The sequence below is a fragment of the Nipponia nippon genome, unplaced genomic scaffold, assembly GCF_047370975.1.
Source record: "Nipponia nippon isolate SJK-2023a ecotype South Korea unplaced genomic scaffold, ASM4737097v1 scaffold_1, whole genome shotgun sequence".
Lineage (NCBI taxonomy): Eukaryota > Metazoa > Chordata > Aves > Pelecaniformes > Threskiornithidae > Nipponia > Nipponia nippon.
This window is the reverse complement of record NW_028262290.1, coordinates 144,100,335-144,229,635: the sequence shown is the minus strand read 5'-3', so window position 1 is coordinate 144,229,635 and position 129,301 is coordinate 144,100,335. Positions and strand designations below refer to the sequence as shown.

The 129,301-nt window shown below is 39.4% G+C and overlaps 1 protein-coding gene across 1 annotated transcript; it reads left to right on the top strand.

Moving 5' to 3' along the window:
• The first annotated feature begins 7,906 nt into the window (after positions 1 to 7,906).
• ITGA8 (integrin subunit alpha 8) lies at positions 7,907 to 127,878 on the top strand. Its single transcript, XM_087775784.1, has 30 exons — positions 7,907 to 8,205; positions 8,504 to 8,628; positions 20,000 to 20,100; positions 22,638 to 22,761; positions 25,022 to 25,083; positions 26,019 to 26,064; positions 27,077 to 27,202; positions 28,337 to 28,381; positions 31,396 to 31,439; positions 32,405 to 32,461; positions 32,649 to 32,701; positions 38,192 to 38,397; positions 40,576 to 40,767; positions 53,105 to 53,150; positions 55,204 to 55,311; positions 61,139 to 61,194; positions 61,726 to 61,880; positions 63,002 to 63,139; positions 63,586 to 63,653; positions 64,646 to 64,793; positions 71,346 to 71,438; positions 76,000 to 76,079; positions 81,254 to 81,334; positions 86,169 to 86,274; positions 87,933 to 88,091; positions 94,555 to 94,680; positions 98,046 to 98,159; positions 111,687 to 111,788; positions 120,273 to 120,395; positions 121,640 to 127,878. The coding sequence occupies exons 1-30, from the start codon at positions 8,003 to 8,005 to the stop codon at positions 121,724 to 121,726; spliced, it is 3,174 nt and encodes a 1,057-aa protein (XP_087631910.1). The 5' UTR covers positions 7,907 to 8,002; the 3' UTR covers positions 121,727 to 127,878.
• The last annotated feature ends 1,423 nt before the right edge of the window (positions 127,879 to 129,301 follow it).

Below are 129,301 nucleotides of genomic sequence, written 5' to 3'. Positions count from 1 at the left end.
GCCACTTCTTCCCAGGCTCAGCTTCAATCCCAGCTCTTCTACCTCCTCCCCACCGAGCGGGGCAGCGGGATGGGGAATGAGGGCTGTGCTCAGTTCATAACAGTTCATCTCTGCCACTCCTTCCTCCTCACACCGTTCCTCTGCTCCAGTGTGGGGTCCCACCCACGGCAGACAGTCCTTCACAAACTTCTCCAGAGTGGGTCCCTTCCACAGGGGAAGTCCTTCAGGAACAGACTGCTCCCGCATGGGTCCCCCGCGGGCAACAGTTCTTGCCAGAAAACCTGCAGGGGAATCTGCTCCGGTGCCTGGAGCACCTCCTCCCCTTCCTTCTTCACTGACCTTGGTGTCTGCAGGGCTGTTTCTCTCACATTTTCTCACTCCTCTCTCCCAGCCACCACACAGCATTTTTTACCTTTTCTTAAATATGTTACCACAGAGACACCACCAGCTTTGCTGACAGGCTCGGCTTTGGTCCATCATGGAGCCAGCTGGACCTGGCTCTGTGAACACTGGGACAGCTCCTGGTGACGTCTTCTCACAGAGGCCACTGCTGCAGCCCTGTCCCCTCCCAACTACCAAACAAGTTCAATCAGGACTCGTTTAAAAACCTAACTTCGGAAATCACCACAACCATTCCTTATTGCAGGACCGACAGCAGCGTATCTTACCTCTTTTTGAGATTTCTTTTTCTGAAAAAAATAATTCCTTTGCAGATGACAATAATTTGAAAGATTCCTTAATTCGTCTTATCTGACTCACTTTACTTAGAACACAAGTATTCCATCTTGCTGTGTGGGGCTGATGCTAAAAGAGCTGTGCAACAGTAGTATTGCTACTCAAAAGTATATAGATAATTAATTAAGAGAATCTGCTTTCATCTGGGCTGCCTGGCAAGTCTGAAACTTTACTTTTCCTGAAGTGCTCAGGCTTGATAGGTATTTGCTTTAGCTGGCTTAAGATAAATGTCTTTAGGCAGATTTGCACTGACGTCTTGGAAGGTGACAATTCACTTCTCTTGCTCTTTCTCCTGGATTCTGGTGTCTGTCTTGGCTTGTGCCAGAGCATCTCACAACAGAGTTTGCACTGAATCGTAGCTTGAATCTGTTAGAATAAACAGCCTTTTTCTAGTCCACTGTCAGATACAATTTATGTTCTGTCTCACAGAAGAAAAATGTAGAAGCCCAGCTGATGTGAGATCTATACATAAGCATTTGTCTGGATTAAACCTTCTGCTGTACTCTAGAGGAATTTAGCTGATGCTCAGTGTGGTATAAGAACCCATATTCCTGCATCTTTGTTTTTCCTTCATACTGCCCAGTTGTTGGAGGCCTGGCTTCTGGTTTACTTCACAGATTTCTGGACTACAGAGGCTAAGGAACAGTGCTTAATGGAACTTAGCCAGCCCATCTGAGAGCCTCAGCCAAGTGAGCCTTTCTGTCCTTTCCTCCCTGATGGACAAGATGGGAGAGATTCTGACGTTACGGAAATTCACCTTCTGTCCCCCTAAGAGTGTGGTTGTTTAGAAGGCAGACTTGTAATATGTGGGACATTAACGTCTGGCACTTTTGATTTCCTTCCATAGAAAAATGACCAGAAACTTACATAATTTTTACAGCTTGTTCTGCTCTAAGTGCCAAATATATAGGCTACATATGTGTGTTTATATATATATATATGTATACATTACAGTTGGCTAACTGAGGCTTAGTCGATACGTAATACCAGAGCACTCTATGGGATTAAATACATGCTTTAACTAACCAGACCAAATCGATAATGCTAACTGTAAGAAATCATGTGAACTAAATATGCAATTAAATGATATTTTGATTAATACTCTAGGTGAACGATTTTTTACATATCGCACAGTGGTTCAATTTTAATTGCCAAGGAAAGGTCAGTATCTTCTGGGAGACAACTGGTGTCCTAGCTGGCAACGTGGTACAGGCAACGGGCCATTGGAGGGTCGGTCCAGAAAACGGGGTTCTCCCGCCCATGTCTCAAAGCCCTTTGAGACAGAAAATTGTTCAGCTACGTATTGGTGTCTCTTTGCTCTAAATTCACTTTCATAACAAAGAGATGAGAAGAAAAAGAGGTCCTGGGGTCAACTACTGGTTGAATGGTAAAAGAGAAATTATTTCCTCTTCAATGGGTACCGAAGCTTGCAGTTAAATGCACTAAACAAATTATCTAAATAAATAACGGAGAGACTACTTCCAGTGCCTCGTATTAGCCCAGGTGAGTTATACTTGAAGGCTTAAGGCTAACAAATATATTTTTGCTTTGGTAAAGCCTGAGCTGTTCAAGGTAAGCAGCCAGTATAAATCCAAATGAAAATATCCTTGTTTAAGCCACATGAAGACCCCTTTAAAACAGGGAATCACTTAAGTACTTGCAGTGCACTTTGTCTTTTGAATACTTCTGTTGAAGTTCTTGGCTTTATCTTTCAGACAGTTATAATTTCTGCTTATCTGATCCATCTGTATGCTTTTTTATTCTCTCTTCTCTTCTTTGTGAGGATGAATTTAGGGCAAAGGAGTCCAAGATGGGCCTGGATGGAGCAGGCAAGTGACGTGGGAGTAAAATTCATTAGGGTAGTGAAACGGCTATGCCTACACAACAGTTCGTGAGCAGCAACAAGAACCCCCATCAGTGCAATGCATGCCGTGCTGCATTTGCTGTCCAACCAGATGACTGTCTACAGACAGTTCCTCCGGGTACTCCTGATGGCACGCAAAGCTGCTCAGCGTATCAGGCCTGCTCTGGAGAGCACCTTCAGGCTCCGTTGTGGGTTTGCTGAGTATTGTGCTGCGGGTCTGCTGACCGCAGTAGCCTGGGAGATGCAGCACAAACACCGAGTGCATTCACAGCCTCCCCTGCAACGTCCCTACTGTTCCATCCCTGGAGGTCTCGCACACTAAGCAGCCAGTCTGTGCTTTCACAAAGGTGGTAGATTGGCTCATTAGACTCTGGTTTACATTGATTTTATGTGACTGAACAAGTTAATACTTATAAATGAAGAAAAAATAGCGTTTCTGAGAGATCTCTTGAAAAGAAACATTTTTTTCACAGGCTCTAAGTTTAGGTTGCCAGAAGACTTAGTCTGCTCACTCTCAAATTAGCTTCAATGCTTTTCACGTATTAATTACTTCTGCTAATATTTTTAACTCAGACATCGTTCACAGAGGTAAGGTTCAAAACTGAATGCTGAACATCCTTTGTTGACACATCATCCTGAATTCAGATCCCACCAACTAGCATTCAGAGGAAGAAGAAACAAGGTCTCGTAGTAGTAAAGTTATTATTCTAAGGGAATCTAGCAAACCTTTAAGCAGAGCTTAATGAGTTTGCTAATTCTTAATTGAATGGGACACAGGCAAAAATTGTCAGGCTTTTTATTCCCAAATGGAGGAGAGCATCAGTACATAGATGAAAAGCACAGAAATGAGCCCCATAATGAACCAGGCCACTTCACTGCTCTCAGACTTGTAGACTGGCTAAAAGTCATCCTTTTCACTTAGAAGGGACAAGCAGGTGCTCAGATTCAGAAGCTGTCAATAAGAAGGCTGATGATAAGAAATTCATGCTCCTTGCAGAGCATGGTCACATCCTCATTTTATCCTCTTGCTTTGCAACAGGATAATCAATACAAAATACTGTCTATGTAATGGCTCCAATTACAATTCAGGAGAAGGCTTCCTGCCTACAGAAACAAAAGTAGGAAACAGCTAAGAGAAAAGGTAAGCTTTCCTACGGGAATTGGACACTTAGGCTTCTGTACTGCCATGTTTTGAAAAGATTTAACAGTAAAATTGTCATTAATTTTGACAAGATTTATGTTAAAATCCCATATGATTCTTCGAAATACTTATCCTTCCTCTGCTAGCAGGTAGATTTCTAAATAATGCCATAAAAAAGACTAAAGCTTTCATAACAGAGCCTTCTATGAAATACTAATATTTAAGTTTTGCTTTGACAAAACCTTCCATAGAAGATTTGGCTGATCTATTTTTAAGATTGGAAAGACCATAATGACATATTAACCTCACCAACTGCACATAATATAAGCTGTAGAAATCCACACCATGAATCTTGTATTTTTCTGTATAAATTATTTGGTTCCACATCTGACCTTCTAGTTATTCTGTAGGGTAGATAATGACTTTTGGACTTTTGGCTAAATGTTCTTGTAAAAGCTCTCTGTCCTGGCTCCAGGTCAGGTTATAGAAGCTAATAAAACATTTTAGTTCAATATTCAAAGCAGCTAATTTATTGGGCCATGGGTATGCTAAAGACCAAACTTCAGTCTACCAACAACTGGGGCAGCTGCTTACCTCTTGAGCAGTGCAGATCACAACATCCAGTCTAAAGTCTGAGGAAACCAAGATCTGGAATAAGCTTCCAGTGATCAGAACAGGTCCAGGTTATTTAGGGAAACACTCCAAATCCTTTGAAAATGAAAAGATTGTTCATTGCTCTCTCTGAATTTATTTGGAATATCCTATGTTGATGTCTCTCTTCTTTATATGGAAAAAAAAATTTAAAAGGAAAAGGGTAAGGGGAGGGAAACTGCTGTATGTTAACACCTGGGGGGTAAGAGGTTCTTGAAAGAGATTTCCTTCTTTTCATTCTGCCCTGCTCTCCATACAGGTTTTAGCACTGACAGCCATTTGAAGCGCTTTTTTCCTTTTTTAAATTTAGTTCAAAGCAACCAGGTTAGGTGGTATTTCAAACCAAAAGACAGGTAAAAGGGGAGCACATGACAACCGCCTATATTCTTGCTACGCCTCTTCTGCTTTTTGTTTGCATGACCACCACCTATCTCCAGCTGTGCTAATTACTGAATTTTAACTCTGTTTTGGATAGATCTGTACACGATGGATACAGCATCAGAATGTGCTGCCTTCTCACTCCCTGAGTGCCACAGGTCTGGTGTGCCATGTGAGCAGTTCTCCGAGCCCCAGCGACTTCACTTACGATGCTCAGCACTGCAACTGACTGCTGTTGTGCTAAATAAGAGCAAGGCATTATCATCATTATTTAGCATAAGGCAACACAACATTCAAATGCCTTCAGCTGCCTTAAAACTGTATGACTTTTACGAGTAGGCGTTAACCCTACAAGTCATTGAAGTACTGCTGAATTTATTACTGGTGCTTAGATCTCTAAGAGACACTTGTTCAATGTAAAATCACAAAATAATGTTAAGGGTGATGTTTCAGTAATAGCAGTAATAGCAAGAGTAAAGCCAATTGTAAGGCGTGCAGATTTAAGGAATATTACAAGCCTGTGGGGACAGCTAAGGGTCACACAGTTAATGCTGGAAATAAACACACTGTTCTATTTTCGTGAACAGGAATGTCAGCCTTATCTGAATAATCCTGCCATAAAGCACTTAAAATAAAACAAACACAAAAGAAATCAGAACCTCAAAACAAAACAAACTACTCGTAGCTGCTTTCATAGGTATGCTCTGCTGTAGCATGTTTATAAATGCGTTCGCTGTCCTTCTGATCTTTCTCTGATATTGTTTTGGACACATCTGCATTATAAATGCTGAAAAACAATCCCTTTTTTCCTCCTAACAGAGTTGATTAAATAGAAAAAAAATGGTTCTCCTTTTCTTCCTACCTTTGAGTTGGCCAGAAAAAATACAAGTAAGAATACTGTCCCCTCAAGATGTGGGTGTGATGCCCCATTTAGCTTTGTAGGGGAAGGGAGCATTTCAGGCAGAGTCAGTTTTTATATATAATCATCAAAAACAGCTAGAATACTACTGTGGGGCTTGCAGGGGAAAAACATAGAATCATAGAATCATTTCGGTTGGAAAAGACCCTTAAGATCATCAGGTCCAACCGTTAACCTATCACTGCCAAGTCCCACTAAACCATGTCCCTAAGCACCACATCTACCCATCTTTTAGATACCTCCAGGGATGGGGACTCAACCACTTCCCTGGGCAGCCTCTTCCAATGCTTGACTACCCTTTCGGTGAAGAAATTTTTCCTAATACCCAGTCTAAACCTCTCCTGGCGCAGCTTGAGGCCATTTCCTCTCATCCTACCGTTTGTTACTTGAGAGAAGAGACCGACCCCCGCCTCGCTACAACCTCCTTTCAGGTAGTTGTAGAGAGCAATAAGGTCTCCCCTCAGCCTCCTTTTCTCCAAACTAAACAACCCCAGCTCCTTCAGCTGCTCCTCATAAGACTTGTGCTCCAGACCCTTCACCAGCTTTGTTGCCCTTCTCTGGACACGCTCCAGCACCTCAATGTCCTTCTTGTAGTGAGGGGCCCCAAACTGAACACAGTACTCGAGGTGCGGCCTCGCCAGTGCCGAGTACAGGGGCACTATCACCTCCCTGGTCCTGCTGGCCACGCTATTCCTGATACAAGCCAGGATGCCATTGGCCTTCTTGGCCACCTGGGCACACTGCTGGCTAATGTTCAGCTGGCTGTCAACCAACACCCCCAGCTCCTTTTCCGCCAGGCAGCTCTCCAGCCACTCCTCCCCCAGCCTGTAGTGTTGCATGGGGTTGTTGTGACCCAAGTGCAGGACCTGGCACTGACCCTTGTTGAATCTCATACAGTTGGCCTTGGCCCATCGATCCAGCCTGTCCAGATACCTCTGTTTTTAATTACTTTGATGAAGAAATTATAAGAGGAGCTTTCTACAAGCGCTGTTTAATGCCACATGCAATAAAGTAGTATTGGTCATTTCTGTGGAAAAAGAGGCATGACACCTGCTCCTGCACAGTGCTGTGGTAAAGGCCTATAGCAATGCTTTCCTTCACGTGACTGTAAGGTGCCCCCTTCAGCATATTAAAACTTTATGCAGCCAGGCAAGCACTAACAGAGAAACTTACAGAGGAATGCATTTCCTAATGTGTTCTGAACTGTGTGGCTGCGTTTACATCTTTCCTGTGGTTAGAAGGGGTTTTTGGTTGCTGGGGTTTCTTTTAAATAATAGCCATGCTGGCAGTCACATAGCAATCTGATGAAGGTCTGGGTTTTTTTTTCCATGCACTTTAGTATCCTAAAAGGCACTTCCAAATATCAGATGCTTCAGTTCAAACTCTGGAAGATGCTGGAAGTCGAGAGAAATTAAAGTAGAAACCACCAGCCTCAACTCCGCCATTTTCCCTTGTGAACATGACTCCCCAAACGTAGCCATCGGGTAACTCTGCTGGGCAGAGTTAAGGGGGTGGCCTTCTTAGCATGCATTTCTCCCAGCTTCACCAGTGGATTTTCTCAGTAAGACAAACTGGTTTCTCCTGATATAGCCTGGTTACTGCAGTAAGCCACCCCGAGCACCGTGTTCAGAAACCTTGCCCAGGCCCCGGCCCCAGCGTCGCTCCCCGCGCTAGGGGACGAGGGCCGCTCCGGGTCCCCGACGGCCACGGCCACAGCCACAGCGCTGTGAGCACCGTCCTCTCTCGCAGACAACGCCGGAGGCGTCGTGCGGAGCTGGGCCGAGGCGCCGACACCTCCGCCGGCGACGGCGGGACCGCTTCTGCCTCAGCGCGGCTTCTCCCTCAGCGCGGGAAGCGCGGGTGAGGGGCCCCAGACCGACCGCCAGCGCCTCGCCCTGCCCCGCGGCAGCGGGGCCCACGCACAGCCCGGGGGCGCGGGGGGTCCCTCGGGCTCAAATGCCGCCTCGTAGAAGAGCTTCCCCGCCGAGCCACCGCGCTCCCGGCGGGGCCTCACGGCGGCTCCGCGCCCCCCCGGGGGCCGCCGACAGCCGCGGGGCGCCGCGCTGCGCTGCGCTGCCTGCCACGGGCGCCGGGCGCGGACCGCCAGGGGGCGCCCGAGCGCGGCTCGCCCCGCGGCGGCGGCGGCGGCGGCGGCGGGGTGAGCGGGGCCGAGCCTCCCCCGCCAGCCCCCCGCCCCGCCGCCAGCACACGGCGGCAGCCAGACCGCCGCGGCACCGCACGGCCGCCGCGCAGCTGCGTTCAGCCCCGCTCCGCTCCGCTCTGCCAGCGGGAGCCTGCCGCAGAGAGGGCGAGGATGCTGCGCCTCAGCCGCGGGCGCGGGGCCGGCCGCGCCCGCCGCCGGCAGCGGCCGTGCCCGCTGCTCCTCCTGTCAGCGGTGCTGTGGGCGCCGGCGCTGGTGGCCTTCAACCTGGACGAGGAGAAGCTGACGGTGTACAGCGGGCCCCCGGGCAGCTACTTCGGCTACTCGGTGGACTTCTACATCCCCGACCCCAGCACGTGAGTGCCGCCGCCGGCGGGCGGGCTGGGCGGGCCGGGCGGGCCGCTCCCCTCAGCGCGGCGCCCGCGGCCCCGGGGGGCGGCGGGGTCCCGGCTGTGCCCGAGCGAGCGCCGCCGGGCCGCCCCTCCTGCCCGGCCGGGGCTGGGGGGCACCGACGGGCGTGGGGGAGGCTTTGGGGAGGGCGGTGGGCAAACGGCGGCGTCCCGGGTGACAGCCCCTGGTCCGCCGTGGCGCGGCCGCCGCCCGTCGGTCCTGATCGCCCCCGCCGCCCCGGTGACTTGCCGGTGTGTCTCGCAGAGTCAGTGTCCTGGTGGGAGCTCCCAAAGCCAACACCACGCAGCCAGACATAGTGGAAGGAGGAGCGGTGTACCACTGCGCCTGGCCCGCCGCCCAGTGCCGGCAGATTCCCTTCGATAACACCAGTAAGTGCACCGCTGAATCGCCTGCCGCAGCGCCGTCCGTGTCGCGCTGCTGTGCTCAGGTCCCCCTTCGGCGCAAGTTTCTTCCGCGCTCGCTTTAGTTGTGTCGCTGTGGTCTGGGCAGCTGCAGGTCGCTGGAGAAATCCCGCTCCTGGGAGTCCGTATGCGTGTGCGCTTGCAGGGAAGGGTTTAATGGTCCCCAAAGAAATAACAGGAGTACGACCTCCAGGATCCGTGCGTAGTTCATCTTCATGCTTTCGTGAAAGGTGTTTGTGGCAGATTCCTCATTTTGAAAATACTTTTTTTTTTTTTTTTGAGTGCTCAGAAGGCAAACCCCCAAACCCCATGTCTCACATGCTTCTCTGAATCCTGGAAATCACAGGATTGCTAGTCTTTACTGTTATTTTCAGCAAGGAGTTTTCCGTCTGTTCAGATGGATGAAGTACCTCGTGTGGCATGCTTATTTAATTATTTTCAGAAAGTAAGAATTTCATTTCAGAATATGGGAAGCTAGATGCAAACTGATTTAGGCACAATGTGGATAGATTATATCCACTTCCAAAATCCCAAGACAGATGTTTCTTATTTAATTAGAGGGAACACACGTTTTAAACTGTTCATGCTGTTTATGTTTTCTGTTGTCTCTTTATAGGTCTTGAAAATAATTTAAACCTAGTGTTTGCAGGGACTTTAAAACTGATTCCTTTATTTAGGCAGACTTTGACATTTTAATCATTAAGCAAAAGTTATGATTCTTGAGGTTATATTTAATCTTAACATTTGTGGTTTATTTAAATGCGAACACAATACAATTCAGTTTTTTTCTGGGAGCACAAATTAAATTAGAAGAGCTTACTTAAATGTAGCAAGTAAGCAGTGCAGTTCTTTCCCCCTTCCAGCTCCAGCCACCCACACATCCTATTAGTGTTTAAGAACTCTACTCAGGATGACTTTCCCATCATGCTGGGCATTCTTCAAAACAGAGTAAGAGAGAGCTCCTCTATGTGTATGTGGCTACTTGGGTATGTAATACTATGTACAGCATATGGTTATATATAGATGTGAATGTACAGATATAGACAGTATGCATACATTATTTTTATTGTAGTATGCTCTGAGTGTACATCTTTAAAATAAAACCAGTTTAGGAACTATTCCTGTATTTCCATCTTATGATTAGATAGTTCATGTAACAGAAGTGGAATATATTATCTATACAAATTGATTTCAGGTTTGAATAGAAAAATTACAGGCCAAATGAAAATTCCATTGCATTTTGAAGGGACGTTTTGAAAAATGAATGAAAACTTAGTGAGGAAACCTAGAAGGACATCTGGCTTTCCTGTGAGAAACTCCAGAAAAGTTGACTAAAGAGACTCAGGACAACTCCATACCGTTGGGAGAGCTGTCCTTTTGCAGATACTATGTCTATTATATAAAGGCACAAACACAGGCTGATGAGTAAGTATTATCAACAAGGCTTTGGACTGTATCACACAACTATTCGGCTCGGAATCTCCAAAGTATGGTTCATTCAGTTTACCTGAGACGGTTGTTCCTGTCCTCTGGATAGATGCCTGACCTGTAGACAGCTGACGTTCAGCCAGAGAGAGCCCATTGTGTAGATATAAATGCACTGTACTTGGAGGAGGGACTGCAGTATAGGCAGGTTTAGCAGTGTTATCATTAGCTGTCTAATTCCAGTACCAAGGGCAGTAAAGGTGTCATTTCACACAATTCAGCAATGGCCAGCTGCCCTCATAGACAGGGACCCCGGGAAGGTTTGCATAGCTTGTACCAACACCCATTCTTCATTGCCAACAACATAAAGGCCATCTCCACTCTTGCATGACTCTTCTTGCTGAAGTATGGATGTATATTTCGTGTCAGTTTTTTTCTCTCCAAAATACACTACTTAGAGGAGTGGGTTTTCCATCTTTTCCACTATTGCCTCAAACAGAGCAGTCCACATGAGCTCTGTCCTAGATGATACTATTTCAAATAGCCTGTTACACGCAGTTCCTTTAGAAGCCTTTGGCTATTGCATGCCTACTGAGACTTAGGTAGTCCTTAGCAAATATGAGGGGTATTTTCAGTTTATGCCTCTTTCTTGTACAAGCACCTTGTACTCACTGTGCCTTCTCCCTGCAACATCACTTAGAAATGCTGCTATTCCCATTTTTATATTTATCCTGATAAACAGAAAAAAGTCAGTCTGGGTTGTCAAAGATCATAAAGGAATTTGGTGATGATACTGGTAACTGACTCAAGATTTTTAATTCTTCCTTCGGTTCCTTAACCACAAGATTATCCTTTCTCCCAAAACAAAAACACACGGTAATTGTTAGAAGACTGCAAATTCAGCTCTAGCAGCTTTAATTTTAAAGATTAATGCTTCATGCCTTATAGGAGATTTCTAAAAGTCTTGGAAAGCTTTGGGAATGTTTTCTGAAACAAAACAGAAAAACTACAGATGCTGCTTCCGAGCTGGAAGATTTAATTTTGATGCATTTTCATAAAAAGCTTCCTTTTTTAAGTACTTTTTTCTTGACTCTAATGGAATAATATCAGCCCTTTCAGTTGGATTCACTAAGCACAATAAAAGAAACAAAACTGCTGAATAATTGAAAGCGTTTTTAATTAAGATCAGAAGTAAAAATTGAATGGAACTAGAAAGAAAGGGAGAGTATAATGTAACACTTAAAAGGCAGTGTGACCCAACAAATAGATAAAGAATTTACTAAATCAGTATTTTTCAGCCATGAGAGTTCAATGGAGGACTTCTAAATTCTAAAGAATTTGTAAAAGGAAAGCAGATTCATGTATACCATATCCAAAGTTAGATATGTGAAATTGCTGCAGGTCACAGAAACATTGAAATTTCCACTATAAGATAAAAATTCAAGAGATCAACAAATCCAAGTGGTTGAAAACCACTGGCTTAAAGTATGTATGAGCATGAGGGCTCGTCTTCCATTTCTGAGCACTGGGTACACAAATGAAGCTCAGGTATGTTGCATTCAATGCAAGTTATGTTCTGCTGTTGAGGAGGGAACACACAGTGCACTTGGATGTTATTTGGACTTTTGCTGCCACAAATAAGTGTGTAAGTGGGCCCCTAATTGGTAAGACTCATACGTAACTGTACAGATCATTTCACCGTTTCCACAAGAGCAGTAGACCTAATTTCAAGAAGGGTTCCTTCATTTGCAAATGCTTTGATGTTATTTGTATTAACATTATTACTATCTCGGTCCTACTAAATGAAAACAGTGAGGACATTGACTAGTATTCTGTGATGGCTTCAGTCGAGATTCTGGATATTTTTGAATATCACAGTGTTACCGGTGTGGACCCGCTTTGTACTAATTTATAGTTATCCTGTATTTTACAGATATTGAGATATTTACTGAATGAATGGATAGATATGCCTTGTTATGGGGCTGTAAAGTATAACAAACTAAAAAAGAACAAAATCTCTCTCCACAAGCATTTAAGGCTTGCTAAGATGCAGTGATGAACAAGAGCATGCTCATGAGTCAGGGAAGGGAAGGAAGGAAAAAATAATGTGTTGAGTTTGTAAAGTAATATTGCCTTAGACAGAGGGGGTGCTTGTTCAGAAAGTGATTTGAGGGAACCAAGTAAGTGATAGACACCTTAGTGAAAAACTTAGGCTTGCTTAGGTTAATATTATGATGGTAAGTGCTGAGATAGGATGGTCTTTGGTCCTGTAAAGGCTGTTTTGTTGAAGAGTTGGGTTTTTTTCTCTGTGAATAATATCTTTCTATTTTTAAAATAACTAAAGTTTTAGTTTAAAGAAAATATCCTGCATGCCATAGAGTCCTGAAGGGAGAATACAAATGCTAAGCCTAACTGGACCTGACCTCCTGACACTTGTGTAAGACAACTGCGATGTTCCCCAAAGGATCAGAGATCTGACACTGCAAAGGTTGCACCCAGAGTCACTGGCAAGGTGCAGCTAACCTCCCCGCCACCACACAGGCTGTGACACTCAGGACTAAACTCTATTCTTTGTGTCATCCAAGCTTTACATGACAAAAGACAAATCCTTATGGTTTGTGAAGCGCTCTTGCTCCTTTTTTCTCAGAAACTAAGATCACATGAGGGAGTAGACATTGCATTGCTTCCTAACATATGCTCAACAGGAACATTCAGTATTCACTCAATTCCCAGTGAAAGTTATGAAAACACTTTCAAAAATGTGTCATTACTTCCGAGTGCCATGTTCTAGCTGTCAAACACAGACTGGGTTCCTTACTGCTAGCACTCATACTCAAAACCAAGACTACTCCTGAAATCATCTCTGTGGCACTGTGCAAATGTTAGGATGCCCAAGCTGGTCTGAGTGCTATGAGCAGCTGCATAACTTGTGTTCATGTGGAAGTGTGTGTGGGCTAAACTACTCTGCTGAGAAGATGGCTTAGTTAGAGTTTATAGAGGTGCAGGAGTATCTGCACCCCATTCCTAAAGGTCATACCACCTAACTGAAATTGTTCTACAGGCAGTTCTCCCAGGTTGTCACTAATTTCTCAGATAACCCGTCTCTGTTCTTCATAGCAGCTAATCCAGAGATTTCTAAAGCAATGAGGTACTTTACTTGCAAACTAACATCGATAATTAATCCTACTGATGAAATATTGCTCCTGACATGGGACGGAGGGCAGAGGAGGGAAGGAAGATGAAATTTTGCCATGCTGTAGGATTTGAGCTGACCCATCCATAAGCAAGTCATGTAACTGGACATTCCCATATGGATTGGCCGGTGATATGGCCTCCAGCCAAGAAGGAGCTTTAGCAGGAACTCTGCGTGTTTCCTGCTGTTGATACAGCACTGAGTCTGCAGTCTCATGTTTGCAGTTCTTTAAAGCTCCCTAAATCTGGGCAGTGGGGCCAAGACTCTGGGAAGAAGCTGAAAGCACTGCCCCTGCGAGCACAACTGGTGCTTTAACCTGCTTCACTGCAGCAGGGAACTGAGATAAAGTATAATGGAAGGGCTTTTAGTATCCCCTTACTCCAGGAGATAGGGACTGAAGGGCAGAGACTCTTCTCCCTTGTTTCCCTGCTCTGTAAAGCTGTCCTGTTGCATTGCAGTGTAAGGCTGTGATACGTTTCATAGAATCATAGAATGGTTTGGGTTGAAAGGGACCTTTAAAGATCATCTAGTCCAACCCCTAAACTTTTTTTTTTTTAAAACCCCTTTGAAACTCAATGAGAGGACAGGGGAACAAGCATTGGCATTATATTAAAGAGCTGTGATCTGTCTTTCCTCTCTTACCTACACAAAGCTAAGTTCTCCTTTTCAATTTCTTCATTGTAAACCTCATTTCATAATGACAATTTCTGCTTTAACATTGAGGTAGAGTTACAAGTCCTTGTTTAAGCTGCGTGCTCTTCCATTCAGCTGCCAGGAGAGGTAGCAGGAGAGCAGTATGAAGAAAACTTTCTCCCCGCTTGATTAACTGGGGAACTTCTGAACCGCTCAAAGCATCTTGCAGCCAGAAGCAAACTTAAATGTCCCCTGAAGTTTAACACTATTGCGTTTGAAATCTGGTAAAGAGCTAATAGTTCATATTTCAGAAACTCATTATAATGGTCACTTTTAATTGTAATACTTAACAGACTGCAAGAAGTTCTTATGTTTTAAATTAGCTCCAAAAGGCAGAATTTTAGATACCATTTCCCCTAAGTTTCCAGAACTCACTGGGGTGTTGTCTTTGCTCTGGGGTGTTGTCTTTGCTATCAGTTGACTTTACCAGTTTTAGTAAAACAGGTTATATTTTTCTAAACTAGCTGGAGAAAATTTGAACAGCCTCCGAAGAGAAACGGGGGAAGGGGATGTAGATCAGTTCTGGCCAAGCATGCAGTTGATAAAAAACATGAGCTAATCTGGCCAGCAGTTGAGCTGATTGTAACAGAACCCAAGTACTGTATAAGGAAGGGATGTATTGTGGGGCTCTGGAGGCTTAGTTACATGAAAAAATCATTAGCTGTAAAGATGGCAGGATTCTAGGGAAAACTTAGAATCCTGTTATAAAACAGAATTTGCATCTCTAGAGAAAGTGCTGAGGGAGAACTTTATTGTACTTTTAAATGTTGACACATTTCAGTCCACTATGCCAGTAAGACCTTATCTGGAGCCTCATTGTTCACTTGTAGCATTCGGATTTATAAGAGACCCTCGTGAGTTTCTTTTATAAGTCTCAGCCTTATCTAAAGAAGGGAAAAAATACCCTTAGCTATGTTAGTTCAAGCCCTGAGGTCTTAATTTGTTTTTGATCAGATTATACTTCGGGAAAAAATCCTATTGGGTTTGATAATTCTTTTTTTCTTGATTCATGGAATGAAAGTCCAAATAAAGCTCTCTAGATATGATCTATTAAATTAAAATAACTCGTATGAATAGCATCTAAGGCACAATAAAAGACAGAAATTAAATAGATGTTTGCAGAATCAGATAATTCTAAAAATAGAAGCCACTATTCTCATCATGCAAGGGTTTTGCATATCCTTACTGTCTCTAAACACTATGGAGTCTTTTTTCCCCCAGCATTAATGTTGAAAGCAATTGCTTGACTTGGTTCCCTAGATCATAGTCTTTAGCTTTGCATTTGTGTTCTGTCTCTCTGTTGAGGCTCTAATATCAATGACTCCGTGAATGTTACTGACTTACCTTTGCTTAGTAATGGGTGGTATCATTGGAATCTTTTATGGTAGTGATACCAAAAAGATACCACTCTGCCATGGTGATAGGGTTGACAAGATCCCCTCTCTTCCCTCACTTCTAGAATACGGGACCATGTATGCCAGTACGAACCCTTCCCTCTCTCTTCCCTCCTGTAAGCCAGGACCCTAACGATGCAGCAGGGCTGATTTCAAAGTTAAATCAGGTTGCTCAGAGCCTTGTGTAGCCAAGTTCTGAAACTACCCAAGGATGGAGATGCCATAGCCTCTCTGGGGAATCTGTTCCAGTGCTTCATCACCCTCACTGTGAAAAGTGTTTTCTTTATATCTCATCAGAAATTCCCTTACTGCAACTTGTCTGTTGTCTCTTTTCCTTTTGCTGCATGTCTGCATGTGAGGGGGATATTCACTTTCCTTGACCTGTATATATTTATATAAATATAAATGTTTGTTGTTTCTATATGTTTGTATTCCCATTTTATATAAATATGGATAGGTTGAGGTGATTGTTCATCTCTACTCTGCGTACGTATTATTGTTTATAAATACATGAAATATATATATTAAATTTTATATTATCTGTGTTTATTTATATGTATGGATGTGCATAGATACATACACACACAGATATACACATATATCCAAACAGGTATTTGAAAGGGATTTGCCATCCTGGATATAGTCTGAGTAGGCACGGATTAGAGGGCAGAGTGTAACAGCCTGCTGCAGCTGCCTGATTAATGGCCATCTGCGTTTATCCAGTACATACAGGCAAACCCACACGCAGCAAGTAAAGATAATACTTTTCGAAGTTCCTGAAGGGTGAGAACTTACCTGAAAGAGTTGCAGGTGTATTACATAGCTGAATTTGTTGTTTTGATTAGAAGCATTGTGTTCCTGTGTTAATTTTGATTAAAATATTTTGATTTGCTTTTGTTCATTTGAGTATTTTCAAATTATAATAGATGCTTCATTTTTTACTTCTAGTTTTCAAGGGCTGAATGAATCACAATGGGCCACTATCAGTGTTTCCATATACATCTGTTTCTTATGCAGATCCTGATTACTACAACAAAGAAATATTTGTAAGAGTAATGTTTGATTCATGCCTGTTAAACAGTTTATAATGTGCTGACTCAGTGATTGAGAGGAGACCAATCCCCATAGAAAGTGCCAAATTTAGTCTAAAGTGTGCAAATGATGGATTTGCATTAACACTTGCTCCAGATTCAGGCTTTGATTCCTAAAAATGAATCTCTGCACTGTTGTTCTTACATATGTTTGCTTTTTACTGTCTGAATTCAAATTTTTCTACTTGTCCAGCTATTACTTTGGGAATTTAAGGGGCCTTTTTCCCTTTGTAGCCCCTAAGTATCTCAAGTCTAAAAGACTAGGTGAAGGAATGCTGATTTTGACAATCAGGTTTCACCATCTCCAGAGCTGCTTCTGAAGCTGGATTGTGGGGCAGTACCAACAGCATACAGGAGTCTTGGCTCCTGCAGCAGAAAATGAGATGCTTTTGCGTTGCTGAAATACAATTTAAGGATGTCCTTGCACCTACATTTATCCTTGTACATCTCTCTGCTTTGCATACTCCTGGTTGTCTGGGCCTTAGCCTGCAATACAGTCCTAGGCAGTACAATTAAGACTGACTCCAGGGCTGAGTTTCAAGCCAAATTTGCGAGTCATGCAGACTGTTGACCATGTGGAACAGCTCCTGGGCTGGCTCTGAAGCAATCCAGCTGGTACTCATGCACTCCCTGGACCACTCCGTGGACAGGCTCAGGCGTTGTGTGCCCAGCCCAGCTGCTGCCTTGTATTCTAGCTATCCTTGCCCTAGTGTCACGTATCGTGATACAAGATAGCCTGGACTCCTTCCTAAAAAGGGGCCAGGCATTCCCCTCCAGAAGAGAAGATGACATTTGAATGCAACCTGAATTCAAGCCAAGTTTTTGCTGCTCACAGAATTATAGCTTAGTGTGTGGGTAAGGTACAGTATAGACATAGCCTGTGGGCCTCAGATCCCCATAAATAACACAAGGAGAGATATTTCCGTGTCATATAAGGGTGTTGCCAGAACACAAACATGTTGTTTTTTGAAACACTTAGCTAACACAGTTTTGAGGGATGTACCAAAGACAGAAATAACAAATTGTTTTGTTTTTTTTTTGAAAACTGGATTGAGATTTATCTGAGTAAACAAATAGCTTTTGTCTGAGTCTAGACTAAGTTGGTCATCCTTGGTTATCTACAGTGGGTGAAAAAATTTATGTACTTTTAGGTCATGGTTCTTCTGACCTTCTCAGATATTTGCTTTAGGAGAGCTCTGCCCTCAGTTGTAAGTGAATGACTAGCTCAGAAGTGGACATTTACAGTGACCATTCAGAACCTTGTAGTCTAATGGAATACAATCAGGGCACAGTAACGCTAGTCCATGTGTATTCAGACAAGTTAATTGTGTATATAGCTTCATTTTGATAAAGTTATAGGGGAAGCAGTAGCTGGTTCACAGCAATCTGAAATACTGAATGGTTGTTACATACAAAAGGCTAAACTGTATTTTAAGGCATAACCTCAGAAACTAGGAATATGGCTCCAACGCTCCAGCAAGGATCCTGAACAAAGGTGATGATTAGAGAATTTCTGCCAAAAGAGATTTATCTAGGGAAAAAAGCTATTTATTAATTTGGGTGTGTGTGATATTTTGCTAATTATTTTATAATGAAAATCCTGTGCCACATGATGAAGGATTCATACTTTACTATATGCCACTAAGCGGGGTGGGGAGGTGTGTGTACAGTTCTTGCAGATCTACTGGTAAATTCAGCCATGGTTTTTATAAATCCTGCAAACGGTGGTACTAGTTTTGAAGACTAACATCTTCTCAAATTTGAGTATAGTTTGCCAGTAGACAAGTCTGCTGTTTTGATTGAAGATGTAAGCTCTTTTTAAGTTAGAATACTGGTTGTGAGTATCCTGAGAGCCAGGCTAGCATTGGCTGCTGTAGGCTGACTGTGGCTGATTTTCAAGCTTCAAAAGCTTTGTTTCTATCAAGACCTCACCTGTGGACATCGATCATGTTCAGATCTGCTGGAGCATTAAAAAAATAAAAACAAGAGACCTTTAAAGTTTGAAAGGGTCTCACTTCACTGGAAAAAATAATCAAAAGCGGTGTTGCCAACAACTAGGTAGAAGCTGGCAGCTCCTACAATGCAGTGTGTCAAAGTCGCTGTCTCCCACACTCTTAAAGTTTAAGCCTAAATTAAATAAAATGTATTTTTAAAACTAATACTTTCAGAGTGATTTTAAATTATTCTTCCCGTATTTTTAAGATCTGAATATTCCTGAAATTTCTCTCTCTTATCTCTCTAAGCGTGGATTTCCATACTAGCTCCTGTAATTGGTGCAGCACAGAAACAGATATTTGTATGAAGGAAGATGTTTTCTCAGAGACTTTCGGACTTTCACAGATTCATTCTCATTCAACTTTCTTTCATGTTTATTAGAAAAATACAGAGATAGAGTACCCTTGTTCTCCAAATGTATTACATTTTTCTTTCTAATTCAGTTTATATCTGTAACATGTATGAGGTTACCACGAGCTGAGGTAACTGGTGATCCAGCATCCTAGAAAACTATTCAGATATCATCTCCTTTATTCCTGTCAGGCAAATCCCAGGAAGTGTTGGCTTTTTAAAGGTGACAATTATATCAGCTGCATTTTTCTTCAGTTTTTTAAAAAATATATGTAAATCCATACAAGATAATCTCACATTACTTTTTTTTTCTACATTCCAAAGTAGACGGTATATGGTTTTATATCACTTAGAGTGAATAAAAAGGATTGATTCTTGTGAAATCACTCCTGATAGGAACCAGAAACAAACATGAGGGAATGCAGATACAAGGGGGAAGGAGTAATGCCCTGCTTAGGTATAAATTGAGAAGTTCATTAGGAATGACTGGTAAGGGAAGAGCATAGCTCATGAACATATGGGAAATCAGTTTACTTCAGAGAACTGAGGGTGAAAGGAAGGGATGTCTGCTTTTTATTAAAACCTGAAATGCATTATAATTGGCCTGAGTCTTTGCCCAGATGGCTTCTCTTATGCTGACATCTGCAAGAGTGTATGTAAAGCAACATTAAGAAGTTGTCTCTTGTGACAGTGTGTACATATGTAATTCTGTTAAAAGTCCTTTGCTATCCGTAGTGTCGGTCTTTGAATAAGCATGTTAAGAAATGTCATTTGTTTGACAAAAACTGATTATGGAACTTGCTTTTTACATGGAAAGTTTCTACCACGCATGAGAAAACTTTTTAGGGCTTTTCACCTGTTTTTGTAGATTCTTGTTCATTCTTCATCATAAATTCCAGGTATACTTTTTTTTTTTTTTCGGGGGGGAAACACAGGGTTTCTTCTTCCAGTCCTTTGTATTTTTTTCTGAAGTTTAAGTGTAATTATTTTGAATTTTCACATGTGAATTTAAGCTGTTTTCCACTGACCAGTAAGAAGTTTAAATGACACTAGAAGGTCCGTTTCCTATTAAGCTGGTAGGATGATGGTAGTGGATGCAATGTAATATATCCATTAGTCTCTTCACTTGTATCTGTAATTCACAGCATAATACTTTTTAAAATAAGCTGTCAACATACCGCCTCTTTCTTTGCCAGACAACAGGAAAATTAAAGTCAATGGCACCAGGGAACCTATTGAGTTTAAGACAAATCAGTGGTTTGGGGCAACAGTCAAAGCTCATAAAGAAAAAGTTGTGGTAAGTCTTATGCATTTGGTATTCATTTGGCAATAATGTTTATTTTTCTCAAAGATATATCCTTAATAGCTCTCTATGTGTAGATTATGGAAACAACTCTGTGATTATGCATGAATTATAAAACAGATGTGTATATAACTCAGAAAATGAAAGCAGTCTATAAAATCAGGTTGAACTGATCAAGTGAAGATGATTCCACTGCCATGTGAAAATAGCAGAACGCTATATTGTTATGGAAGTGAAAGATGATTTTTTTTAAACAGATAATGGACATATTTTAGAGATACTCAGTATCTGATAGCTATATGCTATAAAATATTTTGTATTATGAAGCTTTATTTGGAATGTTAAATGCAGAATGTAATGGAAGCCAAGAACCTGTGTTGAAGATGAGTTAGTAAGAGAAAGCACTGACCTCTTTTGTCACATTTACATTGTTTTGAACAGCTGTGTCATAGTCATGGTAAAACAGCTGCAAAAAAGTCATGATAAAAAAGCTCCAAATCAAGATTGCTGTCAAAGTGCAATGTCTGTTTCCCAGTTTCGCTGAACATTTTACCTGTATTGATAGAGGACCCCAGCAGGGGTCAAGTACTTTTATTGCTTAGCAAAGTAGTGGTGATGCTGCTTATACACAGACATTTACAATTTATGCACTAAGGTTTACATTGAAAATGTCGCTGAAATAATTGTGATAAGCATAATTAGTTTAGTCATTAGTTTTATGAGTTTTCACAATAGCAAAGCAATAATTTGTGTCTTGGGATTTGCTTAAAACTTCCAGTTATTACTTAAGAAGTCATGAGGGAAGAAGTATCTAAAGGAAATGCTTTCCCTTATGTAGTATGCCTTGTGGTCAACCTAGGGAAGGATTTTAACATGAAACAGGTAATGAATAAAACATCACCCTATTCTGTTACAGAGCTAAGTAAATGTAAAAATTCTAAAAAATTCTAAAAATAGCTGAAGATTTTTCATTTTGTGTACTCTACTAAATAACAGTTCACAAACTGAAATAAAAGAGTTCTTTGCCACCATTTGCTGAATCTCAATCAAGTGATCAGGAAACCTCATGACTAGCTGATGTGCTGTGTCTGTACTGACCAAACTTTCTTTTGCTCCTGATAACTCTTCTCAGGCTTTCTGAAACGGGTATATTCAACACTTTTCAGGCAAAAATTTGAACAGTGAAGGTAGAAAACTTTGTCTTTTAAGCTTTGTAGACTGAAAGGAGAGAAAAAGAAAATGTCATCAAGCTATCAGAAACTTTTTTTAAAACTACAAATATGATAGTAAAATGCATTAGGTCAAGGTTTATGATGATATTGAGTTCCTGTTTCAATCCAGTTTGCTTGATGTCAAATGTACCTAAAATCACACTCACAGGACACGTAATGCTCTTTGCTGCACCCTCGTTTTGCTCTCTCTTTTAATCTGTAAGGTCTTCTAGGCAGGGGCATGTTAAGAATCCCTGGTCCTTAAACAGTTGTTGCCAGAGCTCTGACTTCTATGATAAGCTCTGAGTAGCACAGTGGTTCATCCAGCTGGAACTGATTGCAGAACGAAGGCTTATATGGTAGTGTGAATAATAACAGTGCCTTGCCAGAGGAAGACAGGTTTCTGATTGGAAAAGTAAGACAAGGTAGGACATGAATGAAGGATTTGTTTGTATCTTGCAGAGGCAAGGTTGTAGGGAGAGGTAGTGTCTTCCCCTCCCCCCGCCAGCCAATTGAAAAGTTTTAGGGCACAGGAACCCCTGAAGAATGACTTACATACCTGACAGCTTATCTTTTTTATTTTTCCAATTATCTGAATTACTTTCAAAAAAGATAATGTCTCTCTCTACACGACTTGTATATCTTTTATCCTTACACTGTCATGTTTCTAACACCACTACCGTAACACAGATTAGAAGATTCACCTAGCCAAAACTTACTTAGCAAAAACCTGTTCACTCAGAGACCATTGAATGCATTACAGCTGTATCAACTCTCCAAAGATTTGAACCAGGGTTTTATAAGAAGGGAGACAATCTGATGATGGTGATAGACAACATGGCACACACCCTGACAAACCTCCTTCTGCTAAGTAGAGTAGAATCATAGCAGTTCTGCTGCAACAGCCATTATCTTAAGACATATCAGGACAGAAGTAGGAATGTCTTCAGCCACATGTATGTGATATACATCTTAAACTATGGGATCAAGTCCTGTGCAATGAGCAGTAGTAGAGCAAACATATTACTTGTGAAGCAGGCTAAGAGGGTATTTGCAACATATGCTTAAATGTGAGTTGTAATCCCTGACAGATTTCACCTGCTAAGGGCTATAAGTGAAAGTTCAGACTATGCTTTTCAGGTTATAGTGAAATTATAAGAAGCAGTGGTCCTGCGTTTTCTTCTGTCAATACATTATGATCATTGCTGTATGAATGGTACAATAGCAGAGAGAATCCTTGTATACTGTTTATTAAAAACTAGATTTGCAAGATGCGTGAGTGTGTGAAATGTATGTGTGACATCATTTCTGTTTTGATAGGCTTGTGCCCCCTTATATCATTGGAGAACCCTTAAAGATAGCCCTGAGAAGGACCCTGTTGGCACCTGCTATGTAGCCATTCAGAACTTCAGTGCCTATGCTGAATATTCACCTTGTCGCAACAGTAAGTATTAATAGGAACAATCCCGTGTTGGAGGAATTGATATTGCACTCAATGTTTTCATCCTTTCAGTCTTCACACAGTCTTGGTTGAATGAAGATTACTATATGACATTATTGCATCGGATGAGGGTTTAAAGAAGAATCAACATTAAATTATATGCCTGCAGTTGGATGATTTATTGTATAATTGAAAGAGGAGAAATTAAGTAAATTAAGCTTATGCAGCTATAGTGATGAGTTATAATTGGTTCAATTTAAATGGCTTTAAAATGTAGCAAACAGATCTATACAAGAACCAGACAGCATTTTAAACCAATTATTCATGCTTATGCTGAGTATAAATCTCTCATCACAGGATCACCATCTGAAGACCAGACCTTGCACAGAAACACACAAGCCTGTATCACCATTCATGCTAATATCATCCACAATAGCTCATTTATGAGGGACTTCCAGCATGGAGAAAAGCCATGCACATTAGCACTGCTGTTCCACACTCTCCTCTGCTGTTCTGAGGGCCTTACTTCTTGGGGAACAGGGAAAAACATGTATATTTAGAGCCAAGTTCAGTTACCTACAAGTCTGCAGAAAATGCCATGCATTAGATTATATCAGTCATTCATCCTGTTCAACATCCTATGTCTAAGTGTTTATGATGATTAGTAATACCCTCATTACCTCCGTGCTCCAAATTATTAAAATCAATATGAAGTATCCAGTGACATTACTGAGCTTTGGACTAGGCTAGGTCTATGGCAGTTTCTGCACTCACAGATCAGACAATTGTTCTCTCAGTTACTTTTCTAAAGGTAATGTGTGTAAGATCGTAAATATGATGGGCTTACCTGTCCCTTCCATGGGAAACCCTCACAGCAAAGCTATGATGTTGTTCAGTTTAGCTGAGATGGGTAGCCATTTCAAGTTGCATGTGCTAGCCCGTAACACGACAAGTCTGAATGTAGTTCCTTGTCACGGTACCCGTTGTACAGAGAGCCTGTTATTGCAGCTAGCGTTCTTGCCATGTGCACATGGGCTAACTTCAAAACACACCTTTTAACTGTTCCTCTACTGCAAACTGTGCTCCTACCTTGGAATTTCTCATGGATTATTTTGCCAAGAAAATAACAGGTGTTTTACAGAAAAAGTAGACTTTTGCTTCACATAATTAAAAGGTCTCTTTCCTGTGAAGATGTAGAGACAGCATCATATCATGTGCTGGATTTTCCTGACACCTGACAGCTATGTGATAATATAGCCCAATAATGCTTTCTGTGGTCTACCAGAAAATCTGCACACCTATAGCAACATGAGATATTTGCATGTACATTCAGTGCTACTCTGTGGCTTTCCTTTTCTCACATTGTAGTATAGCTCTAAACTGAGTTGTGCTACGTCTTTCTTTTAAAGCCTAATTCTTGTCCCTGGATGGACAGGTACAGAAAGAAGCTCAATTTGTAAGAAACGGTTACCGTAAGATGTGCTTCATGTACTTCTGATGTCTCACTTTGCCAAAGGCTTATGCTATTTGAAGAGAGAGTTCGAGTGGCCATTCCTGCTCTCGTTTTCCCAATCCTACAGACTTCCAGCAATCATAGGAAAGCCCTAAAATGCATGCCAACACACTTTGTATAATTATGTAAGGATCTGGAGACTAGAAATAAGAATGGACAGAAGCAGGAAAGATGTTTTTCCATGTACAAATGTGCATCCAAGATTATATTACACTTCAGTCCTCATTGAGCAAATGTCTGTCAATTAAAGGGCTAGCCCTTGTGAAGGACAAGTGCCCCTTTCCCTTCCCATAGTACAGATAACCAGGATGTTGTCTGGACATTGACCCATGCTGACCCATCCACTATGTCAACATTTTTTGAGAATGCCTTAGTAAACACTCATTTTTGTGTTTATGGCAGAGCGGACTGTGGTGACCATTCTCGGATTTCTTGTTAGGTTGTTTACTTTTGTATCTCCAGCCAAACTCAAACTGAATCCCTGGTAGTTGTTGCAAGGGTCCTTCCTTGGCAGTGAGAAGAGAAAGTCCCAAGTAACTGGTCCTATTTTTCAAAATCTTCACAAGGGGGCTGCATGTTCAGGGTCCTGTAGAAGGTCTTGATTTGCTTTGCCTCTTCTAAAAAAGAATACACATCTTTTCACACATTTTGGTAGTTTTGCATTTACAGCCTTACAGCTCCAGGGGGGTGTAAGCTGTCTTCCACATGCACTGTGAAATCAATAAAATGTTTCTACCTTCATAATTGCAGGCAATGCAGATCCCGAAGGACAAGGCTTTTGTCAAGCAGGTTTCAGCTTAGATTTTTACAAGGTGAGATTCTGCTTCTGAATACTTTGACCAAATGTAATTCTGATATATCCCCACTGCTCAAGCACTGTCTTTGTGATTAAGAGTTTATCCCCATGCTGTTGCATATGGAAAGTTTCATGAAATTGTTGCAAGTTCTTTCCTCCTTTGCAAGCTTCAAACTTTCTGGTTTCATTAATAAAAGAAATACTGCAATCAGCACCTGTTTCTCTCTTTGCAGCACTCCAATCTGACTCTGCTCAGTCTATCTTTATAGATAGCAAGCACCAGATAGTTTTTAGATAGTTTTTAAAAGTTAAAATAGCTTGTATAAGGATGCTTTTGGAGGCAGACTAGTCATTGAGTAAGACTGTTCTCTTGTGGAGGCGAAAGTGCTTAAGGGAAATAGCTAGTTGTTCTTATATGCCAAAGAATAAACTTTGCAACTATTGTTATTATCTGTGCCACTATTACAGCACCAGGACCTCACTTAACTTTGATCATTGCCATTGTTTTCAGTGTTCTGCAGCTACATTGTTATTCACATTATTAATAGCTGAGGAATTGTAGGCAGACAAAAGTATATTTCTCTATAAAGCATTACTGTTGCTTCATTGAATGTGAAGACCCTCTTTTATGCTGACTTTGTTCTGTTACAAATAATCAGCAATTTTTAGAATGCTATGTTATTGCTAAAAAAAATTATGGCTTTCATTCAAGTGAAGATGCATAGGGTGATCTTAACTTTATGGATAAACTTATGTGGATGACAACTTGTGGATAACTTAACTGTGGATTTTCCTGCACATCCATGCAACTACATCCTTTCCTTGGACAGGGCTGTTCTCCTTTATCATGATTCTGGTATTCTTTTGATCATTTAAATTGTTTTTTCCATGCATGCTTAATTTTGTTGTGTTCTTTTGTTGTGTAATTTTATTCAATTCTGCTTTTTATAGAATGGAGACCTGATAGTAGGCGGGCCTGGTAGTTTTTATTGGCAAGGTATGTTCATCTGGCTGGTTAACTTGATCTAAGCAGTGAAGCAGAAAGTATTGTGGAAAATGTTGTTCTAGATTTTCATTGTTTTCTCAGTTTAAGCTAACCAGTCTCTGGTCTTATTTTCAACAAATATAAATCAGAAGAATTGCTTAACAAGCAACTGAGCATAAAAATAAGTCAGGAAGAATTCAGGATGTAGGTTGTATAGGAAGTGAAACAAATAGAAAGAGCTATTTTTATGTTGACATTTTAGCACATCTGTCATTTAGTTAATAAGCTGACTTTTTCTGTAGAAACACTGCAATTTTAAAAATAGCTAATATTTGTACAGCAAATGTAGTAATTTCAAAGTTTTTGTCACTATTTGTTTCTGAATACAACCTTTTATTGCTATCTGCATATATTTTTAGTTCATTTGTGGCATCACCGTAGTTTCCAAGATGTAGTTTCTCATGTAGATAAAATCTGAAGTGGTTTTGGTAAAGAGTTAAAAGGGTATTTTTGCTTTAACCTGTTTTGATATGTATGATATAGCTGATTCCCAGACTCTGCCTACTGACTTGCACGTTGTCAGCCTCACTGGTATGTGTTTTTGCATTGCCATTAAAGGAGGAAGATCTAGTTGATTATGATGGTAGGGAATGCATAGCTTTGAATTCTCCATTGAGAAATTGCTTCCACTGGTCTACTACATTTGTACAGTACAGCATCAGAAGGTAGCTGAGCCTGAAAATGCTTGACTTTAGTTTGAACCAGCACCTTGAAATGGGTCTGGAGATGTTTTTGTGATAGTTCAATAGAGTCTCAATGCCTTGTTGTATTGATTTATGTGTACTCTTGAGATTTTCAGGGTAATAATGGAGAAAGATTGAGAGAAGATGTCTACTCTTTACATCTGAGCTATATTATCCGCTATATTATCCCTTCAGCTCTCTTCTGATGTTGTGCTAGCTCTGTCTTGTAGAAACTGGCTCTCCTTTATGTCCCTTTCATTTATGAAGTTGTTTGAATCCAGGTCAGGTAATCACTGCAAGTATTGCGGATATCATCGCAAATTATTCCTTCAAGGATATTCTGAGGAAACTGGCACGAGAGAAGCAAACAGGAGTGGCACCACCCTCATATGACGACAATTACATGGGTAAGCTAAGCTCTATGTCAGTTAGCAACATGTTCTAAAAGCACGGGGCTTATGTAAATGTGAAAACAAGCACTAAATTACTAATGTCCCAATTGTGAGAGAATTTGAACATGTTTTGCCTTAAGCACAACAGCACATCAGTAGTTTGCTAGTTACTTCAATGGGATTATGAACATTCTTAAAATTATGCACAGCAACAGGGTTTGAGGGTTGAGATCTTAAATGGCTTGTTAGAGTTCTTATTATTTAATCTTAAATAATTAAGCAGAAATATAAAATTTTCCTATTTCTATCTTTTTTCATTCCAAGATGTTGGATTGAGTTTAAAGTAATTAAAGACTATTTCAATTTTTAATAGATAAAAGAAGATTCAGTTCTGCAGTATTTTGTGCAGTACTGCACAAATGCCCAATTTATTCTCACTGATACTGAAAAGATACAATTGAAGTAAACAATAACAAGTCAGTTTGAAGATATTAGTTAATAAATAGAAAAAAACTCTATGTACCTTTTATTCGTACTGATTTCTTAAGAATTTGCATGATATTCATGTGTCTCTGCATGTAAGACAGATTTTTCTTCACATAATTAGAGAAAAGATGCAGTGGAATTTGAAGGCAAAGATGCATCCTTTCATCTCTGCCCGTAGATTTGAAATTGCAGTCCCTGATACAACCCAAAAGTCTTTACTCTGTCAATAGCAATTACCTCACAGGTTTACTAAAGCTCCAGGAGGTACTCAGCTGCATCTTTGGAAATCTGTCTTCCATGTAGAGCTAAAACAGGATACTCACACGTTACAATACAGTAATGAAAACCTAAATTGTGTCAATAGCTGTTAGGGCAAACTACCATAGTACCTGCTGTTTTTTCAGATAAATTATTAAGTACTGATGATTTAAAAGCTCATTTTTTTGAGAAAAAGGATAGATTTATTATACATTCAGACCTACAGTTAATTTAGTCATAATAATGTGGTAAACAATTTTCCTTTTTTCCACACAGTTTTAGTATACTAATGTTAGAAAATTTGCGTTCTGGTGATCAGATGAACAGACAAATCTGACTGTCCTTGCATATTTTTTGAAAGAAATGGTTTATCAAGTGTTTTGCTTGTAATTTATCATTAAACAGGATACTCAGTGGCTGCTGGGGAATTTACTGGGGATTCTGAACAAGGTAAGAAGCTATATACCTGAATGGAAACCATATGGCTGTGCACCTATTAGATTCCTCATTTTGGGTCTCTACGCAGGAATGTACCTTTTATACCTTTGAAACACTGGTGAGACTTAAGCTCTCTGTACCCAATATTCTCAGAGGCAAATATTTCCTTAGAAGGTATAGCATAACAGAGTAGAATTTAAGTAACCCAAAAGTCTGAATCTGTTGTTATGGTATCATGCCCATGCATCTGTTCAGCAGTTAGAGCTGTGATGGCATGGTAGGTGGAGCCACTTAATTTAGCCAGTTTGGTGACCAGTAGTAACAAGTGGAGTAACAGTAGTAGTAACAGTGCAGTCCTGTACAGTCTTTCGGTCCATGCTCAAGTTACTCACCTGCATGGAGGCTGCTGGACCTCATGGCTTGGAAATGTCTGTGTATGCTGAAAGCACACTTCTGACTGCCACATAAACATCACAGCCCAGACTAGGAGATAACATTCAGCTGCTTCTGGACAAAGCCATGTGTCTACACCGGCATGCTAGCTCTTGTTCTTGGCTCTATGAAAGTTTCCCTAGTTCCAGTTCATGTGCCTTAAGGATGGAGTGCCTGAGGCAGTTCATTAGCTGACCCTTTTCCCACATTATATTTTCCTGCACAGGCGTAATGCAGTAAGAATAAGTTCCCTGTGCTCTTGCTCCTATCCTGAGCCTTATATTTAACTGCAGGAGACAGAATAATTTAATTCCTCCTATTAAAACCTGGGCTTAGAGGAGAGAAAACGTTCTACAGGAAGATGAGGTGTTCAGTTAGTCCCTTGAATTAGGAAAAGCTGAATACACATGAATATAAATGTCCTAATAGAGACTTTGTAAAGGTTCTTGGATCACATAAGTTTGATACAGGACATATTTAGAATAATTCACATTTAGACAGCAACTGTCATCTACAAAGAACCAGACATCTCACAGACTTAATAGTATTGCTTAAAAACATCATCACTGCGAAACCTTCACCTGAAATGTTTCATGATCTGTAAAACACCACCTTCTAGGACTCTACATTCATGATTTGATAAAGTAGAGCAACATGCACTGAGGAACAGGTTTTGACCAAAATTACAGGATAAATATTTTTTTAAATGTGCAGAATGTCATTACATAACTTAGAATTCAGCTCAAACACTGAGGTTCAAGTTGTTCCCTTTGGCAAAAAGTGACACAGGATATTTAGTATTTATCAGATGGCAGGGAAAACTGCCCTGGAAGGTGGCAGCTCCAGTAACATAGTTCTGTAATTCTCTAAGGACAAAGTCAGAGCAATCCATCCTGCAGGGGCTAGGTTTAGCAGCAGTAGTTCTTGGAACACCACTGTGGATTTAACTAAATACCAACAAGACTTAAACCTCAGTTAACTGATGTGCTGAAGTCATAGCACAAAGTGCTGCGGCAGGAGAACTAAAAACAAGCTGAATGTTGTCTGATTTTTAAGTTGTAAAATAAGTTTTGTGGGTCTGTTAGAAATTGAACACTAGTTTTTCTCTGTCTCCGCAAGTTGAATCCAGTGTAGAAGAAAAGCTCCTGTCACAGCGGTCTGTTTGGTAGAGTATGTTAAAAATAATCAGTTATAAATAGAAATTTGTCCATGATTTAGCTATTTTCAGGTGTTCTAAAATTGTACAGGATTTCAAAACATATAGTTAGCTGAAAATATCTGTTATCCCTGGTGTTTCATACCTTAAGAGCTATGTTTCTTGTGTAAGACTGACAGTCTGTCCGAAAGTATTGTATAAGGGGTAGCGTTCTTGAGGGGGTGAACAGCTCCATGGTCCAGACTCACAAAGCCAATAGAGACATAGTACATTTCTAGAAATGAACCCAGCTCCCCAGAACTGCTGCTGCTTAATCCCTATAGAGTTTCCTGTCCTGTGCCACTATGGGTTAAAAAAAATAATAATAATTTTGAGCCAAATGCTATAATGTGGGAAAAAAGATGCGTCCCTGGTAACGGAAGGCTGCAGCCACCTATATATTTTTTTTCTTTTTTTTAATTCATACGCACATTTTTATAATGGATGATTCTTGAATCAGTAAGTCACGTGAATGATAAGCACAAAGAATTGCATTGTTGGCTGACCTGAAAATTGTCCTGTGTCCTGTTCAGTCCTTCATTACTACTTCCATCTCTCCTTGACCAAACATATTCAACCACAGGGGAGTATATAAACCCAGAGAGGAACAGAGGAAGGCTAGGTCAATACAAGCAGGTGTCTGAGGTGCTCTGGTATCCGAAGTTCTTGCTGCCGTCTTCTGATGTGGATATCCTAATGAGGGAACATTTAGAGAGTAAGACTGCAGGCTCTGACTTTGCTCTTTTCTTCTTTTTTTTTCCATTTTTTCCACTAGTTGCTTAAGATTTCACCATTGAGCAGAAGTGCATCCTAGAAGGCAGCTAGGTCCAATGTTTCATGTTCTTGTTCAATGGATTCCACCAATGCTACTCACAAAAATTTCCTTATAATGCTTTTAGGTAGCCTGTGCAGAACTTGTCAAACACTTTCATGGCATCGAGCCAAATAACAGATGAGACAAACTGTTGTGCAGCCAGAAAGAAAAGGGGTATTTGTAAGGACAGTTGTGTTTAGCTTCTGTACTCTAGTGTGTGATGCCACAACTAATTCTGGTTCCATCAATCCACAGCTGTCAGGTGACAAGCTGAATTGTATGAAGAGCTTTATTATACCATGCTATGCTAAGTAATGCTAGGCAGAAGGAGATCTCTGGATGCGTGTATTCAGCAGTTAAGATGTAATATTTCATGCAACTAGATGCACCGAATGAATGTTAAAATCTTAAGAATTAATGTCTTGAAGTGATTTGCAGGTGTTTCTGGTACAGGTAACAAACAAAATCCTAAGGGATTTTGTCAAGGAAGGGATGTCAAGGAAGAATTTAAGTGGCACGGGATGCATGTTGCATGCACCACTCAGATAGCATAACCAGTTCACTGTTGATCATTTATCTTTTCAGAGTTGGTTGCTGGAGTCCCAAGGGGAGCACAGAACTTTGGCTATGTATGTACTGGACCCACATTTTATCCTTTTTATAGTGAGAATGGAGTTAGACCATTTGGAAGATTAAAGTCTACATTCTATTTTCTGTCTCTTTGATCCTAAACTTTCTAATCAGAGAAAACTGCCACTGACTTTCACCCTCAGGCTCACCTGTCTGGGTTGAAATGCCTTGCTGGTTTGGGCTTTGAATATTAAGCACTTAGTCCTTTCTGAAGCTTGTTTTCAATAGCCAATTACAAGCTTGCTTTGAGTATGACTAGTATCCCTATACCCGCTGAGTGTTATCAGACCTAAGCTTACCCATAGGTTAGCATATTTCATGTGCAATGCTGTGTCCACAGTGGAGACCAGTCCAAGTTCAGATTATTCATACCCAGTATTTATTTTCAGTGCTCTAAGTATGTACACTGAATACCAGATGCAGAGAGTCATGATATGCAGTTAGAAGTGAAGGGAGAAAGCAATATATGTGTGTGGATACATCTTTTACTCATAGGAAAAAAAGTTTCAGAACTAACCTGATTGGGAGACAGAGATCCCAAGTACAGGTGCATTCTCTAGTTTTGTGGACTCAAACTGCCTTGTGTCATACCATTTTTCAGAGGAAAGGGGGGGTGTGCGTGTGTATATATATATGTATGTATGTATATGTTTCCTTATGTTTTAAGTTCATGTTTTCATGCGTACTGATGTAGTCACGGGTTAGCTGATAGTCTGTGATTTACTGCTGTTCACAGTGTCCAGTAAGAAAGGAAAATTGTCTTTTCCCCATTTTATTCATGGGAGACCTGAGATTCGTAAACTCTTAGTGATCTGTTCAAGATCATACAGGAAAGCTGTGGTGAAACAAAAGAATTTTTTTTTTCTTGGCCACTTGGGCCATCCTTCGGTGTGTCGAATTGGTTTGCAGTGGTATTACACTGTAGCATGTGTGCTTGAAACTTTCCATATTTTTCTGTTACCAGGTCTCAATTATTAATTCTTCAGACTTGACCTTCATCCAGAACTTCACTGGTGAACAGGTAATGTCAAGCAACTATGTGATGAAATATTATATCTCTGGAGGATATAGTTTCATTAATGTAGTTTCAAGAATATATAAAATATTTTTTAGATTTAATGACCATAGAAACAAAGAGGATTATCAGTAAAAAATTTTTAAAAATTGATATCTGATATGAAAGCCTATCTGTTGTTTTTTATTTCCAGATGGCGTCTTATTTTGGGTACACTGTTGCAGTATCTGATGTTAACAATGATGGGTAGGTTACCGAATATATTCAGCTCCACTGAACATTAATAGAAGCAATGCCTGATATTTATTAATAAACACAGGTTTTCAGGTGCTTCATACCTCAAAATGCTTCTCTTCGCTTCTCTGCTTTTCTAATTTTAATTGTTTACATAGGCTTATTTTTGTGCAATCACAGTGGCACAAGTATTTGCAGGCCTAGTTTGGGTGAGTTTATCTTCCTGAGTATTTATTCAAAGCAGCGTGGCAGAGTGGGAATGTCCAAAGTCTTAGGAAACAGATCCAGGTAGAAGAACAGTGAATAAATAGTGATAGGTACTGCTGGGAAGAGATAGGTGAAAGTCAAAAGTTCATTCTCCCATTCTCAAAAGCAGATAAGTCTTCTCACATGTGGACCATCCATAGCTTCACTTCCCAATTTTAAAAGCTTTCCAATATCATCAGCTCCTCATTCCAGCACCTGCTGGTTGGCCATCTCTTTTCATCCTCCAGAGGACCAAAAAGTATCTATATGGCCTGTAGTTGTTATGACAGGCATAGTGCTTGTCTGAGGGAGAACGCTGCTCAGCTCCCAGGGTCATGCCGAAGACACTTGGGGTTTCAGGCCCTGTTGAACAAAACACTTGCTAATTTTGAACTCATGTAAAGTCTGATTAAATATTTTAGAAGATCAGGACTTTAGTAAGTGAATATTGATACTAGCTTTCTAGCAAGGAGATAAAGAAAGATCCCTGAAGCTCAGAGCCTTGGAAGTCTGCACAAAGGTGAGACAGGATTATATTTAGAGCTATGGCATTCTCTTGCCTATTGCAAAATGTCTCAGATGTGTCTACTTCATATTCTTTTCTTATGATTATTTCTTATTAGGTGCTTAAACATAGTGCATTAAGTAATTTTTCTGGGCTAAATCATTGCTTCCCATCAGTGACTAGTGACCCTTTAAAGAGTGAGGGATACAAGAAAAGAGAAAAGTAACAAGGTGATAAAATGTTATTGCAGTTCCAAAACAACAACAACAACAGAAAAAAGACGCTTCAACAGTTTCTGTAGTAGCTTCATAGCACTCAAATCTTTCCAAGTTTCTGAGGTCAAATTTTGTCACGGTGCCATAGCTTTTGAAAATTCCTATTTTTATGATACACAGAGTCAGGATTAATTTAGTCCTACCATAATGCATTACTGATGTGAAAGGGTGGAGACACATTGATCTAAGTTACAATAGACACTCATTAGACTTTTGGGGAACTTGCTATTTAACTTCTCACTGAACCAAACTATTTCCTGTGCAGGTTATTTCCTGTGAACCATAGGGTTACTTGGCAGGTCTCATATTTTCTGTGTACCTCTAAGACCACAGTTTATGTCAATAATATAATCAAGCTGCTGTTGAGGCCTGTGTGGTCTCCCAGTCTATATCTTAAAAGAAATCTAATGACTCTTTCTGAGATCCAAACATCCCACAGAAAACAAAACACAAAAAGCTCTACTTGATAAACATGTCTGATTAGATATGTAGTCTGTCTTTGCTGCTTTGCACATATAGTCGATAGAAATATTCATCTGAAAGGAAGAGTAAAACAGAGAGAGGAAAAAAACAGCAAAAGGGAAATGACCACTTCAAATTCACGTGGGTTTTTTGTGCAGCAAAGGACAAAGGAGGTAGTGATGGCCTTATCAGTACGAGAAACCTGATTAAGTTGTATGCTGAAAAGATTAATAGGAGTGATGCTTTGCTGTAATATGACTGAAGATATGGCTCAAAGATTAGGCTCATCCTAGGAGAAAAGCTCTGTAGACCTTCTGCTCCAGCAGTTCTGCAGGTGTTCCAGGGTGACTCTTGCAGTTTTTTCTGCACCACATCAGGACTGTAGGCAGAACAGGGAAATTGAGGATATTGTTTGAACTACCGTTTAGTTGCCTACTGCTAATAATGAGAAATCCACAATGAAACTTAACAAATCAAGCTTTGCCATCAATTTACAGACTACATTCCTAGTAAAGAGGAAAGAGGAGAACACTTTCAATTTAAACTGAAACAGTCCAATAAAAATAGTGGAATAAACTGTTTACTGGTCTTCTATGTGGGCTATATCAAAGCTTCCCATAGTCATACTTTGACCTCTTGACATTTCCCATACTCCTGCTTTTTATTACTCATCAGGATACAAAGAAACTGCATGCAGTCTCAGCAGGTGGTCAGCTTGTGCTTTGTAAAGATTTTTTTACCAGAAGGGAAGCAATACTTGCTGGTTACCTTTCTGTGCTGGAACAAAAATAAATACATAATTTATGTTAACTGCAACATCTTAGTGCAATAATGAAATGAATCTAATGAATCGGTTCAAACTACCAGTGCAAATTGAACTGCACTTTATGGTTTAATATTACTGTCCAGGGGCTTTTGCTTTTGCTTTGCACTTATGGCCTTTTAAAAGGGATCACATCAACCTGAATTTGGCTCAGAACTCCAATTTTGTAAATATAAACTCCTACAATTTAAAAGACAATTGAAATGTCCTCCTTCACCAACAAAAAATGTATAATTCTAATCACATAGGTACTTATAACCCAACAAGTGCCCCTCCCTTGACTGCTTGATGTCTAAATAGTTAAACTGTAGGAGCTGGAAGGTAAAAATGACTATAAAGCATGGTAAGCAGCAATTGCTTGCTTATTACCCACTTGGAGAGGAACCAGGAGTAAGTAAATGAGGGTCAGAGAGAGCAGGGTAGCTGAAGAATCCTTCCTCTCTGGCTATAGTACATGGATGTGACAGTGCAAAAAAAACCCAAACCCAAATCCCTGGAATTGCCTGAGGGAGAATTCCTTCTTGCAGAGGACTTGCTGAAGCAGCTTGCCTTGACCTACTGAGCTTGGCACTGACAGAGAAGGAGGAAAATCAAGAGGGTGAGGGAAGGAAGGCTTTGGTGTGGGTGGGACATGCCAAGACTTGGAGGGAAGGCAAACTAAGTGCTGTGGGTGTTCCAGCTAGCTCTGCTGCCCATAACCAGTTTAGAGATAGGTCAGTGTAATTTAGATGACTGCCTTCCTTCCACCTTTCCCTCAGCACATCAGAAGATGAGCCATCTTAGGTACTGGGTTCTGGTCCCTGCTCCCTAGACTATTCATGCATCTTATACAATCATTGTCATTTTTTTTAACAAAGTAGAAATTCTCCTAGAAAAATAACCAGCACTGTACACTTCCAGCTGAGAGGCTGCAATCCCTGCACAACAGACTCTGGTTCTTGTCTGCTTGCTTGCTGTCTCACGTGTTGAATCTTGTATTCTGGGTTAGGCTTCTGCTTAGAGAATTTTAGGCCACTGTGGATGATAGACAGTCTGCCTCTGTCTTTTTACCATTTTAGGCACTCTGGATATTGCTCTATGGGCCAGAGTTTTAAAGGTATCTAGGTATCTACTTATTTTACATGGATGGACTGGGAGCTTCCTGGCTCTGAATCTTTTGCTTCCTTACCAACCTCTAAAAAATCTTCCCTTAGTCTTACAATCCTTCATTTGTAAAATATTCATTGGAGCTAAGCTCATCTTTTACTTCATGGTTTGTACAGCACATAACACCTTGGGGTCCCAATCTTACTGGCAATGACTGGACTGTAATGCAATAAAACAATAATTGATGATAGTGCTACTGTGTAACGCTTTTAGTACATGGCATGGGTAAAATAACTTGTAAAAAACAGAGCATTCATGATCTGTTTTTGTTATTGCTATTGTTTCATGGCAACCATTTCAGCTGACATTCTGTCCCAACCACGAACATCTTCCATTAGTAGAGGAGGACTTTTGATGTTTAGTGTGAAAGGAAAATCCCACCTTTGATGTCAAGTCAGCATCTGCTTCCTTCCTTTTTTAGTTATTCATGCCATGGGGCAAAATCTGACGTATAAAGAATAGAATAACTGTACCAAAGTGACCTGACATTTTGAATTATGGTTTCCTTTATGGAAACATATTATAAAACCTAATAGAAAAATAATATTTCTAGAAGTACTTTGTCACAATTTACAGAATGTGTAAGTTCTACAATGTGATTAAAAGGCTTCTAGATGAGATATTCTGTCCTAAATTCTATGGTATATATATATATTAGAATCATAGTATATATCTATGATAAAGTACTAGCTGAGCTACTCCTAAATCATATGGGTTTTTTTCTGTCAGGATTGGGAAAAACAGTGCAGTGCAATTTTACTAATTGATTTACTAATGGATAAAGCCTTTGTGAAAACATGACTTGGGAATATGATGAACTGTGAGTAGAAAGTTTTCTACGACTTTTACAAAGTTTGAACAAAGTTTTATGTTAGAGCAAGAGAACATGTTTTCCAAATTAAAAATTCTGGGATCAAGTAGTACTAGTTATTTGCAGTAACAGAGTTCTTTAATATGAATGACCGATGTCCACTGAATATAATGGGAGTTATCCTGTTAGTTTACACGGGCTTGAGCAACCTTCAGAAATTAATCTGATACTAGCATTTCATATCTCAGAATAATCTATTAAGAATATTTCTACTTGTTATGTGTCTGTCAATCTTACCTGATTTTATTCTTTACTGTCCAGTAAAGGGTTTTTTTTTCCTGCTAAATAAATGTTGGTAACATGTTTCAAAAGACCCCATTTAGAACAACAACATGCAAAATACTCTTTGATTAGTCTGCCTTCTTTTACTGATTCTTCTTGGAGTAGCAAAATGAACAAAAGGACTTTTCCTTCTAAGTCTCATATTTTTGTGATTTTATTATGTCCTTTCTCTATAATACTTAATCCAGCAAATTACGTGAGCACTGCAGCTACTCGTGTAGCTAATATTCAACAGAAGTGTTTTCAGAAATAAAGCTTTGGCTTTGTCTCCCAGCTTCCATTTGAATTAGTAATGAGGCAGTCTCTATTAATTGATGCTCTACCTGTGTTTCATGTGTATTACTTCAGAAATCGGCTGGAAAGTGGCAATTTTTGTTCTGTTGTTCACTTACTGATGTATAATTTTTAAAAGCTAGATTTCATACTTAAATTTGTCTCTCACTAGCACTGTTAGCAGGATAGATCTACATAATTTGTTCTAGTAACACGGATCCCCTCTGAGTTAAATTTCTGACTTCTGGATCATTAACTGCAAAGTATAGCTTTTCAGTGTCTGCTGTGGGCATAAATTGAAGTGCGAGAAATTCCATTTAAACCTAACAAGAAATGTTTTTGCTGTGAGGGTGATCAAACACTGGAAGCAGTTGCCCAGAGAGGTTGTGGAGTCTCCATCCATGGAGATACTCAAAACTGGAGTGGGCACGTCCCTGGGCAGCCTTCCCTAGTTGACCATGCTTTCACCAAGTGTTTGGGCTACAAGAACTTCAGAAGTGCCTTCTTACCTCAGTCTATGACTCTGTGATAATTATCAGCCTCCTGTTTAACAAATGCATGAACTGTGTTGACTACACTCAATCTTTCAGTGACACTAGTTTTTGTTTGACTGTTCCAGTTTAGATGATATCTTAGTTGGTGCCCCTCTCTTTATGGAACGAGAATTTGAGAGCAAGCCTAAAGAAGTTGGGCAAGTTTATCTATACCTGCAAGAAAGTGCTTTCTTCTTCCGAGATGCGCAAATTCTGACAGGCACTGAAGTGTTCGGTAGATTTGGCAGTGCAATCACGCACCTTGGAGATCTCAATCAAGATGGATATAATGGTAATTCATATGTAATGTAGTAATATATATCTCTGTATAACGTTGAAATCAAAAATGGCTAAGCAGTGAATATGAAGTGTCTGTGCAGTGCCTGAAAAAGGCTTTTAAACATGTAACTGCCTTTGAAAGTCACAAGAATTTTCACTAATCCTAATGAAACTGATATTGAGGGCCAAACCATGAAAAGCTTACCTATAGGAGGACAGTCATTGACTACAGTGCTCTTTTTTACTAAATATTAGCATGTTCATTTGAATAAAAATATTATCTGTTGTTTTATTGCTATAATTACATTTAAATACTTAGTTTAAGATGTTGCATTTGTTTAAAAGCAGAGTTCTTCTCTCCTCAAATGCTTGGATGAGTTTGAGAATTGAATGAGGCTCAGTAAATGGAGCATTTTGCCCCCAGTGAAAGAATTGGACCAGTACAGACGTACTGTTTTGGAATCGGACTTCCATTGGTACTTAGGCACCAGAAGAAACAGGTGCATAATGGGACCTTTTTCAAATGCCTTTAGGACACACACACAGCAAAACATTCATGTATGTTAACTGGGAGCCTAAATTCAAGAAAACAGTCCCAGTAAACTAACTTGCTTAATTATCTGAAATAGCCTGGATGCCGTGAGCAGCTAGAGTTAGCCTCCTAGACATGGTCAGTAACACCCTGCTTTTCCCTGCATGCATTTCCTTACTTCTTATTTCCAAGATGTTAGGGATCTGCAAAGCAGGCATCTGTGCATCTAAAACCCCAAGGACTTTTTCCTGGAGGAGGTATTTTGCACAGTAGCTTTGAAGATAGTTGGCCCGCTAAGGAAAAGTTAATGGACTTTGATCTTCCTTAACTTAAGGGCTGTTTTTCATGGTGCTGTAGCCACTAGACTCTAGGGCAACGTCACCAACGTGTCACCAAGTCATGTCAGGAGCCATAGAATTGTATTGGGGTTCAAGGTGCACAAAATCCAAATACTGTCCTGTGGGTAGAAGCCACCGGATTGTGACTGCTGAGAATACCCTCACTGGCTTGTCCTGGAATCCCACCACGGAGTACAGCCCAGCTGGACCCCACAGTGGAGACTTCCTGTTTTCTACCTGTGATCAATAGCAGATGCCCTCAGCTTCTCTGGGTAGGGAAGGTTTGTATCCCTGCTCTCCAGCGTTCTGGTAAGGCAGGGAGGAGGCGTTCCTGCTTTCCTCTCTCACTGTATAGAGAAGACTAAGAAGGATATAGAGCCAAAGTCTTCTGCTTCATAACTGAAGATGCCAGTCATAGAGCTTTGGTGCACTCCTGCCTTTAGAGTGAAGGTACAAATTCCAGGTGCTGAAGTCAAATTTAATAAAGGAGTCTAGCACCAGCACCTAGATCAGAACCTAAAAATGAGAGCTGTAGATATGTATCCTCCTCTAGTGTTTCCTGTTGGCTAGCTCAGCTACTGCTCTGTTCAACTCTTGAATCTCAATCTAGACATGTGATTCTCTCCACATCCCATGTTTAGGAGCTAAGAACAGCATTGTGAGTTCTGCTTCTTGGATATGGCACCTCATTTTTTAAGGATTGCAGTGCTTAATTGCATAATGCCCAAGGCCTTCTGTTAAATTCCTGACTCAGTACTATTCCCATTTCTCAATAAGATGTTGGCTTGGTATAAATGAAAACATTATATTCCATTGTTCTCCTTTGCATACTAAAGCACTGGCTGTTTGAGGGGGGTGGGTTTTTTGTCCGTGTTGAATATTTTATCTGGAAAAAGAAAATTAATTTTATCTAACAGCTGTTCCTTATTAATTAGGTGATAGAGGAAATAAAGAAAAAATTGTGTCTGTTTAAAAATATGGAAGTAGAAGCAGGCATTCATTAGATCTTGATTTATTAAAGCTTATTAAATGCCCTGGAAATATGGTAGAGGAGTCCAGTGTGGACTGGCTATTTAGTACAATGCAATAACCCCTTCATAGGATGATTTTATAAGCTTTTGTCATGAAAGTTTGACACAGAAAAGACACCACAAACATTTTTGTATATTTGCTTTGCAACTAGAATCCATACAGAAGTACAGAATGTTGAAGTTCTTGCATGTATGTGCCAGAAACCATTTATGTGTGTTTTCCTGCAGGGACTTAATTTCTGCTTTATTTTAATTGTGCCCATTCTTTTTATTCTTTTATTGCACTGCAGACATTGCCATTGGTGCACCATTTGCAGGAGAAGACAGAAGAGGGAAAGTGCTCATTTACAATGGATATAGTAATGGGTTAAATACTAACCCTTCCCAGGTTCTCAATGGAGCGTGGGCCTCACAGTCCATGCCTTCGGGATTTGGCTTCACTCTGAGAGGAGACTCAGATGTAGACAAGAATGATTACCCAGGTAAGATTTTTCCATTAGAAAGGGAATTTCATACTTCCATTCTCTGGAAAATGTATCATGCCTAAACTGCTCCTTTTGGAAGGCAGAGGTCAGAATAAAGAGTAGACATTTTTGGATAGTTCTAGCTTGCTTTCCTGAGAGTTAAAATCAGACAAAACAAATACTCCCTTTCCTGTCAAAAGACATGATCAGAAAGGCAAGAAAGGGCTTAAATAGTTACATTAACATGAAACATGTGAAGTTTACAATAAAAAGCTTAACCCTTTCCCCCCACTTCCAAAAACTAAATGCTCTCAGCTTATTGAACTTGTAAGGTCTCCTTCATCCTGGCATTCTTTCTTAATTAAAAACATGTTGTATTGTAGAAGAAGGGATTGACTTGGTTGTGTTGCTAAGTTGTTTTTTGCTGTCCGAAGAGACACGGGGCCATATATAGGTTCTTAATGGCTTTGATTGCATTACAAAAAAGCAGAGAGAATGCAAAGACATTGCTTAAAGGCAGATATTTCATTTGGGCCTTTCCATTCCTTTTCTGTTTTCATTTTGCTACATGGGCTCTTCCTTTTTAGGTTAGCTTTGATTCTTCCTTTTTAGTTTACCTGACATGCATTGAAATTTATCAAGTTTGTAACTTTAGTTGAGTTTTGCTGGGGAGGTATTTATTTTTTTAAGAGGCATGTTGGTAGCATCATAAGTAGTCTGAAAGTTGGAGCTATTTTAAATGTGCTTGTATTTACTCTCTCCTCTAGAAGCAAATCTGTTCTGTTTCTTTTCATCACAATTCAGAAGGCTTAGCAAAGGTGTGCAGTAAAACATCGTATTTTTTTATTGTGAAAGGTTCATCCACAGTAAAATGCTGATAGTCTTTGCTTCCCTAACTTACTGTGAAATCGCTTCAGTTAGCTTGGGTTATTTCAAGGCTAGCGTTCTTAAAAGTTGTATTGTTTCAAAAGTGAAAATTGTGATTTTCAAAGGGACAAAAATGGGGTCTCTTTTACCTTTTCGTGATGGATTGTAAAAACCTTGAAAGAGGTGTCTTTTTTCAAAAGGGGATGAGAGTTTCTGGGAAGGGGTGTTTACAATAGAAATTACAGTTTTACAAACAGAAAAGCTGACTGCAGAGTAATAAAGTGAGGCTATCACAAGACTGAAGTGAGAGGATCTTTAGCATTTGAGAAAAGAAAGGGCTTTTGAATGCTGTTCTGACTTTTTGTTTGCATATTGTTGATGTTGCTATTAATAGTCTTTCATTGTCCATGACTAATGAGGTTCTTTTGGACAACTGAGCTCTTTATTAAAGTTTCAGCATTTAAACATTTCCTAAAGCACCTACAAGGCCACCCAGCAAAACCAAAGAAAACAGGATATTGCATTCCTGACATTTCTAAGATTGAAAAGATAGACAGAGGGAAGGGAGAGACTCTTCCAGGTCTTCTTTGAGTCACAAGGGGAAGAAAGAAGAGTAGAAGTCTAACTAGTGTATTAGCATACTTTATGTGGAGCATCTTTTAAGCTAATTTGTGAAAAGTTTGGGTGATGGGTCTCGATCTTTCTAATGTGTACTGAGGAACTGCTATAGTCAATTCAGTTGTGAGATTTCTTGGAGTTACTCTGCTTGTCAGTGTTGGCTCCACTATACATCCTACTTGCAGAATTTCACATTGTGATATAAACTCGCTATGTGTTAGATGGTTTGGTTTAATTACATTAATTACTTATTTTAGCCAAAAAAACCCCACCTGCATTTACTGTAACTAGCTTTTCCCTCTAGCACAACCATGGCACAGTATTAGCACAAAAATAGAATGCCTTCCTATGGGAAAAAGGAAAAGAAAGAAAGGAAATAATACGGGGAAATGCAAGTCCAGAACAAACACACTAGGCAATGAAGTACGTAATCCTTCTTGTGTCAAAGAGCTTTTCTTCTTTACCTCCTGATGGAAATGCTGAAGGGCAGCCCTTGTACAAAGAGGAAACAAGGGACTGAACTTGGAAGGAAAAGGAAGGAAGTTTTATTTTAGATGTCAGCTGAGAGGCAGAGTATTTGCTGGCTACAGAAAGTCTAGGAAACTAGCCTTCAATTCAGTGCTTCCCAAACTAGCAGGGAAGAACATAATACAGCCATACTGATACAAATGAAAGATCAGTGTAGCACCGTAGCATGGCTCCAGCAGTGGCCAGCAACAGATATCCAGGAAACTGTACAGTTGTTGTGATATTTCCCAGAATATTCACCCAGCTCTAACCAACTGGAAGAGCAAGGTGTTCCTAAGTCAGAGGTGGCATCTTCAAATATAGTAGCCCTTGCCAGACTTTTCTTCCATGAATTTGACCAGTCAATTGTAGAACTTGTATAAACTCTTGGCACACACAGCAACCTGTGTCAAGGGGCCCCACAGCCTAACTGCATGTTTTGTGAAGAAGTAATGCTTTTCACTGCATCCCTTTCAAGTCTTGAGCGTTCCACTGGACAGTTTCTTTGGATGTGCCCTAGTTCTTGTACTGAAGAGACAGTAAACAATTCTTTAGTCCACCCTTATTTTACAGAGCTCTGCCATATTCTCTCCCTCAGCCATATGTTTTAGCAATCCTGCGGAAGGAACCCCAATTTACTTAATTGTTCCTTGTGCAGAGGCAAATGGCGCACCAGCCCTGCTATACCAGATGATGGTTCAGTCTTGTCATCACTGCTGCATCTTCATCATACATTTTTATGTAAAGAGCAGTGTGTAAAGTGTGACTTATGTCTGGCTAAAGCATTGCTTCCAGTAAAGATTTTGCCATTGATCTGGGTTTTGAACTTACCCGACATAAAAAAAGCTGTATATTCCCTACTGAGAAGAAAATCAGAACTAGTACTTGACAAAACAATAATCCCAAATCTTTTTCATTGGTATCAGTGATTATGTTTGTGCAAGAAAATAAAGTGAGCCAGGAACTGTGGTCTGGCCTTGAGGCTACATGGCACGGCACAGCTCACCATCATCAGATGAAACCCTTCTGCCCACTGAAACAGGATGGCCATATCCAAACTGCCTTTTGGGAAAGGTCCTTGGCCCAGGCTATTCCCCAGACCATTCCTGGCCAGTATCTGATTCCTGGCCACTATCTGGGAGAGTACTTACTTGCACACACTAAAATCAGACCAGAGTCTGTGCTAACAATATGAAAATCTGGACAATACCAACACAGTGCTCAAGCTCATGCCCTGACTTTATTTTAATTTCACTTTTGTAGCCACTCACTGTACAAAGCACAGGATACAGTCAGCTAGGCTGAATGGCCACCTAGTCAACATCGTACCTAAAAACGAAACTTTCTCTAGTAGGGTCAGCATGCAGACAGGGCTGCTTTTCCTTCTCATTAGCAGTCCTGTCAGCGTAATGACCATCTGCCTTCAGGTGCCCTGGCATAGATGTTACCACCGTAACAGTAACAGATCTCTACTCTCAGCATTGTGAAAATACAGGGATTTTTCTAACCTTTCATCAGGGAAGATTTAGTTTTTGTTATTAGGCACAACCCTTGGTTTACATCACCACAGCTTTCCAGGGAAGGACTTCTGTAAATTGTGTCATACTTGCAGACGCTCCAGATGTTATGTGCCCAGAACTGTTCTTTTATCAACACAGACAGGGGTGATAATACGGTAGTCTCTGCTTTGCAGGCTCAGAGGTAGTGGGAAACTTTCAACCTTGGGAAGCAGCAGAGGCAGAAAACTGGGCTGATCATCCTAACAGCTGTGTTGCTCTAAAAACATGCAGCTGCCCTCTCTCTGTGTTGGTGTTCATCACCTTCAGCCCCAAACAGAGCACTGGTCCTCAACTAGCGGAAGAATTGCAATGCCAAACAGTGGTGATGGTGGTAATGAAAGGATGGATGCTTCTTTCTCTGTAGTGATGTAAGAGGCAGAACCTGACCAAACTTTATAGTCAGATAAGGCTAGTGAGAGGGAAGCAGTAAGAGGAAGGCAGATTAAACATGTCGGTCAGATAGATTGAACGTACCAAGCCAGCTCTGTGCTTTTTGGTGTGACTATTCAGGGGAACAAACAACGTACAGCTTTCCCAGTCTTCCAAGCAGGACACTGACAACCTTTGTACCATACTTATGTGAGATACTCAGTATCTCTCCAGTATACAATATGTATCCAGTATTTGAAGGAAAAGATCAATTAATCCTCTTAAGCTACATCTACACTATAAATATACTGTTCTTTGGTTCTGAACTGTCACTGAACAGTCCTTCTCTATACTATCAAACTCAGTTTCTTGCCAAAACACGGTTGCTGCGTGCTCTTGGAGACTAGACTTGTGTCTTTTGGAGACTAGTAATTGGCACAGGCCAACTGCTTTAGGGCCATTCTGATGATACCACCGCAGACAGCACAGGTACGGCACACAGGCATGTTCCCTGGCACCGATTTACTAACACTGACACAATAGTAACATCTTTCAGGAGATGATCCATTTCACAGTTTTCTGACAACTCATGTTCTAAGATCATGTTCAAAGGAGGGAACCCTGTCTCACTTATGCTGCTGTAGTAAATACTGACTTAATGCTGTTGCTCTGGATTGACAGTCATGTAAAAAAAAATAAAGGGGATTAAAGAAATAAAGGGAGGGAGCAGTGAATGGAGTGAAAAAGTGTAAAAGATAGGCTTTTTTTCATCAGTTTAAGTGCAAATACAGTGGCAGTTGGGAGGAATTATGTGTGAGATTCTGTGCTGCGCTTTTCAGTGCTGAGGTTAGGACACGGCAAAGCAGCATCATGCTGTATCTGAGGCCGTACTGGTTAGGCCCATAACACAGTTTATATAGCCATAGGATTCTCTGTAATAGCAGCTCTTCAAGGTTTGCTCAAGATATTCTGAAATCCCTGCCTCAGCACAACCTTCCTGTCTGTCTTCTATGCTAGAATATCTGAGCAACATAACGATAACTTTCAACACAGCTTCCATTCCACTCCCCTGTACATCTGGGGCTTTTAGGGCCCCTTTGCTCTATCCTGAGCTTTATTTGTGTCATCAAGGCCTGGAGCAGGGAATGAAGCCTCAGCTTACGCATGTATTTTGAATTGTAGTTTATTTTATTTATATTTTTATTTGTCTTTTTCTATTAGCATAGTTCAGTTTTCATAGGAAGAAAAGAAATCCATAAATCTGTTTAATGGGAAAGAAATTTGTTTCTTTTGGCTTCTGGGCATCCGTTCAAAGCTGGTCCCCACTGAGTGCTTGCAGTCTGTGATTATCTAGGTGATGGTGCCACACTTACAGCTGGTTCATCTATCTGTGCAGGGCTCAAGCATTTGGAGGCTGTAAGGTTTCCGCCCTCACATTTCAGCATATGTTCAGTCACTTGATGGCTGATATTATAGCTGAGCAAATAGTTTATAATTAATAACTTACTGAACTCATTAAGCTTGCTTTCTTCTTGTGGCATATCCTCCAGCAGACTGTGGTTTCTTCAAATGTGTTTGTGAACCAGGATGATTTAACCAGTTTCTTTTAACAGCGTGGGTGGATTCAGAGCAGTGCTCTAGATGAATTCACTATACAAAGGCTGTTGATTAGTTAATTAGTTAATTACTCAAATAAATTATGCACTATTGTTTCTGCTCCCTGCCTATTTAGATGCTTGTACAAGTCTTCCTTTATTACCTTAGAGAGTCACCCTGGAGTCAGTGCTACTGAAGCTTCATCTTCAAGGTATCCCACTTCTATACAAACACAGCTGTTGGCCTGTTCTTTTGGTTATTCTTTTTAGTCAAGCCTTTGTCAGCACAGGGGAACGTATAAAAGAATCTTCATGCCTTGTTATTTTGGACTCAGTTATTATCTTAAGAATAGCATGTAGTTAATATAAACAAATAACTCTAGAAACATTTTAAGAAGGAAACAAGTGTGATAATCAGATAAAAGTTCCTCAGACCTTCAGTAATCCAGTCTGATCTTATTAAAATAGGAGTATTTAACAGCTCCATCTGCTAAGTACATTAACTCAAACAGCAGGAAGAAAACCCTCAAGTTTCTTTCTGAGAGGCAAGGGTTCTTCAGCATTCATAATTTTTTTGAAAACAATAAGCATTGTGCTAACAATATCACAAATTGTAACCTAGAGATTATTAAATTATGAAGTTGGTCGAGGAGATTTGTGGAAGACAAACAAATTAAATCAATGAGAAGCTGCATCCTCTCTGGTAAGAGAGGACTGCTGAGTGTGGGAGCCAGAACAAAGGTGTGGGTTCTGCCAGCAAATGCAGAAAAGCTGAAGTGTTTCTACCAGCTAGTTATGTTTTCACATGACTAATTAATCGAAAATGTAGTGACAAACCAAGAATCTCCTACAAATATGCTAATTTTATGGCAAATTATTACCTACGTAATTTACAGGTATGCTTTTCTAAAATTCTTTGAGATATTTAATGAAATCACAATATTGTGCCCAATGGAGTATAAGAATAAAGCAATTAATCCCACTAAGTAGGGATTTAGAGAAGTGATAGAACATTAACTGCCCTCTTTTGGATTTGTTTGTAGTATAATGAAGTGAATAATAACATTGTATTATGAAAGGGACTCATTCGGACAAAAGGGGAGCATTGAAATGAGTTAGCCTTGGGTGTTATCCTTAACAAACCTGCTACCAGAATGGTTGAAAAACAGAGAGGATCAAGGCAGTTGAGAAGGGTAGGACTCTGTTTTAGGTGGTGGTGGTTTGTAGTATTTAACTAAAATTCTTGAGTAAAGTTGGCTAAACTGAACAATCCCGTGTCCTTTATTATAGTCAAGCCTGAAGTAATGGCCATTTAAAGGAAATTTTATTCTGGACCTTTCCTACTGAGATTTGGGAGTGTAGTGCTCTCTGAAATCCTAGAAAACAAATAGAAATCTGATCATGGGCCTTTTTGGCACCTGATCCAGTGAGGGAAATAAAAACCAAAAAGGCTCACAAAGATTTTTTTTTAACAGGGTTTCCAGTTATGCAGTTTTCTCACTCTCTTTTATGAAATTTCCATTAGCACCTGTACTCAGATAGGATTCTAATGGTTTTCCAGTTCCTATTTATAATACGCAATTAAACTGACAGACTACACAAAGTGATGTTTAAAGCTGTCAGCAAATCATTCTGAGTCCATAAAGTGAACACTGTCATGCCTGTATCCTGGCAGAGTTGCGGTGGGGAGGTGACTCAGCTATCCATTGTTTCATTTTTGGGTTTCTCACAAGTGAAGCACGTGCTAATTATGTAGTCCTTCATTGGCTGTCTTTCTTGGCCACTGTCCCTCATGAAGCGGGATGAGATACCATGCCTCGGCAATTTCGCTTGGGACTGCTGGACAGACTCGAACAAAGCGTGGGGTGCTGAGCATGCCGCATGTTCCTCCCTGCCCAGGCTCCCTGGGGCTGCATCTCTCACAGGGGGTGGAGATGTCCTTTAAAAACACCAGGGGATCAAAGGATTTGCTCAAGTTAATAAATTAACATATTGTTTTGGAACTGGAGGTAGGACTTCGTTGATCTTCCTACTTCCTCCAGTTGGTTGAAGGCTTAGTCATCATCATGGCAAGTTTCTGCCCTTTATCACATGGTGTTTCAGGTCTGGCACAGCCACGTGGCACAAGGTGCAGGTAAACAGACCAGCTTACAAAATCCAGTATGCCTTTCAGTGCCACCTGTGAATACTTTTTCCTTAACTTTTTATGATAATCTTACCGCAGAAAATGGATTTTCTTCACCAGACAACATCTTGCAAGCCTTCCCTTCAGAGCAAAGTAAAATTTGAAATAAGTATTAGGATTGTTTAACTTTGCACAGTGCCCCTTGACTTCAGTTAAGTACATGCCAAAGACAATTGTTTCAGGATTAAGCTCTGTGAAATCCACCAGTTGGGATTTCAGTGCATACAACCCTTAAGCTGTGTTGAAATGCAAGTTGAAAATTCCTTCGAAGTCACTCCGTGCTTGTTTTCTTAGTTTTTGCAGTGTGGTTGTGAGCCCACAGCTCATTTATTCCACAACAGCAATGAGGCAGAAGCTGCTGCCACCAGCCCCTCCTTACGGATCTCTGCTTCTCTGAAGGGTAGCAGCTGATAAATGATCTTCTCAATGAGATGACATAGGCAAAGTGGTCATTTACTTAAATCTATGAGGACCCTCATCCTCCTGAAAACATGAAATGTGAGAAAAGAAGGAGTGAAGGAGATTTTGTGATTCTGATACTTCTCTCTCTTTCTTTCTCTCTTTATTTATACACATTTTAATCTGGGCTTGAAAAAAAACCCTCACAAATGCAAAGGAGCAAAGGTTTTCATATGCTTTTCTACAGGCTCTGTTTGGAAGGGTTATAAGTAGTTAAGCTGGCTTTTTTGGCTGTGTAATTCCAAATTGCTTGTTAAACCCTTATTTTTCAGCTAGTGACCTTTGCATCAGTGACATTGCGTGCGTAGCATTAACAAGCAATGAATAAAGACAACTTCTCTCTATTTTTAGGAGGGGCAAGTTGCCAAACTTCAGATAATTTAGACATCTCATGCATTTTTTCATAGAAATTATTAGTAACTTTTCTTCTGCAGAACACACAACAAATTCAAAACTTCTGCTTATAAAAGTGCTCTGATTTGACATGTATTCAAATCTCATGGATTCGTATCAATGTCAAAAAATGTTTTTTTTCCAGTGATAAGTATAGGAGTTGCACCCAACAAGGCACTGAAAGAAAGAAGAATACAACTACTGCTCTGTAGCAGAACAAGCAGAAGCAAAGCAAAATCCCTAATGGATCTTCCAGTGAATACTCTGCTTGAATATATAATGGCTTGGTCCTTATATTAGATAGTAGATGTCACTACTGGGTATAAGTATGTTTTATTGTTTGCATATTCATTCTTAAGTCCACTTTTCCTACTGAGTAGTTTCATTCATTCAAGCTCTTTGGGTCAAGAATAAGCATGGCCTAGACCAGAGAATAAAGGACATGTCAGGGAAAAAGTAAGAGCTTCCAAACAAGAGCAGGATAAGTACAGTCTTGGCTGCCCTTAGAGTATGCTCAGATAGGGCCTTTGTGATGGTGCTGTGATTGAATGTCCTCATCTTTTTTGCTGTGTCTCCAAACCTGGCTGAGGTGGCAAAGCAGAAAGACTGCTCATGGAAAACCAGTGTTTTGGTGGCTGGGGCCCGCCATTGCTCCTCTAGACCCATTACACTCTGTCTTCAAATAATTCAGGCTCTGTCCTAAAGAAACCAGGATTTAACTATTCAGCAGATGTACAAAACCCCCTTTAATATTAAAGTGGGGGTGCGGAGATAATGGGGACCTAAGTCTGCACAGCTGTAGATACTGAAATTAAGAGCTCACTTGTACTAGTGAGGCTAACTGTATCTGACAGACTCATTCTTTTTACCTTCAGGTTCAAACAGGCTACATTTTATTAAGCTTACTCAAGTTGTGCATTCAGGCTTTCCCTTGTGCCCATGAAGGGTTGAAGTGCTTTATTTTTTAATGAAAGATCAGATTATGAAATCATCACAAGACCAGGATAGAATCATAGAAAGCTTTGGGATGGAAGGGACCTTTAAAGGTCATCTAGTCCAACCCCCCTGCAATTGGCAGGGACATCTACAACTAGGTCAGGTTGCTCAAAGCCCCATCCAGCCTGGCCTTGAATGTTTCCAAGGATGAGGCATCTACCACCTCTCCGGGCAACCCATTCCAGTGTTTCACTATCCTAATTGTAAAAATTTTCTTCCTTATATCCAGTCTGAATCTACCCTCTTTTAGTTTAAAACCATTACCCCTTGTCCTATCGCAACTGGCCCTGCTAAAAAGTCTGTCCCCATCTTTCTGGCTAAGTCTTGGATATCTACCTGTTTTGTCTCTGCCATAACATAGCCCTGTACTGAAACCTTCTGAGTTATCAAGTCTAGTATGAAACAGTACATATCCTAAGTTGTCTGTTGCAGAATTCATAAAGACCATCCAGCTGGGAACAACAGAATGGAAACCCCTTCCTTCTTGTCTTTCACTTTTTGTTCATAACATAATGTTTCTTCTTCCTTTAAAAAAAAAAGAAACCACAAAAAACCCCAAACACAAAAAAACCCAAAAAAACCCAGCAGAATCTCTTGGGATTACCGTGGGTGCTGCTATCAGGGAGCTGCCAGGAAGAGTTCTGCTATGTGCGTTGTGTAGCCTTTATGGTGATGGCCATGTCTCAATCAGTTGTTTATTTAAGAGGAAAATATCTTTAGGTTTTGGTACTGCATGCAAGTTGTCTATAAAAGCTGCTAATGAAAAGGACTCATAAATGTACCAAAAAGGAGATAGAAACAACACTCATTTTCTTCTGCTATTTAAAGTGTTCCTGACCCTGAAGCATATTTCTCTAAGGCCAATGGAAGTAGAAAAATGTAAATGTTGTACAAAAAGAGGATCAGACCCATAAACTGTCCATGCCTGCTTTATCCAATTGAATTCATTGTAGGACAGGCTGTTACCCATGTGGAGTACTTGTTTAAACTTGTGAAATCCTGACCATCTGAAAGGCAGACAGAGCACTGGAAAACATGCTGCCAGAACTGACCCAAACCCACCAAGCTAATAAGCATCAAAGCTCTGTATTTGCATTGTGCTTGATGACTTCAGGGCTTCTTAAGCAAACCAGTGCTCAAACTATGGAAGCAGCAAGTAAGGGTTTGTTTACAACCCTGAGTACTGGTTTAATTAACTCATTTAGATCAATTTAGGCTGCCAGTCTCTACCACTGCAAGGTCTGTTGTAAGACTCTGTCTACTGAATTGCACATGTGAAAATCAAATTGTATGATAACAACAATGGAGTGAAAGGGATGCCCAGATGGACACTAAGGGGCTTGAAAATGAAACAAAGCTCTTTCCTTTTCTTGAACTGTGCTCCAGCTAGAGGCAGCAGGAAAGTTGATCCTTTTTCCTCCCTGCTTGGCTCCAGCTTTTCTCCAGCAGGCCTAAGTCATCCAGGAAGCCAGTCTGGATCTTTCCAGAGAGCCCTGTGTGGGGACTCCAGGCAAAAAGAGGAAATATTTGGGCCTGTAGATTCCCAACCCAGGCCGGTGTCCAGTAACAAAGATGTGCCCAAGGCCTGGTGTAGCACCTGTGTTGTTGACTCCATCTGTTCCAAATGGTGACTGATGGGGGAAAAGATAGCTGTAGACGGATAACTATTGTAAGCCTTAGCACATGCTGCTACAATGCTGAAAACATTAGAAACTATGAAATCAGCCATCCTCTCATCTGCGCATCGTATTTTTGTACACAGAGATGTAATGCTTAAATTAATTAATTACTTAAAACACAAAGCAGGATGGGAAAGATTATCAGGAAGGAACACCATAAATTTTCAACATGGCCTGTATGAGACTGATGACAAAGTGGTTTGCATCTCTTTATGTAATGGGCAATTAATGGTTTGGAATAAAATATATAGGGGTTAATGTCATCCTTTTTCCCCTTTAATGCAAGTTGGAGAGAAGTGAGATTGTGGCATGGGTGTTGTGGTTTAACCCCAGCTGGCGACTAAGAACCACACAGCTGCTCGCTCACTCCCCCCGCAGTGGGATAGGGGAGAGAATCAGAAGAGTAGAAGTGAGAAAACTCCTGGGTTGAGATAAAGACAGTTTAATAGGTAAAGCAAAAGCCACACACACTAGCAAAGCAAAACAAGGAATTTGTTCACTACTTCCCATCGGCAGGCAGGTGTTCAGCCATCTCCAGGAAAGCAGGGCTCCATCACGCGCAGTGGTCACCTGGGAAGACAAACGCCATCACTCCAAACGTCCCCCCCCTTCCTTCTTCTTCCCCCAGCTTTATATGCTGAGCATGACGTCACATGGTATGGAATAGCCCTTTGGCCAGCTGGGGTCAGCTGTCCCAGCTGTGTCCCCTCCCGACTTCTTGTGCACCCCCAGCCTCCTCGCTGGTGGGGTGGTGCAAGAGGCAGAAAAGGCCTTGACTCTGTGTAAGCACTGCTCAGCAGTAACGAAAACATCCCTGTATTATCAACACTGTTTCCAGCACAAATCCAAAACGTAGTCCCATACTAGCTACTCTATCCCAGCCAAAACCAGCATAATGGGTGACCTTGTGTTAAATAGATTGGCACTTAATGGATATGATCAATACATTTATGAGCCGATCTCTTACAATGTGAAATGTTTTCTTTCAGGTACACTGTTGAAAAAAATTACTTAGAAAGGAATTATCACATTATGTTACTGCATTTTTAGTATGAATAGTCTAATTTAGACTGGAAAAAAATGTATGAGAGGCTTCTATATAGTTCTGAAGCTGTTTTGTTTTTCCAGATTTAATTGTAGGTGCATTTGGAGCTGGAAAAGCAGTTGTTTACAGGTACGTGGTAAATACAACGGATTTTTTATTTTACAGCTTTGGTGGAAGATCTGCAAATAAACGACTTTCACACTCCTGTGTTCCCCTGGTGCAGTGTGTAAAAGATGCTCATTACACGTGATAAATTAAGCATCTTGTGAGAAACAAATGCTTTTTTCTCATGCTCAAAACTTGTAATTTTCAATAAAAATTCCCATGCTTAGTCTTAGCTCAAGAAACTTCTGGAATGTTTGACTCCTCAGTTTATTTTAAATAAGACAAGAGAAAATGGTATCTTTTCTACTTTTAAAGCAATGTCACACATGTTCCTATACAGTCAAAAAGTTCTTACTACAGCTCATCAGAGAGAAATTTAAAAAGCATAAAACTGAAAATTAATTTCTTTCCTGGGGGAATAGTACTAGTAAGAAATTTTCAAGCGACTCTGATTCTTCAGAGGTTATCTACATTAAGAGGTGAACTATTTATTGAAAATAAAGACTGCTGCTTTTAGCTTCAGTTTAGAAAACATGTATGAGATCCCATTTTACAAATCACAAAGTTGTTGCTGACTATGGATTTTCACTAAATGCACTGTTTGATTAGAGGTATAAATTAAAACTACCAAATCCGTAAGCAAAAATGTGCTGCTGCCTTCTTAGTCCAGCCATGATGACAGTTCTTTGTATTTAAATATTCACCATCTGTTTCTGCAACAATGTGGTCATATTTCTTGATTCCTGTCTGTCTTCTTGGTGTCTGTATTCCCAACAAGGCATGCTCTGCTTCCCAACTGAATGTTTGTCAAAGCATAAGAATTTTGTAAAACAGGAATGTTAGCTCATATTAGCTAACACTGTAGGTGCAGTGAGTAGACCTGATTTTCCTACTGCCCTATTTAAGAATCATGCAAATACTTTGCAATGCATCACTTTGCAGTGGCATGAATGACTGCACAGGATGTGAAACATTGGAGAATTAGATTCAGTGTGTATTATAGATAGACAGCAATAGAAAAATGTGTTCTATTTATTTTAAGAAAGTGAATAGCAGGAGGCCCTTACTCTTTCCGTTTCCTGGCCAGAGTGTATCAAATATGCAACTTGTCATATTGGAGAAACAGAATTTTATTAACTGAAATTTGCTAGAAAAAAGGTTTTCCCTATTGCACAAAAATGACAAAAGTAATTTTATTTTTTAATGTCTTGCTGAAGTAATATAGAGAAGTAATCATGAAAGCTCAGCTGTGGATTAAAATATGAGGAAAGTAATTTTGTAATAAGCTGGTTTTGCCAGAATTATGTAAGTTAGTGTAAAATAGTACTGCTGTCTTTTAAAAAACCAGAATTTAGACCCTTTTTTGTTTGCATTTGTCTTCTAAATTGCTCTCAGTTATAGATTATCTCATTACTTAATAACAGATTGTTATTCAGAGGGATGGTTCCCATCACCACAACTATATATTCACACACTCAGCAGAATTTTGTGATGATTATTTCTGGTTTCCAAAGTCAATTGTCTCAAGACATGTCAGGCAGAGTTAACTTTATTATTGGCTCAAGCTATTCTAGCTCAACTTCTGCTTTAACCAAATTATGTTCTTTTTTTTTAAGAATCTTAAACGGAGATATCAAGTCTGAATATGTCACTGTTACTGGAGACAGTATAAAACAAATGCAGGAGTATAAAATAATGGCCAAAGGACTGCACTAAATCCCAAAAGGCAGACTCTGTCCGTCTGTGAAAACCCAATGTGATGAAATGTGTCTGATGTGCCTCAGTCGCAGGACACACCTATTGTTAACTATAGGATACTCTTTCAGTGATGCTATTAACCTGTGATTTTTTTGGGAAGAACTTTCAAAATGTCATAGTAGGAGGTATCACAGATTCTGACCAAAAAAAAAAAAAAAAAGTTCTTTTGGGTAGGAGCAGCATTATACAAGCTTTTTCTCCCAGGTAACCCTACATTTCTGGCTTCTTTGTGGCCATCTCAGTTAAGTGTTTTCTCTGCTGCGACTTAGTTACTGATGTGCTGCTTCTGTATGCAGTGAACCTTATTTCTGTCCCACAGAGCCAGACCTGTTGTGACAGTGAATGCTCAGCTCATCCTGAACCCCATGATTGTGAATCCAGACAATAAAACTTGTCAACTCCCTGGCTCTCAGCTTTTGGTGGCCTGGTAAGTTCATGATTAGACAAAACACGTCCTCATCCTCTTTCTCAAATAACTTCCTATTCCTAACTTGTCTTGCAGCTTTTTGTTCAAACATGCTATGAGCAACAAAAAAAACCCCTATATAGAACAGAGTTCCTTCTGATATCTTCCAGTACTTCAGAGATTCTCAAAATGAAGTAGCTAAAAGTTGAGTCCTTTGATATGCTGAGTCTTCTTCTGCATAGGAAGACACACAGTGTCTCCTAGGATAAAATTCATATGCAGCGTTTGGATGAATCAAACATGAAACAGCTAAGACAGACAAAACACAGAAACCGTGATCTGTCAAAACATTCATCTTTGTTGAGAAATTGTAACAGTGAAAGTGATACAAAGACATGGTGGGCCCACCGTTTTCTGTTAGAGAGGAGAGGTCTCAGTCCTTTGTGGAAGAGAGAAGATGCCTGGCTGGCCATCCTGAGAGCAGTTCACAGGATGTTGTTTCTGGCTGCCATTGGTCAGGGGAAAGCTTTTTTTAGTGCATTGTACAGGACAATGTTGCATATATCTTTAAAAGAGAAACCCTCCACCACAGTAGCATTTAACTTTGAAAAGAAAAAGTACATTCAAAAACTTGAAGCTAATTAAAACAATATAAGATCAGTTACAAATATAAAATGCTTGCAGGACAGTTGGAAGCTATCTAATAGCACATAATACCACATAAAGGCACATTTACTGCACTAGAAAAAGTCACTTAGAAAGGACCCCAGGAACAGTTGATAAAAGAGGCTATTACAAATACATAAGATACTGTTTAAAAGTAGAAATCATAACAAATGAGGAAAATAAAACCAAAACAGAGCATAAACATGTGCAAGTTGAATATAAAATACCAGTAAGTGCTGCCAGAGAGACTGTGAGTAACAGATTTCTGAGACATAAAAACTAGCCCTATCATTTTATTTAAACACACTAGAGGAAGAAAGCCTGCCAGGACGTGGGGTGGATGAAAAGAATATCAAGGTGTAAAGGAGGACTCCAGAAGATAAGGTGACTGCAGAAATTTTGCACTGCTTTTAAACCAGAGGTGGTCAGAGGGATTCCCCACACTGGAGACATTCTTTATAGGAGATGAGTTTTAAAAGTCATCTCAAATGTAGGAGTCACAAAAGAGGTTTTAGAACAAATTCATAAATATGAACCGTAAAAAATAATCATGACCAGAAGCAGTTAATTTAAGAGTCTTATGACTGTTATGACTCTTATGAATCTTATGACTCTTATGAGTTCCTTTATAGGAACTCAACTCTGATACACTTAAACCACTAAATATATGGGTTTTCAATGCATTTGATGGAATTCGTGACTGAGGAAGTTCCTAAATCTACTGATCATGAAAATCTGGGATAGGGCTGTCAAGAGATTTCCACTTTTGCTCTATTCTTTTACACTTGATGGGACTTCTCATATTTATCATAATGTTCCTCATTTTTACATCCTGTGTAGAAAATCGCCCATCTACAGAGCAATGTAGAATGCACTCAGTAGAACTATGCAGTCCCAGAACTTTAAAAAGCTTTGGCCTTTCTGGAAGGAGTTCCAGATCAAGATCCGTCCTGATTTTTTGATTCAAGCATGTTTTGTTTTAATAGTTGATGTAAGAGAGAATTTACAGTATCAACATTGGGCTGAAGCATGTTCATTGATTCAAACTTCAGTTTTTAAGACTTTTTAAGAATGTTTTATGCCGTAATGGAAAAGATTTCAAAACCATAAAATTTACTGATAGTGTACCAAGAGAAAAAAGGTGTTTTTTTGCATGAGAGAAATAAAAAGGTCTGTTAAAAAAGTGTACCTGCTGTGAGATATTGTTTGAAAAGGGGAGAAAAAACAAAGTATGCTCCTTTAACATATAGTTTTTTCATTACTTTTCATTTTTGTGTTACAATAAGTCAGAAGATGTTTGGTTCATATCTACAGGAGTTTTAATAGGAGCATAATTTAATTTGTCTGCTTTATTCTAAAATACTCTTCCCTCAAGATTTAGTTCGCATTACAAAACAACTGAAGAGCAGCTGCTATTTTCCATGCCATAATTTTTCTCCTTAGTTGATATAAGCTTGTATTGTACATATGAAAACAATTAGTAGGGAAACTCCAACAGGCAAAGAATTCCTCAGTCCCATGGGATAGATTTCTGTATCTCTTAGCCAGCTGTGCAACTTGTATAAAATGTCTACCGACTGACACTGCAAAATTAGAATGAAAGGAAACCTCCTACCAGAAAAGTTTCAGGAAGTGTCTGTGTATGAATAATGTGGATTATTGTACATTTTCAAGTATTAGGAAAATATTAATTTTGCCAGGATATAAATTGGAAAGGTGAAGCACAGAGGAAACACGCACAAATAGTCATTTTTATGCACAGTCCTAAGAGAATTGTCCTGAACTTCTAGAAACATGTAATTCTTTCTCTGCTATGTTTAAAACATGGCTATTTCTGAGTGCCCAAAACTAACAAATTTGGAACAAGTTCTGCAACTTTGAAGCTGTTAAAGAAAGTGTAAAAAGACTTTTTTTTTTTAAGGTGTGAAAGATGTAGGTTAATTTCCGTAAAAAGAGGTAAATCAAACATTTACATTTTTCAAAAGCTGTTTCCACATCATGTGATCTGTTAAGTCCAAGACTGGGTTCCAGCTATCAAGAGGTCTAATTTATCTCTGCATTGGTATTTTTATTACCGTTTGAGATCTGATTATCCAGTAACTACTTTGTTGCTATTTTGTGCTTAAATTATATCTGCAAATTTTATTTACTCCACCTCTCACTAACTTAAGGTAGTGTGCGAATGTTATCTTTCTGGTACAAACTGTAGTTCGGAAAACATTATTTGTGGGTAACTGACTTTTTTGAGTTTCTAAGGATTAACCATTTTGAGTAATATAAAGTAATTTGGTTTGACTTCTAAAGAGACTACCCCCATCTATGCCATGAGTAGTTCTGAAGAAAGAGGAATATTTTTAAGCTGCTTCTTCTAATAATATTAAAAATATTTGTCTACCTGAAGAACATAAAATTATTTCAAACAAATTGCGTTGTTACCCCAAGATCACCAGGAAAAGCTAGTGTGTTCAGTTTTAAGGCCTTCCCTCTATTTTCTAGCTACAGTCAAATACTATTCAAACCATAAGCTTATAGTGATGACAGACACTGCAGAATAAATGTGATGTGGGGATCTCTTTGGCGAGGCAAGATTGACAGCACATAAAAGTTCATATGCTTTAGGATGATGGACTGTTTCCCAGTTGTTTCTTATCCACTGAAGTTTTATTCCTTTGGTTGTTAATTGTCTTGTTTGGTTGATTGCTCCTACAAGCAAGCTTGAAAGCTCAGCTATTCTATTTCTCACTGTGCCTTGGAAGTCAGATCTTAAATCTCATAAAAACTTTAGATTCCTGTCCTCTTTTGTGGTCTGTCTTTTCCTCTGCTTTTCTTTTTCTCACAGCTAAAGCATCGCTCAGCATCTCCACAGCGTCTTCTTGTCGAAGTGATGAGCATATCTCAATTTGTCTGGGTTTGTGATTGAAATCCGTGATGTCTTTAGAACTATTTCTGAACTAAATATCCATAAAATCACAAGCTAACCCCATAGTCTTGTCTCTTGCATGGCCAGAGGCTGGGAGACTAATAATCTCTAAATTTTTGCTTTTCTACACTGCCATTCCCTTTTTCACATGCTCTGCCTGGATGGAAAGGATTAAATCTTGGCTCTTGCAGTAATACTTAAGAACAATTATTTTGATTATCAAATGCGTATGATGAATTGTTCTATTCGTTATAGTAAATTGAACATACACTGAAATTGTGCTGTTTAACAAGTAAAGCATTTCAAGCTGGATTTTTAACTTAACCTTTTTTAAAACATGACAGTGCAAAAATTATGTGAGACCTCCAAAGCAAGATTACCAAGTTTAATACATGATGGCAGTTCATGAGTTTACATTTGAGAAAATACACTCTTATGCTATGACATGCGAGACTGGCCTGTGAAGCCTGATGTCTAAATTGCATTTATGCAATTACACAAGCTTTTCTCATTTTTGTTGTTCTTGTCCTTGTGTATTAGGAAATAATTGGTTCTTCATCTGTTAACTCATAATTTTAAAGAAGTAGGAATATGACTGAATTTGCAATTTCTGCATGGAACGTGAATCAACAGTCGTAATGTCACTTGAAGGCTACAGTTAAGTGGAGTTTAATGGCATAAGGCAATTTTTTTGCCCAAGAGGAAAGTGTTTAATAAGGTCATGAGAGTTACATGAGTCCCAGATGTGGCACAGTTTCATTACATTTGTCAGAGGAAGCAAACATGCAATTAGAGTGTGATTACAGGTTATTTTAAAGGTTATATTACTGGTTTTGAATTCACTGCATGGAGAAGTTAGTATATAGGACAACAGTAGTGAGGAGATTAAGAGCAATGGCTAATTCAAATATGTTTTTATTTAACCCAAGCTGATTTCACATCTTCCAGTGCTGAGCTATAATCCATGTTTAGCTGAGTCTTCCATATACAAAACAACATTTTCTGAACCCATGAAAATATTTTGTAAGAACGACTGGGAGTCAGGGACACCTGCAAGGTTTAGAAAGTCCCCAATCTTTGACCTGAGCAATTTTGTTACATTATACGGCACTTCTTTGGGAATAATGGTGTACATGGGAAGTACACCCAGCTAAAAGCATCAACAAGCATCATTGTAACTGTTTCCCTGGCCATCCAGTGTAATTTGTGAAAGCTTTTTTAAAATGTGATTCAGTTAAATATTTATATAACTTGCATAGATTCCTTACAAATGAAACTTTTCTATAAGCATTTATAATTCTACGGGGTTTTGATTAATTTTTATAGTAAGCCTTGTTAGAAGGTATCAGCCAATAAAAATATAAAAGGCTTCTCCTGTCAGTTGTTAAGTATAACTGCAAATCTATTGCCTGTCTTACAGAGAAATGGAAATAAATGTTTATTATGAGAAATAACTAATTATGGCTGAGGTGATGTTTGTGTACTACAGTTACAATTATAATGGGAATATTGCTAGGCTCAAAAAAGCTTGCTGTAGACTATGAACAGGCAAATGAAAACCGAATAACTTATAATGTGTTGCATTGTGTAGAATGTGTTGCATTAGCATACTAAATAATGAACATGAATAACTAGTTTCTCTATGCTTTGATTTAGGTCATGTACCTGCCAACTTCTACAAAACTTAGCAAATTAAATACAATACATTCTGGTTAGTCTTGTGCAACCAAAATTGAACAATTCAGTTGGTATGTTTGGAATGAATTATAGCCTCTTGCAGTCATGAAAGTCTTATAGCAATGCCAATGGAAATCATCCTGTGTGTTTTGATTTGCTAGAAAACAGCTTGGGTGTTGACTACATGGTCAAGGATTTTTCTTTGACCATGATGAACCAGAAAGGACTTCTGCAGACAGCCTCATACAAAGGTGGTTTGCTGAAGCTCAGCATAAGGAGCCCAACTTTGCCACCAATATTAGAAGGGTGATCTCTATAGGCTGTCTCAAGAATTAGTGGGAATAGAGACTTTTCTCCATGTCTTTCCCAGGAAGATATTCAGACTCTGTCTTCTTTGATTATTAGTGGAGCTTAGGAGATGTGCTAACTTAGTTAGGGAATATCTTAGGTAGCTAGATACAGATCTCAGTGAACATCTTTTTAAGAAAAGGGAAGGAAAACTTGAAAGATATGACTTGGGAACTGCTGATTCCCAGATCAGCTCTCTTTCTGCTAATGATTACTTCTTCTTTTTTATTTATATAGCTTTACTATAAGAGTCTGTGCGGATTTTGAAGGTCAAAGTATTTCAGATGAAATAGGTAAGAAATGTTTTATATTCCTATAATTTACTCTGGCCCACTCAATTTCAGATGTATTTTTTTCTTACACCTTGAAAGACAATAGGAGTGTGATGCCCTAAGGCAAGAAAATACAGTTTAAAAGATATATATATATATATATATATGTATGTGTGTGTGTATATGTATATATATATATAACACAAAGCTTTTATTATTCACTTGAAGGATTTTTTATTCAGTTTGAGCTGTTTTCCAAATAAAACCAAGAATGTACCCTGTTGGAGGATGTTCTGTTTAGGCGAAAAAAAAAAACAAACGAAAGAGACAGAAATCCCGATCTGTAAATAAAATTAGAAAGCTTAAATTACACATGTTCCATACTTCGGATCAAAAACTAGTGTGCTGCTAAACATACAGGCATTTAAAGCATGGATTAGTTTTACTTCGAAGACTGTGTTAGAGTAATTAACTATAATATATAATGAATTGTTTACTATTTTTTCTTTCCATGTTAAATAAATAAATATTTGATTTACTTGTATCCTTTAGTGCTGAAAGGTGAATTGCAATTAGATTCATTGAAACAGAAAGGAGCTGTTAAGAGGACCCTCTTCTTTGATTACCATCAGCCACATCATTACTTCTCCATTGTGATGGAGAGACAGAAACAGCTCCATTGCCGGGACTATCTTGTTTATCTCAGAGTAAGTTATTTAAAATATTTTGGACTGTCATCATCATTTGAGTAGTATCAGGCATTTAAAGATAATAATAACAAAAGGAGCCACTGGAAAAGGAAGAACAATTTCCATTGTTCTTAGATCCCAAAATTACAGAAATGTGAGATAAGAAAGGCCTCATCTGGGTGTCCAGAACATTCATCTACCTGGGCAAAATTTCCTATGTAAAATTGGCTCATCTTTTGTCAATGTAAGTATAAAAAAAAGACTTCCTTTGAAGAAGACTATACAGTTCCTCTGTGTACAAATACATTCATTTCATGCTCTTCTGGAAGTTCTGATTAAATACTGCGTCTCCTGATACAAAAATGCAAGATTGCTCTCCTTGTAGTATTCACAGTGGGATAATCAACTAAACATGTTAAATGTCATGCCAATTAAGTTTCAAAAGATATTTTAAAGGAGTGTCAGCAGAAATATTGGCCTAAAATTCATATATTTAAAACATATTTTTAGGATATTTTAAAATATTTTTAGAAAAATTATAACTGTGGAACTGAAGTTCTGAAGGAGAAAGGGTCATTGGTTACTCACTTGCAGCTGGAATTACCTCATGCAATTGAAGCAGATTCCAAGGCTGGTCCTAGAAATGCAGTGTGAGGTAAAATGGAGGAGTCTCAAGCAGTATGTAAGGAAGTGCCTAGGCAATAAAGGCAGTGGAGCTTTACCATTGCTAATCCATATAAATTCTTGGTTATGGAACAAACCAACAATATTACCTCCACAAATCCACACATGCCCTCCCTCCATTCCGAAAGGAAGGAGGGCAGTAGCTGATAGGAGTTGGTTCTGTGTGTCTCTTTTTAAACAGCTTCATTTTAGGCTAATGCTTTGAAAAAATTCTGAGTCTACTCAGCTCAGACAGCTTCTTCCAGATGTGGGGCTGTGGAGGCAATGTGTTCTGGGCATTCCAGTTACTGGTGAGTCACTTTGCTTTCCTAATGACATTATGTACAGCCAGAATTTGGCCAGCAGCTGTCAAAGAGCTATCTTTACCTTCAATAAAGATATCTGTTGCTGTATCATACTAACCTGAAATAATTATATTAAACCATTGGGTTTTATTATGTGATTGTCACTCACAGGATGAAACAGAATTTAGAGATAAATTATCTCCCATCAATATAAACTTGAATTACAGTTTGGATGAATCCAGTTTTGAAGATAGCTTGACTGTGAAGCCAATACTAAACTATTACCAGAAAAGCTCAGTAACAGAACAGGTATGAATTTTGCATGCCACATTTTCTGTATATAAACGTGAAAGCATTTACAAATACTATGTGTGTCATCTTCCTTAAAACAGAATATCACGCCTAGAAATTACACAACAAGAATTTAATTAATTCAAAATGTAAATGGAATATAAATATAGAACCAGGCAGGCCTTTAAAGCATTTCCAAAACTTTGTTGTGTTCATAGTTTTGATTGTATTTTAGAATATGTAAGCCAAGTTAGTATGGGAAAGGGCCTGAAAGATGATATTGTTCTGCTAAGGACGTAGTTGACAGTGTAAACAGTCTCCAACTATTCATGTGGAAAGGAACTTATAGAAAGGAGAAAGAGGTTAATTCACTAGGGCAGTGCTAGTGATATTTAATGAAGTGATTTGGGCTTTGAAGCATGTACTAGCTGTATTATAATTTTTTTTATTTTGCAACGATACAGGCTTACATTCTGGTTGACTGTGGGGAGGACAACTTGTGCATTCCTGACTTGCAGCTTTCTGCTATGCCGTAAGTTAAATAAAATAAATGATGCTGTATATGACAAAATCCAGACACTTCTAACTGCTTTAACAGAATGAAACATGTAGAACAGTTCAGTTGTTTGCTATAGCTACTCATTCTTACCTGATTTCCAGATATTAATTTGCATATCCATTTCATCTAGAAAACCAATCAATGGAGCAATATACAGTTAAAAAATGTAACTTTGTCAGACACATTCATGGTGTTTAACAGTTATCATAGAAAATATAGTTTGCAAGTGTTTGTTAGGAGTGCTTTTAGTTCTCTGAATGCCAAGAGATAATACAAATTATTGTTCAAAGGAGATTTTAAATTTGTTTATTTCAGTGTGCCAGTGACTTTGAACTCAGGACACAATTCTCCTGAACTCAGTGTACAGTGAAGTAAATGAATCTCAGAATAAAAGAATTTCAAAAGATGGCAACAGTTCCTCCTATGGAGGGAGAAATATGCCAAACAGGACAAGTGGGGAACCTCTGACAGTTATCTGACTCTGTGCCATCAAAATCAGTACATAGCTGGGAAAGGAAAGGGCACAGTGCTGTTGCAGGTCTCAGGAGATCTTCTGTCATTGTTGGTTTTACAACGGGCGTGAGGGGAAAACCGGAATCCCACCACCTTTGTGCCCTCCCGGAAACAACGCTGATGGGACCCCTGTGGCAAGTAATTCCTCCACTAGATACTTCTTTCTCGTTAGAAAGTAGTCAGCCTCTGAAATTTTATACAAGTAACATTCAAGTTCTGTGGTAGTCCACTTTGATTGTCCATGGTGGTGTTTTCTCTTGACCTCTTCCCTATCCAGGTGCTGGCATACTTTTCCAAGGGGTCATTTTTTATGAAAAGGTTTTATTCTGTGTTCACAGAATATTTTCCAGAACAGATGGATGCTATGAGAGGAAACTGACCTTCTGCTTTATTCATACATAAATTGTAATCGTGCGTGTTTTAACTCCTGACAAGTAGTATGTTCTATACAGAGATAAAGAACAGCTAATAATTGGAGAAGAAAACTGTGTCATGCTCATAATAAATCCAAGGAATGATGGGGAAGGAGCCTATGAAGCTGAGCTACATATAAAGATTCCACCTGAAGCAGATTACACTGGGGTTGAACGCAACAACAAGGTAAATGAAAATCAAAATGTTAGCGATAATAAAGCAGAAGAACAGAGAGCAAGGTTAACCTACATAGACTGAAAGCAGCAAGTAGAGAGGTGCCTCTTAGGCAGGGAGATTCCATCGACCATCAGCTATCCTTGCTCATACAGTCCAGGCTAAAGCTTAGCCATGTCACCAGCAGATGGGGAAGTCAGGACCGTTCTGTTCAGAGCCAGCTCAAGTCCAGCTCCTTGCTATTAACTTTGTTATAATACCACGCAAATACTGTCACATTTCTCCTAGGGCTAGAGATGTTCACATCATTCAGATTTGGAACCAGTAAACCGTACTGGTAGCAGGGAGTGATAGTGCAGAATCCCCTGAGTGCTTCCAACCTTGGATCCCGTGGTACCAGCTCTCAGTCAGAGTTAATGAGCCCTGGGCTTCACCTGGACACTTGGACACCTCTGTCTCATGCTCCCAGCACACCAGTGTTCTACCGTTATTAAGGGTACCCCAGTCTGATATCTTGAATAGTTGAACATAAACTGCAGTATAGACTTGATAAAGTTGATTTCCTTTGTAGTCAATTATTTTATCTTATGGATAGGCCAAAAAAGCAGTTATAATGTAATATGTGCCAGTGCTCACAGAAGGACTGATGTTGACTGATGTCCTGCTGAGCTATACTGAACATACAGTGTTTCCTTTTGGGGTCTGTTTGTTTTTTAAGAGCAAAGACGAAACACTATCCTGCAAACAAGCAGAGTGTTCATGTATTCTCTGTTGGACAGCAAGTCTGAGTCGCCTCATCTGCACATAAATCTCCCAAGCTGTTGCAACATGAGCTTGCTTTTTTCTGTCAGTGCCTGGAATGTTCAGAAGGGCCTCAAGGGTGGGAGTGGGAGAAAGCAAGTTAATTTCCTTTCTAAAGGCAAATGTTTTTAAGGAAGTTAAAAGTAACTTACAAGGTATTCCCTTATTCTCCTCTGTCAGTGGCTTTATTAATGGGCTTTTAACCCAGTTTGAAAAACATAACAAGAATTAATGATGTCACCGAAGATGAGAATATGGAAATTCTCTGCAGCCTCACTTTGCAGAAACATATCTTTGTACACAAAACAAATAAGTAAAGACACCAGCCTTTTTCTGTTGTCTATTTCTTTTGTTCTCTTAGCATAACCTCTGTTTTTTCGGACTGTGATCTACCAAACTTAAGTTCTCTTTAATATACTGTGCCTGGATATATTTTTCCTTTATTGCTCCTTAGGAATCTTTGGCTGTTCTTTTGGCCATTACCAAGGATGACAGGGGAGGCACTTATTCCAAAACCTGCAGCACATATTAGCACATGTCTATCATTTGGACTGGACAGAAATCACTCAGGCCTTTTCATTAGTTTAGGAAAAATTGACTTTTGTAGTGCCAGCAGGGTAGACTTATGGGAAAGGAAGGAAAAAAGAGGTGGGAGAGTCTGGTGCTTTGGAAGAATAAGGAGAAGCTAGAATGGGTTGGGAAAGAGTGTTAATATTCTTTTTCTTTTGAAAATAAACTTTTAAAAGTCCAGGAAATGTAATGCAACTTTTTCGTTTTCTTCAGATTTTGTGGAAGATGAAAGACATTTTTGACAAGTCCAATTATGAATCTTTCTGGATTTATAGAAAAATTACCTTCATTTTGCCCGCATTTACTTAGTTCACTACAACACATAATTTATTTCATATTCTCTTACTTTTCATACTTACTCCACTCAAAGAGATGTCATTATGTTCTTTCTGAGAAGGATCAAAACACTAGTCCTATTATTTATGTCATTCTTTGTGTCTTCCCTTCCACACTGCAGGTACAGTGTTCACAAGGATTACATATGGTACTGAAAGCAAGTTTATTCTTTCTATTGTTTTTAAACTGTAAATGTATATTTTTAAAAATCATGGTCTTCATGATATTATGGTTCCATTAAATAAACTAAAAAATTCACTTCTACGTGCATTTAGAAAAGAAATTCATATTGCAATTTTCTTCAAAAAGACAAAGCTAAAACTTTTTGGCATTTAACTGCTGGTGGAGATTGGCTCTTGTATGTATTTCAGTTGTTTTTCTGTAGTGCCATATGTCACCTAAAACTGCTGTGAACATGACAAAGAAGAATATACAATCTTTGTAATTTAAAAAGAAAACTTAGAATGGAAAAACACATTTTTAAACTCAGACATTCTTTTATATCCTTCCTGTTCTGTTTTCTCATTTCATTAATTCTGTCTAAATGTACAGATTAAGTAATTTGACTACTCAAAACAAGAATTAGCAGGTTTTTTTAGTTTTTCTCCCCAGAGTGATCAGAATCCTAGGTATCAGAGGTTCTTGTGTTACCAGGATGACCAAATTCTTAGGGGTCAAAGTATAAATGAGTACAAATTAAGAGGGACTCAATTAATTCAACCTATAGGGCTTTAAAAAAATATGGCAATTTGAACCATTTGAAAAGAGCACAGAAGAAATTATCACACTGGTATGTAGTAAACACTGAGGTATATGGAAAAAAGGTCTCTCAGTCTGTGGATACTTTGAGGCATGGACCATAGATGAAAATTAACGTTTTGCTGTCAGTTGCAGTGGAGTCAGGATCTCGCTTCTTATGTTTGTGTTTGCGCTGCACCCTGCCAATGGGCCATCTGTGACTGCTCCTGAAATGTACTTAATTTAATACAGAGTAATTTCAGCAGACAGGTGGATTTGTGGTAGAGCCTGTTGCAATCGTGCTCTTAAAGCTCTGTGTCTAAGGATTTCATTGGCTCTTTGATGTATCAGTGTTCACAGTCTTCTGTGTAGCTGTTTTTCCCCAAACTGCAGAATTCCTTGTATTAAGGCAGAGATAATATTCACCTCAGAGACAGCAAAACAGGTAGACTGAGAGCAGAATAAATGAAATGTAAAGAGCTGAATAAGTCACTTGATACTTTTCTGATGGAACTGAAAAATCTTTAGAATCAAATCATTCTATTACGCTGCCATAATTTCAAAGTAACCATACTCATAGAGGATATTAGGCTACTTTATTATGGGGCTACTCTGAATTTAGTCTATCTAATAGAGAAACAAATATATCCCTTAAGTGCCTCCTGTCCAACCTGATTTTTTTGGAACAATTTATTGGGTTATTCTATATCATTTGAATTACGCTTGGAAAGTGTTAAGGTCAACAACTTAACTGAAAATTCACTTGCCTTCTACCTCTTCCCTTCAGCTTTATGGAATACAGTGTTTGACGTGCCTCAGTTGTCATTATCTTGTTATCTCAGGCCTGATTCTGTAGCATATTGTACATAGACTGTGTAACCATATCAGAAGAGTAGCATTTTGTAGAGATATAGGTGATCATATGCAAGTGGAGAGCCAAGTGAATGTGTGTGATCTTAAAGTCTGAGGTCAAGGATGTGATTTTGAAGTTTCATTGATTCTTGCACATACTGATACTTCCTTCAGTCAAAAGGTGATTAATGAAGTACAATGACTTACAATGAAATCAAATGTATTATTCATTAGTTGTATTGTGGAAACATTTAGAAGCTCCAGAGACCAGCTAAATGAGTAAATTACCACAGCTTTACAAGTTACTGGAAACCCATTGGCTTGTAGTAACTGTCCATGTGCAGCAGATATGGAGTTACTGGAATTAGCTGCAATGGAAAAAGTATAAAGTCGTTATATTACCTCACATTTCCATGGGCAGTAGTTGATCCAGAGACAGTATATACTTGCTGTACAGTACGTTCTTACACTACAATAGCATGATTGTGTGTTTGAACCCCAAGCCATTGCCTGAATACTGTGCGCTAATCCTTTGCTCAGTGAAAGAGTTCCCCATATTGAACAGCTCAATCTTGCCTTAGTAGCAATGGCTGGAACCAAAATTCACGTGGAATAATTAGTAGAAGTAAATCAGGCAAATACAAAACCCTAACAGGTATTTGTTCCACACCAAAAACATTATGTATTTTGGCATAACTGTCTCTGCTCAGGCTGGGAACTGTAGAGTTGTTGCAGATCACAACCAGATTTATATTGCAATGGATAAGCTCTGAGCCGTTTTCCCCATGCCTTTCTGAACTAAAGCATGACACTCTCTTAAAATAGGAAAAAGACCTGAAACCTTCTTGTCTTACCTGAAAATTCTTAGAATAAGTACATGGTGGCTGGCTAGATGAGATGTGATTTGAGCCTTGTGAGGACAAACACTAGTTCTTCATACATCAGCTAGATGAGAAGCTAGATTCTGGCACCTGGTACCTAATCCATCCACTTTTCCTCAGAAAATAAGATGGGAAGGTGTTGATCAAGGAAAGAGAGGTGGTGTTTTACTCTGCAGCCTGTTGTGCTTAACTATTCTGGCATCAATTAGTAATTCATCACTAAGACCACCAGAAAGAGTTTCAAGTCTGTAGGCTGCCTGGATTACTTAAAGCATCCAATCATTTTCTAGTTAAAATGCACGCTGGGAGCACAAGTGTTAATTGTTGGGGTTTTGCTTCTGCTCAAGACTGCCAAAAAGACCATGTGTTGCTATAAAAATATAAATTGCTACCAGTGGCAGGTAGAAGGGTTTTGTGGCAAAACCTTCCATCTGGCTGAGTTACATATGGACTCAATGATACTGACAGTACTGGGTGTATAAGTCTTTGCTCTTGCTTGCTTCCTGCCTGCTTTTAATTTTCCTGTTTGGTACTTAACCGCCTCAAAAAGGTGATCAGTGAAAAAACAAAGGCAATAAATCTCAGTATTGAAGAAATTCTACCACAGCTGACCCTTTGTCACATCTTTAGGCTGCACAAATTAGCTTTTGTGATGCTTGTCATATAAATTCTGTGTCATTAATCATTTTCAGTCTAAGAGCATAGCCTCCAAATTGCAGAAAACCTACTAGCAAAACTCCTCTATTTGCTCAGCCTTCGAGGGATAAAAAATTGCATGATAAGGGCGGATTTACTCTATACTGGTGTGTAATACAGCATTAATAAAGAAACTGCAAAATATCAAATATAGACGAATATTTATTTTCTAACATTTAGACCTCAATTTCACCCCCACCCAAAACAAAATCAAAACTATAAACCCACACATCAAGCTAAAATGACCAGTTTTCCAGACAAGTTTGGTTTCAGCTGTGTTAACACCCTCTCTTCTCCCATGTGTTTCTTCCCACCTCTAATTAACCAGCTGGAAGGAGTGTAAAAATCCCCCAGTCCCAACCCTAGAATGGCGTGGAAAGGCTATTAGTGCGCTAGACATGCTGTGTAACAAACTTTGTTTCCTCCTAGGAAATTGTAAAAGTGTCAGTATACAGTGACGTGTGTACTGAGGGCATGCTTCACACGGGCTCCTTTTAGGACATGCCCTAACTTTTCTTTTAATCTCAGGAAATTATAAGGTCAGCATGTCCATGCTGGCTTTTGCAGATAGGACTGAATTGGTAGTCAGTGGTCTGGAGATTTCCCAGGTCTTTTTATATAAAGAGCATGACCTTGCATGTATTGCTTAATCTGTGAGAATCACAAATGAGAGGAAAGGCAGTGGGAGAGCCTTATAGCAACAACTAGCTGCATCCTGCTTTTACAAAGCTGGTTACTTCTGCATATATATGGAAGTATTTTCTTTTATTGAATATGCCAGAGAGGAAAACAGAAAAGAAACCCAAGAATTTTGTTGCTTTATCTTACGCTGTATATCCTAACTGGCACTATTCTATAGCTGTTCCTCCTTTTATGCAGGCTGTTTTGTTTACAGATGATAACAACTAGTGATAAAGACTAAAGAGTTAAAAAAAAAAAAAACAAAACCAAAAAGTAGGATACATTTTACATTAAGAGCTTTAGAGGGAAATTATATGAGTGTATCCTCAAAGCTGTCAAACGAAACTGCCTGATAAATGTTATGCACAAACTGAACTTTGAATGAATAGTTGCTGGAAAAGCAGTTAGATTTTACTTATTGCTATAAGCAATGAAAACCTTAATTTCTGATAATGCAAAAATCTATCTCCTTTGTTGCTAAATTATAAACACAGGTAACAGTTCATGTTTTTACAGAAGTATTTAATGTTCTAAGTACTTTATCATAGGTTGGAAAATAAAGTTCTACTCTCGGTCCATAGTAAAGTTCTGCCAAGGTCAGAATTTCACTACAGAGACTTCTAGTGATGGATAATACAACTATTGCAATTAGTGTGAGGCCTATTCTCCTCACCCAGTTTTGCCTACTCTTTTTTTCTCCGTTGAGTCATTATGGCTGTAGGAATGATTCACAACAACAAAGCGGTATGTTAAAACTAGAAATAGAGTGATCTCATCATGGCTCTTAAGGTACTGGGAAACTTTCCTGTTTGTTTTTCCCTGGCATCAGTTTTCCCCCGGCATCAGTTTTCCCCCATTGTCTGACAATAACTACTTAAATGTTTTGATAAGTGCACTGAGCAGGTGTCCGAAATCAAAAGAAATGTCACAGTCACAAAGGCATCACTTTCCCAACTGGATACATTTCACTGTGATCTCTGACCTCCATCTTGGTGTCCTTTTGTTCCAGGCACTGCGTGTATTGAGCTGTGATTACAAGATGGAAAATGAAACTAGAATGGTGGTTTGCGATCTTGGGAACCCCATGGTGGCTGGCGCAAACGTAAGGGAAAACCCGATGCATTTACTGATTTTTATCTAATTGAATTTAAAGGGGAACAAATGGATAAATATTCAATTAGCAGAATGCATCCCAATAAGCAGCACCTAAACCATATTATTTACTTGGACAGGAAATTGTTGGTGTAATAAGAGGCAGAACTGTGCTTCTGAAAAACTAACAATTTTGTTGTTCTAAAAGATTAATGATGCTAGAGCCTGTGTTTTATTTCACTTACTCTAAAGAAAATGAGGGTGACTCAATTTAAGTCACAGAAGTTGCACTAGTGTGATGAGAAAAGAATCCCAATCCATAATGTGATCTCTTTATTTCTCCCTTTTAGTATCCTTTCTACTTAAGATATGTATAGTAAATGACAGCTTCTTTAGCCTGATTCTCATCTTGAGTGCATAACTGTTGTCTTATCAGTTTATATAATGATTTCTATCTTTGAAAATGTAATTGGAGTCAAGTTTTCCTTCAAGTTATTAATCATTCTAAAATTTTGCTAAGGCAGCTATTCATAAATCATACTACACATTAGATGGAGCATTGGTAGCATTGTTTTTAGACAAAAGTGGAACTGAATAATGACTGGTGATGGATGGCAGATAACGATTAAACATAGGTTTGGAGATTAAAAAAAAGTGCTACCCATTCCATAATTGTCATCACTTGTCCCTGTTTCATGAGTGTGGAGGTACTGCACTACAGCCCCTCACACTCCTCCCTTTGAATCCAAAGCCCTGTTTCCACATCATCCTTGACCCAAAATGCTAGCAGTGTCAAGACTTCAGGAATGCTGTTTGGTGGCCACTAAAGCAGTACTACTCTCACCTCTCCCCTTATGAATTCTCACAGCACAACTAATCCTGCTTTTCTTCAGAATCAGCTCTAGGGCTGCCATAAATGCACTGTTAGCAAATATTCCTAAGCAAAATACTTCATAAAGAGAGACTTAGAAGTAGCAGAATAAAACAGCAGGGTTCATAACATGTTTAAGGGTATTCTGACTTATAACAAAAGAATCCCACCCTTGAAAATTAAGGCATGTGAAGATAGAGCATTACAAAGCCAGATAGCAGAAGTGTTTGATTATAGTGAGTGAAAGCTTGAAGCCTAACTTTATCTTTGAAACCAGCTCTCCTGGAAGCTTAGTAAAGGTGAAAGGACTTGAGCTTTTTCAGTCCAAATGTATTTATGATGGCAAATGTACTTCCAACAGCGAAATACCAGCCCTTTGTACAAATTGCATAAATCACGAAAGGCCGCTCTGATCCATTTCCAATTTTGCAAAACAATTCTGCTCTGGCAGGAGATCAGTTATTCTCAAAATATTCAGTCAGAAAGGGACTCTTTGTGGAAGTTGTGAGGGAGTGGGAAGGGAGGGTTAGGTCAAAATCAAACATTCCTAAAACTCTTAACTATTGAGTCACTGTAATGACTTTTCAGAACCTTGAAGTCCTAGAATTCTTGAAGCCTTTAAGATCAGCTTCTGAGTATGAGGGTTATATCAGGATTTTGTGATACAACCCATAGGATATTACTGCAGTGGGCTACAGAGTTGTCTGACACTTCACATCTTCAAAATGCGTTATTGTCATCAAAATCGGTATATCTCTGACTCTTTTAAAATCTGTGACCTTAAAATCATTTACTGGCCACAAAAATTACTCAACCTTTTCAGTAATACCTTTGTGGTTAAAAAAAGATAAAAAGATAAAAAAGAAGATAAAAAGAAATGGGAAGGAAAATCACACCACCATATGGCCCAGAATGCAAACTAAATGTCTGTGATACCATTGCACTGGCAAAGAGTGCTCAAAGTACCTATTTATGAGACTGAAATGGATCAGACTGACAAGCTTCCTAATGCCTGTTCAGCGGCCTTAGCAAGTGAGATGTAGGTTTTATTATAAATGCTGGTAGAACAATTGGGAAGCTAATAGAAATGATTAGAAATAAGGTTAGAAGACTGGGAGCCTTGGAAGATCTTGCCCATTTCTTGGTATGTACCAAACTGATTCTTCAAGAGCACAGAGGCTTTATCTTTCATATGCACTGTAAGACATTTCAAAACAAGCTAGCCCTCTGTCTCCCGGCATACTCCTAGATCCTGTCGAACATAATAACAGATTAAAGCATACCAGTAATAGCAGAAATGTCACGGATTTCAAAGATAAATGATGCTACTAACATGGAAAATAATGCAATTTTAATGAAACTAACTTCACTTGGAAAATTTTAAATGCAGTTAAACTACTCCGATAAAATGAATGTCCAACTAAAATAAGGAGGTTGAGTGATTGCTAAGTTACAAGCTCAAGCAAATTCAACTCCTTTGGCTTCAGTGGGTTTTCAGCAAGGGCATGTGAGCATCTTTGCCCCTTACTAGTAGTACTGTCAAGGGCTACTTGACATTAACAAAGTCATACAACCATACAAAGGCAACATCTGCAGCTTGTTAGACTCATACAGTAGGAGTGTGTTTCAGTATTAAATAAGGGATTAAGCCTCAGGAGTATAATAGATCATCAAAACTGCAGTTTGTGTCTGCTCTGAGGAAAATTTTATCTTTGGTTCATCAAATTTTTTTCTGCTATAAGTAGAAACAAATGTGTATAGCCTGATTAGTAAAAACAGTAAGAGAAATGCCGAATTCAATATTTGGAAATCTTTGTCTCTGAGACTGAAAAAATCATGTTATATTTTTAAAGGTGAATGAAATATCAATACAGTTGTTAAAATCATCTCCAAAAAGTAGTCTTAAAAATAGCTTACTTCTCTATTCCAGGTCAGCTATTTAGCCTCTGTTTAATTTAATGAGCATTATCTTTTCATCTTAAAGATTTTACTTCCAAAAAGAGAGATTAGCTATAACTATGACATTAAAATGGTCAGAATTCAAAGATTTGAACTTGCCATTTCTTTTATGATGACAATATTGCTTTCAGCATAGGACAACTGAAAGAAGTAATTGAAACATGTTAGCCAAGTCTCATTCTGGAGATGGATTAAGATTCAGTTGTGCACCACTACAAGTGAGGAAAGAAGGAGAACTGAACAAAAATTTTAGAAAAATAATGCTTGGGAAAAAGGAACTGCTTAAACATCTGAAATGACATCCACACAGGAAAATGCCTCCTCTTTAGTGATGTTGAATCGAAGTCCCAAACATAAAACTCTACGTTGCTGTGTCCTGTCCTGTTGCTGACAATGCTACCCCAAGTATGTTAAGGAAAGTATGCCAAGCAGACAACTCTTCTTTTTTTTTTTTTCCCCTGTAATCTAGTCAGACACTGGCAGAGATGAAGGAATGATGTCCTCATTTCCTAATGCCTTTTGATGAATTTCTCAGGAAGATTGTTTCTCCACATGGAGAATATGGCTATATGTAACCATCCTTTTTGAAAAAACTGAAAGCACAGTGTGCAAGTTATCTGGCAGTAAATTCTACCATCAGGCAACAGGGGAGGTAGGGGGGAGTAAGAAGTTGTACAAGATTACAGGCTGTAGACTTTGCTGTCAGTCTCAATGCAAAATTCACATTTCAAAAATTACCAGATTTAAAACACATGCAGTTGAAATGTGGCAATTAAAAATGTTAATTTATACATTGCAGTACAATTTTATTAATTTAACATGGAGGGCAGATGTCATCTTCCCCTGCTCCCCTGCCACTTGCATACTGGGGCTGTAACTGTGTCCAATGAGAGGGTTACAGAGACCCCACCAGATGCTATTGTATATTCCTTCTTCAGTTAGCCCTGCAATTACATTCTCTCTTCTCAATTAACTTGTTCTGCTTTACTCCGTGCCCTTCTTGCAAAGCAAATGGAAATTATCAGAGGGAGGAAGCAAGGTCTGCATAAACACAAGGGAGCACCAGTGGAAACCCTTATCTCCTTCAGTTTTGGGAACTGTGTGTTTTACCCTCTGTCTTCTGTGGTCACAACACTGCAAGTTGTGGCAAACTGAACTGCAAATATAACTTTGAAGTTGTATTCCTCTTAACTGAACTATGGCTCCCAGGAGCTGCAATGAAAAAACTCAAACCAAATCAAACTAAAACATCAAGCTGCTGCTAATTTAGCCTCTAGAAGAAAAACAGGTGATCAGTCAGCCCTGCAACACCTAAAGCATGCAGCTCATATGTCACAGTTACAGAGACAACGGGAGGAGCAGGAACCCCTGGAGTCCTGGACAAAGGCATGCATGGATGGAGGCAGGGATGAGAGGTGCCAGACAGCTATTATTTTCTTTTGGCTTGGCAAAGTAAAGCAGACTGTCTGGATGAAGAAGGGCCCACCGCTGTGTTCTTGGGAGTATGCTTCTCTGTTCCTCTTGATCTTTCCTCTGTCCAGCTGCGTTTTCCATTGGGTGACAAACACAGGCAGGATGATATTTTTTCCTGTAAACAACTCAATGATATTATTTCTTACTAATTTTACAAAGTAACAGTATCCTATACAAGTCTGTGAAATGCAATGTTCAACAGTACTGCTTTCTCAATGTGGAAAGATCAAACCATTTTTAGTAACCTATTGTTTTGTTTCTTTCCCAGTTCTCTACAGGCATTCGATTTTCTGTTCAGCATTTTGAAAATGCAGATTTCAGCATCAATTTTGAGCTGCAAATAAAAAGGTTAGATGTTTTATCAAGAGTATGGCTATTTAAATTCTGAATTCCTGTTGATATCTGAAGTTTAATATATAAGAAGGTCATTCTAACTCTTCAGTGTTGGTATTTATTTCATGGGCTTTCCATGGTAGCTTTCTTCAGGCAGATTTGTGGAGTTGGAGCCTTGTTAGCTTTTAGCAAAATCAGTCTTAGAGTTATTCTGAGGATTTTATTTTGTTAAAATTCAGGGTAACTGGTTTTGGTCAGTGGTCCAAGGATCTTCTACAGATTTGCCAAATTTGCACTTTGTTCTCCACATCAGGGTTAATGAACACTGATCACTTTGTAACAAAATTCTGTATTTAAAAACATATCATGCTCTGAAAAAAAAGATATGCCACTTCTTCACGACAATTTAGAAAACAGAAGGAAAGCAGTTAAAATCTGCTCACCAGATTTAGTGGCATGAAGAGAGAAAACTGTTTCAGTTTGATGCAGGTGAACCTTTGTTATTTTTCCATTAGTTTCCTCCACATCTGTGTGGCTGAAATACTACTGCTGGAGAACCTTCTGTTTTGTGCTAAGCAGTACTTCCTCCACAGGGACAAAAAAACACAGAATGGGCTGGGTTAGGATAACAGCAAGAAAAATCCTGGGACTTTTTCAGTAGGTGGCAGAGCTTCTACTCCATCTGTCCTCATCAAATACACACTGGAGTTCCTGATGGGGCCCTCCCTGCCCCACACACAGAGACTTAATTGCTAATGTCTGGCCTTTAATGAGGGCCTTGATCATGTTCACTATGGTAAATAACTGAGACATTTAAAATGTTTAGGTCAAGTTCCTTTTTCAAGAAGGAAACCTTATAGGCGCAGGAGCAGGCTGTCCCCATGTGCCAAAAGACAAGCCGGCGGGGGAGAAAACCAGCCTGGCTGAACAGAGAGCTTTGGCTGGAGCTCAGGGAAAAAAAGGAGTTTATGATCTTTGGAAGAAGGGGCAGGCAACTCAGGAGGACTACAAGGATGTCATGAGGTTATGCAGGGAGAAAATTAGAAGGGCCAAAGCCCAACTAGAACTTAATCTGGCTACTGATGTAAAAGACAATACAAAATGTTTCTATAAATACATTATCAACAAAAGGAGGGCTAAGGAGAATCTCCACCCTTTATTGGATGTGGGGGGAAACAGAGTGACAAAGGATGAGGAAAAGGCTGAGGTACTTAATGCCTTCTTTGTCTCAGTCTTTAATAGTCAGACCAGTTGTTCTCGGGGTACCCAGCCCCCTGAGCTGGAAGACAGGGATGGGGAGCAGAATGAAGCCCCCATAATCCAAGGGGAAATGGTTAGCAACCTGTTACACCATGTAGACACACACAAGACTATGGGGCTGGATGGGATCCACCCAAGGATACTGAGGGAGCTGGCAGAAGTGCTCACCAAGCCACTTTACACCATCTATCAGCAGTCCTGGCTAACCGGGGAGGTCCCAGTCAACTGGAGTTAGAAAATGTGGTGCCCGTCTACAAGAAGAGCCAGAAGGAGGATCTGGGGAACTACAGCCCTGTCAGCCTGACCTCAGTGCTGGGGAAGGTTATGGAGCAGATCATCCTGAGTGCCATCACGCGGCACGTACCGGACAACCAGGGGATCAGGTCCAGTCAGCATGGATTTATGAAAGGCAGGTCCTGCTTGACTAACCTGATCTCCTTCTATGACAAGGTGACCCACTTATTGGATGAGGGAAAGGCTGTGGATGTTGTCTACCTGGACTTTAGTAAAGCCTTTGACACCATTTCCCAGAGCATTTTCCTGGAGAAACTGGCTGCTCACGGCTTGGATGGGTATACACATTGCTGGGTGAAAAACTGGCTGGATGGCCAGGCCCAAAGAGTTGTGGTGAATGGAGTTAAATCCAGTTGGCGGCCGGTCACAAGTGGTGCTCCCCAGGGCCCAGTATTGGGGCCAGTTCTGTTTAATGTCTTTACAAATGATCTGGATGAGGGGACCAAGTGCACCCTCAGTAAGTTTGCAGACGACAGCATGTTGGGCAGGAGTGCTGATCTTCTGGAGGGTAGGAAGGCCCTACAGAGGTATCTGGACAGGCTGGATCATGGGCTGAGGCCAACTGTATGAGGTTCAGCAAGGGTCAGTGCTGGGTGCTGCACTTGGGTCACAACAACCCCATGCAATGCTACAGGCTTGGGGAGGAGTGGCTGGAGAGCTGCCTGGTAGAAAAGGACCTGGGGGTGTTGGTCGACAGCCAGCTGAACATGAGCTGGCAGTGTGCCCAGGTGGCCAAGAAGGCCAATAGCATCCTGGCTTGTATTAGAAATAGTGTGGCCAGCAGGACCAGGGAGGTGATCGTCCCCCTGTACTCGACACTGGCGAGGCCGCACCTCGAGTACTGTGTTCAGTTTTGGGCCCCTCACTACAAGAAGGACATCGAGGTGCTGGAGCGTGTCGAAAGAAGGGCAACGAAGCTGGTGAAGGGTCTAGAGCACAAGTCTTATGAGGAGCGGCTGAGGGAGCTGGGGTTGTTTAGCCTGGAGAAAAGGAGGCTGAGGGGAGACCTTATTGCTCTCTACAAGTACCTGAAAGGAGGTTGTAGCCAGGTGGGGGTCGGTCTCTTCTCCCAAGTATCAAGCGATAGGACCAGAGGAAATGGCCTCAAGTTGCCCCAGGAGAGGTTTAGACTGGGTATTAGGAAAAATTTCCTCACCGAAAGGGTTATCAAGTATTGGAACAGGCTGCCCAGGGAAGTGGTTGAGTCACTGTCCTTGGAGGTATTTAAAAGACATGTAGATGTGGTGCTTAGGGACATGGTTTAGTGGTGGAATTGGCATTGCTAGGTTAACAGTTGGACTTGATGATCTTAGAGGTCTTTTCCAACCTAAATGATTCTAAGTCATGTTTCCAGAGTGTAACCCTTGAAAGAAAGGACATTCGGAAACTCAGGAAGGGCACAGCAATGCTACAGAAGACAATGAGATGCCTGGTCAGGCCTCAGCCCTCTCCCAGGGGTCTGGCTGGTAAGCTGGAGACCATGCAAAACTGAGCATGGGCTCCTCCAGAGAGAGATACAAGATATAACGTCTAGCTTGTAGGTCCCCTGTCCATACCACTGTTCACTGTCAGGTCATTAATGTAAGCCATGGAGTTTTAAATGGGTATCAGAGGCTCTTGTCGCTATCCTTTTCATGCTGTGAAATTGGGGAGGTTCACAGATTTTTGGGGAGCTAGATCTTTCTAGGTAATAACAGTTGACGGTAGGTTACTTCCATAGAAAAAGTGACAAGGCTTTACTGAGGAATCATTCTGAACTTCAGGAGACAGGAACATCTCATGCTTCCTCCATGAGTGTGACTCACTAAAATGTAAAGGGAGGAAATCTGTTGGGCAGTTTCCACAAACTGGTATCAAAATGCTGAAGAGCACCCAGCTACTTAAAAAAAAAAAAAGTAAAACTTCTTGCATAGGGAATGTAGCCTACCATTAAAACTGACTGCTTTGTACATTCCTTCTCAAGCAGCACTACAGTTTGTGCATTTCTGTGTCCTCAGTGAACAGGTAAAACAATCTTAAAAGAAAAAGGAAACAGAAATCCATAAGGCAGAAAGAGGAAATTACCTAAATGGAAGGAAGGAGAAGCAGAGAGCATGTCTGAATTTGTGTCCTGGTCTGAGTTATTCAAAAGGGAGACCTTTAATTTACTCCAAAACATCAAGTGGAAAATAAATATTTTGGTTTGCCAAGACTGAAGTTCATTATTTATAGGAAATAAGCAAGAGGCTGAGTAGTGTCTTGAAATCTGATTCCTTTTCTGATGTCGAATTTGCTAGGCAATTATATACCCATTAGAGAGGGAGATGTCCTGGCACTTTTATTTAAACTATTTTCTTCTCTACAAAATACGATAAAGCACAAACAAGATTTGAATACCAAATATATATGATCAAAATCTGTATTTTACCTCTGTGGAAAGTAGTACCATTATACAAATTGGAGAGCAGCTTATTCTAACAAATTCGTGGTGTAGTCTTTTTTATACTTCAAGCAATTTTTGTACTTTTGTACTCAAAGCAATGGCTATAGAGGATTACATCAAAAGTTCAAATGATGTTTGAAGAGAATCTGCATTAGTTTACAAACAAATTAGAGCTGGTCCTAATTTTAGCAATCTGTAACCAGAAAGCCGGGATCAAAGCAGTATTGCCCTTTACTCCCCAGGAGTTGGTCGCTGGGAATGCTGGCCTCCTCTGAATGTTTCCATTTGACTGATGCTACCCAGATGTGATAGCAGTAAACTGTGACAGCAATAGAAACTTAGTCACCATTAAGCAAGGAAGTACTTCCACACTTTCTTGAAAAAGACCTCCAAACTTAGTGTCATTAATCCCATAATTAAATAAATGCTAAGTCTGTAATTATTTATTTTCACTATCTTCATGAATTTGAACCTGCAAACCTTTCTTTACATGAATGGGCTATAGTCATAGGAATGGCCTTTTGAAATAAGAGAAAATACCTTTACTGCTAAGGATTTGCAATAAGAAAAGACAATAAAATGAGTGAGAGCACTAGGCTTTAAACACAGGGATCTGTTTTCACTGCTAAGTGGGATTAAGAGTGTAAACACTCCCTGGATAGGGGAGAGGAGAAAACAAGAAAGGTAAAGAAACAGTTTATTTTGGTAGTTTTCCTTTAAAGACTCTGCCATGCAGAAATCACAAGTTTGGAGAGTCATAAAAGCAAATTTTATTATAACAAAGCCTATCTTGTTCATTAACACTGCCTTCCTCCAATGCATAAAACACTCTTATGTTCTATTAAGGTACTTCTATTCATACAGATAGGCAAGTTGAACAAGGGAATTTACATGATATTCTGAGCTAATTTGTACCGTCATATTCACGCATAGGATTCTTTAAAGGAAGCTTGCGTTGATTACGTTGTTAAACATGTGATGAGCTCAAATAATATCAAACTTAAATATCAGTGTCCTACAAGACTGAAGAGTGGCAATAGCAAGCCCATGCTGTAATATGTCCAATGGCATCACTTCCTAATTGTAGGTCTTGTGATATTCAATGCTGTATCTACAATAGATAGATCTACATAGATAGATCTACAATAGATAGATCTACAATCTAGAGTTCTGCTAAATAACCTTTTTTAACCCCTGTACATATCTTTTCCAGTTCTAACAAGATTAATCCCACCAGCAATTTAGTTAACCTCCATATCAACATCAGTGCTGTGGCTCAAGTACAGATCAGAGGGTAAGTATTCGACCATTTCAATTCATAATAATAACTATTTTTTGTATTGAATCTTTCCAGATATAATAATCCCATGTATTGAATCTTTTGACGTATTATAATCCCAAATGCCTTATCCACCAAGAACACCTGAGAATTCCCAGGGAGTCTCATGTCTGCAAGCCTTCCAGGATGGGACTACTAAGGACTTACCAGGTCATGTAGGGCAGGAGTGCCCACATGGACTCCAGTAAACTTACTGAGTGTCTGTGCAAATGCAGCACACTGTAGAATCCCACCTTGTAGTAACACCAGTCAGAGCCAGCATTTTATTTGAGCATTCAAATTGTGTATGGATGTTACCAGTACAAAATGCCTGTTCATATGTGTAGGTCTGCTTGTGCAACCACCTAGGCACTTAACTCTGAATACCAAAGCAGAATCTGCTGCCTTTATGACTGGAATGATGAAACACTTTATGGTAGGGCATATACTAATAGCAGAGTGAGGCCTTTGGAGAAAGGATGAATAAGGAATGAGCTATGACAAGAGATCAACCAGCTACTACTGTAGGATTCTTACATTTCCGTCTGAAGCAGGTGCCAGTCCACTGACACAAGGGATACTGAAACTTAACAAGCACAGGATATGATCAAAGATGATTATTTCTATCTCTGTTTTCACATACAGCTTGTTTTCAGAAACTATAAAATGCAATTAGATGATAAGAATCTCAGACTACCCTGTAAAATCTTGGAACTAGACTCCTATCCTGGCATCCTAGAGGAAGTCAGCAGGATGTTCTTTTAAAGCAAATAACTACCCAGAATGCTTTTTGTCTGGGATCTCAGATTTCCTACATCTCCTCTTTTCAAGCTACAGCTCTGGACCTTAACCATTCTCAGATCTGCAGGAGGAGAACAGGAGGTACATGGCCCAGCTTCACTCCCACAGTCAGTCCATGAGGCCTGGCTGATGCAAGAGGGGTAGATGTCTCTTATGTGATGCACCTCAAGGGACTGCCTTAGGTATAAACAAATAAAAATGCATTTATTTATACTTTTATGGATTTATAAAAATCCATTTATTGTTATCACTTCTAAGACAATACTTTGACTACCTAGTGCCAGCAGAGAGTCCAATCATTTTGCAGATCACAGAGATCATGTTTTCTGCTCTAATATTCAATCTAAATCAGGGAGATTTTTGAAGTATTTTTCATCACATTTTGTAAGTGTTTTCCAGGTTAAGAAGACTAACCCTAAGGCTAGAGTTGGGTGGAAAAAAGAGAACTGGCACTCAAAGACTGTGTGGATATATGTTAATGCTTATATTTCTGAAAAGGAGCAGTTGAAAGACAACGTGTTTAACAAGAACAGAAATGAGAGTAGTATTTCATTTTCTGTAGTTAGTGGTGATCTAGGGAAATGAGCTGGATAGGAGGAGAGGTGAAAAATACAAAATGAGGGAGACAGTAACACAGGAAGAGAAGTAGAGACTGAGGAAATAAGAATCAAAGGGGTGGACTGCAGATGTGTAAGAAAACATTGGGAGCCAGCAACTGCTAGATGTTGCCATTGGTGGACACCCAGGTTAAGGATTATCTGGAGTTTCAGTGCATCAATGAAATGGTTATGGATACATACACGAGACTTCTCAGTAAGGGCTGCTTCCAGTGCTGTGGATTCTGGTTTTTTTTTCAGTCAGGTTGCTCATCACTTTCGTAGAAAAATCTTACAAACTTTTTGTGTTCTTTGCAAACTTTTTGGAAACTTTCTGCCTCCATCATGTTCTTTCTGTGCCATAGTGTGTTCTTTTTAATGGAAAGTTCTGTAACAGGTAAATAGATAGACACCAAAAAATGACAAGAACATCCTCAGTTCTCAAAAAGAGCATGTCCACAAATGGAAAAAGTGGCTTGAATTGCTGTCTGCAGTGCTAAGAAACAGGTCATTAAATACAGAGAAATTACTTAATTGTATGACTTCCAGTTCCGTTCTTCTTAAGTCTTTTAGTTTTCTTATTAGCTATAGCATGCATGTACAAAGGAAAATTCCCAAATGCTTTGTTGACAGATTTTGCTAATTACTCAGAGATGCCAAAGCATACAGCTCCAAGAGAACTGTTTGCTCACAATTTCCTAGATAAAAATAAAAGAGAGACTGTGTCCACATTTGGACTGGAAAATATCTTGCATTGGTTTCCCTACTGCTCTGCACAGAGTTGCGTGAAGTGGGAATGGAATCATTGTACATTTTACTGAGGAAAAGTAAGTAGTTATCAGATTGTGCATATGCATATGTATTTGCACAGTGGACCCATGCAAATACTGCTTCTATGAGAAAAGAAGAAATCTTCTTCAATATCCTATTCAAAAGAAATTTAAGGTAACTCCTTAGATCATTCAATGAGCAGTTGCTCTTATAACTGAGATTTGATTATTCTGCTTACCTTTTTTTTCTATAAAAATGCAAGAGTTTTGTCCTTGTAATTCTTATTTCCCAGTGCTGAAAGAGCACTAGAGGAATGAGGGATTCAGGAAGGAAGTAATTTGGACTGGGAGGATTTGCAGCTGGCAGAATTCTTCTTATTATATATCCCACATAAGCATTTTCTGTAGAACATACTTCTTTTATCTTATTTTTCAGCGCTCTTCTTTGACTGATCACAGTCACCTAAAAGTCTAGGAAAAATCTTCATCTAATAAATCATTCAAATGTTAAAAATATTCTCAGTTAAATGCAAAATAAAATAGTCAAAAGAGAGGATTTCAGTTTAATTTGACCTGATTTTGCTACTTTCATGTCAATAGCAGAAGTCCTGAAAATAATTGTAAAATCTGTTAAAATAAATGTTCTTATATACTTTATAATCATTTTAATTGAATGTCTGCGTTTACACTTTGTAATTCTGTGGATAAGAAAAACACTGCACAGGGAGTGTAATAGAAAACATGGTTTTTAAAACCTTATGCCTGTGTCTTTTTGTCTATGTACACTTTCTGGTTTGCAAATTTTTGCGGTAGCTTAAGGGACTCTGTGTCTTGGCTTTTGTAACAACACAAGAAAGTTCCTATTCTCCAACAACAATTAATAGTTAAAATTCTTATTGGAAACAAGGCCATTTGTGAAATATAGCAAGTTAGGCTAAGTACCTCATCTGAAATGACTTTTTAATGAATATGTTTCATTTCCTTTATTATTTGGTTTGGCTTGTAAATTTGTCCACTGGCATACTGGTTAGTACAAATTGTCGGCCTTTTGAAGTCTGAGTATTTAAAAAGTATCTAAATAGTCTGAAGTATTTAGAGTTAGCAGGATACTCCGAGATACCCTACATTTCATTAAGAGTTGTACTTTAGCTGGATGGTATTCAGTTGTTCTTCTCTGGCATCCATTGCTGCTTGAGCGGCTGTATTCTGTAGAAAAGTTTCTATCAGACAGTTGGTTCATTGTATATGACTAAAGAACTGGAAGCAAGAACAGTTTGTTTCTTCCTAAAGTATTTTAAAATGTCAGCATTTGCAACAAAAACATCCAGTCTTCTGTTCTCTTCTTCAAGGGGAAATCTGCAGTGGTGCTTTCTCTGCTTAGACTCAAGGGAAAGTAAATTAACATCGGTTAAGTCCATCATTTTAGTCAAATGTTACATTCTGAAAAAAACTCATTAGCAATTCTTTTTTAACAGTTTTCTGTCAGCAAAATTCCAGCTTTGGCAGAACAAGCATTGAAATGTTATGCCTTTTCTTTACGCTAAAGCTTCTGGAAACCAGCAAACTGAGTGAGAGTTGACCCTTGTAAAGAAAGGGTAATACTTACGATTTTAGCACCAAGAGCTACTTTCAGTACTAGCAGATGACAGATGTCTGTGCCAAAACTCACCTACCATGCTAAAACAAATTCTTGGGATCTGATTTCCCAACTTCTCAACAACTGAATAAGGTTAAAGTTGGCATCTGAATGGGATCCCTCCAAGGAACTTCCAGTTTTCATGGGAAATAAAATGCTTGTGATTCAAATGGAAACATTAACAGAAGACTGCTTGGTCCTTTCTTGAGGTCAGACAGAGAAGGAAAGGAAAAATAAAATAGCAGACAGAAAGAAAGATGTCAAATATGAAGTCATTGTTTTCTTCATTTATGTTTGATTTGCATGTTGCAAGTTGCAACAGTGTTTCAGGGAATGTCTTAGCTGCCACTTCGTTTGCAAAGCAAATGGGAAGCCTGAAGCACTATTTCAGGCTCTGGTCCTGAGTTCAGTTTCTTGATACACCAGTTTCCATTGTGACTTTATGGAAGTCACTGTACCTCAGTTTCCCACCTGTAACATGAGACAGACTACTTTGCAAGGTTTTTTAAAGGAATAATAACAGAGATTACAAGGAATTTACAGTCAGAGCAGTTAAATAAATATCTAAAAATGTAGTGCAGGGAAGGAAGATGCATAGCATTAAACATCTACAGGCTTTAAATGGAAATGAGAAAATACAATTTATTTACGTATCATTACTCTAGTTTTGTGGATAATGTATTCAGACACCTCATCAGTGAGAAAGATGTAAATACCCGACAGACTGCATTCCTCTCTCCAAATAGAGAAAGACTCACTCCCTTGTCTGGAAAGGACCATCCGTCAGAGGAAGTATGAAAGTAAATGCACACCCCCAGTAGTCTGTAAAGACTAGGTAGCACTTTATGGAAGCATTGTATTGTTCACCTCACCTAATTCTAATGAATGTGCCCCAATAATATGTCCTTAAGGGCTCAGGTTTCTATAGTGGTCTTAATTTTTTTCTAAAAGTAATGCAGCTGATCACTGGTAACAGTTACTGTTTTAACCTGGTTTATATATTACAGAGTGTCTCACCCCCCAACAATTATTTTGCCACTTCACAACTGGGAACCCAAAGATGAACCTACAAAAGAAGAAGAACTTGGTCCTTTAGTAGAACACATCTATGAGGTAAAAATGATTTATGTTACCACAGGACCTCATGCTGTTCCCATTGAAATCCTGATGAATTTGGTTTATTGTCTTTATCTGCAACTAGATAGAGCCACAAATGTAAATATTCTGACTTTAGCACATGGCCCAAATTTAATCTGGGAATTCACAACCCCAGTATCTCTTCATGTTAGTGGAGGAGATATTAGTTTATGCTAGGTGTCTGTCTTTGACATCTAAGGGATCTGTAAACATTTTGGACATTTGACAAGAATTGAAAACAGTGCTTAAAAGCTCATTACAATCAATGCCAAATATTTCCAGTGATTTGAGTGGTTTCTCATTAGGTTTTTTCTATGGATGATTCATCAATTAAAAGAGAAGAGTTCAGGTTAGAAAAAAGTGCATTGAGTGATGGAATACAGGCCATCTTTGGAATCTGATGGATGACTTTTATTCTAGGGGCTAAAACAGAGTGCTTCACGTATGGTTGTAATTCACAAACTAGCACTCAAGAAAATATAAACAACTGAGCTTGATCAGCAGTGTAAGATCACAATTTGCATGACATACTAAACTATAATGAATCAGACTGTAAAATACAAAATATTATTTGTGAACTCCTCATCTTAACACATTTCTCTAAACTGAAAAATCTCTAAGAAATCTTCCTGTCTCAAGGATTTGGGCTGGTTTTGGAACTCTGTATGTGACTTCAAATGTATTAAAATAGTTACAGTGATTAGTTACAGTGATTAAAGAAGCAAAGCATGAAAAAGGCCACCCACCCACCCAAAAACCCTTTACTGAAGAAGATGTAAGATTGAAAGTGGGTTTTCTTTGGCTCTAAATAAAGCTCATCAGTCACAAAAATTCTACACATTTAAAAAAAAGGAGATTCTCACATATCTAGAAACTTTGAGTAAAGCTTCATGATATTCTGCTTCTTTGGCTCTTATGCCCAGTGTTAACACATATCCAAACTTCCTGTGGTCATCAGATATTTTCAAATTGTAAACCGATATAAGAAAACTACTTTAATAGCCCAGATTTTTACATTTCTATTGTTTCTATCATTACTCATTTTCCCAGAAAAGAATAATGTCCTGGGATATTACTTTAGGAAAACTAGTTCCTTTTTTTCTTTTGGGGGAATTTGAACTGAGAAGTGTTGAAAATAGAGTTCTTAACCTGAAAAACTAGTTTAAGCTCTACTATACCTTCTATTCCTGCACCCTGAAATGTGATTCTTTTGTGTCCTGAAGTTTCAGCTACTATTTTTACGTATGTTCTGTTAAGGTTCATTGTATATATTTGTATAGTGTATTTTGCTAGTGTGTCTTGGTTTGGGGTTTTTTATACTTTTTTTAGGTAATTTCAGCTCTTTCATATGTCGGAAAAAATGGGAAAGGTGATGGATTTCTTGAATACAGACTCACACAAAAAAGGTGGTTTTCCAAGATTTGCCACTGGCTTTGTGACTAACATGGAGAGGTCCTTTTTTCCTACCTGCCACAGATTCTCCATCAATAAAATGATATTAATAAGCTATACATCTTTCCCAAAGTACTTCAAGGATGTGGACACTAAGAATTTGAAAATGTCTAAGTGGTGGTTGCTGTGGTTTTTGTTGTTATTTACAGCCTGGGAAAGTACTGATGATATTTGTTTGACAGTTGCACAATATAGGACCAAGTGCCATCAACAATACGGTTCTCCATGTTGGTTGGCCTGTGTCCAGCCGAGAAGAATTTCTTCTGTATATGCTTCATATTCAGACACATGGACCGTTGCACTGTCAGACGAGCTCTCCTATTAATACAATGCAAATAAAGGTAAGTCAGCCCCTTTTATTTCCATCCCTGTCTGCATTTTGCTTGATATTTTCTGCCTAGACTTCACAATGGGATGGAGATTTTGGGGAATTTTTCACAATTACCCTGAGATGATTTTCCTCGGTAAGAAGCAAGATATAGATAGTCTATAATGTTTCTAGCGTGACAGTTGTATTGCATGCTATTTATTTGGTTTCTGTAGTCTTCTCATCAGAGAAACTTGTATTTTGATTTAGTATCACAGCATTAGATACAAGATAATTTTTTGAATAGAAATTTGCAGGGTTTTCCTTGAGGGTCATTTTTCACATGGGTTTGAATAGATGGCACAAAATTTTTCAGACCTAACAGGACCCTGAAAATTCGTGTGTCCTAAGGAGTACATTAATTCAGAAAGTCATCTGTGCAGCAGTGCTTAGCAGATGAACTCCTAAAGGTGATGTAAACCTTTGTTATGACGAGGGATGCACATAGCTCTTCAGCTGAGCCTGATACAACCTAGCACTGGTTTGTTTATCAAAAGGTCTTACATTGGAACCTGTTAGCAATGGGGAAAATCCTTTATAGCACAATAATGCAAAATCATTACATTGAAAGACATGAACTTCTCAGACCTGTTTATTTAATAGACAGCAGACAGCCACCAGGTCATTGTAGCATTAAGTATTTTTGAAGGGTGTAACACAATTTTAGGGTTTTTTATTCCAATACAAATAATTTACAGCTAATTTGTATAGTGATGTGTTTTTTTAGGATCATAGGCTAATTCAGGTTGGAAGAGATATCAGGAATACTCTGATCCAACATCCTGCTCAAGCAAAGTCAGCTGTGAGATCAGACTAGGTTGATCAGGGCTTTATCCAGTCTGGTCTTTAAAACATCCAAGGACAGAGGCTGCAAAACCTCTCTGGGCAAATTCTGCTGCTTCTTGATTGTCCTTCCAGGGAAAAAGTTTTTCCCTACATTCAGTCTGAACCTCTCTTGTGTCAACTTATGCCCATTACCTGTCATCATCCCACCATGCACCTCTGTGAAAAGCCTGGCTCCATTTTTGTGATAACCTCCTCCCTCTGACAGCTTCGGTCCCCCCAAAGCTTTCTCATCTCTGGGCTGGACAAGCACTGGCCCCTCAGCCTCTCCCTGCAGGACCAGTGCTCCAGCCCTGAGCATCCCTGGGGGCCCTCCACTGAACTCATTCCAGTATGTTGATCTCTGTCTTCTGCTGAGGCTCCAAAAATGGGTGTTGTATCTACATGTGCTCTAATGAGTGCTAAGCAGAGGGGAGTAATCATTTCCTCAGTGTACTGCCTTTGCTCCTGTTCATACAGCCCAGGATTCTGTTGGCCCTCGCTGCTGACAGGGCACACTGCTGGCTCTTCTGCAGCTTAAGCCAAATCTTTTTCTGCACAGCTGCTTCTTAGCCAGTCAGTCCTCGGCACGTTTTGTTGCCAGGGGCTATTTCCTTGCACCAAGTATATGATAAGATGCATATTTTTAATATCATATGCTATATTTTATATTAAGTTCAGCATAGCATGAGACAGTATAATCTGTAAAATGGGAGTCGTTTTAGAAGCCTATATGATTTTTACCTGTCTTAAAGTGTTAATGATCTTAAGTTTTCAAAGAACATACTTTGAATATCCTATAAAGTTAAACTATCAACTGGAATTCTGCATGGAGTGTACTCCAGAAATGGAAGTTTTCATGCATTGCCACTTGATAAAATGATTCATATAGTCTACAATTATTTTCTGGCTTAATCAATATTAATTCATAAAAGTTACAACTTTGTCAGCAACATGACAGGTTTTTGTTTTTTCTATTTGGAAATGATTCTATAATTATTTTAATCATACCAGCAGAAAGGAAAAAATTCCCCTACCAATTGTTTCATAAGCATTACTCCTAAGTATTGTTTGCTGTCCAAATTGCTTCCCCTTCCTTGGACATGGTTCTTTTTTTATAGCAGAGCTGGAGATCTCAGAGTTTGGAGGAAACACTAACAAGGGGAAGCCTAGTAGCACCCTCCTCAGTAAAGTGTTGATATGCCAGTGTCTAAAAGCCTGTTTTAAGATCTGTGTTTGTGATGGCAGACCCCCCCAAAAGAGCTTGGTTTGGCTCAAAGCCAGAAGACTTAGCAAAACACAGCTCTACTTATTATCCCATCAAAAACAAGGTATCCGATTTATTAAGCATAACTGATTCCAGACACTTCTGGAGTAAACAACACTTACTGAGTTTAACCAGTAGCCTATTAAGCATCTTGTGGGGAGAGCTGCATTCCAAATGCTAAAAGTGCTATGTGTCTTTTGCGTACCCAGAGGGGTTTGAGTTCAGTACAGTGGATGAAAGTGGAGACATCCTTCTAGTGAAGGGGATTGCTTATGACCACAGGAGCTACAAGACAAGTTCTTAGCTTAAAGAGACAGAACCACAAGATATACTTACAAGAATATAGAAAAACTGATGTACACCAAGTACATTATGGCTAGACTTCTGTGTTTCGCCCAGGCAGCCAGAGAGGGGTTAAGATTCTATCCTTCTACTTAGTTTCTCTAGAAGAAGAAAAAGGAAATGAGGGATAGGGAACCGATGATAGAAAATGTTTCCATTTTGTACCCGACACACAGCAAGTTTGGAAACAGAGAATTTTTTCTATTAATCTTTTCCATCCCATTTCCACCTGTTTTTCAAAAGTGGTGAGGAACAAGAAGCTGAGCTGCTGCATTTCTATTTGCAAGCCTACCAACTCAAAGCCACTGGTCAGATCACGTTGCAAGTGCACGAAAAGGAGTTCAGCATCCCTCCTCCCTAGTCACTGTGTTCTGTTTTAAGTTTCAACTAAGAAGCTGAGATGGGAGCCTTACTGTCAGGAGGGCAGAGCTCCTGGGTAGAATAGTGCCACAGTTTGTAATGACATTTTCAGGCAATATATTTTTTGATTTTTTTATATTTTTTTTTCGAGTTTGGTCTTCCTTCTCCTACTTGATAATCATTATATCTGTTACATAAACAAGACTAAATTCTTGTGAGGCTTATGTGAAAACTTCCTGTAATAATGAAATAATGGTCCATCTGTCTTAGCAGAATATGACTTTAGATGCACAATCATTATTGCAAGAATTTAAACATCCTTTCCTTATTTCAGTTTTTCAAAGCGCTGAACAGCAGGAATACACAAATCAGGTTTCAAATATGTAATGCTTATCTGTTGCTTCAGATGGGAAGAGGATACAGAGACAGCTTCCTTCAGGTTTTGTATAAACACCAGGATGCCTGGCTCAAATTTCCAAATAAGACTAAGGACATTATATGCCTGGCTCCTCTTGGATTTCAGAACCCAGCTCTCTTAGGGTGCTTGGGCATTTCCCCTTTGACATGACTTAGATTGTTCGGTTTGAGTTAAAGCAGTATATTCCTCCCCATTGCTGAATTTTTGTCTTGTAGAAAGATTTCCTTTGTGCTTTGTAGTTTCTTCCACAAAGATAAATCAAACCTGTGCACACATGGGAAGACTCTTATTTAGGGACTTTTCCTTTTCTGTAGCGTATCTTTCTCTGGAGGTGGTGAGAGATGTGAAAGGATAATAAAGTTATGAATCTTGCAAAAGATGTAAAGAGGAGCAAAAGGAACAGATTCCCTTGCAGAAGAACTCAGTATACTAGGATGCTTCAATCTAGAAAGAAGGTGACTATGCACAAATATGATCCGCAAGATCAGAAGTGGCGGGAAGAGTGTGGGTGGGAATTGACTGCTCTCTGCCTGTTCCTGCACAGGAATGCAGTGTGTTCACTGCGCAGGAATTGGAGCATCAAATGAAGCCTGTAGAGCCAGATTCAAAACAAACAAAAGGAAGTGGTGGTTCATGCAACAGGTATTAGATGTCTGGAACTTGTTGCCAAAGAAAGCAGTCAGGGTTAAAAGTTTACATGGTGTTAAGAGGAAACTGGACAAATTCACAAAAGAGAAGTCCAGTGAAGATTAATAAATGAACAAAAGCTTCATGTAGATCAGGATGTCCCTGAGCTGAAAACATTTGGAAGCTGAAAGTTATTAGGAGAGAGCATTGTGTATGTATGCCCTGTTCTTACTCTTCCTTCCATATCTGTGTAAAGGCAGTGTTGAGGAGAAGAGGGCTCAGCTAGATGGACCTTTGGCCTGAGCCAGTATTCCTGATGAGTTGTTTGGGTTTTTTTTTTCCCAGACTGCTGGCAAAAAGTAGTTTTATGGAGCCAGTGCCTATAAATGCCAGAGGTATAGGCAGTGGTTTCCAGCTATGGTAGATGATACAGGGTGACCCACATGGCACATTCTCAATAGCTGAGAACTGTAGTACCATGAGTGAGGCGTCTTGTCAGAGAAGCAGTGAAATAGCAGCTAAAATCCACCACATGGGTAAGATACATCCACTAACATGACTGGCAGGAGCTAACCTCCTCCAGAGGCAGTGTCTCCTCATGCTGCAGAGCTGTTATTACTGTGTGTAAGTCCTGGTCTGGAGACAAAATAATACCATCCAATGCATTGCTCTTGAATGGTCACTGACACCTCTCATTTAACAGCTTTTACACAAAGTCCTCTTCAGAACATTTCTGGTGGAGTTACACATTGCAGCAGAGGGTATTGCCTGGCTATAAAAAGAGGAAAGTTAAACTGGGTTTTGAAATGAGAATTGAAGAATGAGAGATCTGGAAATCTGCTCAGGGTGACAAGGCTTGGGAGAAGAAAGCAGTAGAAGTTTTCCCTGGTGGAGAAACCGAGACAGTCCACTGTAGTTAAAGGGAGGGAGTGAGAATCCATTTAAAATAAGGTATGGTGTGCTAAATATGGGGCATATAAAATAGCTACAGAGACAGAGTTGTACAATTCCATGCTACTGGCTCAAGAAGGATAAAATAATATCTTTAACCTGAACATCTAGGCCACTGGAGAAATTCTGCTTTTAAATTGTTGCAGGAGACATGTATGTTTTCACTTAATCATAGAGGGCTGGTTTTGAACCTTTGCTGTAATAGTTGACTACTGAAGATGCTAACACTCTAGGATCTATGAAAAAAATAAGTAAATACAAAAATCATCTAGATTCAAATGGATCCACATATGTATCAGTTGTGATCACATATTGAGGGCTTCTTCAAAGGCATGTCATTGTATTGTGGTTCTTTTAATTTGTCATCATTAAAGAAGCCTATATATGCTGGTGAAAGAATCCTGGAAAGAGAATTCCCACATGTTATCACATTGAGAGGGAGAGATTTACTAGCTGTTTAACTGTTCCCTTATTGCAAAAAGACAATGTTAACCTAATTAAGCAACAGGGGAAAAAAAAAAGATTCTTATTTTTGCTTAAGGGGTTTTCATCAGTTAATAAATTACAGTATCATTCACTTTGCAGGATGCTTTTGACTGACGATCTCAGACAATGTCAAAACAGTTCCTTCTTTAGCCTCATAATTTTCATCAGATGAATGGTACAACTTTCCAAATGTAGTACTACACAGCATTAGTGTGTGGCAGGTTTTGTGTGTTTATAACTATTCTCTTCCCTTTAGTGCTACAACATTTCTTATAATTACAAACATTTTCTTTAGAAATTTGTTTAAGATATTTTGTGCTCAGAGGTTAAAGGAACTGACAAGATGGATCTGATGTAGCTTTTTATAATCTGAGGCCCTTAAAGAATAGTCTTGTTTATGTTTAGGTGAGTTCCTGTTGAGATCTTATTACAAACTTCCACATACATTTTATTGTGATTTTACATGATTGGATTGTCATAAATTAGAATTTATCTTTCCCTCTGTAGCAACTGGATTCCCAGGTGTTCTCTGAGGCTTCTTGAAAGAAGCCTTAAATGCTCTTTGTAGAAATTAAAGACAACAATAAAAATAGGTTTTAATCAGAGAATAAAAATCTGTGAAGATAAAGCTGAACAGAATGCATTTTAATATGAGATTAAAAATGAACAAACTGTTGCATTATACAAAGTTGAGTTGTTACCAAAAGAAATCTGTAACAAATAATGATCAAAAGTTGTGTTGGTAGAATTCAGTTTTCCATTTTTTTTTCCTTTACCGTCTAAAGCTGATAAAGTCATTATATTTCAATAGGCAGATTCTGATCTGAACTAATGACCAGATTTCAGTGCAGCAACTTTGAATTTATCCTGTTATAGAGATCAGAATCTGGCCCCAGGAATCTAACAAAATTAAGTACAGCAATGAAACTGACACCAGTAAAAATTGGAAAAAAGTGTTATCTACTGTGATTCCTATAACTGGGCAATATCTTGCTGTGCTATTACTAATAATGCTCCTAGTTGAAGACAGTATATTCTCATGGCTGTGCTGTTAAATAGGAAAAACAGTGTTAATCCAAAATTCAAGACCTCTGAGAAGGGGACAAATCTGTTAGAATCATTGTATGAGTATGTCATTACCATTCACATTTTTTCTCTTTGCAGTTTGCTATTCCACAAGACACTCCTGAACTTGCTGCTTTTTTATATAATTCCACAATTTCTCATTACATCAGGAGAAGGGACGTCACAGTGGCAGAACCTCACAGGAAAAACTCTGCAAAAATATTGGTAAGCCATCTAAAAACTATAAACTGGGACTATGCATGCAATATATCAAGGTAGCTGTTGGTCTGACTGCAGTTTATTTACAGACTTTTAAATATGGTTCTAAGTGATTTTGAATCTTTCAGTTTAAAATATTGCTTATTACCTATCGCCACGACACAGGTTAGTGATTTTGTTTGACAGACTTTTACATTAAAGATCATTCATGCCGAATTCCTGGCTGTCTTACTCCTGGCTGTTTGCAGACGAACCTCTGTGGTCATTCAATGGCACACATCACAGGGAATTTCAGCACAGATTTAGAGAATGGACCCCTCTTTCACGAATTAAATTTCAGATTCTGACTTTTGAAATGTAGGTCTCTTCTTATTAACTTGACTCCTAGCATTCTGGCTCTTCCGTAAGAAGTAGCTCACACTTAAAATTAACATTTTCATGTAAGTAACAGTTCTGACATACAAATACTTTGGAGCATATTGGTTTCCTCCAGTAAGTACTTATATACACATGGAAAGGTAAGACTCTTTCCCTTCACAGTACCACAAGCAAGGCAAATCAGACCGGTCACCACATTTTTAACATTCCAGACAATGCTGGAGCAAGAGCAAAGATCTTTCTCCCAGGAAAACAGTTCTGATTAGTCAGTCTGGTACCTGAGTATTTGGACTTGGCTGTATTTTCAGAAAGTCGATGTTTTTTCCATTCCTGCATTCAATGTCCCATCCTTAGCATACTTCAGCATTGTAGGTATCAGCTCCCCTTGCCTAGAGGCTGTGTTCAGACTCGGTGACCTTGAGGTCACTTGTGGGATTCATGCAGTCAATGCTTTCCATTTATTTTTATGAACCTCAGGCAGAGTTTCTTTCATGCTGTCCAGTCTCTTATTAAGCTATTTACTGCAAGCTCATGTTTGAATTCCTATCACTAGGAATTCAATCCATCACTAGAATTTTCCACTAGAATATTCCATCTAGAATTTGGTAGGAAGAAAAGAACGTCACAGACCTAAGTATTCTGGAGTAATAGAATAATTATGCTGCTTCTGAAAGTTAATTTGGCAATTTTTGTAACAGGAAGAAGGTAGAATCTGAAAGTAATAAATGCCATAATGTTATTAAGAACAAAATCACAGATGAACCCATGTTAAACAATAATCACTGTTGATTCCTATGTAATTCTTTCATCAACCTAATACCCTGGGAAGAATCACTGGGGCTGAAGGAAAAATGCCTGCGCTTTCGAAGGCATACCAGTCAATACCACAGAACACTTAATCCATTCTTCAGTAATACCTTCATTATCAGTTATCTTTCTCAGTGATTAGTCTCATATGCTGCCAACATAGAAATGACTGCAGTAACCGAAAGCGGTTAACAAAGTTCTTAAGTATGTACTGTGTCTGCATCTTAAAATACAAACCAGAGATCTTTCAGCTGTTTGATATAGACAGTATTTAGCTGAGTACTTAGTAAGATAAAAATGGCATGGTGATGACCAGTCTTCTAGTACGATACGCTTTTGATAAGCACAAATTAGGATAGGATTGGGTACAGTGCTTACTACTGGATATATAGCAGGATTTTTTCAGGACGGGCATAGAAAAGCAATTTGTCATTTGTTCAGTTAGAAAGGTGTCCCAATTCTGTATACCTTTAGCATTGCGTACTACAGATCCAGAAAAATTACCTTTTTTTTTTTTTTACACATTTGAAGTATGTATGGAAAATGAATGTTGCTCCAGAAAATGACTGATTAGCCAAAGGTAATTCTTTGCTAAAATTTGTATTTTTTTGTCAGAAATTTTAAGTTAATTTCATTTTCATCATTTGCATTTTCACAAAGAGGAAAAATGTTCTGAAAACCTCTTATTCTATTTATACTGTTTATTAAACATTTGGTTTCTCTTCCATTAGTTCTAATGTTACAACGTTCTGAAAATCACTACAGGCTAAATGCATTACTAAGAAAAATAGAAATATGTGTTCAGGTCCTAAAATGTCAGCCAAAAGTAGACTGTTTCGCATACTAATGATTTATTTTGTCAATATGTGTTTTTGGCCACTATGATTAATGAAAACAGCTCTACTCCTTCCTGCAAGATAAATAAATCTGGTTGGAGGATGTTTAAATATGAGAAGCCAAATAAACAGATACTTTGAGATATTAATTTTTAAAAAAAGGTTTATAGTTGCAAGTTCCAGGGTTTACAGTTTCATTTTCAGGCAGATTTAGAAAACAGCGATTAAGCATACAGCTTCTACTTAACTTGTGATAAGATAGAGATTTGCGGGGGAAGCTGTCTGTAAAGACAGAGGATTCCTTAAGGGTGTTTTCAGATCTGTTACATACATCATCATCTCATTTTCTGAAGTATGGGTTTTGGTGGTGCAGCCATTCCTACTCTCCCAAGGGACTGTACTTGTGAAAACTTAGCTTTGCTTTCAAGGTCACAAGACCTTCTGTCATGAGTGTCAATAAAACATCTGTAAGGGAAGGATTCTCTGCTTTGTTATAAAAATACGAATCAATTAAAACCGCAGCCTTCCTCATGAATCAAACCAAAACTTTTCAGGTAAAACCCATTTGTATATATAAAGCTATACATTTTTTTTTACACACACTTTTAATCATTTCTCTATGAGATCTTTCTTCCTTTCTATGCCCCAAACCACCACATCATTTCTGTGGTTACCCCATGAGACTCTGGTCATTCCCTTCAGTGGCTTCCAGTCAGCTTTTAACCAGTTTTGTGACATTCTTCTGGCAGACTTTAACAGTAGTTTATAGTTTTGAGTTGCATTGCTTGGCTTTTGTCTTCAACCCTGTGTGTGAGCCAGAATCACTGCTCATCAGGAACATTTCATGGACAACAAGTTTCAAGTAAAGCAACTAATGAATCTCAGCAAATGTTCTGGCTGCTATAACGTAAATATCAGTAAGAAAACCAGGAGAGTTAGAACAGGGGAAAGATTTAGGAACATAAATAAAGACTTCAGGCATAGAGAACAGAAAAAAAACCCGTGTTGAAATCACAAAATGACTGATAGATAAAGACAAAGCACATGCATCAAAGGATTGATAAGTACCTGGACATTTTAAGAGTTCTTCAGACTAGATATTGTTGCAAACTATTACTTTTATTTTTATTACTACAGGTAGGTGGTTGTATCCATTGGTGGTGCAAAAAGAATCTCCCCCTTCGTTTATAGTTCTCACAATGACTCGTGGGGTATCTCATGTATATTAGATGAAATTGCTGATTTCAGACTACTTAACTCTTTAAGGGAAAATTGATTTGTTTTCCTAATTTATAGCATTTGAAAGCATTTTTAAAGCATAGGTATGACTTCCTTTTATTTTGTACACAGAACTGTACAAATGTGAAGTGTATCCTGATTTCCTGCACTGTGGGACAACTGGAAAGAGGGAAGAGTGCAGCGCTAAAAATCAGGTCCCGGCTATGGGCCCAAACATTCCTGGAGGTAATGCACGCAAAAATCTCTTTCTATACACAAAGACCCCTGCATCTTTTATTTGACCAGATATTTAAGAATACAAATGATGAAATTAAATGGGCCAAATGGAAATCCTTTTTGTTATCACTTTCTTTGAAGATAACATCTCACTGGTTCCTGTTCAGGTCACAGGCATGCTGTTTATTTTCTTTCTCTCACTATCACTCCCTCTCAAATTCATGTCCTGAATCTTACCTGAAAATTCCAAGATGATTATTAAACACCTTTCCTGGTTTTGTTTCTGCTTTCCTGGACTGGCCCAAATCTCTTATGTCTCCATGATATGCTCTGCATTCATCACATCTTTCCTGATGAAAGGTTTGTCTTGGGGCCAAACAGTAGATGGTGTACACTGTGTCCAGCTTAAAAATTCATTGTTATTCATTCTCCGTTAATCTAGGTAAGAGTAATATGTATCAAGCTCGTATGACATACAACACTCATGTAGTGACAATCTTTGTCTTACCACTAAAAAGAAGAGACGGTGCAGACCATGGAAATGCAAATTCTTGCATTTCCAACTTCATCTGCTCTCGGAATTGTATTTGTGCTGCATAAGGCAAAGGGATTGCACTGTGAGCTGTTACCTCACAGCCGGCCATGTGTCTGCAGTACTATGTGGTTGTCATATCTTTAACACTGGGCAGTACGTTGAGAAATTTATAATTCAGTTTGCTGTTACTAGGAAATAACTACAGAGCCTATCTTGATCAAACTGATTGATTATCACCTTCCTTCTTCAAGGTATTTAGAATTCCCCGGTCTTTCTACCTGGAATGCCCTCCTTTGTTCCCTATAGCTGTGGGAGAAGAATGATTTATCCCCACAATACCTCTTGCCCTAGCAAGAGAAGAATTAAAGATCTTTAGCTTAAAACAGGAGCTTTAAATTAAGCTTGTCACACCTTTTAAGTTAATTTCTTCCTTTTCTCAAATGTGAAAGTAGATAAAAGAAATTCTTCCTCACTTAACTTGCTTTCCTGGAGAAACAAGAGAGCAGATGGGACAATATTTACAGAAAGTAATACAAAAATGCCAGCTCAGTAGCTAACCATTGTGGCACCAAATCCACAATGGGTGCATAGTTTGGAGGTCATGGGTCTCTCTCAGTGTACTGGACTATGGCAGCAGTTACTGAAAGGGTGACTTGAAAGATCTTTTCTAACTATTTGTCAGGACTTAAGGTCACATTCTGTGTTTCTTCTACAACAGCTATTAGCACCATTATGATAAGAGCATAGAAATATCTGGCCTTGCTTGAGAGAAAGTGATTTCTGTCTAGCTCAGTAACAAAGGACATCCTTTCAGATACTAGATGAATTAATTCCTGATTTGTCAGTACATTTTCTTTCTATTAACAATCAATCCCAAGAAACTTTCATATCCTCTCCTCACTTCCCTTAACACAAATACAATGCTTTTAAGAGGAAGCATATTTAGCAAATGTGTTTGAAAGGCTAGACTGGAGGTACTTCATTTAGGTTTGCTCAGTGAGTCATCTGCTAGTGGGGAAAAAAGGGCATGCTCTGGTTCAAATTTAAGCCCAAAAGCTTGACAGTCTCTCTGTCCTTCCAAATGTGGGTAACTGGGATCAACATCTTCTCATGTAAGCTTTTGCAAAGATCTTACAAAATTTTGCACAGAAAATATCAGTATGTAAACATCTCTGCACTCACGGGAAAAACATGTATATTGAAAAATATGATGGGAATTTTATTCCAGTTTTTTCTAATTCCAGTAAGAGACTGTTTGACCTTCACACGCTGGCTAGACCCTGTTAAGTTCAGTTAAGAACTTAACTGCAATAGTTCACTGTTCCTAACACACAGAGAGAGGCAGAGATATTATCCTTGGCTGGAACAATCATCTGTGATAATTTTGACCATTGCAGTGCCCAAGGAATATCACAGTGAACCTTCCCCATCTTCTTTACCAAGCAACAGATAAAGCTTAGCTCCCTTAGCTGGGAACTGAACCTGACATATTCCAGATCCAATCAAGTCTTTCTGTTCATCATTCTGCTAGTGAAATCTGATTAATTCTGTAAGGGCCAAAACCAACATCTTGTGAAAAAACAAACAAATTAAACCCCTTGCACAGATCCTTAGATGGCAATTTTCTAGGCTATTTACAGCTATTTCAGTGGGAATTAGTCTCATAAAAGTTTTTCTAAGTCCAGTTTAGTATGTAACAAGAAATAACTACAAGAGATTAAAGCTAAACAAATTTAATGAAAAACAGAGTGTTCCTCTGAGTTTTTGGTTGTGACAGAGGATGTGCATCAGTTGGAACAAACTAGCTACAGAAGACATGAAATCTCCTTTTCTTAGTGTCTCTTAAAGACAGAATGTCCTTCTCAAATATCAGCTTAGTTAGCCTGACTTAGGTTCAGAAGAAGGATAACTGCATGAAATTCAGTGGCATGTTTAATGCAGGAGCAGTGGGACTCATTTTACCTGATTTTAGTCATCTGAGAGTTAGATGCCAAGGCTGGTTGCCTAACTCTGTAGCCAGTGGCAAGACAGAGAGGTGTCTTCAGAGGATGCTTCATCCAGCTGATTTGAAACATCCTTCTCTGCCCTCCTTCTGATCTGGATGGTGGAGAAGGGTCACAGCTGTGCCTTGGGACACAGGTGTGTGCAAACACACCAGGCAATGCCAGTGCTGCAGTCCCATTAGCTCCTCATTGCTCCTTAATAAATCCTACTTGCTATTCCTGTACCTCCCTTCACTCAGTGAGCTCAAGGCAGAGGTGGAACTTTACACCAGCCTGTGGGCAGGGGCAAGGACAAGCCATCCTGTAGGCTCCCTGGGTGCAGAGACCTCATGGCAAACACCCTTACAAGTACATCTTTTGCTTACTCCACTGTCCTTACACACCCTTGCTATCAAACAAGACTTCTTATGAGCTGTGATAATTTTACATTTTATCTGTATCCTTAGGAAGCATTTCTGTTTCCTTCAGATAGTAACTTACAAGCCTTGTAAAGGCTCAGAAAACTCCACTTAAAGCAACAGGATTTTTTGTAAGTATAAAAAGGTAGTCCCCAGAGAACTGTTGTATCCTCCCATTTATGTCTCAGAAGCTGCCAGAATAACATGACCCCTGCTTCACATGCAAACTTATATACTGAGAAGAGAGAGAAAGCAAATAGTTTGATGGGATCTGGTTGCCTTCCTCGCATGTGCCTCAAAACAGTTCCCTTTTTCACAGCCCCTTTTAAAATTATCAGTTATACAGCCATCACCATAAAAGACTGTAGAGCATAATTAGTTTCCTAAAAAGGGCATAATCTGCTCTTAGTAAGCCTGTAAACTTCTAGTTCCTAAGGTTATTCCAGAAATAAACTGAAGTATACCTAAAAAACAATTGCTGTTAGCTAGGCTGAAATCTGCAGATTCAAACTGAGGATTAAAATACAGTCGAAATAATCAGGATGTGGTGATTCTGAACCAGGAAGGACTGTTCAAGGGCCAGACTGAACCCCACAGTCATGGTTTTGTAAAGGAACTTAGAGGAAAAGTTGCTGTCTCTACAGCAACATCCCAAACTCTTGCACATGCAATTAATGTACAAAATTTTCATATGCCAAAGAAAGCAGGGTAATGGTGACATACAACATTCCTCAACTGTGTTGTAATCTAAATGAAGATACGATGATCTGCAGAAGAAATTGTCTGTGCCCATTAAAGCTGAGAACACACTGTCATTATGTATTCTCTTCTCATAGATATGCCAATGCAAACCTGATAAGAATTTCATTGAAGGTGATTGATTAATGCTAGGATTAAATAATTCATGTTTCTCATTGAAGTTATGTGGATCAGCCTGTATATTTTGTTGCTACAAAAGATCAGTCATGTATTGAGTGACTCCTTCCTCTTCCACTTAGTTTAACTGACAACAGCTGACCCCTTTGCCTCTTGACAGTTGTAATCTGTCACCTTAAAACCCAAACTCCCCTAACAAATAACAGTTAAATGACATGCAATGATTAGACATGTTTGAGTAAATAAAGCAGCCCAAATTTCCCAACCAGCCAACAAAGACAGAGACAGACATTGTGCAAAGGCCAAGAAGAATCACAGACTTTTTTGGATTAACTTCAAAGCCTGGCTGTAAATATGAACCCTCTAGTAAAGCTGACTTTTGGATTCAGACTTGCTGATCGAGCAAATAATAGCCTGATTCATGCAAAAGAGAAACAACCCTACATGGTTATGTTGTGTTGTGTTCTGTTAGGGCTCTATTATGTCCCCATTTGTCTAATCACGGTATTTCTGAGTCATCAGAGGGAGATCCAAGGGGATCTTGCCCAGCGTTCTTTGAACTCTGATGGGTACTTTTTAATATAAGACTCAGGAGTTGGCTAGTAAAACATATGTTTCGAAAATGTATTTCTAAATGATGAATCTGTACCATCTGCCTGATTTGTGACATCCTTCCAGGCTCCAAGCTCTTTGGGCAGTTTACAGCACTGTGAGAAGTGGAACTCAGCTCAGTCTTGACTGTTATTTCAGCCTGTATTGCAAGTTCCTCACAATGATAAAAATCTCCTTCTGGGAGAGCCTGGGGAGGCAGTAACGTAAAAAAAACACAGAGGGTGTGTGAGGTTCCCAAGAGGTTTGAAGTTTATTTTATTTTCTTTTAATTTTATTGAATATAATTGTATTGTTTCTCTCTTGACTTTTAGACAGTTCCAGATATTTGAATTTGGCACCCCTGACTGCATGAACTTTAATAGCTAGAAGGGAGAAAAATCTAGTTTTAATCTGAGAAAGCTGAAAAGCAACAGAAACATGGCAGGCAAACTGTAATCGGGTGCTCCCTTAGTACACAAAGTCATGTTTTGGCTTCTCTGTTAAGTACTTGTTATTGCAGTGTTTCTCAACATGCACTGCTCCTGGTTCTTTTTAGATGCCTAAATATGGAAATATATGCTTAACATAATAAAAGTGATGAGTGCTGCGACACCCACATCTTAAGTGCCAGCCCTAGACTGGAATCCAAAACTTGAAGCTAATTACCTAGGCTGCCTATACAACATATGGAGACAGTGAGGTGCCTCAGGCAAATTGACTTGCACTAACCATCAGGGTGATGCATGAGGGCTATCCCTTATCAAAAGGATAGGCACCCAAATCAGGATTAAGCAGGAATATTTCCACCCTCTCAGAAGGCAGAATCCAAAAATGGCTCAGGAGGTACTTACAGCATTAGCTGAAAGACTTAAGGAGGACTTTGTCTATTCAATATTTAGTGGCAGAAGCTATAGCTGGTGGTCTAGTGATTAGAGAATTCGTGACTGGAAGATGTGAATGCAATTCCCTCCTCAGTTTGAGAAACCCCACATCCCTGCTCCATAGAATGATGGTATTCCCTTCTGCTGAAGCTGCACCTCTACAAGGACATAGAAAGAAATCAAGAGGTCTGGAAGAGTATAGAAAATGAGAAAGAGCCTGATGTAATAGCTTGTTATTTTGGGCCGTCAGCTAGGAGTCCTCCCAGTCCTCTCATCTCCCTTTGCCTTCGTTGCCTGGCACCTGGAGCTCTCATCAATGTTAGAGTGCATGCTCTAATTGTACTTCCTTGATGAGAAGTTTTGTTGAGAATCTCCATATTTTACTACTGATGAACTCAGAGACTCTTTTTAGTGTGGGAGAAATCCTTTAGGCCAGGCCATGCTTTTAGGACTAGGATTCAGTTTAGCTGCATAAAGGCTATTGGAGGCAGAATGCAGATAACCAGTGCAGTGGGGCCGCACAGACTGTCCTCTGTGCAGCCCGCCTGTGTTTGCAGAGGCTTGGAAGTCAGAACAGAGGTGAGCTGGTAGAAGTGGTCCAAGACAGGTGAGAGATCTAGCTCTTGCATAGGCTCCTTTATTGAATCATTTTTCTCCTTCTCCTCTTTACTATGGGAGCACTTATTCCATCTGTAAGTGGGATATGACCCCAAGGAACAATAGTTTCTGTCCTCAGCACAGAACCTCTTTCTGTGCCCAGTGGAAAACATCTCAGTCAAGGGAGGCTTGCTTAGTGTTTTCAAAGCATAAATCTGCAGCCAACCTAAAGTCCCTATCCATGGATGGAAGTGGGGAAGCACCAGAAAAATTAGCGAGAAAGATCTTGGTCTCTCACTAATTGCCATATGTAAGCCATATACGGAAGTTCAAGTAGATTATTTTAATTCAGACGGAGAAGTAAAAGCCATAAATTTGATGCAACGCCTTTCAAGCTACATAAAATAGCAAAAGGAGGAAGTTGTCAAAGAAATTTGCCTTTACGTCAAACAACTGTTGTTATTTGAAAAAATCAAAATGAGTAAAAAAGAAAACTGTGTGTGGCCAAAAATACTGTATTATGCTGGATTTGATTGTTTATGTGGCAAGAAGGCTAGAAAGAAAGAGACGTTGGCACTGGGCTGAACGAGCTGGAGGTTCTCTGGGTGTGGGCTAGTTTTGTTTTCATTTGTTGTTATTTAAAATAATGCCAAAATGTTAACAAGAGCAGAACATGAGACTCTTGCAAGATGTGTTAAAGTACAGGTAATGTTAGGTATATGAAGAAATAAACATCTTAAATCAATAACCCGTAAAATCTGTATATTATAGTGTTCTGAAATCACAACAAAATATCTGCCTCTATTATAATTTAAAATAGTCTGTTTAAATGAATGTAAAAGATCTAATGTGAAGTGTAAGAAGTTAATGACAGAGATGAGGATGTGTTGATTTTCAGATGAGTTGTATTGTCTTTGGTCACAGATACATTTGGGTGGACATACCCTCTTGTTACAAACAGCACAAGTACTTCTTGACCATGCACAGAGTCGTACATACTTTTTTTTAACAAATTAATACAAGAACAAATAGTTGTATGACCTCTACTCTCAGCATTTATGTAAGCTACTCTATTTATTGGCAGTAGTTCAGGTTTTTGGAGGTATGGGTCAAAGAAAGCAAGCTAATGAATTCCCAAAGCATATATTTAAAAGGTAACACCATATTGCTTACCCTCTTGTCTCTAAAATGTGCCAGACTCCAGCAGACACGAAGGGAAACAAGTTTTAATCAAGCAGGGCCAATATTGTTGTAACAGCACTGAACTCTATATGCAACAGACATAAGTTCTGGGGGGGAAAATTCCACCGCAGCATGCAGCTTGAAATAAAGAAAGTACATGCCCTTCAGTTAGGGTGACTTCACTGGGCTACATCTAACGAGAAAAAATATTTCAGAGAAGTTGAACAATCCTCTGTAGAGGCAGAGGAACAGAGTCATTCTGGGGAGTCTCTCCCGTAGTTAAACTCTTCAGACCTGCAGAAGAACAATGACCTGTCAGACTTCTTTAAGCTGCTAAAAGTTTTGGTCTTCCCACCCTCAGTCTAGCTCCCTGCGGGCCAATTTGTCCCTGCATTTTAGTCTGCTCTCTGACTAAGAGGCCTCCATATGCCTTAAAGATGCTTTGGGGAGACTTCAGGTCTTTGCCTGAGCTTCCTGCAGAAATGACCAGCATTCCACTGGAGCCTGGAGAACTCTCCTTCAAATTGTCCAAGATTTTCCAGCACTTCCCACATTTTTTCTGTTTGTCTCAATTGTGCTTAGGGAAACGCTGCCCTGAATATTTATTGGGAAGACTTTCCTTCATTTCTGCATGCTGCTGTGTCTTGCAACTGTTAAATAAAACAAAGGCATCAGTTAAAAAATCTGTCTGTAGAACAGAAGTGTGTAGAGAGAGAGAAGCCTTAATAAATACACCAGCAGGGATCTACCACCCAAGCAACACAGGGGATGGCCATGTTTTGCCTACTTACCAGAATATTGGCAAACTACTGTCTCAGCAAAGCACACAAGAGCAGGGTCTGCTTGTTCTACCACAAGGGGAACCTCAAAAGGCCAATGTAGCTGGGGCTGGGCTCCCTACTGTTGGTCATTAGGCACTGACATTCAAAAATACCAAATACCTTCTTCCCCTTCCTCTGAGCCATAATGAAGTCCTCAGCTTGAATTGCAAACCACAGGTCCTGCTGCTTCCAGTAAATACTGAATATTTAAACATATGCTATTTAAAAAATGATATGGTAAAGAAATGCTGTTTCTCACAAATTACTTGAGAATTACAAACAAGGCTGTAGGAGAGACAGCTGCTTGTATGTCCAAGGTGTTGATACAAGTAAAAATCTTGTTTGCAGCTGATGCTGACCACAGTCATTATTTTAAAGCCCTTTGCCACAAACACATAATTCTGTGGATGCAGGAAAATACTCTCTACTCTTTTATATTCTCCCTTCCTGTAAAGCAATGGAGATGTGCAGCATTTCCAGGAGCCTAATGAAGGGTCAAGGAGAGTTGATAGCTGTGGGCACAACCCAAGGTTATTAACCCCAGCCAGGCATTAATCCACAGGAAGTACCCTCCCCTAATGTTCTTATTGCTGACACAAGCTGAAAATGAAATAAGCCATGTATAGTAGGTGAAAAGATTTATTTTTCCATGAGTGCTGTGTTTCCTTTATATGATGTTTCAAGAGAATTAATGCCTTTCCTGTACCTTAGCCAATCAGGCTGTGTGTCTAATGTCTGCTGCTTTAATAATATAACATACCCTGCCCTCTCCGTTACAGATTACTTTTATAAATCATATAAATCATGTCTAGAATCCTGCTTAATATGAATTGCTTAGAATTCAAAACATAAGACTTCTTTCAGGCTTTTTTCTGAATGCAAATCATTGCACAACTACAGAAACAAGCTGGGACTTTGTGTGAGAAGTCTAGTGCTGTAGAATAAAAGATGAAGAATGGCTTGAGTCTGAAAATGGAAAATAATTAGTGTGATAAGGAAAAATTATTTTTCCGAAGGCCATCTCATGGATGTTTTAACACCATGGAAGTGTATGAAAAATACAAGTCTATTTGCCAAGTCTAATATTAAATTGGTCTAATTTTTCATGTCAAACACCATTAATAGAAAAGGTAGTTCACTTTCATTAGATGCCATCTATGTTAAGAAGATGATCTGACTGTCCCTATGTAGTCACATGAGGCAGTTTTCTTCATATTGCTCATTTCTAATATAAGCCCCAAGGAGAGGTTAAATGTTCTGATAATAAACATTCAGCTGATCTCAATATTTTAAAAGAACAAAATTTATGGCATAGCCAAATGAGTTCCAGAAGGCAATAAATGTGCTGGCTTCATGTCACCAGTAAACACATTTGAAGAGAAAGTTAGTTGTTTAAAAAGAAGACAGAATGGACAAGGCAAATACCAGAACTACAACCCTGGACCTCAGGAGAGCAGGCTTCAGCCTTTTCAGGGGTCTGCTTGGAAGAACTCTATGGGAGATGCTCCTGGAGAAAAGAGGGGTCCAGGAGAACTAGTTGATTCTCCAGGATCACCTCCTTTAAGCTCAAGAACAGCCCATCCTGACATGCAGGAAGTCAAGCAAAGGTGGCAGGAGGCCTGCAGGGATGAACAAGGAGCTCCTGGTAAAACTCAAACATGAAAAGGAAAAATAAAAGAGGTAGAAGCAGAGTCAGTTGACCCAGGGCAGGGACTGGGTGAGGAATATAGAGACACTGTTGGAGCATGCAGGGACAGAATTAGGAAAGTAAAAGCCCACCAGGAGCGGAGCCTAGCAAGGGGCTTAAAGGGCATCATGGAAGCTTCTGTAAGTATAGCAGCAGCAAAAGGAAGGCTAGGGAAAATATGGGTCTTCTGCTGAATGGGACGTGGAAAAGGCCGAGGTACTCAATGCCTCCTTCACTTTGGTCTTTACTGGTAAAATCTGCATACAGTAACCCAAGGCCTCTGCAACCAGAGAGAAAACCTGCAGCAATGAACATTTACCTTCAGTGGAGGAATATCAGGTTAGGGGAACATTTAAACAAATTGGACATACGAAAGTCCAAGGGACCTGACAGGATACACCTACAACTGCTAAGGGAGCTGGCCAATGTCAATGCGAGACCACTCTCAATTATCTTTGAAAGGTCATGGTGATTGGGGGAAGTTCCTGAGGACTGGAAGAAAGCAAATGTCAGACCTATGTTCAAGAAGGAGGATCCAGAGAACTACAGGCCAGTCAGCCTCATTTCAGTCCCTGAGAAGGTGATGGAGAAGAAAAATCTGGAAGCCATTTGCAAAGATCTGAAGGGCAAGAAGGTGATTGGGAATTGTCAGTGTGGATTTACGAAGGGGAAATCATGCTTGACCAACCTGATAGCCTTCTGCGATGAGATAGATGAGGTTCATCTTGGTGGACGAGGGAAGAGCAGTCATTGTTTTTTATCTTGACTTTATCAAGGTTTTTGACATTGTCAAAATGAATGAAGATAGGTGGACAGAGAGGTGGATTCAAAATGAACTGAACTGCCAGGTTTAAAGTGTTGTGATCAGCAGCATGAAGTCCAGCTGGAGGTCTGTCATTAATGGTGTACTCCAGGGGTCAATACTGGGGCCAATACTGTTTAACATCATTAATGACTTGGATAATGGGACAGCGTACACTCTCAGCAAATTTGCAGATGATAGAAAAGTGGAAGGAGTGGTTGATACACCAGATGGTTGTACTGCCCTTCAGAAGGACCTCGACAGGCTGGAGCAGTGGGTTGGCAGGAATTTCATGAAGTGTCACAAAGGGAAATGCAAAGTCGTGTACCACAGGAGGAATAACCCTATGGACTAGTACAGAGTAGGGGCCAACCAGCTGGAAGGCAGTGTTCTAGCAAAGGATCTGGCAGTCCTGGTGGACACCGAGTTGAACATGAGCCCACTGTGTGTGCCCTTGCAGCAAAGAAAGCCAACAGCCTCTTGGGCTGCATTAGGAAAAACATTGCTAGCAGGTCGAGGGAGGTGACTCTTCCCCTCTACTCAGTACTGGTGAGACAGATCTGGAGTGCTGTGTCCAGCCCTGTTTTCCCTGGGACAAGTGAGACATGGACATACTGGAGCAAGTCCAGCCAAGGGCCACAATGATGACTAAGGCCTTGGAGCATCTGATATACAAGGAGAGGCTGAGAGAGCTGGCACTGTTCAGTCTGGGGAAGAGAAGGCTCAGGAGGGACCTTATCAGTGTGTAAAAACATCTGGTAGAAGGGAGTAAAGAAGACAGAGCCAGGCTCTTCTTAATGATATCCAGTAACAGGACAAGAGGGAAGAAGCACAAATTGAAATACAGGAAACTCCATTAAAATATAAGAAAGACCTTTTTACTGTTAGGGCAGTCAAACACTGGAATAGGTTGCTCCTAGAGTTTGTGGAGTCTCCATTCTTGGAGATATTCAAAACCCAGCTGGACATGGCCCTGAGCATACTGCATTGATTGACCCTGGTCTGAGCATGTGGTTGGAGCAGACAATCTCCAGAGGTGTCTTCCAACTTCAGCAGTTCTGTGAAAACTTTAATTGGGCCATGGTCATCCAGCTACATCCATGCTGGCTCCCAGGTTTAGGTTATGCTTATTTCAGGTCATGTTCACACACCAACCTTTCTCTCAGTGAGGGAAAGAAACAGTAGCCCAAATTATCATGGGATCTTCTTACCTCAGTCTTTGCTCCACAGAACAGCTGAAAGGGGAGAAGCATTTCTTAGAGAGAGTTTATGCCTTTGATGCAACGGGAAATTCCAGAGAAAAGCACCACCTAGCAGGGAGAAAAAGATGTTAAGTAATTACATAGGAACCAAGTCTTGTCAATGGAGCAGAACTCCTAAATGTGCCTACAAAAGCAGAAGGGAGGAGAAAGAGTTTTGCAGAAGGGCATTTAGGAAGTGTCAGTGATGTTCCAAATACACTGGACTGTAAGCAGCTGGTGCCAAAATGAAAGATTGCTTTACTTACAAGGCTCTGTCTTTCCATAAATCAGTAGTCAAATCCTGTGTTGAATTCTGGTCATCGTATTTCAGAAAGGATTGAGACAGGTAGCAAAAATGACTAAGGGCTTCAAAATATTTTCATACAAAAGATTAAAATTGTTTACCTCAAGGAGTCTAATGTAAAGGGATATGACAGGCATAACTCCTAGCCCTCTGGATTCCAGTGGACATATTAGCACTTAACTCTAATGCTTTTCAGAGCATATCAAAGCACTTTCAAAGGGGATCCATATCATTACCCCAACTTTACATGGGATGGGATATACAAGATAAGTTGCATGTAGTGTCACCCAAAAAATCAGTTGCAGAGATGGAATTAGAAACAGGTTTGTTGACTTCCAGAAGAGCATGGTAACCACTCAGCCATCCTTCCTTGGGAGAAAAAACAAGGAAAAAGTGGATGTAGTTCGAGTGCAGGATCTTCTGTCTGTAACAAAATAACAATCAGTGAAATTGAAACTTGTCAAATTCGAAGTGAACTGAAAGATTTACTTGATACCTGATGTACTTAGTTTTCAAAAGTAACTCCAGTTAGATATCGATGATGCCAAGAGCTCAACAGGATTCAAAATATGTGTGTGGAAAATATTTGTATCTATTGTAGTAAATGTTGCAACCATTAAGATTCTTTTAAGGGACATGCACGTTTGCATGTCAGGGCTTATGCCAGTTTCTAACAGATTTAGGCAGAGATTTTTCCAGGGGACATACCAGCACTTAGCTATCATTTCAAGGCAGTTTGCACAGAGTGGGAGATAACTGTCAAGGTCAGAACAGACACACAATTGGTCAGATGTGGTGTGTCAGTGCCTGCCTGGCTTCCAAATGAGGTGAAAGCACTAATTAAAAGTCACAGCATGAGCTATATGATGTAACAGTTTTTAGTCATTGTGAAGCAGGGAAGGTAATGACTAATCTAATCTAATCTAATAATATTTTATAAATACAAGCAAGTATAAATGAAAGACAGAGAACTGATAGAGAGATACTTTGGGTTTGTAGAAGTGCTTAGAGAGCTATATAAATATTTTACTAGGCAGCCAGTTAAATGATTGCTATACGTTCCTATTGCAGTTGCACAATGTAGTAAAAAAGCAAAGTGAGTTGTTCTGGGGTTTTTGAGCTCTACTGCAATAGGAAATCGATCACACTCCAAGTGAAGTGCAAAGATGTTTGTTCCTGTTGTTGTTTGATGGGAAGGCACAGCCATTCCTTTGATGCCATCAGGGAGCTCTACCAGCCTGGTCTCAATGTAGGCCTGGAAATCTTCTCAAGATACCCGTGTTTGTTGTTGGCCTTGGTGAGCAGAGGCAAGGTTTTAAAACATAGACACCCCATAAACCTCCCCCATGCTTCAAACTCACCAGTCTCCTATTTCAGAGAGAAATATGAGAAACAACTGTATGTGTCTTTCTGCATATCTAACCCTTCTTCCCCGTTTGAACACGCGGTCTTTGTATTCAGCTTCACGCTGTATTATGTGTTTGTCTCGTGGATACGTACAGGTCCTAGGGTTGCTGTGCCCTTTACCAGTGCTCTGTATTTTTTCTCTGCTTATTTCTCATAATGCTTTTAAGTATAAACATAGTTTTGAATAATTTCTTTTCTAATGTAATTTCAGAGAAAGAATGATCTCTATACTCTTTCTTCCAATGTGTCCTTCAAAGTTAAGAGCATGCCATATAAAGTGCAACCAGCAAAGCTCCCCGAGGGAAGCATAGCAGTAAGTAACTGAAAATTATATCTTTGTGAGAAGCACATGTATTTGGTCATTCTGATCACAGCTGTGAAAGTTTATATAGATTAAAATATTGAGATCAGTCTTTTCTGTGTTTCTAGTGTAAATTCCTGAAATAATACCTAAAGAAAATACCTTTATTGCTTTCTGTGGAAGTTGCTGATATATGATACTAATTCCATTGTTAAATAATTTCTTGCTGTATTAATGTGCAGACTGCTTTATTGCAATCGGGATGGATGTTTCACCCAGAAGAAAACAACAAAACTGTGAAAGCAAGTTTTTAATTACCTTGTTTGGGGTAAAAAAAAATCTGGAGGAAATTTTTGTGTAAAATCCAAAATTTTGTTTCTGTCAGGTGTAGAGATCTCGCTCTTCTCTCAGTCAGTAGTTCTCTCATACAAGCTTATGGATTATCTATGGCAACTTCTCTCTTATCTGAATTAAGCTTCTTTGCTACCGTGATTTTCAGAAAGGTCTGCATGCCTCTCTAGGGTTTCTACCTCACAGCACATCAGATGCAAGATATGAAATTACCTGGTAATCCCTACAGATGTGATAGATAGTTACTGAAGTACTTGTCTTATTTGCAGAATGAGATTTGTATGGCCCTGGATTATTATATGAAAAATTAATCTTAAAGGTGTAAATTTGATTTGTTTGCTGGTGCCAAAGCATTGAGTTTGGGGAGAAGGAATTTGCTTCTTATGGTGTCTGATACTATGGTTAAAATTCATTCTATTTTGTCATTACTGATGGAAATAAGTAAAATATGAGTGCAAAATTTGATTCTTGTATAAGACTAATCTGAAATTTGAAGGCTTATTGTTCTCATCTTTATAAAGAGTTATCATTTAAAGTCCTTCTTTTAAAAGGTAGGCTCAGTAGAAACCTTTCCCATTTAAATCCTGGTGCAAATACACCATATCAGTCTGTTGAGGTGTAGTACTAGGGAAGAGAATATTTTCTTATATGGAAAAACCAACATAATAAAACACTTTACAGCTTACACTGAATATATTTTAGAGGATACGGGTTATAAAGTTTTGTTTTGAATAAGCATAGATTGAGTGGTTGATTGATACTTGCTCTGGGAAGACACAAGGTGAAATCTTGGTCCTACATGCTCAGTGACTCCAACCTCTAACATCAGGAGAACCATGATTTCACCAGAGAGATTTGATGCTTAATGCAATATTCATCCAGAAAGGTTCAAAGGCTCCAAGCTGACAGATATACTCAGGCTCTTTTTATTTTCTTGCAGCATGTGTTCCATACCAGAAACACATGTTGTGCAGAACTCTGTTGATAGTGGTGCCTTCATCTGGACTGAAGTGCTTTACCCCAGGTGATAGTCTGCTGTTCTCAACAAGTGTCAGATGATCTACCAAATGATCAGATAAGCGTTTTATTCTCTTACTCCAGCCAGTATAATGCTTGTTATTTGCTGCAGATGATTTACAGCAAAATGCCTGTAATGGCAACTGTAAAATGTTGAAAAATGATAGCGCTTTTATGTCGTTTCATATCTGGACATGGCAGCGGATGCTTGCCAGCTCTACAGCTTGATGTGTTATATGCACAAGTTCTTTTGATGTTCCACTTGCAAGAAGAAATATTTGCTTGAAGTTGGGCAATGCTTAATATTTTTGCTCCTTCTGAAAAAGATCGCTGGTTGTGTTTTAAAAGTTTCCAAAGTTTTATTTGGAAGTTTATGGTTTTCTTTCAGACAAGGCAAGGGTGGAAGTGGAATAAAGATTTTAACATTTTAAAATTAATTGTCAAAAGTATATATTTAATAATCATCTAACACCTTACAACTACACCTTAGTTTATATAGTGAAGAGAATATATTCTAAAAGACCAGAGCATATGTCCTTGATTTAACTCATACAGCACTGGGTTCCAGTTTTGCATTTAATTTCAATGGTATAAATAATCCTGTACACATTGGTAACCTACATGGTCATGTATGTATGTGCTTACATATTTGCAGCACTGAGGTCTTTATTTCCATCATCATGGAATATGTCTATATCTTGAACAGAGGGTCATTATACATAGATGTGTGAAAGGTTATGTAAATGTAAGAAAATTTAAATCTTTTATAGTAAAACATTAGAGTGAAAATGGCATCAAACAGGAAATTAGCTTGGAACTTAGTGGAGCTTAAAGCAAAACCCACTGAAATCAATAAATTTATTTCTATTGATGCTAATAGGCTTGGAATTACAACTATATGTTGTACAACTGGTTGGATTTCCTTGCTAACGGCTGTATCATTCAAGAGAAAATTGTCTTTTTTTCTTAGAGGCATTATTATGGTAAATAATACTATCCTACTTGATGAATTTCATGTGCATGGTGAAATAATACTTTTTATTATAAAAAAGTATAGAGTTAGAATAAGCAGTAACTTGTTCCATTTTAATTTATGATTCTAGAGCCAGTTTTGAAGTTTAATAAAATATGGTTGCTTTTCTTAAATGCTTGATGGGATCTTCAGAGGGAATGCCTTTAGTGTAAACTGTTTGACCAGTATCCTACAGTGAGTAAAACTGATTTCCGACTAAGGCTTTTAACTCTTTTTTAGCTATTACACAGTGATGAGTACTTTCACTTTAAACGTGCTTATATTCCTTATGAAATATATTTGCACAAGCATTTGTAAAGTGTAAACACAAATGTCAATATTAATTATGACTGCAAACTCAAGGGAGCTTTTACTTTCTATTTTGAGCATTTTTTCAAAACATACAAGAACATCATGCTTCAAAGGTTGGATGGGAACATGTAGGAGTACTAAAAGAGTTCCTGTTTCTCAGTCTCTGTAAACAAAATGAGTAAAGATTAGGCAAAGGTCACCATGGGCAGTAAAAGGAGTAGCATTAGAATAATAATTAATTTAGCTACTGTTTCTTAAAGTAGCAGATTAAACAACAGAGAAGTTTTGTTTTATTTTGTTCAGTGTCTTTTAAAGGACAAGAGGGAAAATTAGCTTTGTGAGAATCTCACTAGCAGGCACTGCATTCTGACCATTGATGCTGGATATTTGCACCAGTACAACCTAATTCCCATCTACCCACAAAGGCCTGCTGAAGAACCGGCAGCTCACCACACGTGCTTCTCTCTGCATTGAGCTGCCTTCCAGTGGAATCAAAGATAATTTTGAAGCTACACTGAGTAGCACCAAAATCAGGAGCAAAATACGAACTGTACAAAAATCAGTGGCAAGAAAACTAATATATCTTTTCTTTACTTACATTGTGCTTAACTGTGGCACATTAAAAAAAAGGAAAATAAAATCCCCCCTATAGAATTACTTTCATGAGCAACAAGTGACTTTCGTGGAACCACAACAGCGATTCTGAAGTTAAGACTATCAGACAGCGTCTGTGCTAAGACGAGCTTGGCTTTTATTTCCAATAGCAGACAAAGGCTCTGTCTGTAACTCTCGAGTTGGCTTCACCCTCATCTTGGTGCTTGAGCCAGATGGCGTTCCTTGTCACCTCTTTGCATACAAAAGGTGTGAGACGTTCAGCAGTGTGAAAGGCCAAAAGTCAGATGGCTCCTCTCAAGTCTGTGAGGTGTGCTTTTCATCAGCCTGACAGAAAAGCAACCACTGTTTTTGGTGTCCTGTATGAGAAAGTCTTCTAGCCCTGAATGGAGAGGAAAGCCAACATGCGTCTGAAGTACAGTACAAACATGCAACACTTGTGTAAAAATTTCACTTCTTCATATTGGCCACCTTAGATGAAAACAGAGAAATCCCTCCCAAAATGTTCCCTGGCTCTGATCCTGCAGTACTAAACTTACCACATGGAGAAGAACAGAAATCCAAGCTGAATAATGCAAACTTTCTTAAATCAAAATCATATGTAAAACTGTTGTGGACAGCACGGGTCTTCTGTGAAAACGGTGAAATGAGGCTGGCAAAATTGAAGGGATGCTTTGTTTCTTTCTTCCCCTCCAGCTTCTGCCTGAACTCTGTGGGTGTTCAGGACTTGCAGTGTCAAACTATTCACCAGGAATTGCACTAGTAGCCCTGCAAGTCTTTGTATAGAGTATAAAAGGAAGCAGCCCAGGGGCATTATATTCTACTGGTAGTGCATGCCCGCAGGAGTGAGACTGACGACTGCGCTTAATCCTCTGCTCAGGAAATAAATCTCAAGCACTTAGTGCAACCCTTCCTTTGCTTTCAAAAACCTAAGACAAAGAAGGATTCATGGGAAAAGGGCGTGGATGCAACAAGATGGTTTTAAGATTTTAGCAGGCAAATATTTCATTAGCCATTGGCCTCACTCCTGCTACAAGAGAAGAGACACGTGGCAGTTTTGCAGCAGCATTCTGCTTGATACAGGATAGATATAATTTCTGCTGTTTTACTCATTGCTGATAATCTAAGGATTATAAACATAATGCTCTGCACTTCTGGAAGGTTACAGTTTCTTGTTTATATTTCAATGTTTGTCAGGCTCCAACTGAGCTACTGAAATCACACTGTAAATTGCACTCTACTGTCTGTAAAGGCAGAACGGCAGAAGGAGGAAGGGAGAGAGGACTATGAACCCGTGCAGTACAAGCAAGGCTGAGCACTGCTACGCCACTCATAACTGGTTACAGCGTGTCCTCAGGAAGACCCAGATGTCCTTATCTGGATCCATGCTGATAGGTGCTCTATAGTATCACAAGAAGAGCTAGGTTGCCTTATTGTTTTCAAAGCCTAAGAGGAAAGAAAACACAACATGCAAATGCAGCAAACGTCTAGGAAGCGGTGCATAAAAGAAGACATGGAATAGCTACATGGGTACTTGTAGTTGCATATACTACTATCAGCTTTATCCAAAGCCTAATGAAATGCACTGTCCCTAATGAAATCTACTGTTTCCACTGATTTCAACAGGATCTCAAACATGCTTTGAGGTCTGGATTGACCCCACCTAATTTTGAACAATGAACTGAAGCACATTAGTTAAGAGTCTAGTTGCTGTGCTCCTGTGCAATCAGCAGGCAGCCCTGTGGGCTGTTCAGATCCTAGGGAACACCGGGCAGCAGCTTAGCTCACCCCTGTCTGAGAGCACCTGTGCTGCTGAAATTGTTGCCTTAGGTTGGATGAAAGTGGACTTGGTGCCCAAGGAGACAGCTGTGGTTCAGTCAAATACTACCTGAAGAAATCTGTAATCAAAAAATCCTTCCTACGGAAGTACCTGCCCACTCTGATAATTTCCATATTCAGGATGTACGATTTCAGTAGGCTGTCCCTCTACCGACCCATCCATAGCTGGCCAGCCGCTTGCCAGAGTCTTTTTGTTGGGGATCGCTGATGTTGTACAGTCGGGCCCAGACCAGTGATGCTGACTCCATTTCCCGTTGCATTTCTCTCAGTCACGTTATGCCACCTAGGAATTTGGCTCAAGCTATCAATACCAGAAATGGCTAAATCAAATTTGGCAAGCAAATGGGTCTTCCCTTGGGTTTGATCTTACTGTAAAATGTAATCAGTCATTTTGTCAAACTTGAGAGGACAGAAAGTCCTGCTTGGATTTGCGTTTTCCTGTTGTTTACAAATATTTGTTAAGCTGATTGTGGTAAGTGGTCTACCGCTTTACTGCTCCAGCTCCAGAGCAACATAGTCAGACAAGAGACAGTGTTAGAACAGAAACGGTAGCGAAGCTCAAGCCTTACGTAAGTGAGGTATATCCACTGTATGTTGATAGTTTCAGATTGTTTTCAAATAATAATTAAGAAAATGATAACTTCTTGCTTGTGGTACCACAGCCTTTGCCAGCAGAGGCAGTGCACAGTGTGGATGAGTTGCGTTTTTGTTTAATCAGTCTTAGTTTTTGCCATCTTGGGGCCCATTGAATTTTCATTAGCACTTCCCAACTCTTGTGCTATATGTAATGAAGTCTTCAAGGCTTGCCTCAGGGCAGCATTCATGAAGATTTTCAAGCAGTAGAAGGGAGATGCTTTCTTTCTTGGGCAGCTAAGCTCATTGCTTTGCTACAGGCTTTGTGCAGCCCATCATGTCTGCATCCCTTCTGATTTCCCTGGCCAGATAAGCCTTTTACTTGAATTCATCTTTTTCCTTAACTGGCTTTTCTCTGGGAGGAATCTCTGCAGACAGTTCAGATGACCTTTATCTCATTTTCTCTGCCCTTGCATTGTAATTCCAGATACGGTACCACTCTAAGACACAAGGAGAGCCATTCAAAAACATTTTGTCCTTACTAAATGATTACTGCTCTTGCTGAATCTAATGATACAGAGAGCCTATGAAGTTCTGCAGTGGTTAAGGAGCAACCCGAAGAGGAGGCTGGGGAAGGGAATGATATCCCTGCAGTGGCATAGTTGATCACACCAGGAAGATATCTGTTGGGACCCGGGGGTGGGATTTCATGGGGTTTTTTACTAATTCTGTTTTCCTTGAAATAATTTTTTCTTGCTTTAATTGGCTAACAAATTTATTCTTTGTATGTGCTATCTTTTTGAAGTCTTTTAGAGTAATAACTACTTACAGCTGCACTAGAGAAGTATATTACCTGAATGTGTTTGTTAGATCAATGATGGTACGGCCAGCACTGCAAGCACTTAATCTTCAGGGTACAGGTCAATGTTAAAATGCTAACGCCAGAAGGACTGGGCAGTGTCTCAGAATTTTCTCTGTAACCATCAGTGTAAGCTTTGGTAGAAGGCAAGTGGTATCCCACATAGAAAGTTTGTCCCTAATTTCAACTATGATCTGTGTCCCATAACAGTGAAGGATACTATAAAAAACATATGCATCAGTAGACCTCACCAGACTGCCATCTTTCTAAGCACTGCGTCAGAGTAGGAGACAGTTGGCTGCACAGATGAAGTAAGTGGAAAGGACTATTCCAAAGCGTCTTCCAATTAAGCATGACAGTAGCTGGGAGACAGATCTGCTAGTGCTTGCAGAATGAAAAGTCTAGGAAGTACTCTAATCATGAGAAAGAGTGAGAGAGTAAAGGGCTAGATGTTGCAGAAAGGCTGAAATTTGCCATCTTCAAGGAGAAAAGTAAGAGACACAGAAATGGAATTAATTTTGAACTGGACTACAGAGTTGTGTCCAGTCTTCAAACTTAGGATGCTGTTCAGTGAATGAACAAATTAGGGTTGTGCTAAGTATCAGGTGCATCAACCAGTGAGTTAATAGCAAAAAAACAAGTAGAAAGAGAATTTGCAATGAATGCAGATCAGGGACTGGGCAATAGCCAAGAAACTTATTAAGAAGTGTAGATTTCCTAGCTGTACCTCGAGCACTGAAGAGGAAGATCATTTGAGAGTTTGTGTAATCAGTTTGCTTTGCAAACCGATTTCATCTTGTCATGAAGAAAATAGCTTCCATCTGTGACATACTTACCCTGTTTAAGGGAGACTAAGCGTAAATGAGAGAGGTCCAAAAGAAAACCCCAGAGAGAAGTAACTTCCTGGGCTAACAATAAAGAGGAAAGTTTGACAAAATAAACTAAAACTGAAGGGACATAATTGTGGCTGAGGAGCTAAGGAAAGCTCAAACTCATTCCATCCCACTTGGGAGCGGCAGGGAGAGAGCAAATATTCAATGAGATGGACGAAGAGCCTTCCAAGCGGAGTCTGAGAGCGTAGAATAAATTTGGTACAAGGTATGGAAGGGAGAGTGAGGAGGAGGTTACTTATGTGGATGGCCCCAGAAGGAGAAATACAGAAGGGTTATTATTACTCCTTGTCAAGATGAAGATCTAAGGAGAGAAGTTGGCCAAGTCCATTAAAACCTTTGATAACTCGTGTTATACACACCTGCTGCTTTCTAGAGCCTCAGACAATGGGAGAGTGCATTTCATGCTTATTTCCCATTTAGGTAATAGTCCGTATGCTTGGCTTCTTTTAAGGAGCGTGACATCATACCGTGCGATAGGCTTTATCACAAGGACAATGCACTCTGCTGGAGTTTCATTTTTGGACTCCTTAGCTGAAACACAAGTCATAGGAAAAAATGTATACTGGTGTGTCAGCAGAAATTAAAATAACAATAATGTAGCTGGTATCTATCGTGGTTTGAATTAAGAGTTTGGGCTGAAGTCAACCATTGTTTCAGAGTAATTCAGCGTAAGTCAGTTATACTGGCCTAGGCTGTACCAGCATACATGTGAGTAGAACTTGGCTCCTTGAATCTTTTTGAAGCATCTGCACAGAAGGGTATTTTTTGCTACTGTGTATTAAGTGAAAATGATTTGTATGTCTGATACAAGACGTTTGTATATGTGCAAATCCCATTTCTAGTAATTATCATGAACAAGTGGAAAGGAACTTGCAGTAAATGAAGCCAACGTGGGAGAATTCCAAGCAATGTGTATTTCTAATCTGCAAAATGCTATTGAAGTGAATGTTTATAACCTCTCTACTCTACTTTCAGATTTGCTTTACTTGTTTAACTTTTGTTCATTGAATGTATTCTTTTCATTTCAGATCAGAACATCTGTCATTTGGTCCACTCCAAATGTCTCCTTTGTAATCCCTTTATGGGTTATAATACTAGCAATACTTCTTGGACTACTGGTACTCGCTATGTTGACCCTAGCTTTATGGAAGGTATGTTGCATTATTACTGTTAGTGTTGCCTTAAAAAAAGCCTGGAAGATACTGGAAGATACTAACAGATAAGAAAAAGAGAGGCTGGAATTTTGTGCTCTTTAACAGTTTGGAGCAAAAGCAACAATACACATGTGTCTTTTTTGTTTTGGCATTTCTGACATGCTAGTGTCACTGACCTTTATGCAGGGAACTTGTTTTCAAAGTCCTCCGTTATTATTGAAGTCTGGTTATAAATGGGCGTACAGAGTTTGGCTCTGTTTCCCAAGACCTATGATCCTCTTGTTCAGGATGTTTAGGTTCAAAAAGAAGTGATTCTAACTTTGTTTTCTCTGAATACTTCAGGAATTTCCAGTTTTTGTCAGCATGTGACAACACTCCCAGCTTTGAGAATTAATTTTTAGAAGATTTCCTTTTATATTAGTGTGTGATATCTTCTGGTTTTAAAGTTTTCCAGTTCTGTGTTGGTTGTTACACTCCCTTCACAAGTTACTGGAAACTGCTATATTACAGGGAGCCAATGTAGCTTTTGGCCATCCTCTCAGTTCCCATTAAAAAAAAAAAATTAAAATAATTTCTTAAGTTAGGATATGGCTCATCTGCCTTTAGCTGCTTAAAGGTTATGGGTTATGGGTTAGGTGTCCAGCCTATGCTAACTTTACAGATTCGCCTAGTCAGTTAACAGCAAAAAGCTATGTCTAAAACATGGGAGGATGAGAGGAATTACCTTTCGGCGGTACTCTCCTTTGACCTCTTGTGAAGCATACATAACTTCTAACCTTTTGACCAAAAGGGTAATGTTTAGGCAGTTAAAGTTAGGTGAGAGGCATCTCATCTTTAGTGATCTTTAGTCTAGGCCAGAACACTGTCCTGTGCACATTTCCCAACACATTTCCCACCTCTGTTATCATTACTATCTGTCAATTTAAGTATCTTTTCTGAATGTCTTGCTGAACTGAAATTAGCAGTTTTCTCATTAGAGTCAGACAGTATCAGCATTCAGACCAACTTTACATTCATTTGAATTTTTAAAGCTATACTTTGGAACTCAATGCTTTGCACCTAAAACTTTAATTTTTCATAGGGAACAATTTGAATAGAAACAAAAAAGCTTCGCAGTCTATTAGCCTGCCATAGATTGTACCCGACCTTTCAAGTTGACTGAGTGAAGAATCAAACTGCAGCTGACTCTTCTGTGGTTGTCTTACCATGATGCCTTTGTTTCTGTTGATTGTTTTCTGCAGTGTGGCTTCTTTGACAGAGCTAGACCTCCTCAAGATGACATGGCTGACAGGGAACAACTGACAAATAACAAGACTACTGATGCATAGAGGAAGAGAGTGACAGTTCAAGTCAGAATCCTGCCTGAGACTAGAAACATGATGAGGATTAAATGAAGGATTCCTTCCACCAGTCTTCCTTTGTACCTGCAAGTGATATGGTGTCGTAATCTGATCTATGCAACGTTCTGAGAACATGCCACATGATGGCCATCCTTGCCAAAGCAAGCAGCTTTATCACTGCCTTACAAACATACTCACCACTGAACAGAATGTTTATCCCATATTCCAGTCAGTCTACGTTTCAGCAGATACTTTTGAGCACATGTGGTATACTGAGATGCTTCCAGAACAAGCCCAAATCTCTCAAGGAGAGAATGCCTGGATTGCTGTATTGTCTAGAAGGTGGACCAGGACAAAACTTCCGAATGCTACTGTATCATGCAGTACACCTCTGAAACCTCCCTAAGAATAAGAACTTTTATGAAATTATGGCTCAGGGAGACAAGCAATATATCAGTACTGAGAAAGTACTTCTGAAAAACAAAGGTAGTCTGTAAAGAACTTTATAGATGGGGCACAATTATTTATTTTTCCACCTCTTCAGGATAAGTATCTGATATAATCATCAACTTAGATTTCTGAGAGAAGAAAGTAAAAAAATAGAAATCATGTACTTATCTTGCATGTAAATAGGAAAGTAAACCCGTTGTACACAGAGAACACATCTTTCTTGGCTACAAGGTGTTTTGCAAAGCAGATGATTTATGCAATATTTTACAAGATAAAACATATGCTAAACAGGTACATGTTGTATCTCTTTCAACCCACAGCTGGCAGTGTCACACGCAGATAACGAAATCCATGCACAGTATAGAGCAGGGGATGAGTTACCCTCTCATTGCGTTGCTGATGGCTGACACCTGTACAGCTGACAGAGGATACAGTCATTTGTGAAACACTGATTTAAATTATCACAGCCACACTGGTGATATTGAGAAAGCTTGGGGTTTTTGGGCTAGGATAAATTTTCTTTGCCCTTACCCTGTTACTTTGTTGAAATGGCCTCTGAAAATGGAATGGCTACTGCCATTGTATCTTCTGTTTAATTTGTGTCGTAGATCCTAACACTTTGTTCATCTAAAGAAATCTTTGCCTTTTTTTTTTTATTTTACAGACTACAAGATGGCAGCATATTTAAATTGTTGATTTCAGGAAAGTTTAGAGCTGAATATAATTATTTCTTAAGCAAAATCTTGCAGGGAGGGTGGGCAGGATTTGTATTTGTGAAAATAGGATGCCAGCCAGCCAAGCATGAACAAAAAGAAGGAAAGATATTTTGAGGTAAAGAGTAAAAATATACATTTAGGGGTTTATTTTTTTCTGGATTGAGGATTCTGAAGAAGAGAGGCTTCATTCTTTCTCCTCTATCAGCAAATAGTCCTTATCTCAGCAGGGGCTCTAAGCTCTGATCTGTGCAAATTTGTGCCTGAAAGCTTGAGTCTTCCAGTGTTGCCTGTGAGAGTGACATTAGCTATATTGTGTAAACTTCAGGAGGGATTGTTCATTTTCTGAAACGTACACCACACTTTCCTTCTCCTGAGCTCCTTTCCTTTCCAGTCCATCTCAGCTTCTTAATTGGCAAATGGCCTCATCCATTCTGACGCTGCTTGGCTCCTTTTAGGTACCTGCCCTTCCACTTCCTAAGACTTCAGGACGGGACTAGCCATGACACGTTGTCACTTCTGTCAATCTGACAGGAGATTTTACAGTTATACCATTTCTTGCACACAGGCTGACCTCTGAAATCCAAGCAGGAAACCTGAGCAGGTTGTGTTCCATCTTCATATCTAAGGCAAATTTGCAAGAAGACCTTTATGGACTCTTTAGCGTATCAGATGCAGTGTACCCATGAGACTTAACGAGAGGATTAGGCACATGCCTCAGAAAAAGGAGGTGCTTCACTTCCATTTTCTGAGGATGGGGGGGCCTGACCACTTCCCAGTCCCCCAGAAAACCAGACGCCTTCCCCGAAATGGGTTTGAGCTGACCCCTTGTAGATCAGAGAGATCAGCTGATAAATACCACCACAAAGCAAGCCTGTCCTCTATTTGCACACCTCTGTATCCCATACATTCCAGGCAAAATCATCCTCCCATGAAAAAGACAGTGAGCTTCTAGCTTTTGTAAATACTGAATTGTTGTGTGTAGCAGCTTGTGAAATAAGGTCAGCTAGCTCATTACAGTCACATCATCTGCACAACTCTGATGAACTAGCACCGTAAGGAGATACAGAACATCGGACTTTTGTATGTGCAATACTTTATATTACTTATATACCTAAAGCATGTTTACACTGGCATTTGTGGTTGTTTTTTAAACTTTTTAATATACTGATTAATGATTACAATAAAGGAAAAAAAATAGGAAAATAATAGAAAAACAAACACAGCTCTGTTCAGTATTTGTTGCAATGTGTTTTCAATCCTGCATTGCTCTGAGGATGGGACTAGGTGACCTAATAAGTTCTTTGCAGTTGTAACATCTAGGGTTCACTTTTGAGCAATTACTCTCATTTTAATGATGGGCAAAACATGTTCAGATACTAAATTTAAACCAAAAAGAACCTCAGTGACTGCTGGGCCTGGCTGGAATCCATTGGCTGCAGCTGTGTAATGTCACTGGAAACCAAATTAGAGGCACATGATCTGACAAACAGTTACTTTGAGCAAAACTTTTGTTTTGTATTTCTACATCTTTGTAGATTAAACTTCCCCCATGGAAATGTCTGGAGCCGTGTGCTGTCAAGGACTGTAGTCTTGGGTCCCAGCGTTTGTGGATAGCTTTGGCTGCAAATTGCAAACAGCTTTGCAAAGGAGATTTCTGGGTTTCAGCGCTTGCCAAGAGTGTTTATCCCCTGGGGAAATTGCATCCTGGATGAGGACACTAGCAGGCAGTTGACATAATCTTTCCCCCCAGTATATTAGTAATGTGCTGCACGATAACCTCTGCCACATCCTTACATGACTGACCTTTTGTTTCAGTGATGTCAGCCTTGCAATGAGTTACTAAATGCAGCTTTCTGTAAAAGTAATTCAGCCTTACACTTCCAAAGGTATGCGGTGAGCTGCTAATTGCTGAGAATACAGGAGTAGTCCGGATAGCAGAAAAAACAGGAGGTTACTTTATAAATTAAAGTCTCTTAAAACTGTTTATTGCTATGACCACCACAGCAGTCTAGTAAACAGAGACATTCATCTTTCATTTCACACGCTTCTTGCTGAGTTTGAGAAGTTATTTCATCCATGCAGCAGACTTTTTAAGAGTATCAAGTGTCAAGTGACATCTTCTGTTTTATGAAAATCTCAGAATTTACATAACAGGCACCAGTACATTTGAATATGTTGTCACTTATGGATTAGCAAATACCATTTTCATTTAACCACCAAGTGTTAACAAGAATTTTTTTCTTGTCACCATGCTGTAACTCATTTACAATTTTTTCTGTCTTCTGCAACTTTTTTGCCCTGACAGCTTTTACAGGTTTCCCACATTAGACATCTCTTGAAAATGGCACTAATTTTCTCTACCTTTTAGCTGTGATTTTTTAATCCATTAACAAGAAGGATCTTCTGGTAGGCATGGCATACATTAACTAAAAAGCTTTCTGGGAACTGACAAAACACCCAGAGATAGGCAGGGGAAAGAAAGTCCCAACTGGCCATGGCCTATGTATTCCGCTACATTGTAGCAAACTTTTTTTTTTAATGAAATACCATCTGACACACTGCCTTTAGGAATTGTTTATGAGTGAGCGTTTTATTTATGATTGTTGGCAAAGATCCATATTAAAATGTAGTATAATGGTAGTGCCTCTTGACAATAAAAAGTCTTGAATTTAGCTTATGCAGGCGCCATGATGTGACCCAGCAGGAATGCTTTTAATATTGAAGGACTGTTCTTGTTTTGCCTGTATGTTGTATTGGAGGGGCACTTAACTATTCAAGATGCTACCCTACTGTACACAGTGATTTTTGGAAAAGAAGAATGGAAGTAATTGTTCAACTCGCTTTTCAGATGGTTTCATTTGTTTTCATCATGTTGCTCTACTTAACTGGTGTACCACATTTCATTGGGTTGTGTATTGTTCTTTGTTTCAGTAACAGTTTGTAAAGCGGACTTCAGCAGCTCTTTCCAAAACTGGACTGCATCAGGCAGTATTGCTTTTCCAGAAAGGAATACTCGGGATAACAGCAGCAGAGCAGAATTCAGGATGCCACGTGAAATGGTCAGTGCATTGCAGGGGCTAGCTTACTTTTCAGCAGTTTACCCAAATTCATATTCAGAATCATATTAATAAACATTAATCTTAGATTCCCCATTTCTCCTGTCAAGGAGGGCCAGGGTGTGCCCTCTTTTATCATCACTGTAAAGACCAAATACCAAGCAATCCTCACAGCAAAGCTGGGGAGGGGAGGGCACATTTTATACCTGTGCAAGACAAATAAAAGGCAACCCAATCAAGTGTATGGCAAAACCACAAACAACATCTGTCTTCTGATGCTCTCCTGGTCATGAAGGTTAACATTTTCCCAGCAAAAGCAATCTGCCCATTTATCACATTAGACCAGCAGCACCAGAAAATAATCTCTGAAGTTGCAAAAAGTTTCCATGAATCTCATATCCTTTGTAGAAATTTTACATTTTGAAGTATATATGATAGCTCTTGGCTCTTCAAACAGCCTTACTGATTTTTTTTGTTGGGTTTTAATAGTTTAATAGCATTAGGAAAGGTTAGGTCAGCATAGTAAAAGCTGAAAAAGAAAATACATTTAAACTAGCAGTGAAGTCTCGCAGGAGACCCAGGCTTAGATCTGGACTTACCTTTTCCATTTTTAGGCACAGAAGAGGCATCAGGAGATACCTTGGGTGTCTGCTGAGACTTCCAAAGGTGTTATGGCTTTGTTATTACAAACACTCCCATACCAACTAACATGAAAACCAGATTTTATTTTTAAAGTCCCAACAGTCTATCATCCCCTGCTATACGCCCTGTATGTGAGAACAGGCAGGGCACAGGTAAAGGGCACCATTAAACTAGGCGGTAGGATGAGCGCTTCACAATTTGACTCAGTACACCGGAAAGAACCTTTCCTGTGGAGAAAGACAAAGACTGAATTTTCTGAATGCCTAAAATCATGAAAGATTTGCTTTTCTAGAAGAGAACATGACACCACGGAAGCCCTGCCCTTCAAGCATAACGGGTACAAGCATAAAGGCAAGGTGGCTGGGCACAAGGGACTTAATATTAAGCACTTAAGGAGGCTGCAGGATACTACGTTAACTGTAAATGACTTAGAGGGAAGGGCTAGGAGGCTCTAGAGGAGAAATCAAACCTTTAAACACATAGATGTTACCACAGAGTAGATCAGGAACAACAAGAAGGTTGATTAGTAAGATGGATGGATTGGAAATAAGGTCCAGCCACAGCAGATGAGAAGTTGTGACCCCAGAAAATAACGAGACTAATGATCTACCACAGGGATTTTTTTTTTTCACAATGACCAACTGATTCATTGCTCGTGCAAAGTTTGAGGAAGACCATTTCCCTAGTAATTAGATAACGAAAGGAAAAAATATCTCTGCAGCTGTGACAGGACTATTGAGTTATCTGTGAATCCCTCTCATTCTTAAATGAAGGGCTGTATTCACTTCACTGACTTTGAGAGAAGGAAGGAGGTGGCAAAGACATAAAACTTGAATTTGTTCCAGCGTCTGCTAAAAGCTTCTGGCTTCACTGCTGTTTCAAAGTGACTGTTTCAGTATTTGCTGAGGCTGTACAACATCTTTTGCTGGAGTAGTACAGACTGTGCTATCCAAAGGTAATAGAAAGACATTTTTTTCAAACCAGTAAAAACTAAATCTTGTGTGGAAACTTTCTGTCTAAGCCTGGCTTACCCAGGAGACCTGAGGAGTAAAATGGGGTTTAAGTGGGACATTTTTTTTTTTTTATTTATCAAGTGTTACATACATTAAGAAGCTTCTATATATAGATAGATAGCTTCAGTCCTTATATACAGCTTTAAGTAGTTGAACAGAAGTAGTTCTTTGCTAACAGATGGAGGCGGCACAACCAAATCAGCAATGGAATTGAAAAGTTAATTGATGTAGTGAAGATGACAGTGATCCTATTTAAGTTTGGCTGTAATTAAGGTGTTCCTTGATATTTTTAAAGTTTTTACTATTTTTTTTAATTCTACATTTAATATATAATGGTATTAATGAAGCACTTAGACATTAGTAACAGTGATATTGGTGTTTAATGTAACAAGATGCTCGCTAACAGATAGGTGAGGCAGGAACACAGAGCGAGGGGGAAGGACCATGTTCTTCCCTCAGCTGGGCTGCTCCATCCGCAGCTGTGGCTGACTGTGAATGCTCCGTGCTCCGCAACAAAGGGTTACCCTCACAAGAGGGGAAAATCCTCACTCCATAACAGTTCTCAGTCCTTCGGACCTATTCCCTTTGCCTCGAAGATTTCTGGAACATCTTGCTCTGCTCTGTTGGGTGCTGCTTGTTTAATATTATCTGATGCATTGGCACACAACTGGTTTGGATCGCAGAGAATCAATGCCATCTCCTTTCCAGCTGCTTCTTGTTTAAAAAGCTGAGGATATCTCCTTTCTCATGAACTTTTTAGTAATTCCCATATGATTGATGAGAACATATTCTGCTTGATTTTGGGGGGAAGGGGTGTTTAGTTTCCACCCCACTTTTCTAATGCCCATATATACACAAAAAGTCAGTCCTGTGGTATCTATTACACATTATTTCACTAAGCAACCAGCCAAGTCTTTGTTCTGTAATTTCGTAGAACAAAGTAAGCCGGAACTTGACCCTCCAGCCATTTTAAGCAAACAACATCTGTGTGAAGCCATTAGGTTTCCAACACGTTGACTCACTGCAATGTCTTTAAGAGCAAATCTTCTTGCAAATCATGTGGACTCTTCAGCGTCATCACTGCAGTTGGTATGCTGTGTCAAGTGTATACTGATCTTATGTAGATCATGTTTAGCTGGTTTTATTATCTCAAAAATGCTTTTTCTGGAGAGTGGGAATGAAGTGCAGGAAAAAATGTGAGTTGTCTTTTTTTTAAGCACACTCAGAAAGAGCTGGTGACCTTTTAACTATCACCCCCTCAATTAGCCCCTCAAACGGACCTCCTAAGCAGGTCTGCAGGAGAAGGGGAGGTGGCAGCGAGGGGTGTGAGCACCGCCAAGCAGGAGCGGTGCCTGGAAAGATGCAGATCGGCTCCAGTGCATGGCATTGCCCCAGACCTGGCTTGGAGAGGGGCTTCCTTGGCTGCTGAAGGACTGAGGGTCTCTGTGCTTGGCCTCCCTCTTCCCTCCCTGCACTCTCTCCCTCTGTCTCGGTCCATGTGCCCTCGCTCCTTCCTGCAGGCAGGTGACCTTCCCGGACACCTCGCAGCTCCTGCCTGTGCTTCCAGGCGTAAATCCCACCGGCCTCCCCACACCGCAGCAGCAGCAGCTCCCCAGCACTCTCACCCCACTCCTGACTTCACCAGTTGTTTCCTGGCCCTGTGATGTGACAGGGCCCCAACTGGGC

Bases quoted from the DNA above. Each gene is read 5' to 3' on its own strand.
- ITGA8 (XM_087775784.1), top strand. From the start codon at position 8,003: ATGCTGCGCCTCAGCCGCGGGCGCGGGGCCGGCCGCGCCCGCCGCCGG. The intron at 22,762-25,021 runs GTAAGTATTAAT...TCATAATTGCAG, and splicing joins ATATTCACCTTGTCGCAACA to GCAATGCAGATCCCGAAGGA. The intron at 76,080-81,253 runs GTTAGATGTTTT...TATCTTTTCCAG, and splicing joins TTTGAGCTGCAAATAAAAAG to TTCTAACAAGATTAATCCCA.